Source organism: Aulonocara stuartgranti, assembly GCF_965226115.1.
Source record: "Aulonocara stuartgranti genome assembly, chromosome: 23".
In the NCBI taxonomy this organism is placed as follows: domain Eukaryota; kingdom Metazoa; phylum Chordata; class Actinopteri; order Cichliformes; family Cichlidae; genus Aulonocara; species Aulonocara stuartgranti.
Genome location: NC_138958.1, coordinates 42905396 through 43035145, shown reverse-complemented (window position 1 = coordinate 43035145; position 129750 = coordinate 42905396). Strand labels below are relative to the sequence as shown.

Below are 129750 nucleotides of genomic sequence, written 5' to 3'. Positions count from 1 at the left end.
GCTGGCCTTCCTGATGAGTTTATCCAACCTCTTCCTCTCAGCTGCCGATAAACTGCTGCTCCAACATACCACACTGTAAAAAATGACAGATGTAATGAGTAAATAATGCATTGCAATACTTTTAAGAACACTGTTCTGTGTAATGCATTACTTTTTTGACTAGGTTCATGTTTCCCCAGTATTGAACTCTATAAGAACGGGCGATGCCTCCAACATGCACAAACATTTGACCCACAGCATGCAATTCATCTGCATGAATGTAATGCCTTTAATATGCTGCTTAGAGATGGTTGTAGATCTCAACGTGGAGCCAATTACAACCCAATAAGAATCAATAAGAGAATCATATTGATAAGTGATATTGAGAATGCCATCCCTACCTGCTTGTGTGTCACCCTACTTGCTCATAGGGGTTCATATAATTGTTGGGTCTTCTGTTGTCCTTGTATTACTGTAGGGTTTTATCGTACAATATAAAGCACATTTGTGATTTGGTTCTATAAAAATAAAGTTTAATTAAAAATAATATTTTTTCCGCTGTGCCTTGGCTCAGCCAGTTTCTCTTTTTGGTAATAACCTCTCCATCTCTGGAGAAAAACCCTTTCACGTGGTACTAAGTAGGCAGGGGTTTAAGGGTATCCCACAGAAAGCCTGTAAAGATTTGGATAGATGCACCTCTGCTTAGATTATATAGATTAGGTGTTGTTGTACCCCAGTTGTTTGGCACAACACACAAAAAGAGGTGAAAAAGGTGAATCTCCAACATGAGCAGAGGAATTTTGCAGGGATCCAATAGCACATACAGTGGTCCCTCACTGTTTCGCTGATTTTTTCTTTTTTGTTGCATTTTTTATTTATTTTTTTAAGTGCATTGTATTCTGCGTCCTGACTGGCTGTAGACAATTAGACCATTGTCAATCAATCTCGTGTTGTGTCTCCTGTACAGTACAGAATGCGTTCAGCTGGTCAAATTTACATAAAGCTTCGATCGCTAGCAGTGTGACTCTGACGTGCTGTACTGTATGTTTGTAAGTTTTCTCCCCAACAAACACAACAATGTCGACAAAACATCGTCACCGGCGGGTGCCTTTGGTTTCCTTCTATAACACTGGACTTATTTTTCTACAAGACTTTGAGAGTGTTCAAACAAGAGAGAAAAGTGTGAAAATGTTCATGCCTGCCTGGGAAAAGTGTATAAAGTGTGTAGTGAGGGGTTTTACAGCCTTAAAACATCTATAATAATTGTAAAAAATAAAGTTGGCTACTTCATGGATTTCATCTATCAGTGACTCCTGCGATAAACGAGGGACCACTGTATATGGTCATTAATCACACCAGCACTCAAACCACTTTCTGAAACAGCAAGACTCTAATAATTTTCTTATCAGAGACATTACTCACTCTTAAATAAGCAAGCCTTGATACGTGCTTCATAAAAAACGTACTGGATTTCTCCACAAATGTTCAGTATGTCCCATCATTATTTATTTTCCTGTGTGCAGATCCCGTGGAGAAAACAATGTTGTGGTGAGCTGTTCAGGATTAATTCTAAAGTGTGTGAAGTGTGAAGTGGTTTGGATCTGTCAATGCCCTGTGGAATATCGCTCGCTATCATAATGAACAATAAGCTCATTTTTAACTTTGTTTCTTGAAAGGATATATTTTGCAAACTCTTGAGTCATGAGTTCTGTAGCTGCGTCTTTGGCTCAGTGAATTTGAATATCTTACTTTCACAGCTGTCTGTTGCTTATCTCTGCTCAGATATAGCGTTCTCATTTCTGGTTTTTTAATCAGTATAAAATGGTTTGTAAGGAACTTACAAAGCAGTTTCACCACTGAGCACCATATATGGTTAGTCTTTCTTTTACAGGCATTTATCAGAAATGCATCATCACTACCAGTATGAAGACAATGACTGCAGCGCTATTTGATCAGAATATGTTGTCTTTATATTGCTTGTTTTATGCTAGCATCTTCTTGCAATTGGGGCCTTCATTTGTTTCTCTATTTGGCTCCAGGAAGGAAACTATAAAATACTACAAGGTCAAATATCAACCATGGCTTTCGCTCTAGCATCCACATCACATAGACTATCTAGTCTTTTTATGCGGTACATGATCCCAGTTGTAGCAGAGTAACAAGCACATTACACATTTTAAGATTACTTTGATGCTTTTTTTTCTGATTTTGAAGTTTTCTCAGGTGTATGTTCAGGACAATTACTGGAAGCCACATTTCCTTACCCTTACCTCTAATGAATCTCTGTAGCCAATAAAGGCCCAAATACAGCTGCCCTCAGTTCTTATAACATACCAAAAGTTTGTCATGGCCTGAGGCATCTCATAGTAACGTGAAAGGTATCTTTCCGCATCCTTATGAGATGCTCCAGATTCCCATTTGAAAACAACCGAACGCTGCTCGCAGCAGTAACACACACTTGGAGCAGAGGCTCCTAACATTAACTCTATCCATAACTTTAACCTTAACCCTATCAGGTAGTGTTTTTCAAAGCGATTCATGATTAGAACAAAAAACACATTTACATGTATAGATTCATTCCAAACGGCTCTCATGCCTCCAAACGCATACTGATGATTTGTCACATAGCATCGTTACCTGTCGGGATGAGAACGTGTTGTTTCCAAAGCACCATAAATTGGGGTGTCTGTAGCTCAGGTAGGAAACCTACTAATCAGAAAGTTACTGGTTCAATCCCCCTCTGCTCCAGCCTGCATGCCAAATATCCTTGGGCAAGATGCAAACCCCAAGTTGCTCTCCGATGCATCCATCGGGAGGATGAATGTGTATTAATGTTAGATAGAAAGCACTTACAGAGAAAAAAAAGAAGTGATTGGGTGAATGAGGCAAGTTGTAGAGAGTAGAAAGGTTTTATATAAGAACCAGTTCATTTTTATATTTCAGATTTACTTTCAGTTTTCTACTTTTTACATGTAAGATTGATGTACATGTATCACACCTAACTCGGTGACAGCAAATTTGAACAACTGTAATCATTTTTTTCCGGCATCTGAAATATTAGTTTAGTTTGGGGTTGTTGTTTTTTTTGTTTCCTTTTGGCTCCTGATATTAGTCAACTACTATTTGTCAATGTTGAATAATGATAAATGAATTATCTACAGTTGCCTCAAAGCGGTGTATAATGCAATTTCACCAGCTGAGACCGCATCCTTTTTTTAGGTTTGATAGCATTTTTAGTAGATAATGGCAGATGGCTTGAGCATGAATTTAAGCTGCAGTTTGGGGAAGGTCACAGAGGGGACAGCCAGCGACTCCTGAGCTGTGCAGATCCCTGAGTGCTAATGAGAAGTAAACGAATTGGAAAAAGGAGGGAGTGCGGGGCTCAAAAGCAAGAACATACAGCTTGTAGTGCTGAGTGAAAACAAATATGTTCAAATTATACATTTTCACAATTTATTATCAAATGGTCAGAATTTCAAAGTAGTTTTACATGACGCCATGGACCTCCATCTCTCTGGCTCAAAGACAAAGGCCAAGAGCAAGAAAAAAACAAGAGGATGCAATGACAGAAGAAGCTGTGTCAACACACAGCTTCGATGGAAATGATGATGCAGCTTCAATAAGTGGTGCAAAAGTTAACATGAACGGTGCTCTGAGCTGAAACTGCTTTGCAGCTCCCAAAAAAGTTGATTCTGAAAACGTTACATCCAGATGAAGAGAATCAAAGTTTTTGTTACATGGATGATTGAGCAGCGTTTGATTAAATGAACAATAACTGCTCTTATTTGAATAGAGGAAAAAAATGAGTACAACATAATATCTGAACAGAGATATATCGGACCATGAAAGAACTTTCTGCAGCCATTAACAAACACCAGAATAAACACCCCGAGGCTGCTTTTATTGTTGCTGGCGACTTCAACCACACCAACTTAAAGACAGTCCTCCCCAGATTCCACCAACATGTCTCCTGCCACACCAGAGGAGACAAGACTTTAGACCATGTGTATTCCAACCTGGCTGGAGCCGTTTCTGGTCACCACCCAGAAACGGATCACCATGTACCCCAACCAGAAGCCTTGGATGAACCGGGATGTTCGTCTCCTCCTGAAGGCCCGCAACACCGCCTTTAGGTCAGGAGATGCACACGCCTACAGCACAGCCAGGGCTAATCTAAAGAAGGGCATCAAAAAAGCCAAACACCATTATAAAAAGAAGGTAGAAGAACACTTCTCCAACTCCAACCCCCGACGCATGTGGCAAGGACTCCAGACCATTACAGACTACAGGACCACCAAACCCTCCCCCGCATCCTCTGATGTCTCCTTCCTCAACGAGCTCAACAACTTTTATGCTCGTTTTGAGCGAGGGAACCCCACAACCACAACCAAAGCAGACATGACGCCAGACCACCAACCTCTGACTCTCTCCCCCACCGATGTAGGAGCGGTGCTGAGCAGGATCAATGTCCACAAGGCTGCAGGTCCCGATGGCATCCCCGGGCGTGTTCTCAGAGCGTGTTCTGGGGAGCTTGCAGGAGTGCTCACAGACATATTCAATCTGTCCTTGGCCCACGCTGTGGTACCGGCCTGCTTCAAATCCACCTCCATCGTCCCGATACCCAAAAACTCCAACCCATCTTGCCTCAATGACTACCGCCCAGTAGCACTCACCCCCATCATCACTAAGTGCTTAGAGCAGCTGGTCCTAGCACACTTCAAATCCTGTCTCCCCCCCACCCTGGACCCCCACCAATTCGCATACCGCCAGAACAGGAGCACAGAGGATGCAGTCTCCATCGCACTGCACTCTGTCCTCTCACACCTGGACAACAACAACACCTACGCCAGAATGCTGTTTATAGACTTCAGTTCAGCATTCAATACAATCCACCCCTCACAACTCATCAAGAAACTGACAGACCTGGGCATCAGTTCCCTCATCTGCAAATGGTTACTGGACTTCCTGACCAACCGCCCCCAACATGTCCGGCTGGATAACCACTGCTCATCTACCATCACAATGAACACCGGTGTACCACAAGGCTGTGTGATGAGCCCTTTCCTCTACTCCCTCTTCACCCACGACTGCAGACCTGCTGATGGTTCCAACACCATCATTAAGTTTGCAGATGACACCACGGTGATTGGCCTCATCAGTGACAACGATGAGGCCGCCTACAGGGAGGGAGTGGATCGTCTGGCTGAGTGGTGCGACAGAAACAACCTGCTGCTTAACACCGAGAAGACCAAGGAGCTCATCGTGGACTACAGGAGGAATGCTGACCCACATCCACCCATCCACATTAAGGGGACGGCTGTGGAGCGTGTGAGCAGCTTCAAGTTCCTGGGAGTCCACATCTCCGAGGATCTCACCTGGACGACCAACTGCTCCAAGCTGGTCAAGAAGGCTCATCAGCGCCTCTTCTTCTTGAGGACTCTGAGGAAGAACCACCTGTCCTCAGACATCCTGGTGAACTTCTATCGCTGCACCATCGAGAGCATCCTGACCAACTGTATAACAGTCTGGTACGGGAACTGCTCTGCCTCGGACCGGAAGGTGTTGCAGAGGGTCGTGAAAACTGCCCAGCGCATCGCCGGAGCACCACTTCCTGCCATAAAAGACATCTACAGGAAGCGGTGTCTGAAAAGGGCTGGGAAAATCATCAAAGACCCCAGTCACCCATCACATGGACTCTTCACCCTCCTGCCCTCTGGGAGGCGCTACAGGAGCCTCTGGACTAAGACCACCAGGTACCGGAACAGCTTCTTCCCCACAGCTGTCAGACTCCTGAACTCTGCCTCCTGACATCTGACCCACGTTAACATATGGACTGAACATACACACACCCACAATGGACAACTGTACCCTCAAACACACAATAATAACATGGACTGAACCACCACTCACAACCACTAGCACTTTATATAGCCTCTGTAGAAACTATCTACACCCTCACTTATCTTAACTGCACTAGCTCTGTGTAAATAATCATTCTGTACATTCGATAATCTTTAACCCTACAACTGTTTACAACTTGCATAGTTCCCATTTCTGTATAGCTGTATATCTCAGATTCTGTAAAGTTATTTATTTCATATTCTGTATAGTTTTTCATATTTATATCCTGTTCATATCCTGTACATAGCTTGTACTCACTACAGCCTGTACATACTTATAGTTATAGAATATTCACAACATACTTCATACCGTGTACATTATAACATACCATAATAGACCCATTTCTGTAATATACTTACATATCTATACTATTGCTAATATATATTGTAATATATCTATATCACTAAAGCACTTCTGGATGGATGCAAACTGCATTTCGTTGCCCTGTACCTGTGCATGTGCAATGACAATAAAGTTGAATTCTATTCTATTCTATTCTATATAACATGTGCTAAATTAACATTCACTGAGCCAGCCACTTGTTTGCATGAGATCTGAGACACTGGAAGCAGCAAAACAGCTTGTAACATGTTGTTATGTTTGATTCAGGTGGACTAAAGAGTCTAATATGGGTAAACTATTAATGATATCAATAAATGAAAGACTGCAGTCCACTTTAGCTAACTAAAGATCCAGAGGAGGCAGAGCATTAACAAGAACACTGTCAGTGTCTGTGTGTCATGGTTCTGGGTCTTTGTCCCAGTGTTTTGTGTTGGTGGACTTTTGAATGTTGCTTCATCATTATTGTTGTGTTCTTATACTGACTGAAGTTTCCTAGTTTACTTTTCCTGCATTCGTGAATTTTCTGATTATTGTTTTTTCTGTGTCTCCTGTGGATGTCAGTCTTGTTGTCACGTAATGTCTGTCATAGAGTTCGTCTCTGTGTTCTGTCCTCGGCGTCCCCTTAGTGTCCCCAGCCCGTCTTGTGTCTCCCTCTCTTTGTGTCTTAGAGCTGTCTCTGGGTTTTGTCTCCTTTACCTGTTTCCAGTGTCCCTCTCTTTGTGTGTTGTCCTTGTCTCCTCAGTCCGTCGTGTGTTCCCATGTTTGTTTATTTCCATCCTAGTGTCAAGCTCATGTGTCCTTATCTCAGTCTCTGTGTTCGTGCTACTTCTTGTCTTATTTTGATAATCCTAGTCTGTGTTCCCATGTTTGTCCACTCCCGGATCACCCCTCAGTGTATATACTGTCTCTGTTTTCCTCTGTCCTTTGTCAGAGTGTCTGTTCACCTACCCCCTGTGTCTCCATATTCCCAGTGTTCAAGGTTTCCGAGTGTTTTCCCAGTTTAGGTTTTCATGGTTGGTTCTGTTTGCTACTCAGCCAGAATAAACAGCTCGCTCTTTTTAAAAGTAGGCTCCAGAATGGATGATTGCATGTTCGCATGTCTTTATGCAACACTGAGTGTGCTGAACTAAAGGTAGGCCTAGTTTCATTTTCATGGTCATTATTATCAAGACAATGATTACGCCTTATTCTGATTATTTCTCCCTTTTGGAGGTGTAACGTTTACATGAGGGGTGTAGGAACATTTCCCCCTAAATATGTTTAGATACATTTTTGTTGAAGTCACAGTTTTTGTCGTATTGATGATGCAGCTAGAATAAGTGCTTTTAAATAAAAGAATAACCATTCAAAGTGCTCAGTGGTGAAACTGTAACTCTTTCAGAGTTTGACAGCTGGACAAGTGATGCCGTATTTAAAGAAACATGAGATGAGTGCAGCATATTATCTGAACAGAGACCATTCAATGAGCAAGAATAAACACTGAAAGAGAAACACTTCACTGTTGATTATCATATGAAGTCTAATGAAAGCTGTTAATCTGTTAATATCCTGTTAATCTGCAAATACAGAACATGCGACTTTAAAGCATCCAGCAAAGTGATAACTGTCCTCTGCCCACTAAGTAGTGACTCTACAAAAGATTATTTTCAATATCATCTTTATATTATATTTAGTTATTCTCCAGCGCAACAATGTAAGGAGCTCTGTGATTGGTTAGGAAAGGACAGACTGGCCACCTGGATTTTTCTTCACTGCACATTGATCCATAGCTTTGCTCTGTAAAGGCTAACAAAGTGCTTTTGCTTTACAAAGACATTCAGCGTCGGTATTCACTCTTTTAAAATGCCACTGAACACTGGAGTGAAATGGAGCCCTGATCCTCAGAGTTTTATTGTTGCTAACATTTCTTATAGATAGCACAGATAGTGCCCCACTGCAGTAATCACTCATGTCTAGATATTCCTGTCAAAAAGGAGTTTTTCCTCCCCACTGTAACATGGCAAACATAGCAAACGGATAAACCAGCTGAAGCTTCAGACAGCCGTCAGACAGTGAAACACTGCCATCTGCTGGACTCCAATAACAAAGACGCTGCTTTGACGGGTGAGGGAGTTTCAACAAGTCTGCAACGACTCAAGCATCAAACTACAGAACTATTATAGCGGACATGGTGCTCTAATGACTGCTTCATTAACGCAGGTCAGAAAGGATCAAACATATCAATAAATTATAAAACACAAAACGTCTCTTATTGCCCAGGGCTCAGGAAGTGAGTGTGTTCCTTATAGCCTATTAAACCTTAGCAGGTTATTTTGATGTGTTACAGATGAAACAGCTATCCAGTAACATTCAGCTACAAAAATGCTTTTTTATAATTACTTTTTTACAGCTTCGCACTTTTACACAAGTTTTATCATCAGTGTCACAATGGCTGCTGCTAAAATTGAGTACAAGATATTTGTTGGCCTGATTAAAGGTCTTGATGCGTGCTCAATCATCCAGGGAAGTAAATCTCCAAAAGTTGATCCTGTTCTTCTGGACGTAGCGTTTTCAGTCAGAGAAACCAGCCGACTGAAGGAACAATGGGCTGGGAGGTCAGTTCCTTAATCATGATTATGCAAATTCTCATGACCATTGATCAACAACCACTGATCAATGGTCTTGAGTACCATTCACAGAGAGTTGGAGAACGGCTGCAATCACAGCATTGTAAGATGGTGACAGATGTACCCTTAGGCCCCCTCCTTGATTCAGAGAGGGTCTTTCCCTTTTCACGTAAATGGCCTCCTTGACTCCGCCCTCAAACCAGCGTTCATTGCAGTTATTGTTGACAATCACATTGTATCGTGTAACCATCCAGCTCACATATTCAATGTAAATGATTTGTTGAACTCAAGACATGATGAATGTTCCTGCATTAAAACACATCCAGCCTAGTGTTCTCACTCTCCCTAAATGGATCTGTTACATTAGTGATATGTGGGAGTTGTGTTTCAGTCTTTTCCACATGAGGACATTTACATTTAGTTTTTGCTTTACTGATGAGTGGCTGGTTAACCTGCAGTGGTTGAAGTATGTGTCGGTCGTCTGGAAGAGTAGGTGTAGAAGACATCTTTAATGAATGTAATGCTCTGAAGGTGTCAGTGATTACTGTGAATTCATTATAAAAGTGGATTTCAGTGAATAAAGACAGGCCCTCATGGTGAAGCTCAGGAGTCCATAAAGTGTAACAGGAGAGCTGTGTCATACTTTCAGAGATTTTACATGAGCCAGTCTTTCAAAAATTACATAAATAAATAATTCATTCATTCATCCACAGGAAACACAATGCTCATATCTGAAAGTAAACTCTGATATATATCCCCGACTAGCGTTACTACTAAATAAAGGCTAAATAAATGACTAAATATATAAAGACACTCTCCAGAAGAAGTTAAAGGGATTTTATTTATTGTACAAGCAATATCTTCATAAGAATTACAAATTCTGCAGACATATTACCTTCTTACTGAACCTGAATAACTCACACACAGACGTGTCTGCTGCTTATCTTTGTTCAAACATGATGTTTTATCTTCTCTTCAAAACACATTACTCATCTTTCTGGCATCGTGTTACATGAAAACACCTGCATTCTACCTGTGTCATTGTACCACAAAGACAATGATTGCAACACTGTGCTTGCAAAATAGAAGAAATAAGACGACCAGCAAATACATAAAAGATGGTAAAAGTGATTCCATCTTTGTGTCTCCTCCCATTGTTTCCCCAGTCTGTCTAGTTCCCATATTCCCAGGACACCGCTGGACAACAAGTGGGTATTCCAAGACTGAGAGACAGCCAGAGTTGGCAAAAGATCAGACATTCTTAAGTAGAAGTAAAAATACTATTGTTCCAGTGAAAGTTAAAGTACTGATTCAACTTCATTACTCAGCTAAAGCAAAAAAGTACAGGCTCGAAGCGCTTACAGAGAAAAGCATACAACAGAATGCTGATCGCGGCAGTAACACACACTTGGAGGAGAGGCTCCAGCCGTCCATTCCAGCCCTATCCCTAACATTAACTCTAACCATAACTTTAACCCTTCAGGTCTTGTTTTACAAAGCGATTCATGATTAGAACAAAAAACACATTTACACATACCGATGATTTGTCACATAGCATCGTTACCTGTTGGGATGAGAACGTGTTGTTTCCAGAGCACCACAAATTGGGGTGTCTGTAGCTCAGGTAGAGCAGGAAACCTACTAATCAGAAAGTTGCTGGTTCAATGCCCCTCTGCTCCAGCCTGCATGCCAAATATCCTTGGGCAAGACGCTAACCCCAAGTTGCTCTCCGATGCATCCATCGGGAGGATGAATGCGTATTAATGTTAGATAGAAAGCACTTACAGAGAAAAAGCACAGAAAAAAGTGAGTGCATGAATGAGGCAAGTTGTAGAGAGTAGAAAGGTTTTATACAAGAACCAGTTCATTTACCGTTATATTTTAGTTTTATTTTCAGTTCTGTACTTTTTACATGTAATATTGATTCATTAGATTGACTACATGTATTAGACCTAACTTGCTGACAGCAAATTTAAACGACCGTAATAATTTATTTTCAGCGTCTGAAATATTTATTTAGTTTGTTTTTTGTTTTCTTTTTGGCTCCTGATATTAGTCAACTACTATTTGTCAATGTTGAACTAATAATGAATCTAAGAAAAGGTATTTGTGTCAGGGCTCTGTGTGCGGGCAGGTGGAGATGTGGATCCAAGTGCAGGACTCTCAGACGGAAACATAACTGAAAACTAGAGATGGCACGATACCACTTTTTTATGTCCGATACCGATATCATAAATTTGGATATCTGCCGATACCGATATGAATCCGATATAGTGTTTTTTAATCAACAAAACTGTTTTTTAAATATCTTGCTGCATTTTGTATAAGTTCATACTCAAGTTTAAAACAACAACTACACTAAAGCTATTCTGTTATACCTGTATGCAAAAAAAAAAATATTTCATAGTTCCGAAATACTGATCAATCTAATAAACATAAACCTACACCATCCTCCCTATTCTGGTATTTTAAAGAGTACTTAGCATAAATATTAAGCAACCTAACTAATAGGGTTCCAACTCCCAGCAACAACAAAAATAAATAAATAAAAAATAGGGAACCACCCCTCACGCTCCACCTCATGATGCTTAATCGACGTAATCAACCTTAATTTGATGCAGTGTGAAAAAAAATGCACAGAAATCAATTATTTTTCAAGAAATATTAAATAGATTCAACAACAAAATTGCAGACTGCACAGATGGTACCTTCCCAAAGGAAAGAGTACTATAGCTTACTAGGGTATATTAGACTTAATAGTTACTATATACAGTAATTGACTTCTATTCATTTTACATCAAATTAAAACTTTGGGTGTCAGATAATTATTTATTAAAAGCTAGACATTTTAAATGAGAATAAGAAAGAAAAGTATGTCTTTGTGCCCCCTTTTCCGTGTTCATGCCCTATCGGCCCCCCTGGCTAAACTTTGCTAGATCCGCCCCTGCACAGTTACCAGCGTCAGCTACGTAGAAAAAGATCCTGGTGTAGAAAGTAATATTAAATACATTCTAACAACAGCTTATCAAGCTTAAACGTGCTGCTGTTGTTCAGCCGCTGGTTTCCTCTTTCTGGTGCAAAGTGGGCCAAAAGCAAACCAGAGAGACGGACTCGCGACAGAAAAGCCGATCAGCTGATCATTTAAGCAGTTTCATGATTGAAGTAGCAGCAAGAAGAGGCAGTCGCTTGTTAAGCTTAACGCAGGAATGCTTTACAAACATTCAGAGATGGACTTACACACTTGCTTTACTTCTCTCGGGGATAACTTTGTCGGAGATGAAATGCCGGGTTGCTAGCGAAGCTCCAAATGCTATCCAGACCACCGACAGGTCCCGCATGCCACAGCCGCTCACGTGATGCATACTGCTCCGACGTGCTAACGTTCTGAGGTGAGTTACGGCGTGTTGCAAGTTTTGTGAGGTGCTTTCGTGATATTTAATGGATCGGATTACATTTTTTATTTTTCTCCGATATCCAATCCAGTAATTTAGGTCAGTATCGGACCGATACCGATACGTAATATCGGATCGGTCCATCTCTACTGAAAACCACAGCTTTATTGCTGGCACCAACAAAACAGAAACCAAACATGAAAACACTAACTGGAACAAACAGGCAGGATCTGAGGGTCACGACACCGAGCATGGGAAAACACAGGGCTTAAATACACAGGGTAGTAATGAGGGAATGGGCAACAGAAGGGAGACACAGCTGGGGGAGATCAGGGCTAACGAGACGGGGGAGCTAAGCTGCACACACTAACATAAGACAAAGACTTTCACAATAAAACAGGAAACAAGAATTACTAAACCAGATGCAGACATGACACTGAGAGAGACTAGACACTGAACAGAAACTGTAATACACATGAGAACCCAAAACCTAAGAACTGATCCCTCACCAAGAATAACAGAAACAGATCTATAATGATAATAATAAACAAAGCACCAGAACATCAGAAAACAATCCATAATGCAAAAATAAACCAAAACATAATAAACTCAAAATACTGGGTCCAACGGACCCAGAATGGTGACAATTTGTCACGGTTGGCCAGCGTCAACCGTGGGGATGTGAGGAAGGAGGAGCCAGGCACGGAGCTCTGACTGCAAGCAGTGTGTTTATTTACAGTGAATGGAAAATAACAATAAATCCGCAGTGCGTTCCCGACTCCCGTGAAATGTCCTCTTCCCAGTGCTAGTGTTCCTTGTCTCCGCTCCTCAGTGTCTGAGCACCCCGTGCTCGCTGCCCTCTCGTCTCCACGCTTCTCCTGGGGAGATAACAAACAGGCAGCCGTAAGACACATACAATGCGGCAGACTATCCGTACTGACTGGCCGAGAGACTAACGTGAAGTCACGCAATGATCCAGCGTCAGAGAGAGCGCCGCCGCATTCTTAAGTAGCTCCTCCGACAAGGCTTGATCAGCTGTGTGATGGTCTTCAGGTGTGGCCAACCACCTGGCAGGGCCACACCTAGTGCTGGGCGATATGACCCAAAATTCATATCTCGATATTTTTTAGCTGGATGGCGATATAAGATATATATCTCAATACTTTTTTTAAAGCCATAAAGTAAGAACAAAAAGAGAGTTCTTAGTCACACTGTGTCCCAGATGTCACACAGGCACTTTTATTTACATACAGCATAGATGTACATGAAAAAAACTACTCAAAAATAAATTGAGCATTTATTAAATAATAATGCTCCATAAATAAAAGAAAACTATGTTGTTTTTGTGCATAACAAAGAGCTCACAATTGTGCAGTCAAAATGTAAACTAAAAGACGCTGATCATAATAATATGACAGATTTCACAGCTGCTCTGTTCCCAACTTCTACTGTGTGACTGACAGCCTGGAGTTTGAAATCCGCTTCGTGACCGTGTCTCTTACAGGTGCCATTTATGGTCCTTATACACACACAATACGGTTTTATTACGTTGAAGTACAGTACGTATCACTCCGCCAGGCTACAGACTAGGGCTGGGCGATATATCGAGTTTTTAAAAAATATCGATATATTTTTATACGAGATATAAGACGTGACCATATCTTTTATATCGATATATACGTTATAACTATAGCTATAAGTTTGCCTCTCTTTCGTCCACTTTTGTCTCTACACAACGTTACTCCGCCTCGCCTCTCCTTCACTGAACACAACCCCCCCTCCTCCCCCATAGCTTCACCTGCAGGCAGCGACAAGATGAAGACAGCAAATCTCCGTTAACGAGTTACTGCGCATCGCTCCGTGCGTGGGGCTGGACGGCGTCAACGTGTTAGTGAGCTAACCACGCTAACGCCATGCACAGCCTAAAATCCTTTCATTTTCTCAAAAGTTGACAGCGCGCCTTATGTATGAATTCTGGTTGTGCTTGATGACCGCAAACCGATTTTATGTGGAACACGGCGCTCAGCAATCTGTCAAAAAATGTTTTAGTACGACTTTGGTAAGCTACGGAGCTGCACCGCTTGATGGATTGTAGGAGCATTACGGCTACCGAGGAGCCTCGCGGAGTGATACGTACTGTGCTTCAACGTAATAAAACCGTATTGTGTGTGTAAAAGGACCATAAAAACCACCTGAAGCGGATTTCAAACTCCAGGCTGTCAGTCACGCAGTAGAAGTTGGGAACAGAGCAGCTTTGAAATCTGTCTGTTATTGTGCTCAGCGTCTTTTAGTTTACATTTTGACTGCACAATTGTGAGCTTTTTGTTATGGACAAAAACAACATAGTTTTCTTTTATTTATGGAGCATTATTATTTAATAAATGCTCATAATTTATTTTTGAGTAGTTTTTTTCATGTACATCTATGCTCTATGTTATAAAAGTGCCTGTGTGACATCTGGGACACAGCTTTGACTAAGAACTCTCTTTTTGTTCTTACTTTATGGCTTTAAAAAAATATCAAGATATGAATTTTGGGTCATATCGCCCAGCCCTACTCCGGACTACGGTAGCCGTAATGCTCCGACAATACATCAAGCGGTGCAGCTCCGTAGCTTACCAAAGTCGAACTAAAACATTTTTGGACAGATTGCTGAGCGCCGTGTTCCACATAAAATCGGTTTGCGGTCATCAAGCACAACCAGAATTCATACATAAGGCGCGCTGTCAACTTTTGAGAAAATGAAAGGATTTTAGGCTGTGCATGGCGTTAGCGTGTTTAGCTCATTAGCGTGGTTAGCTCGTTAGCACGTTGACGCCGTCCAGCCCCACGCACGGGGCGATGTGCAGTAACTCGTTAACGGAGATTTGCCATGTCCATCTTGTCGCTGCCTGCAGGTGAAGCGATGGGGAAGGAGGGGGAGTTGTAATCAGTGAAGGAGAGGCGAGGCGGAGGAACGTTGCGCAAAGACAAAAGTGGATGAAAGAGAGGCAAACTTGTGGCTCCACAACTATAATTATAACGTAACATAGACTATATCGATATAAAAGATATTGTCACATCTTATATCTCGTATAAAAATATATCGATATTTTTAAAAAACTGATATGTGTGATTGTTTTGTGCATTTTATGTTCAATATAGGTATTTGTTGTGCCTGAAAATGAACAAATGAATGAAATGAATGAAAATGAAATATATCGCCCAGCCCTAGCCACACCCACCAGGCCTGAAAACAGGTGCTCTCAGAAACACCGGCACACACACACACACACACACACACACACACACACACCTGCAAGCAGGGAGAACGAGGGACAGCACACCAAAAACACACATGTCCATAACTGCTGGGTCGTTTAGACTCCTGAGCTGTGCACGAGGGGTCGACCACCCACTGGAAGGCCGGGCACTGGTTTTCAACCGTAATATACCTGATGTGCTCAGGTAACCTGTAGCGCCATGAAACCTCTGTCACACCAGGGCGCATAAAAAATGATGCTTTAAGAGACTGATGGGATCGGGCAGCAGGGAAAACATCCACAAAATGCTACCTTCAGTTTGACTCCCTAAGACTACCTAAACTAAGTAGACTCATTACATGCTTGTTAAAAGCAAACTCTCATATAGTTTTTAATGTGCTTCTTTCATTACAATGACTAGATAAAGAATGTGGCACTGTCTCTATTTAACACTGGCTACCCCAAAATGTTTCCAAACCTTCAACCGTAACTTTCACTGAGAGATTTTTAGATACGGTTATTGAAGCTGTGGGGTTAATTTTTTAAGTAACACGAGACGAGAGGCAGCAGCATACACACAGAGCATCAGTGATAGAAAGCTAGGCTAACATAGGGTAGCTACCTGTTCAAGGAGAAACATGTATAGGCCCATCTCAAGTGCCAGTGAACATCTAAATGATTCAGGGAAGACTTTGGAGAAAGTGCTGTGGGGAGATGAAACGAAATTATGTGGCTTTAACTGACCTTTTGAAATAGGAGTGTGATGCAAAACATAGCATCCCTGCAGTCAAGCAGAGAGATGGAAACATTATGATGTGGGCTACAGGACGACTTAGTCGGGGTTCCAAGCAGTCAGGAAATGTGACATCGTCAGACTGCAGGCCACGGATTGGCTTTTGTCTTTCACTAAAATCAAAACTGCAGTTTTTTTAAAACCCTGCAACAAGGCAAATAGCTGCACAACACCGTGGTTTCCAAGTGTGACAAAAAGCCACAGATACATCATCGCTGCGACGTCTTCCTTTGTTGTGGCATTCGTGTTGCTCATAAATGACAACATGGACATCGGGCCGCTTTGCTGTAATGACCCCACGCACATTAGGTGGTACTTGATTGTAATGGAAAATGAGTCACAGCAAGCTGATCTGAGTATGTACTAATGGAGAAGTGCTATAAGATCACGGAGTGGTCTAGTCAGTCTCCAGACATCAGTACTGTAGAAAATCTGTGGAGGGAGCTGAAGTTTCAACTTTCCAAGTGGCAGTCAAGAAACTTACAGGATTTAGAGAGTTTCTGTAAGGAGCAGAGGGTTAATGTTTGTGTGTCCTCACTGTAAAGACTGCAGGTTACTGGAGCGTGTCGTGTCATGTTTCCTGTTGCTCTGAGGTAGAGCTGGGCGATATATCGAGTTTTTTAAAAATATCGATATATTTTCATACGAGATATAAGATGTGACAATATCTTTTATATCGATATAGTCTATGTTACGTTATAATTATACTTGTGGAGCCGCAGATTTGCCTCTCTTTCGTCCACTTTTGTCTCTACGCAACGTTACTCGGCCTCGCCTCTCCTTCACTGAACACAACTCCCCCTCCCCCATAGCTTCACCTGCAGGCAATGACAAGATGAAAGAGGAAAATCTCCGTTAGCGAGTTACTGCGCATCGCCCCGTGCGTGGGGCTGGACGGTGTCAACGTGTTAGCGAGCTAACCGCGCTAACGAGCTAACCGCGCTAACGACATGCAGCCCGGAGGGGCTGCACGGCCTAAAATCCTTTCATTTTCTCAAAAATCGACAGTGCGCCTTATGTATGAATTCTGGTTGTGCTTACTGACCGCGAACCGATTTTATGTGGTACACAGCGCTCAGCAATCTGTCAAAAATGTTTTAATATGACTTTGCTAAGCTACGGAGCTGCACCACTTGATGGATTGTCGGAGGATTACGGCTACCGAGGAGGAGCCTCGCGGAGTGATACGTACTGTGCTTCAACGTAATATTACCGTACTGTGTGTGTATAAGGACCACAAATGGCACCTGTTCAGAGACGTGGTGCAGCTGTGAAATCTGTCTCTTTGTTATTACGCTCAGCGTCTATTAGTTTACATTTTGACTGCACAATTGTGAGCTTTTTGTTATGCACAAAAACAACATTGTTTTCTTTTATTTATGGACCATGATTATTTAATAAATGCTGATAATTTATTTTTGAGTAATTTCTTCATGTACATCTATGCTGTATGTAAATAAAAGTGCCCATGTGACATCTGGGACACAGCTTTGACTAAGAACTCTCTTTTTGTTCTTAACTTAAAACTTAAAACGTAAAAAAAAAAAATCGAGATATATATCTTATATCGCCATCCAGCTAAAAAACATCGAGATATGAATTTTGGGTCATATCGCCCAGCCCTACTCTGAGGTGCATCCAACAAATACACAAATCATTTGCCACTAATAATAACACCTCCCCCACTGAAGTGTGTTCAACAGGAAGCTAAAAGTTGTTAGCTGTTAAAGTGTTCAAAAAACAGCAGGAGCACTAAGTTCTCCTCCTGCCTTCAGCCCAATGACAAATAGAGCCGCAGAATTTTGCTGCTGTGTAATTAAATTGAGACGTGGGGTCAAAATTCCCACCTAGATTGAGTGAGATGAAATAGAAATCGGCTCTCCTCTAACTGACTTTATAGAAATAATTACAGAAGCTGCATTTATAACTGTTATTAAATAACAGCAGCACACGAGAACTAAAGTGTAATCCCAGCACATTTCGCTTCGCTTGCACTGATTCTTTAGAGATGACGACCGTGGTGGGTAATTAAGGGCAAACAATATACAAGTGGCGTGAAAAATGGAGGCTGCATTACCTTTCCAAAGCTTCCTTTCCCGATGGCCCGCAGTATCTGGAAGTGGTCAAAGTTTACTGTGGAGAAAATGAGAAGCAGTTAGTGAGAACGTGTCAGTTTGAGCTGAGCTATAAAACAGGGAACATGACATGTACAGCACTGTGCAAAAGTCTTGAGCCATCCCTCATTTGCTTCCAGGGATCCGGACTTCCCTGTAATCTTTAAAGTGGTATTAAGGAATAGCTCTCCAGGCTTTTTAAAGTGTTTCTGATTTTTAATCCAGGGCTTGTATTTGACCACTTTTTGTCTGTTAAGACCCTTCACACTAATCTCTGAAACATTCAAACATAAACAGACACCTAAGTCACGGAAAGGACCACAAAACTTAACAAAGAACCTATTTTAAATTGTATCTGTACACATTTACTTGCAGCCTATTGCAAAAAAACAAAAGCCCACATCATTTGTTCTCACTTCTTTAGTTGAAGAATGCAGTTAATAACACCGTTAACACAGACTGACCTGGCAAAACACGAAAAAATAAGGGGGTGGTTCAAGACTTTTGCTCGGTACTGTATGACAAATGCAAATGTGCACTTCACAATGTATCGCTGCACTTCGGCAGTACTGTGCAGATTAAATGTTTTTTCCTTCCCGATGCATGTGAAAGGTTAAGACTTACATCTCCAAATGTACTGGAACTGATTTGAACCAGAGGACTCAGCCACACTGTTACTATGTACTGCATAAACACGTTTACCGATGAAGGTAAAGCAGACGCTGTCCTGACTGTGTGGCTAAATTTTGTGCTGAAAGCATCAAATCAATTGAATATGATTAACTTGCTATGAGAGGTTTTTACTCCAAGTGTGACTTTTTCTGGCTTCATACACCTTTCAGGGTCAAATTCAAGCACTTTGTAAGCACGTTTAATGTCCATTTTCAACATTTTCCAGCACATTACCATAAAAAGGATGCATATTTCACTTCGCATCACCTGAGTAAGACCACGTGAAAGGCCAAATTAATAAGTCTTCTCATCAGATATTGATGCTTCTTTCTTATGTGACACAAAAAACAGGAGGAGACAGATCTTTGCTTGTGTTGTTTTTTAAGTTCATTCATTCAAAACTAACTGTAAGACGCTTAACTACATTGCAGTCTGTGTTATTGTTGTAGACCTAATTATCACCTTTAAAGTGTTTGTGCTAATAACATCATGTAGAGTAAGACAGGCATAGAGAACAGCACTGACTGGGAGAGGCTTTGAACACATGACATACTCAGATCAATTCAACACTTTAGACTTTAAAAATGCACAAGCGTCTTTCAAAAACCCATTTATTTAATCTATCATCATTGATATTATTATGTACAGTTAGAATGTACTGTTCATCTCCCTTAAATAAACAGGCAGCCTTAAAGTGTGAAATAGTCACTTGTCTACTGTCTCAGTGGCTGATAGTGCCCCACAGGCCTCAATGTCAGCTCGAAGCCATTATGTTTCAATTGTTTAATGATAAACAGATTTTGAATGAAAGCCAGGAAACTTCGCTAGCACAAAAAGTGCCTATTCTTTCTTCCCATATGGTTCAGTCATATTACCGTCATTTCCCCCTAAGCTGTTCCCAAAGACACCAGGTTAATACTTGAAAAGGCTGCAGCGATACACAAAAATATCATCAATATTCTGTTTACTTGGTGACAACGTCGCTTTTAGCCTTCAATCAGAAAGCCTGACGTTGGCTAGTTAAGCATCGGGCTAACGTTTAACGCTTTCACTTGAGGGAAGTAACTCGTATTACTGCTACTGCTGTGTAATCTTGGTTCAATTCACAGCATATTCTACAAGTTACCCTGCAATAACTAACTGTTAGAATAGCGCCACCGTATTGTATCGCACTGAGTGCACTTCAATCCTTTATCCCGCGAGTTTGCTAGCTAGCAAAATAATAATACCAATTTTAAACAAATAACATGTGTAACGTACACACTCGAGAAAATTATTTACTAGTACTTACGCAAACTCCCCCGTTGTGAAAACGTACAAATCCTTCTTGTATTTTTCGTTTTCCAGCAAACACTCATTAAAACGGCCTCCAGGCACATTAGCGCACTCACCCCCGACTGATCAGGGAGGGGGTGGGGGGTCACACATTGAAACAGACTAACGTGCAGAGGTACAGCCCAGGCAGACAAATGTTGCTTTTAGACTTTGCGACTCGTTTTATTTCTCTATCTGATAAGAAAACTATTCAATCAGATAGTTCTTTGTGGTGAATGAAATACGGTTACAGTTTCAAGAAGTTTTAAGCACCAAATCCGAAATCCAAGCACTGCAATATTAAAATCCAATTCAATTTCTTGTTTGCTCCGAAATCTACGACATGACTATATACAGAAAAGCTTGACATGGTATGCAAAAAAAACCCCGAAGACAATACAAATACAAATACATGAACAAAAAATGTTTTAACTGTCAGTTATGTCATTTTAAAATTTTCCAAAACTAACATTTTCTTTGATTGACTGATATTAAATTGATTAGGGTCAAGTTTACTGTGAACAATATTACACAAGCAAGCACGTGTGCGCATGCGCACATATTAGAATCCCTTCGATCGCTTCTCATATGTGCGCATGCACACATATTAGAATCGCTTCGATCGCTTCTCATATGTGCGCATGCGCACATATTAGAATCGCTTCGATCGCTTGTGACGTGATAACTTTGCTTTGATCCTTTCTGACGTCATAACTTTGCTTTGATCCAAAACCTATAAATAGAAGCGCTCACCTGTTACTTTATGCTTAACGGACGTTGACCTGCAGCAACTAAAACCCTTTTGAGAAGCTTTGAGAGCAATTTACGAGAGAAACCAAAACAAGTTCAGTTTTGTTTCTCACCAATTCACAGCGCAAACTTTACACCATGTCAGCCAACCCATCCTTCGGCTCAGATGAGCTTGGAATATCTAAAGGGACCATTTTAGGAGATCACCACATGGTGGAGGCTTTTCTTGGAGAAGGAAGCTTTGGTGTTGTAACCAGATGTCGCGATACAAAAAACAACAAAACTGTTGCTGTTAAAGTCAACAAGAGCGACCCTGAAATTCTGCTCCAGGCAAAACTGGAAATTTTCATCCTGGAGCAGCTACGACGCTTGGATCCAGACAGGTGCAACATTGTCGAATGGAACGGCTATTTCCTCGATGGAGAGCGCATTTGCCTGAATTTTGAACTCCTCGACCAAAGCCTGTCAGACTACATAGGGGACCGGAATAACCGAGGTCTCCCAATGAGAGAAATCAGGCCAATTTTGCATCAGCTTGCAAATGCTCTATTCCACCTGGGTTCTGTGGGAATAGTGCATGCTGACCTCAAACCTGTCAACATCATGGTTGTGAACCGCAGTGAGTCTCAAGTCAGAGTCAAACTCATAGACTTTGGCATCGCATGTAACACCTCTGCAGTGATTCCTGGTGACTGTGTGGGGACAATTGGTTATTGTGCACCTGAGATTATGCTTGGCACTCCATATGATGAAGCAATTGACATGTGGTCTCTAGGGCTGGTAGCTGTGGAGCTTGCTACAGGGGTGCCTCTCTATCCTGGGGAAGACGATTATGACGTTTTGAAATTCATAATTGAAACCCAGGGTCAGCTACCAGATCATCTCCTAGAGTCTGGCTTGTACACTGACAGCTATTTCATCGAGGATAACCACAAGGAACAGCGCTGGACATTTAAGACCCCAGAACAATTTCAATACGAGACAGATTATCGATCCAAGGAAACTCGATCGATAAAACTTAAGTGTCTCGATGACCTCGAACAACTGCTGAAAGTTAGGCGAGGACCGGAAAATGGCCAAACATTATTTGTAAGGCTAATCAAAGAAATGTTGGCCTTGGATGCAAATCAGCGCATAACACCCTCGGAGGTTCTGAAGCATCCCTTTTTCCACCCTGGCCTCTCAAGGAGAACCCCCTGCACTGACATGAATAGTACAGGGGGAGAACTCCTTGTGCTCTCTCAGCAGCCTTCAAGCTGGAAAAGTCATGGATTGCAAAAATTCAGCTGCAGTTTCCAAAACTCAGTTGAATTTCCTCAAAAAGGAGACATCAACACCTCAGCCAACCCATCTGCCTCTGAAGATGATCTTCAAATAACGGAAGGGACCATTTTAGGAGATCACCACGTGGTAGAGGCTTTCCTTGGAGAAGGAGGCTTTGGTTTGGTAACCAGATGTCGCGATACAAAAAACAACAAAACCGTTGCTATTAAAGTCAACAAGAGCGACCCTGAAATTCTGCTCCAGGCAAAACTGGAAATTTTCATCCTGGAGCAGCTACGACGCTTGGATCCAGACAGGTGCAACATTGTGGAATGGAACGACTATTTCCTCGATGGACAGCGCATTTGCTTGAATTTCGAATTGCTTGACCAAAGCCTGTGGGACTACATTGGGGACCGGAATAACCGAGGTCTCCCAATGAGAGAACTCAGGCCAATTTTGCATCAGCTCGCAAATGCTCTGTTCCACCTGGGTTCTGTGGGAATAGTGCATGCTGACCTCAAACCTGGAAACATCATGGTGCTGAACCACAGTGAGTCTCCCGTCAAAGTCAAACTCATAGACTTTGGCCTCGCATGTCCTGCTTCTGCAGTGATTCCTGGTGACCGTGTGGGGACAATTGGTTATTGTGCACCTGAGGTTATGCTTGGCATTCCATACCACGAAGCAATCGACATGTGGTCTCTGGGGCTGGTAGCTGTGGAGCTTGCTACAGGAGTGCCTCTCTATCCTGGGGAAGACGATTATGATGTTTTAAAATTCATAATTGAAACCCAGGGTCAGCTACCAGATCATCTCCTAGAGTCTGGCTTGTACACTGACTGCTACTTCATCGAGGATAACTACAACAAACAGCGCTGGACATTTAAGACCCAAGAACAATTTCAATACGAGACACATTATCGATCAAAGGAAACTCGATATATAAAACTTAAGTGTCTCGATGACCTCGAAAAACTGCTGAAAGTTAGGCGAGGACCGGAAAATGGCCAAACATTATTTGTAAGGCTAATCAAAGAAATGTTGGCCTTGGATGCAAATCTGCGCATAACACCCTCGGAGGTTCTGAAGCATCCCTTTTTCCACCCTGGCCTCTCAAGGAGAACCCCCTGCACTGACATGAATAGTACAGGGGGACAAAACCTTGTGTTCTCTCAGCAGCAATCATCGTTTGGGTGGCCAGAATTCTAGGGGAGCTAGAAATTCTTGTGGAAAAAAAGCCCAAAACAATAACATCAACAAAAACAACCAATGAATGTGGTCTTAAACTTGGGCACAATTTGGCTTGAAATCCATCAACTAATCTGTCAATATTCAAAGCGGAGCAGCAGACAACTTACCATCACATCAGTCCTTCAATCAGACCTACAACAAACGTCTTCAGTCTCTCACCCCAACCGGTCGCAGCAGATGGCCGCCCCGACCTGAGCCTGGTTCTGCCGGAGGTTTCTTCCTGTAAAAAGGGAGTTTTTCCTTCCCACTGTCGCCAAAGTGCTTGCTCATAGGGGGTCATATGATTGTTGGGTTCTCTGTATGTATTATTGTAGGGTCTACCTTACAATAATACATACAGCCTTGAAGTGACTGGTGATGTGATTTGCTGCTGAATCAATTCGGAACTAATTGGAAATCTGGATATTAATTAAATAAACCTGCTTTGAGCATCAATTAATTGTTGTTTGAAATTCTTTATAAATATATAAATATAGTGCCACTCTTCTACTGTTTAAATTGCAACTGTTTAAAACTGACTAATTTATTCATACACTTGAGCATAAACACATGCACAGTAAATGGCCTGTATTTGTACAGCGCTTTACTTAGTCCCCAAGGACCCCAAAGAGCTTTACACTACATTCAGTCATTCACACATTCACACACTGGTGATGGCAGCTACATTGTAGCCACAGCTGCCCTGGGGCGCACTGACAGAGGCGAGGCTGCCGGACACTGGCGCCACCGGGCCCTCTGACCACCACCAGTAGGCAACGGGTGAAGTGTCTTGCCCCGGGACACAACGACCGAGACTGTCGGAGGCGGGGCTCAATCTGGCAACCTTCCAATTACAGGATGAACTGCGAACTCTTGAGCCACGATTGACCTATATACACATATACTTTACAGTACTAGTCAGTGCTTACATACTAGTTCTTTTCCCTACTTTTTCATGCTTACTGGTACAAATGCCTGTTACTAGAGTTAAATGCTATCAATGTATTCTCACAGTTATGGAACTGTACAAATGCATACAAAATAACGCTCACGTAAACATAACTGTGCACTAGTTTGCCCTTATTGCTGCAGTTTGTTTCAAGTTGTTCTCTCTCTCTCTCTCTCTCTCTCTCTCACTCACACACACACACACACACACACACACACTCACACACACACACACACTCACTATGTAACGTTTCAGCAAAAAAATACCGCCCCTTCCCCCCACAGTGACACCACCACCACTAGTCTGCACAGCTGACATAAGGCAGCATGGATCCATCCTTTCATGCTATTTATGCCAAATTCTGACCCGACCATCTGCATGTCAGAGCAGAAATCAAGACTCATCAGACCAGGCAACATTTATCCAATCTTCTCATGTCAAATTTTGAGAACTGTAGCTTCAATTTCCTGTTCTTAGCTGACCAAAACGCTCTTCTGCATTCTTTGGTTGCAACAAATGGTTGTATGAGCTACGGTTGCCTTCCTATCAGACATTTTTCTCTGACCATTGACATCAATAAGGCAGTTTTTCCAAGAGAACTGCCTTTCACTGGATATTTTCTCTTTTTTGTCACCGAAAAGGGTGTCTGTGTTACTTCTTGTCTTATATATATTGTCTCTGTTTTCCTCTGTCCTTTGTCAGAGTGTCTGTTCACCTACCCCCTGTGTCTCCATATTCCCAGTGTTCAAGGTTTCCAAGTGTTTTCCCAGTTTAGGTTGTCATGGTTGGTTCTGTTTGCTACTCAGCCAGAATAAACAGCTCGCTCTTTTTAAAAGTAGGCTCCAGAATGGATGATGGCATGTTCGCATGTCTTTATGCAACACTGAGTGTGCTGAACTAAAGGTAGGCCTAGTTTCATTTTCATGGTCATTATTATCAAGACAATGATTACGCCTTATTCTGATTATTTCTCCCTTTTGGAGGTGTAACGTTTACATGAGGGGTGTAGGAACATTTCCCCCTAAATATTTTTAGATACATTTTTGTTGAAGTCACAGTTTTTGTCGTATTGATGATGCAGCTAGAATAAGTGCTTTTAAATAAAAGAATAACCATTCAAAGTGCTCAGTGGTGAAACTGTAACTCTTTCAGAGTTTGACAGCTGGACAAGTGATGCCGTATTTAAAGAAACATGAGATGAGTGCAGCATATTATCTGAACAGAGACCATTCAATGAGCAAGAATAAACACTGAAAGAGAAACACTTCACTGTTGATTATCATATGAAGTCTAATGAAAGCTGTTAATCTGTTAATATCCTGCTAATCTGCAAATACAGAACATGCGACTTTAAAGCATCCAGCAAAGTGATAACTGTCCTCTGCCCACTAAGTAGTGACTCTACAAAAGATTATTTTCAATATCATCTTTATATTATATTTAGTTATTCTCCAGCGCAACAATGTAAGGAGCTCTGTGATTGGTTAGGAAAGGACAGACTGGCCACCTGGATTTTTCTTCACTGCACATTGATCCATAGCTTTGCTCTGTAAAGGCTAACAAAGTGCTTTTGCTTTACAAAGACATTCAGCGTCGGTATTCACTCTTTTAAAATGCCACTGAACACTGGAGTGAAATGGAGCCCTGATCCTCAGAGTTTTATTGTTGCTAACATTTCTTATAGATAGCACAGATAGTGCCCCACTGCAGTAATCACTCATGTCTAGATATTCCTGTTAAAACGGAGTTTTTCCTCCCCACTGTTGCATAGCAAACCTAGCAAACACAAACTATTGTATAAAACGATCTAATTTAAACGAACAATCATATTGAAGCTTCAGACAGCCGTCATATGACAGTGAAACACTGCCATCTGCTGGACTCGAATAACAAAGACGCTGCTTTGACGGGTGAGGGAGTTTCAACAAGTCTGCAACGACTCAAGCATCAAACTACAGAACTATTGTAGCGGACATGGTGCTCTAATGACTGCTTCATTAACGCAGGTCAGAAAGGATCAAACATATCAATAAATTGTGAAATACAAAAAATTACTGTTTCACTGCACACACAAACCTTCTCTTATTAGCACAACACTGCCCAGGCCTCAGAGTGTATTCCATATAGACTATTAAACCTTAGCATGTTATTTTAATGTCTTACAGGTAAAACAGCCAAAAAGTAAAGTTAACTGTAATTTAAAATATTCAGCTGCAAAAATGCTTTTAGCAAATAATTTTTTATGACTGCTGCTAAAATTCAATACTAGATTTTTGCTGGTCTGATTAAAAGGTTAAATGTAGAAGTTTTGGGATAATATATTAATACTTCCAAAACAATAAAGTTGTTGTAGAGAATCTATGTTCATTATTGTTGCTCATCATGGAAAGACAAAGACATTACACCCTCCTACTCTCTGCACACAGTGGTCTGAGGGATCTTCCAGGATCGGGGATTTTATTTATTTTGTTCTTTTTCGGTCTTACTGGTTAGTAGGTGGTGATTTTCTACCTGTTGATCTCACATTTGGAACATGATTTGCTCTGGAGCAGATTAGGTTCAAAGCATGAGTTGACCTGGCATTATGTCTTGGATTACAAAAAAATCCCACATTAAATCTTGAAGTTAACCGGATAAGACAGCGTTGTGTTTCACAGTAAAGGCCTCAGAGAGTTCTTGCTAACCAAATTCCATCTTGTATGGCCACTCAGCATCTTATGATGTTTTGTAACCTGCCACTACAAAGAAGCAGTGAAACAGTTTCTGTTTTAGCGCACATACACTGTGTGCTGAACAGTATAAGGGCAATAAAGTGATGGTACAGAAATCTGCATCTGGTCAGAAGGAAAAGCACGCACACTTGGAAGACTTGGCCAGATTTTTATAAAATTATTGGCTGACAGTGGACAGATGAAAGGATGTGGATGGTCACACCCTCGTGCAGTAAAGACGGCGTTCGGTTCATTGAATACACAAAACCAAACACACAAAAGACACAATAAGACAGCTGATCAGTTTGCTTCACTGACTCATCTTTTTTTTTTTTTTTTGCCTGTCCCGTTTGGATCTTTAGCCATCAGAATTGTTGTCTGAAGGCCAAGAAAGATGCCAAGCGGCTTTACTTTACCAATTGGATCATCACGGTCTTGCGTTTGGGCCATTTGATTGACCTTTATTATAATTATATATTTATTTGATTTGATTTTTGGTTGTTACAGATGGGACAGACATGACTGGGGGATAGGACAGGGAGAAAGAATGAAAGAAAGAGAGGGGGAGAAAAAAAAATAGAGGGGAGAAGAGACGGTGAGAAAGGGGGGAAGAAAAAAAGAAAAACAAACAAAACACCTGGATCACCTGTATGGAGATAAGAAAAAACAGAAGAGAAAACAAACAAGAAAGAGCAACATAATAAATATAGCACCATCACAATAAAACAGCTAACAGTAGATAACAGTAGATACCAAATATTAGATGTTATGTTACAGCACGCAAGATCGACAGCGCACAATGTGCTTTCAGGCAGCAGCCAAGAAAGGTGTAGTTTGTGTCTGTGAACACCTGTGTGCACACCTGTGTACACACCTGTGTGGATCAGCACGCTTGTATTCAAAAGGTTTCTCCATGTAACAATCTGCTAGGGAGTGCGGGGAGCCATAGCCCCGTCCCCCAGGGCATGAAGCAGGTATGGAGGAGATCCAGGCCCCAGACATCCAGAGGCCCCAGAGTACGAGGACCCGAGGAGGACCACCAGGGGGCCAACGTGCCACCCTCCTGGGAAGAGCTGAGGAGAGCCCCAAACGAGAGGTCACCCAGCAGCCACGGAGCAGAGGCCAGAGGGGGTTGCAGTGATGTGCCCGCGGGCTCTGCCAGCAGCCAGCTGTGCCAGAGAAGACCGGGTATCAGGCCGAGAGGCCTGAGGGCACCCGACCCCCCGTAAGGGGCCTAGCTGGGCCACAGGTGCCAGGCCCCGCCAATCGGCCACCAGGAGTGAGTCGGTACATACATGAGCGCCCCGCCCCAGACACCAAAACGAATAACAATAATGGATTGCATTTATATAGAGTTTTTCTAGGCACCCAAAGCGCTTTACAATTCCACTATTCATTCACTCTCACATTCATAAGACTGGTGGAGGCAAGCTACAGTTGTAGCCACAGCTGCCCTGGGGCAGACTGACAGAAGCGAGGCTTCCCAAATCCCTGAGCCACAGTCGCCCCCAGAACCACCAACACACCAACACCAGCCACCGGCAGGGAGCGTGCCGAGGGGGGAGAGGTCTCCACACCTCGGAGAGCCCGAGATGTCCCCAGAGAGGTGGAGTCTTACACCCAAGCTCCCCCGCTGACCCCAGTAGGCACCCCCACACTCAGGAACCCACCGGGGCAAGAGGGCCCAGGCCCATCCGGACCGGGACCCACAGCAGCAGCACCACCCGGCCCCACAGAGTCCGGGACAGCCCACCCGACCCCACTGCAGAGAAAAATGCACCCACCCCGTCATCCAATCTTCTCCCAGACTACACAAGACAATAGACACCCAGGTTGAGTCATTCTCCACCTCTCCAATATCTTTCCCCCACCTGCAGAGTCTGCTCCTGTAGAGAGGAGACCTCCTGCAAAGATGTAACAGCCTCCCCACCAGTTAGAGAGCCCTCCATTCAGGCCGATGCACCAGAGGTCCCCCGCTCCGGGGCTGAGCCCCCATGCACCACCCCGGCGACACAACAACCAGGACCCAAGGCCCCAAGGCCCAGCCAGAGCCCCAGCCTGGGGGCGGAGCACCCCCAGACCCCCAAGCCTCCACGCCCATCCCGGACCCACCCAGGGGCAGCCAGGCTACCAGGCCAGTAACCAACGTGTAACGCGGTTAAAGGACCAGGGCGCCTGACTGCAGCCTCATAGACAATGAGCTATCAGAATAAGATTCGACTATGGAGCCTGAGGGTGTGAATAAAACACAGGAAACAAAAGTAGAGCTCAAATATATATATATATATATATTATGTTTGTTATGAGAAGTGTATAGACGGATGTACAAAAGAAATAAAAACATATGCATATATATCACAAACAAAAATAATGTTGACAATACAAAACAGCTTAGTAGGTTCATAAAGGAGGTGGGATGAGGTGTAGTCCAGTATGTGATTTAGTTTAGTTCCATGGACCTGTGATAGGTCATGTGTCAACAATTTGTGATTCAGTCCATAGGTTCACAATTCCTACCGCAACGTAGCGGTGGTCGGGTGGCTCGCCATCTCGCGCTGATCAGGGCTGATCGCGGGAGAACAAAAAAAACCTGACCGTTGAGTCGAGTGTGAGGTAGTGTAAAGATGAATGAATCGGCCGGGTTATTGCACGCTGTCAACTGGCCTGTAGTGCAAAATTTGTCGATATCTGACAAGTACGCCAACCACAGGGACAACAGCAGCCAGAGGAGCAGGGACATACAGCTGATTGACCCGGAACTTATACAGGATTCATTCCCGCCACAATAAAGGGACTGGCGGAAGTGGGGTCAGAAGTTACTGTGGTTACACTCTCCCCCCCTAATCTCATGGACGTCCTCGTACATGGACTAGGCTGGCAGCGAATGACTGGTTGGCTGAGGTGTGAAGGCATCGTCTCCTCTTCTTCATCGTCTTGAAGAGCGAAGGAGAAGACAGAACTTAACCCATGGAGAAAGGTCTGAACGCTCTTTAACAGAGGCTTACCAGGCTTGATGTATTGGAGCCGATCAGGAGGATTCCTGGTGCGGGTTGAATGCCTCAAAGGTGGTTCTGCCTCAGGACTGAGAGGCTCTGATTCAGTAGGTGAGTGTTGTGACAAGTTACTTCTGGATCCTTCCGAATCAGAAGACAGACTTTCTTCATCGTGAGAAGTTTCGACAAGATCAACTGGCTCAAAGCCAGCTTCCACGGTTCCGCTAGCAATAACTTGTTCCTCTTCAGCAGGTACAGGTTCCTCTGAGAGGATAGCATTCTCTTCCTCTGTAGCCAATACTACAGGGACATCGGGCTGGTTGATAAGCTGCACAGGTTGCGGAGTATTGGGTAAGTCGATGGTTGTTGTGAAGGTGACAGGTTCAGCAGAGAAGGGAACAGGTAGGTATGAGATTAGTTCCTCTTCGTCATTGTTATCAGCATCATCAGCACGTACAGGAGACACGAGTAAGACAGGCATTTTCCTCTTCTGCTTAGTAAGCATTTCCTTTTCAGGTGGTAAATACCCACAGGGCAGTAGGAGGTCTCGATGTAAAGTTCTCAGGGGCTTGTCTTGGCCTTCGGGTCGAACTGTATACACAGGAAGAGTGCCGGCTTTCTTCACTACAATGTACACAGATGACTCCCATTTATCTGCAAGCTTGTGTTTGCCTCTTAGCCGCACGTTCCTCACAAGAACTCTGTCTCCAACATTCAGCTGTGATGCAGTGACATTTTTATCAAATCTGTTTTTGTTACGTTTCATCACCTTTTCTGAGTTTTCGATGGCCAGCTTGTAACTTTCTTCTAGGTGGGACTTTAGTTTGTCCACATATTGTGTGTGGGATGTTGATCCTTCTTTGGCAAGGGGTAGTCCAAAGGCCAAGTCCACCGGTAAGCGAGGTTGGCGGCCAAACATAAGCTCATATGGTGAAAAACCTGTAACATCGTTTCTTGTGCAATTGTATGCATGCACCAGGGGTTTTACAAAATCTTTCCAATGGGATTTCTGTTGAGCTGTGAGTGTACCTAGCATATCCAGTAATGTTCGGTTAAACCGTTCAACTGGATTGCCTCTTGGATGGTATGGAGTGGTTCTTATTTTGTGGATCCCAGCCATTTCACAAAGCTCTCGGATGATTCTGGATTCAAAGTCAGGGCCTTGGTCACTGTGCAAACGTTCTGGGATACCATAATGCACAAGAAAGTTGTCCCATAAACATTTGGCAACCGTCCTGGCTTTCTGGTTTGGTGTTGGCACAGCAATGGCATATTTTGTGAAATGGTCAGTTAACAGCGTGCAATAACCCGGCCGATTCATTCATCTTTACACTACCTCACACTCGACTCAACGGTCAGGTTTTTTTTGTCCTCCCGCGATCAGCCCTGATCAGCGCGAGATGGCGAGCCACCCGACCACCGCTACGTTGCGGTAGGAATTGTGAACCTATGGACTGAATCACAAATTGTTGACACATGACCTATCACAGGTCCATGGAACTAAACTAAATCACATACTGGACTACACCTCATCCCACCTCCTTTTGGAACCTATTAAGCTGTTTTGTATTGTCAACATTATTTTTGTTTGTGATATATATGCATATGTTTTTATTTCTTTTGTACATCCGTCTATACACTTCTCATAACAAACATAATATATATATATTTGAGCTCTACTTTTGTTTCCTGTGTTTTATTCACACCCTTAGGCTCCATAGTCGAATCTTATTCTGATAGCTCATTGTCTATGAGGCTGCAGTCAGGCGCCCTGGTCCTTTAACCGCGTTACAAACGTCCACCAGCACAGACCCTCCCCCATCTCCGCTGTAAGCAGCCACAAGGAAAACACCATCTAAGAGCCACCAGAGCCCCTTACCAGGTCATGGCCACAGGGAAAACGTCCCTAGGGAATCCCTAGATGCCCTAAGGCCGTCCCGACCCCCATATCAACCACAATAGCGAAGGCAGAACTAAACCATGACCCCCCACCCCCACTAGGTGATGAAGCCAATCAAAGTAGTCCAGAGGGATTGATCAAATGTGATGGCAGAGGCTGTATCAAGACTAATGTGATCTATTAGATGGTTTTTATATTGGTTAGAATTAAGATTATTTTTATTTTTCCAGTTAATGAGGACCATTTTCTTGGCAATGCATAGGGCCGTAAAAACAACGTGGGCTGTGTTTATTTCTGTAGTGACCTCATCCAAGTTGCCCAGCAAGCATACTAAAGGGGAGGCTGGAATGTTACATTTCAGACACTTTGATAAGTCGTCACATATCTTGCGCCAAAACTTCTGAACTGGTGGACAGAACCAAAGAGCGTGGATATAATTGTCCGGTGTATTTGCTGTGCAGTGTGAGCAGTTGTTGGAAGACGTATAGCCGATCTTGAACATCCTATGACCAGTATAGTGCACTCTGTGTAATATTTTGTATTGTATTAATGGCAAACTGGGATTTCTGATCCATTGAAAGGTTTTTAAGCATATCTGAGACCAAAGGATTTGGTCTAAGCTGATTGATAAATCTGCTTCCCATTTTGCAATCGGAAGGGATATTGATTCATCTACTTTAGAAAGTGTGCTGTATATTTTAGACAATAATTTTTTTTTGGGGGGGGGGGGGGGGGGGGTTAGATTAAAAAATTGTACCACACTTGGTGGTGTTTGTAATTCAGCTTCACTGGAATTACATTTCTTTTTTTTACTATGGATTTAATTTGTTGATATTCCAAAAGTATTTTCTTGTTGATCCCATATTGTGTAACTAGTCTGTCAAATAAAATAAAGTCTGTTCCTTCCAATATATGTTCCAAGTTTTTAATTCCTTTATAACTCCAAACTGGAAAGTTTATCATGTTATTGTTTTGTAATATGTCCGGATAGTTCCAGATAGGTGTACGTTTGCATGGGATTAATGAAGACGCCGTCAATTTTAGAAACTCCCACCATGCTGTCAGAGAAGAGCTGATATTGATGCTTTTAAAGCATTCATGTCGTTTGATGTTTGAGCTGATAAATGGTAGGTCTGAAATCTCTAGGTTATTACATAGTGCCTGTTCTACATCTATCCAGGTTTCATCTAAGAAGATGTGTTTAAACCATCTAGAGATGAACTGAAGCCTGTTGGCTAAAAAGTAGTGATTAAAGTTAGGCAGATCTAATCCTCCTTTATCCTTGGTCCTTTGTAGTGTTTTTAAGCTGATACGTGGGGATTTATCTTTCCAAAGGAATTTAGAAATATACGAGTCTAGAGATCTGAACCAATCTTGTGATGGCTTATTTAGGATCATTGAAAATAAATAGTTTATTTTTGGCAAGACCATCATTTTTATAGCGGCGACCCTTCCCATGAGTGATATGGGTAGAGAAATCCATCTAGCCAGGTCGCCTTCTACTGTCTTTAAAAGTGGGATGTGGTTTAATTTAGTTAATTCTGCAAGCTCGGGAGAGATATTACTAACTCATCTACACAAGTCGTGTTGTAGAAGGTACAGTATTTATTGTTGTATTTATTATGTACCAGCTCAGGTAGTATAAAGAAAAATGACGTGTAACCAGATGGTTTTTTTAGTAACTTTTTTTATTGCTCAAACACAAGAAACATGCTTTGAAAAACAAAATTGCTGGGCAGCACACAGCCCTGGAATGCTGCTAAAAACAAAGAAAGAAATTAAAAAGTGGCTAACGCGTGTTCAGGTTGTTTACTAAGCTCCAAAAGAAATGACAGAGTCAAAGGTAAAAAGACAAAAAAGTGACAGTCTTCCTCCTGCTGTGACTGACAGAGAAACTGTCACGGTCCTGGGTCTCCTGACCCAGCGTTTTTAGTTCTTTGTGATTTTTGTATTATTGTACTTGTGTGTGATTTATTCTATGGCTTCTAGTTTTGATCCCTTGCCCTTCATGTCTCTCTGTGTCCCCTCTGTTCTGTGTAATTGTGTGTCTTTGCATGTTTGAGTTTCTTGTTTTCTGTCACTCTGCATTGTGCATTATGTTCTCATGGTTGGTTTTTTGTTACTCTCTCTAGTCTAGTCTCTTGTGTTCCCAGCTGAGTATTTCCCTGTGTATTTTGGTTCTTAGACCTCTGCCTTATGGTTTATGTCTCTGTATTTCTTAGTTGCTGTCTCCACTGTGTCAAGTTCGCGTCTCTGTGTGATACTTCCTGTTTTACTTTGATGGTCCGTGTCTCATGTGAATGCGTCCTGCTTTGCTTGTCTCGTCAGTCCTGATTTCTCCCAGCTGTGCCCTCCTGTGTCTCATTCCCCTCGTTACTTCCCAGTGTATTTAAACCCTGTGTTTCTCTGAGTCAGTGTTGCGTCGTCCCTCATGCTGTGTGGATCTCCCTGTGTGTCTCTCTGTGAGTTTTCCAAGTTCCCAGTTTAGATTAGTTTGTATGTTTTTTCCCTGCCAGCAAATAAAGCTGAGTTTTGAGTTCACCTCCCTGAGTCTGTGAGTCCTGCACTTTGGGTCCAACTCCTGCCTGCCGCACAGCGATTCATGACAGAACGACGCGACCACAAAAAGGATCCAGCGGACTCAATGAGGAGGCGCCGCTTGGCTTTTGATGGGACCCGGTTGGTTCTTGGGGGTCCTCCGTGTAGCCGGTCGTCTTCGTTTGCCACTAACCCGTCTACTCACTTTTCTGTTTCCTCTCCACTGTTGACGCCTGCGACCCGGACCAGAGGAAAGCACCCGAGGCGGCACCGCGAGGAATACTATGAGCCTGCGAGCAACCAGCTCACGCCAGCACAGGCATTTTATAAAATGCTGGGGATTATCATTGTTCCCCCCAGTGCACCCAACATTTCCACACCGCAGCAGGAGCAACTGCAGCCGAGTTTTCCCACATCACCTTCAGCCAGCCCTTCTCCCTCTTCAACAGGGAAGCGGCAGACACCCCGCCAGCATTCACAGCCCCAGCGAGGGCCTGGATTTCTTCCTGTACAGTCGGCTAGGGTGAGTGGTGGAGCTACTCTTTTGGCTCCTGCAGAAATAAAAACTGTTAATTCCGGGCCGGCTTGTTGTGTAAGCGGCACCGGAAATGAAAGAACTGCTTATTTTAAGGACAATTATTCTGGCCCATTGAGCCATTCAAACTGTGTCACTCCTGTTCCTTTCGAGCCTATCCATGAAACTAGGAAGATTGGTGTCTCTGTGCTCAATAACTCCAAGGATCCAAAGACTGTTTTAGACTCAGATGGTTGTGAGCTACAAACTGAAATGAAGGGTCCTGAGGGTTCGGTTAAAAATGAACTGTGTGTTCCCCAGCCCTCAGCTCAGTTAGCCGCCTGGCCTAAAGCCCAGTCGCCGCCTCCACCACCACCATCACTACACCCAGCCATTCAGGCTGCTACTCAGTCAGACATTCAACCCATAGCCCTGCCGTTAATACACTCTGTAGCTGAGCCACTAGCTGCCCGACCCGCAGCCACTTCAGCCACTCCTCCACCCGTTACACCTCCACTACAACCGTCACTGCAGTCTCTAGTGCAGTCTCCAGTGTCCCCAGTGCAGCATCCCTTAGCACAGTCATCCACTCAATCACCAGCTCCACTTTCCCCTCAACTATCACTACCACCTCTAGCTCAGTCTCCTGTGCACTCACCTCTGGTTCATTCTCCTGTGAAGTCATCAACTCCACTGCCTACTCCACTCTCACCACCTCCGTTACAACAGACATCAGTTCAGTCCCCTGTGCCAGTGCAGACGCCCTCAGTTCAGTCTCCCGTGCAGTTATCTACTTCACCACCATCAGTAGCTCAGCTCCCACTCTCATCCGCATCTCCAGTAGCTCAGCTCGCACCTGAACCATTGGCCCAGTCCCCGATAGCAATACGGTCTTCTGTTCGGCTTAACATTCAGCCAGGGGTCCCAAACCTCTCTGGCTCTACATCAGCTCCTGCTGGAAGCTCGGATGAGCTCATCCAGGACTCCGCGGCTCCCACGCCGCCATCTACCTCGTCCGCTGGGGGTTCCAGTGAGCCCGGCCAGCACCTCCTCGTCTCCGCTGAAGGGCCCGAGGGGCCCGTTCAGCCTCCTGTCTCCGCTGGAGGGTCCGAGGGGCCCGTTCAGCCTCCTGTCTCCGCTGGAGGGTCCGAGGCCCGTTCAGCCTCACGCCGCATCAGCTGGAGGGCCCGAGGAGCCTGTCCAGCCGCCACCTGCGACCGCCTCGTCGTCGCCTGGTCCGGCTGCATCTGCCTGTGCTTCTGCTACGCCTGGGCCAGCCTCTGCCTCTGCTTCTGCTACGCCTGGTCCGGTCTCAGCCTCTGCTTCTGGTCCAGCTTCGGCTTCAGCCTGTGCTCCCCCTGGTCCAGCCTCAGCCTCTGCAGCTCCGCCTGGTCCAGCCTCAGCCTCTGCAACCTCGTCTGGTCCGGCCTCCGAGTCTTCGTCCTCGTCTGGTCCGGCCTCCGAGTCTTCGTCCTCGTCTGGTCCGGCCTCCGAGTCTTCGTCCTCGTCTGGTCCGGCCTCAGCCTGTGCTTCGTCTGGTCCTGCCTCGTCTGGTCCTGCCTCGTCTGGTCCTGTGCCCACCAGGCCATGGCCAGCACGCCTGAGACTGGAGGGCCGCCGCTGCCTTCCGCGCGGTCGGCCCCCTGAACTGCTCCGTTGTCTCCTTCGCCGCCGCCGTTGCCTTGCGCGCGGCCGGCCTCCTGAACTGTTTCCACGTCGCCGCCGTTGCCTTGCGCACGGCCGGCCTCCTGAACTGTTTCCGCGTCGCCGCCGTTGCCTTGCGCACGGTCGGCCCCCTGAACTGGTTCCACGTCTCCGCCGTTGCCTTCCGCATGGTCGGCCCCCTGAACTGCTCTGTGTTTGGGTTGTTTTCTTGGGCTCCGGTGTTTGCTGTGCTCTTCTTTTGTTTTCTGTTCCGAGCCCTCCGTCCTGGGCCCCCGCCGCCCGCCCTGGGTTGTTTTCTGTTTGGTTTTGTTTTTCTGTGTTTGGGCTGTCTGGAGCCAGCCCTTGAGGGGGGGGGGGGGTACTGTCACGGTCCTGGGTCTCCTGACCCAGCGTTTTTAGTTCTTTGTGATTTTTGTATTATTGTACTTGTGTGTGATTTATTCTATGGCTTCTAGTTTTGATCCCTTGCCCTTCATGTCTCTCTGTGTCCCCTCTGTTCTGTGTAATTGTGTCTTTGCATGTTTGAGTTTCTTGTTTTCTGTCACTCTGCATTGTGCATTATGTTCTCATGGTTGGTTTTTTGTTACTCTCTCTAGTCTAGTCTCTTGTGTTCCCAGCTGAGTATTTCCCTGTGTATTTTGGTTCTTAGACCTCTGCCTTATGGTTTATGTCTCTGTATTTCTTAGTTGCTGTCTCCACTGTGTCAAGTTCGCGTCTCTGTGTGATACTTCCTGTTTTACTTTGATGGTCCGTGTCTCATGTGAATGCGTCCTGCTTTGCTTGTCTCGTCAGTCCTGATTTCTCCCAGCTGTGCCCTCCTGTGTCTCATTCCCCTCGTTACTTCCCAGTGTATTTAAACCCTGTGTTTCTCTGAGTCAGTGTCGCGTCGTCCCTCATGCTGTGTGGATCTCCCTGTGTGTCTCTCTGTGAGTTTTCCAAGTTCCCAGTTTAGATTAGTTTATGTTTTTTCCCTGCCAGCAAATAAAGCTGAGTTTTGAGTTCACCTCCCTGAGTCTGTGAGTCCTGCACTTTGGGTCCAACTCCTGCCTGCCGCACAGCGATTCATGACAGAAACAGCTCATGTGTGTTCAGTGAAATGTGTGTGATCATGAGACTAGTCATTGACATCGTCCAGACTGTAAAAGTATCACAGAAACACAGTCACCTTTGGCACTGCGTCACAAGCCAGCCATGGCTGATGACAGAATCACTGAACAAGTGGCAGCATGTTACTGTTACGACATGTTAATGCTTTGGACCACAAACTCAAAGCAACACGAGCTTCAGGAATCGTTCGATGTTCTGTGATTACTTTGCAGTTTTAGAGAGATTCAAATTCATTGTGTGTTTAGCTACAGGTTAACAGTCTTCACAGCTAAGTTTTGCTTCCACCAAAGAGAAAAGAAAAAATAATATTAGGGGCTTTCCTGAACATACTTAACACTAGTTGTTAGCCGTCTAAGACCAGAATGTCTCTTGCAAAGTGTACAGGTAAATTATTTTCACAATCAACTGCAACATATCTGTTAGTGAGGAGATTACCAGTATACTGGCATCTGGGTTTTCTGGCTCCCACATTCCTTAGTTCACACTTAACAACTTTGAACTTCTTGTGACTTTTTGTCATTTGAAGTGTTTCATCAAATATTCCCTCAACACAAATGTTTTTGATCTCACTTGGATTATCAAGGATGAACGTGTTGGTATCTTTACAGCTGTTGTCAACATTGTAGATCTGTTTCCTTCTTATAACCGTATCACAATCCATTGCAGTCATCTTGGCGTTTATGTGCTGTCTTCTAAACTGGCCATAGCGGGTTTCTTCAAGCGTTGAACTCTCAGTGGCAATGAGCAGCAAACAGATAAACAGGATCCTCATTATTACCTGGTGAAGAAAAAACAGAAACAATATTCTGATTGAGAATTTTATCCAGAAAAAGCACAAATTATTGCAACAAATATGTAATAAATTTGAGTCTACATGCTAACTTGTGGTTCCTAAAGTAGAATGGGAAGTGATAGGTTTGTAGCATAAACCACAGTTTACTACACAGCAAAAATCAAGACACAAGTAGGCAAAGTTCTTTGTGTTACTCATGCATGAGGGAGACCTGCCTGGAGCCAAGTGTCTCTCTGAAGAGGAGTGAACGCACCCCCCTCTTCATGCTACACAGAGTTGTTACAGACCTCCTAGGATGAGACATTCTTTCAATCTACAAATGAATATATACTTCTAAGCATATATAAATATATATTTCTAAGCATAAATGACAATCCAACAATACAAATCTAACAGGAAGCAGAGGCTTCAACTATCACCCAGCCCTCTCCTGTTGAGCCTGCTCCTATTCTGGCTTCAAGCCCAGCAAGAAGCGTCGGATCAGCTGCTGAATGATTGCTTAGTTACTTTGCTTTTGTCTTTGGGTGCTCAGGGACTTCTCATACACTCCTTCCCCTTCATTCATATTCTACTGTTACATACACTATGTTGCCAAAAGATTCTGTTCCTCTGCTTTCACACACACATATAAACTTGAATTACATCCTATTTTTAATCCATATGATGTCGACCTCCCTGTAAATGCTTTCCACAGCGTTTAGGAGTGTATGGGGAATTTATGAGGTCAGCCACTGATCTCACACATTAACTTGCAGTCTCTGCTCTATTTATGAGCAGTTCTTTCAGGTTGAGATCAGGACTCTGTGCAGGCCAAACTCGCTCATCCATGTCTTTATGGATCTTGTTTTGTGCACTGGTGTGCAGTGACGTTGGAACAGGAAGGGGCCATCCCCAAACTGTTCCCACAGACTATGGAGCATGAACGTATCATAAGTGTTTTGGTGTGTAGAAGCATTAAGAGTATCTTTTACTGGAACTAAGGGGCCGAGTCTTAAATTGCTGTTGAATCTAAATGTCTTATAGTGAGACACATTAGAATTTTGATTTTGTCTTTTCACAAACTGATCGCCAGCCAGAAATCTTTACATCACACAATGAAACAATTTGCAAGAACTTAAACGTCGACTCGGACATGAAATCATCATAAATGTAAACGCTGGAAGCTTTCCTCACATCTCCTCGTGTATTGTGGCTTGGTCTGTAATAACAAATCTGCACTGCACATCTGAAAACGAATAAAACTCAACTCAAGAACCTCACGACCTTTGCTGCACTAAAAGGCATCCAGCATGAGATTACCTTATTTTTGCTTCACTGATGAGTGAATGAGTGGTTGTTGGTTGGTTGGTTGGTTGGTTGGTTGGTTAACCTGCAGCGGTTCAGGCACAAGTGGGTCGTGTGGAGCAGCAGGTGAAAGGCTCTGAAGCTGGCGAAAGATTACAATAAATCAAATACATGACTGAATAGGCAACATCTGATAGTCAGTGTGAATGAAAATGAAAGATTATCTAACATAAAGACTGGTCTCAAACTGTACATGCATGTAGCTTATGCAGGATTTGTGTGCTCACAGAACCCAGATAATGTCAGCATGTTTTTAAGCCCGTGTCTGGATTGTAAAAGTAGGTAAAGTGTGGCAGGAGCGAGGGTTGTTATACTTCCTTGGAGGTGTAGAACATGAGCCTGTTGAGAATTAAATATTTTTATTGCACAAACAAAACATTCTTACCAAATGAGGAGCGAAGACTCGAGATGAGCAGAGTGTAGCTGAGACACGCTGTTACGTTCAAGTCAGTCAAACTGGAACAAAGAACACTTGGTTCTTGTCACTTTCATTTTTATACATTTCAGCAGCACCGCCTTATGTAATCATTTAAATTATCACCTACATCACCAGTGCACCAGTTCTAAGAAAATGTACCACTTCTCTGTTTGTGTTTCAGAAACTTAATGCAACATGACCACAGCATCACGCAAATGTAGTTTGTCACTCATAGCTGGCTTTTCTACTGTTTTACGAAAAAAAAAGTTTTCTTGCATATTTGCAGGCCAAACAATCAGGTTGAACGATCAGGCTTGACGCCTCCATTTCTACCTGTTCGTGTTTCCAAAGTAGAATCACTGTGGCGATCGCTTTAAAGGCTGCATGGCTTTCATTGTTACATTGTGTTCATACCTAAATACTAAGAGAAAGTTCATATGTGTGTCCTCATTAGGACCGAGATTTGTGTTGGTGTGTGGGACTGTTTCCTAAGGTTTATACTGTTACTGGTTATAATGTGACAATGTGTTTCAGCTATTTTACAGAGTAACACAAAAGTAGAATAAAATAGAATAATCCTTTAATTGTCCCACAAGGGGAAATTTGGTTGTAACAGCAGCCAAAAAGACAAATATACAAACAAACAGTACACAGGACACAGAACAGAAACATACACAATTTTTCTTACATATTTACATTAAGGACAATGGTTACTATAAACAGAGAGTACTGTACAGTTATTAAATTAAATAAAAATAATTACAGGTAAGAGGCAAACCAGGTTGTAGTGCGAATTGGTTAATTAACTAACTTATTGCAGTTACAGCATTGATGTAAACATCTATGTTTGTTGGGAGCAGTTCTGATTGTACAGTCTGACAGCTGCAGGGAGGAAGGACCTGCGGAAACGCTCCTTCATGCATCTAGGATGCAGCAGTCTGTCACTGAAGGAGCTCTGCAGTTCAGCAACATCTACATGCATGGGGTGGGAGACTCTGTCCATCAGAGATGTTATTTTGGCCAGAGTCCTTCTGTCTCCCACCACCTGCACTGGGTCCAGGGTGCATCCCAGAACAGAGCTGGCCTTCCTGATGAGTTTATCCAACCTCTTCCTCTCAGCTGCCGATAAACTGCTGCTCCAACATACCACACTGTAAAAAATGACAGATGTAATGTGTAAATAATGCATTGCAATACTTTTAAGAACACTGTTCTGTGTAATGCATTACTTTTTTGACTAGGTTCATGTTTCCCCAGTATTGAACTCTATAAGAACGGGCGATGCCTCCAACATGCACAAACATTTGACCCACAGCATGCAATTCATCTGCATGAATGTAATGCCTTTAATATGCTGCTTAGAGATGGTTGTAGATCTCAACGTGGAGCCAGTTACAACCCAATAAGAATCAATAAGAGAATCATATTGATAAGTGATATTGAGAATGCCATCCCTACCTGCTTGTGTGTCACCCTACTTGCTCATAGGGGTTCATATAATTGTTGGGTCTTCTGTTGTCCTTGTATTACTGTAGGGTTTTATCGTACAATATAAAGCACCTTTGTGATTTGGTTCTATAAAAGTAAAGTTTAATTAAAAATAATATTTTTTCCGCTGTGCCTTGGCTCAGCCGGTTTCTCTTTTTGGTAATAACCTCTCCATCTCTGGAGAAAAACCCTTTCACGTGGTACTAAGTAGGCAGGGGTTTAAGGGTATCCCACAGAAAGCCTGTAAAGATTTGGATAGATGCACCTCTGCTTAGATTATATAGATTAGGTGTTGTTGTACCCCAGTTGTTTGGCACAACACAAAAAAAGAGGTGAAAAAGGTGAATCTCCAACATGAGCAGAAGAATTTTGCAGGGATCCAATAGCACATACAGTGGTCCCTCACTGTTTCGCTGATTTTTTCTTTTTTGTTGCATTTTTTATTTATTTTTTTAAGTGCATTGTATTCTGCGTCCTGACTGGCTGTAGACAATTAGACCATTGTCAATCAATCTCGTGTTGTGTCTCCTGTACAGTACAGAATGCGTTCAGCTGGTCAAATTTACATAAAGCTTCGATCGCTAGCAGTGTGACTCTGACGTGCTGTACTGTATGTTTGTAAGTTTTCTCCCCAACAAACACAACAATGTCGACAAAACATCGTCACCGGCGGGTGCCTTTGGTTTCCTTCTATAACACTGGACTTATTTTTCTACAAGACTTTGAGAGTGTTCAAACAAGAGAGAAAAGTGTGAAAATGTTCATGCCTGCCTGGGAAAAGTGTATAAAGTGTGTAGTGAGGGGTTTTACAGCCTTAAAACATCTATAATAATTGTAAAAAATAAAGTTGGCTACTTCATGGATTTCATCTATCAGTGACTCCTGCGATAAACCAGGGACCACTGTATATGGTCATTAATCACACCAGCACTCAAACCACTTTCTGAAACAGCAAGACTCTAATAATTTTCTTATCAGAGACATTACTCACTCTTAAATAAGCAAGCCTTGATACGTGCTTCATAAAAAACGTACTGGATTTCTCCACAAATGTTCAGTATGTCCCATCATTATTTATTTTCCTGTGTGCAGATCCCGTGGAGAAAACAATGTTGTGGTGAGCTGTTCAGGATTAATTCTAAAGTGTGTGAAGTGTGAAGTGGTTTGGATCTGTCAATGCCCTGTGGAATATCGCTCACTATCATAATGAACAATAAGCTCATTTTTAACTTTGTTTCTTGAAAGGATATATTTTGCAAACTCTTGAGTCATGAGTTCTGTAGCTGCGTCTTTGGCTCAGTGAATTTGAATATCTTACTTTCACAGCTGTCTGTTGCTTATCTCTGCTCAGATATAGCGTTCTCATTTCTGGTTTTTTAATCAGTATAAAATGGTTTGTAAGGAACTTACAAAGCAGTTTCACCACTGAGCACCATATATGGTTAGTCTTTCTTTTACAGGCATTTATCAGAAATGCATCATCACTACCAGTATGAAGACAATGACTGCAGCGCTATTTGATCAGAATATGTTGTCTTTATATTGCTTGTTTTATGCTAGCATCTTCTTGCAATTGGGGCCTTCATTTGTTTCTCTATTTGGCTCCAGGAAGGAAACTATAAAATACTACAAGGTCAAATATCAACCATGGCTTTCGCTCTAGCATCCACATCACATAGACTATCTAGTCTTTTTATGCGGTACATGATCCCAGTTGTAGCAGAGTAACAAGCACATTACACATTTTAAGATTACTTTGATGCTTTTTTTTCTGATTTTGAAGTTTTCTCAGGTGTATGTTCAGGACAATTACTGGAAGCCACATTTCCTTACCCTTACCTCTAATGAATCTCTGTAGCCAATAAAGGCCCAAATACAGCTGCCCTCAGTTCTTATAACATACCAAAAGTTTGTCATGGCCTGAGGCATCTCATAGTAACGTGAAAGGTATCTTTCCGCATCCTTATGAGATGCTCCAGATTCCCATTTGAAAACAACCGAACGCTGCTCGCAGCAGTAACACACACTTGGAGCAGAGGCTCCTAACATTAACTCTATCCATAACTTTAACCTTAACCCTATCAGGTAGTGTTTTTCAAAGCGATTCATGATTAGAACAAAAAACACATTTACATGTATAGATTCATTCCAAACGGCTCTCATGCCTCCAAACGCATACTGATGATTTGTCACAGCATCGTTACCTGTTGGGATGAGAACGTGTTGTTTCCAAAGCACCATAAATTGGGGTGTCTGTAGCTCAGGTAGGAAACCTACTAATCAGAAAGTTACTGGTTCAATCCCCCTCTGCTCCAGCCTGCATGCCAAATATCCTTGGGCAAGATACTAACCCCAAGTTGCTCTCCGATGCATCCATCGGGAGGATGAATGCGTATTAATGTTAGATAGAAAGCACTTACAGAGAAAAAAAAGAAGTGATTGGGTGAATGAGGCAAGTTGTAGAGAGTAGAAAGGTTTTATATAAGAACCAGTTCATTTTTATATTTCAGATTTATTTTCAGTTTTCTACTTTTTACATGTAAGATTGATGTACATGTATCACACCTAACTCGGTGACAGCAAATTTGAACAACTGTAATCATTTCTTTCCGGCATCTGAAATATTAGTTTAGTTTGGGGTTGTTGTTTTTTTTGTTTCCTTTTGGCTCCTGATATTAGTCAACTACTATTTGTCAATGTTGAATAACCTCTTTTTAGGTTTGATAGCATTTTTAGTAGATAATGGCAGATGGCTTGAGCATGAATTTAAGCTGCAGTTTGGGGAAGGTCACAGAGGGGACAGCCAGCGACTCCTGAGCTGTGCAGATCCCTGAGTGCTAATGAGAAGTAAACGAATTGGAAAAAGGAGGGAGTGCGGGGCTCAAAAGCAAGAACATACAGCTTGTAGTGCTGAGTGAAAACAAATATGTTCAAATTATACATTTTCACAATTTATTATCAAATGGTCAGAATTTCAAAGTAGTTTTACATGACGCCATGGACCTCCATCTCTCTGGCTCAAAGACAAAGGCCAAGAGCAAGAAAAAAACAAGAGGATGCAATGACAGAAGAAGCTGTGTCAACACACAGCTTCGATGGAAATGATGATGCAGCTTCAATAAGTGGTGCAAAAGTGAACATGAACGGTGCTCTGAGCTGAAACTGCTTTGCAGCTCCCAAAATGTTGATTCTGAAAACGTTACATCCAGATGAAGAGAATCAAAGTTTTCGTTACATGGATGATTGAGCAGCGTTTGATTAAATGAACAATAACTGCTCTTATTTGAATAAAGGAAAAAATGAGTACAACATAATATCTGAACAGAGATATAACATGTGCTAAATTAACATTCACTGAGCCAGCCACTTGCTTGCATGAGATCTGAGACACTCGAAGCAGTAAAACAGCTTGTAACATGTTGTTATGTTTGATTCAGGTGGACTGAAAGAGTCTAATACGGGTAAACTATTAATGATATCAATAAATGAAAGACTGCAGTCCACTTTAGCTAACTAAAGATCCAGAGGAGGCAGAGCATTAACAAGAACACTGTCAGTGTCTGTGTGTCATGGTTCTGGGTCTTTGTCCCAGAGTTTTGTGTTGGTGGACTTTTGAATGTTGCTTCATCATTATTGTTGTGTTCTTATACTGACTGAAGTTTCCTAGTTTACTTTTCCTGCATTCGTGAATTTTCTGATTATTGTTTTTTCTGTGTCTCCTGTGGATGTCAGTCTTGTTGTCACGTAACGTCTGTCATAGAGTTCGTCTCTGTGTTCTGTCCTCGGCGTCCCCTTAGCGTCCCCAGCCCGTCTTGTGTCTCCCTCTCTTTGTGTCTTAGTGCTGTCTCTGGGTTTTGTCTCCTTTACCTGTTTCCAGTGTCCCTCTCTTTGTGTGTTGTCCTTGTCTCCTCAGTCTGTCGTGTGTTCCCATGTTTGTTTACTTCCATCCTAGTGTCAAGCTCATGTGTCCTTATCTCAGTCTCTGTGTTCGTGCTACTTCTTGTCTTATTTTGATAATCCTAGTCTGTGTTCCCATGTTTGTCCACTCCCGGATCACCCCTCAGTGTATATACTGTATCTGTTTTCCTCTGTCCTTTGTCAGAGTGTCTGTTCACCTACCCCCTGTGTCTCCATATTCCCAGTGTTCAAGGTTTCCGAGTGTTTTCCCAGTTTAGGTTTTCATGGTTGGTTCTGTTTGCTACTCAGCCAGAATAAACAGCTCGCTCTTTTTAAAAGTAGGCTCCAGAATGGATGATGGCATGTTCGCATGTCTTTATGCAACACTGAGTGTGCTGAACTAAAGGTAGGCCTAGTTTCATTTTCATGGTCATTATTATCAAGACAATGATTACGCCTTATTCTGATTATTTCTCCCTTTTGGAGGTGTAACGTTTACATGAGGGGTGTAGGAACATTTCCCCCTAAATATGTTTAGATACATTTTTGTTGAAGTCACAGTTTTTGTCGTATTGATGATGCAGCTAGAATAAGTGCTTTTAAATAAAAGAATAACCATTCAAAGTGCTCAGTGGTGAAACTGTAACTCTTTCAGAGTTTGACAGCTGGACAAGTGATGCCGTATTTAAAGAAACATGAGATGAGTGCAGCATATTATCTGAACAGAGATCATTCAATGAGCAAGAATAAACACTGAAAGAGAAACACTTCACTGTTGATTATCATATGAAGTCTAATGAAAGCTGTTAATCTGTTAATATCCTGTTAATCTGCAAATACAGAACATGCGACTTTAAAGCATCCAGCAAAGTGATAACTGTCCTCTGCCCACTAAGTAGTGACTCTACAAAAGATTATTTTCAATATCATCTTTATATTATATTTAGTTATTCTCCAGCGCAACAATGTAAGGAGCTCTGTGATTGGTTAGGAAAGGACAGACTGGCCACCTGGATTTTTCTTCACTGCACATTGATCCATAGCTTTGCTCTGTAAAGGCTAACAAAGTGCTTTTGCTTTACAAAGACATTCAGCGTCGGTATTCACTCTTTTAAAATGCCACTGAACACTGGAGTGAAATGGAGCCCTGATCCTCAGAGTTTTATTGTTGCTAACATTTCTTATAGATAGCACAGATAGTGCCCCACTGCAGTAATCACTCATGTCTAGATATTCCTGTCAAAAAGGAGTTTTTCCTCCCCACTGTAACATGGCAAACATAGCAAACGGATAAACCAGCTGAAGCTTCAGACAGCCGTCAGACAGTGAAACACTGCCATCTGCTGGACTCCAATAACAAAGACGCTGCTTTGACGGGTGAGGGAGTTTCAACAAGTCTGCAACGACTCAAGCATCAAACTACAGAACTATTATAGCGGACATGGTGCTCTAATGACTGCTTCATTAACGCAGGTCAGAAAGGATCAAACATATCAATAAATTATAAAACACAAAACGTCTCTTATTGCCCAGGGCTCAGGAAGTGAGTGTGTTCCTTATAGCCTATTAAACCTTAGCAGATTATTTTGATGTGTTACAGATGAAACAGCTATCCAGTAACATTCAGCTACAAAAATGCTTTTTTATAATTACTTTTTTACAGCTTCGCACTTTTACACAAGTTTTATCATCAGTGTCACAATGGCTGCTGCTAAAATTGAGTACAAGATATTTGTTGGCCTGATTAAAGGTCTTGATGCGTGCTCAATCATCCAGGGAAGTAAATCTCCAAAAGTTGATCCTGTTCTTCTGGACGTAGCGTTTTCAGTCAGAGAAACCAGCCGACTGAAGGAACAATGGGCTGGGAGGTCAGTTCCTTAATCATGATTATGCAAATTCTCATGACCATTGATCAACAACCACTGATCAATGGTCTTGAGTACCATTCACAGAGAGTTGGAGAACGGCTGCAATCACAGCATTGTAAGATGGTGACAGATGTACCCTTAGGCCCCCTCCTTGATTCAGAGAGGGTCTTTCCCTTTTCACGTAAATGGCCTCCTTGACTCCGCCCTCAAACCAGCGTTCATTGCAGTTATTGTTGACAATCACATTGTATCGTGTAACCATCCAGCTCACATATTCAATGTAAATGATTTGTTGAACTCAAGACATGATGAATGTTCCTGCATTAAAACACATCCAGCCTAGTGTTCTCACTCTCCCTAAATGGATCTGTTACATTAGTGATATATGGGAGTTGTGTTTCAGTCTTTTCCACATGAGGACATTTACATTTAGTTTTTGCTTTACTGATGAGTGGCTGGTTAACCTGCAGTGGTTGAAGTATGTGTCGGTCGTCTGGAAGAGTAGGTGTAGAAGACGTCTTTAATGAATGTAATGCTCTGAAGGTGTCAGTGATTACTGTGAATTCATTATAAAAGTGGATTTCAGTGAATAAAGACAGGCCCTCATGGTGAAGCTCAGGAGTCCATAAAGTGTAACAGGAGAGCTGTGTCATACTTTCAGAGATTTTACATGAGCCAGTCTTTCAAAAAATACATAAATAAATAATTCATTCATTCATCCACAGGAAACACAATGCTCATATCTGAAAGTAAACTCTGATATATATCCCCGACTAGAGTTAGTACTAAATAAAGGATCGCCCCAAAATGACTAAATATATAAAGACACTCTCCAGAAGAAGTTAAAGGGATTTTATTTATTGTACAAGCAATATCTTCATAAGAATTACAAATTCTGCAGACATATTACCTTCTTACTGAACCTGAATAACTCACACACAGACGTGTCTGCTGCTTATCTTTGTTCAAACATGATGTTTTATCTTCTCTTCAAAACACATTACTCATCTTTCTGGCATCGTGTTACATGAAAACACCTGCATTCTACCTGTGTCATTGTACCACAAAGACAATGATTGCAACACTGTGCTTGCAAAATAGAAGAAATAAGACGACCAGCAAATACATCAAAGATGGTAAAAGTGATTCCATCTTTGTGTCTCCTCCCATTGTTTCCCCAGTCTGTCTAGTTCCCATATTCCCAGGACACCGCTGGACAACAAGTGGGTATTCCAAGACTGAGAGACAGCCAGAGTTGGCAAAAGATCAGACATTCTTAAGTAGAAGTAAAAATACTATTGTTCCAGTGAAAGTTAAAGTACTGATTCAACTTCATTACTCAGCTAAAGCAAAAAAGTACAGGCTCGAAGCGCTTACAGAGAAAAGCATACAACAGAATGCTGATCGCGGCAGTAACACACACTTGGAGGAGAGGCTCCAGCCGTCCATTCCAGCCCTATCCCTAACATTAACTCTAACTCTAACCATAACTTTAACCTTAACCCTATCAGGTCTTGTTTTACAAAGCGATTCATGATTAGAACAAAAAACACATTTACACATACCGATGATTTGTCACATAGCATCGTTACCTGTTGGGATGAGAACGTGTTGTTTCCAGAGCACCACAAATTGGGGTGTCTGTAGCTCAGGTAGAGCAGGAAACCTACTAATCAGAAAGTTGCTGGTTCAATGCCCCTCTGCTCCAGCCTGCATGCCAAATATCCTTGGGCAAGATGCTAACCCCAAGTTGCTCTCCGATGCATCCATCGGGAGGATGAATGCGTATTAATGTTAGATAGAAAGCACTTACAGAGAAAAAGCATAGAAAAAAGTGAGTGCATGAATGAGGCAAGTTGTAGAGAGTAGAAAGGTTTTATACAAGAACCAGTTCATTTACCGTTATATTTTAGTTTCATTTTCAGTTCTGTACTTTTTACATGTAATATTGATTCATTAGATTGACTACATGTATTAGACCTAACTTGCTGACAGCAAATTTAAACGACCGTAATAATTTATTTTCAGCGTCTGAAATATTTATTTAGTTTGTTTTTTGTTTTCTTTTTGGCTCCTGATATTAGTCAACTACTATTTGTCAATGTTGAACTAATAATGAATCTAAGAACAGCTATTTGTCACGGTTGTCCAGCGTCAACCGTGGGGATGTGAGGAAGGAGGAGCCAGGCACGGAGCTCTGAATGCAAGCAGTGCGTTTATTTACAGTGAATGGAAAATAACAATAAATCCGCAGTGCGTTCCCGACTCCCGTGAAATGTCCTCTTCCCAGTGCTAGTGTTCCTTGTCTCCGCTCCTCAGTGTCTGAGCACCCCGTGCTCGCTGCCCTCTCGTCTCCACGCTTCTCCTGGGGAGATAACAAACAGGCAGCCGTAAGACACATACAATGCGGCAGACTATCCGTACTGACTGGCCGAGAGACTAACGTGAAGTCACGCAATGATCCAGCGTCAGAGAGAGCGCCACCGCATTCTTAAGTAGCTCCTCCGACAAGGCTTGATCAGCTGTGTGATGGTCTTCAGGTGTGGCCAACCACCTGGCAGGGCCACACCCACCAGGCCTGAAGGTGCCTGTAAACAGGTGCTCTCAGAAACGCCGGCATCCACACACACACACGCACACACACACACACACACCTGCAAGCAGGGAGAAGGAGGGACAGCACACCAAAAACACACATGTCCATAACTGCTGGGTCGTTTAGACTCCTGAGCTGTGCACGAGGGGTCGAACACCCACTGGAAGGCCGGGCACTCGTTTTCAACCGTAATATACCTGATGTGCTCAGGTAACCTGTAGCGCCATGAAACCTCTGTCACACCAGGGCGCATAAAAAATGATGCTTTAAGAGACTGATGGGATCGGGCAGCAGGGAAAACATCCACAAAATGCTACTTTCAGTTTTTAAGTAGAGTCATTACATGCTTGTTAAAAGCAAACTCTCATATAGTTTTTAATGTGCTTCTTTCATTACAATGACTAGATAAAGAATGTGGCACTGTCTCTATTTAACACTGGCTACCCCAAAATGTTTCCAAACCTTCAACCGTAACTTTCAATGAGAGATTTTTAGATACGGTTATTGAAGCTGTGGGGTTAATTTTTTAAGTAACACGAGACGAGAGGCAGCAGCATACACACAGAGCATCAGTGATAGAAAGCTAGGCTAACATAGGGTAGCTACCTGTTCAAGGAGAAACATGTATAGGCCCATCTCAAGTGCCAGTTAACATCTAAATGATTCAGGGAAGACTTTGGAGAAAGTGCTGTGGGGAGATGAAACGAAATTATGTGGCTTTAACTGACCTTTTGAAATAGGAGTGTGATGCAAAAAATAGCATCCCCGCAGTCAAGCAGAGAGATGGAAACATTATGATGTGGGCTACAGGACGACTTAGTCGGGGTTCCAAACAGTCAGGAAATGTGACATCGTCAGACTGCAGGCCACGGATTGGCTTTTGTCTTTCACTAAAATCAAAACTGCAGTTTTTTTAAAACCCTGCAACAAGGCAAATAGCTGCACAACACCGTGGTTTCCAAGTGTGACAAAAAGCCACAGATACATCATCGCTGCGACGTCTTCCTTTGTTGTGGCATTCGTGTTGCTCATAAATGACAACATGGACATCGGGCCGCTTTGCTGTAATGACCCCACGCACATTAGGTGGTACTTGATTGTAATGGAAAATGAGTCACAGCAAGCTGATCTGAGTATGTACTAATGGAGAAGTGCTATAAGATCACGGAGTGGTCTAGTCAGTCTCCAGACATCAGTACTGTAGAAAATCTGTGGAGGGAGCTGAAGTTTCAACTTTCCAAGTGGCAGTCAAGAAACTTACAGGATTTAGAGAGTTTCTGTAAGGAGCAGAGGGTTAATGTTTGTGTGTCCTCACTGTAAAGACTGCAGGTTACTGGAGCGTGTCGTGTCATGTTTCCTGTTGCTCTGAGGTGCATCCAACAAATACACAAATCATTTACCACTAATAATAACACCTCCCCCACTTAAGTGTGTTCAACAGGAAGCTAAAGACTGGTGCTGTTAAAGTGTTCAAAAAACAGCAGGAGCTCGGTGTGAGGCCACAGTGGGCCAAAAAACACAAGATGACCTCCAGCAAGGACAAAATGTATCTGGACGTCTCTGTGAGCATCTGTCTCACTGTGTAAGTGTAGCACAGTGTCTGTGTGTGCATGGCTGGGCAAGAGAAACAGCACAACTGAAAGCCAGCACTCAGACGAGGACCCGGTGCATCGTCTGTCTCATCTCAGCCAGTTTACTTACAAACTCTTTAAGTTTGAATTTTAAAGCCAACAATGTGCACAGGGCAGTGATATTTAAAATGAAGGTAAACTATTCCAATCTCTGCAGCCCCAATTGTGTATCACACACACACTAAGTTCTCCTCCTGCCTTCAGCCCAACCGTTGAGCGCGATGACAAATAGAGCCGCAGAATTTTGCTGCTGTGTAATTAAATTGAGACGTGGGGTCAAAATTCCCACCTAGATTGAGTGAGATGAAATAGAAATCGGCTCTCCTCTAACTGACTTTATAGAAATAATTACATCAGCTGCATTTATAACTGTTATTAAATAACAGCAGCACACGAGAACTAAAGTGTAATCCCAGCACATTTCGCTTCGCTTGCACTGATTCTTTAGAGATGCCGACCGTGGTGGGTAATTAAGGGCAAACAATATACAAGTGGCGTGAAAAATGGAGGCTGCATTACCTTTCCAAAGCTTCCTTTCCCGATGGCCCGCAGTATCTGGAAGTGGTCAAAGTTTACTGTGGAGAAAATGAGAAGCAGTTAGTGAGAACGTGTCAGTTTGAGCTGAGCTATAAAACAGGGAACATGACATGTACAGCACTGTGCAAAAGTCTTGAGCCATCCCTCATTTGCTTCCAGGGATCCGGACTTCCCTGTAATCTTTAAAGTGGTATTAAGGAATAGCTCTCCAGGCTTTTTAAAGTGTTTCTGATTTTTAATCCAGGGCTTGTATTTGACCACTTTTTGTCTGTTAAGACCCTTCACACTAATCTCTGAAACATTCAAACATAAACAGACACCTAAGTCACGGAAAGGACCACAAAACTTAACAAAGAACCAATTTTAAATTGTATCTGTACACATTTACTTGCAGCCTATTGCAAAAAAACAAAAGCCCACATCATTTGTTCTCACTTCTTTAGTTGAAGAATGCAGTTAATAACACCGTTAACACAGACTGACCTGGCAAAACACGAAAAAATAAGGGGGTGGTTCAAGACTTTTGATCGGTACTGTATGACAAATGCAAATGTGCACTTCACAATGTATCGCTGCACTTCGGCAGTACTGTGCAGATTAAATGTTTTTTCCTTCCCGATGCATGTGAAAGGTTAAGACTTACATCTCCAAATGTACTGGAACTGATTTGAACCAGAGGACTCAGCCACACTGTTACTATGTACTGCATAAACACGTTTACCGATGAAGGTAAAGCAGACGCTGTCCTGACTGTGTGGCTAAATTTTGTGCTGAAAGCATCAAATCAATTGAATATGATTAACTTGCTATGAGAGGTTTTTACTCCAAGTGTGACTTTTTCTGGCTTCATACACCTTTCAGGGTCAAATTCAAGCACTTTGTAAGCACGTTTAATGTCCATTTTCAACATTTTCCAGCACATTACCATAAAAAGGATGCATATTTCACTTCGCATCACCTGAGTAAGACCACGTGAAAGGCCAAATTAATAAGTCTTCTCATCAGATATTGATGCTTCTTTCTTATGTGACACAAAAAACAGGAGGAGACAGATCTTTGCTTGTGTTGTTTTTTAAGTTCATTCATTCAAAACTAACTGTAAGACGCTTAACTACATTGCAGTCTGTGTTATTGTTGTAGACCTAATTATCACCTTTAAAGTGTTTGTGCTAATAACATCATGTAGAGTAAGACAGGCATAGAGAACAGCACTGACTGGGAGAGGCTTTGAACACATGACATACTCAGATCAATTCAACACTTTAGACTTTAAAAATGCACAAGCGTCTTTCAAAAACCCATTTATTTAATCTATCATCATTGATATTATTATGTACAGTTAGAATGTACTGTTCATCTCCCTTAAATAAACAGGCAGCCTTAAAGTGTGAAATAGTCACTTGTCTACTGTCTCAGTGGCTGATAGTGCCCCACAGGCCTCAATGTCAGCTTGAAGCCATTATGTTTCAATTGTTTAATGATAAACAGATTTTGAATGAAAGCGAGGAAACTTCGCTAGCACAAAAAGTGCCTATTCTTTCTTCCCATATGGTTCAGTCATATTACCGTCATTTCCCCCTAAGCTGTTCCCAAAGACACCAGGTTAATACTTGAAAAGGCTGCAGCGACACACAAAAATATCATCAATATTCTGTTTACTTGGTGACAACGTCGCTTTTAGCCTTCAATCAGAAAGCCTGACGTTGGCTAGTTAAGCATCGGGCTAACGTTTAACGCTTTCACTTGAGGGAAGTAACTCGTATTACTGCTACTGCTGTGTAATCTTGGTTCAATTCACAGCATATTCTACAAGTTACCCTGCAATAACTAACTGTTAGAATAGCGCCACCGTATTGTATCGCACTGAGTGCACTTCAATCCTTTATCCCGCGAGTTTGCTAGCTAGCAAAATAATAATACCAATTTTAAACAAATAACATGTGTAACGTACACACTCGAGAAAATTATTTACTAGTACTTACGCAACTCCCCCGTTGTGAAAACGTACAAATCCTTCTTGTATTTTTCGTTTTCCAGCAAACACTCATTAAAACGGCCTCCAGGCACATTAGCGCACTCACCCCCGACTGATCAGGGAGGGGGTGGGGGGTCACACACTGAAACAGACTAACGTGCAGAGGTACAGCCCAGGCAGAGAAATGTTAGACTTTGCGACTCGTTTTATTTCTCTATCTGATAAGAAAACTATTCAATCAGATAGTTCTTTGTGGTGAATGAAATACGGTTACAGTTTCAAGAAGTTTTAAGCACCAAATCCGAAATCCAAGCACTGCAATATTAAAATCCAATTCAATTTCTTGTTTGCTCCGAAATCTACGACATGACTATATACAGAAAAGCTTGACGTGGTATGCAAAAAAACCCCGAAGACAATACAAATACAAATACATGAACAAAAAATGTTTTAACTGTCAGTTATGTCATTTTAAAATTTTCCAAAACTAACATTTTCTTTGATTGACTGATATTAAATTGATTAGGGTCAAGTTTACTGTGAACAATATTACACAAACAAGCACGTGTGTGCGCATGCGCACATATTAGAATCCCTTCGATCGCTTCTCATATGTGCGCATGCGCACATATTAGAATCGCTTCGATCGCTTCTCATATGTGCGCATGCGCACATATTAGAATCGCTTCGATCGCTTCTCATATGTGCGCATGCGCACATATTAGAATCGCTTCGATCGCTTGTGACGTGATAACTTTGCTTTGATCCTTTCTGACGTCATAACTTTGCTTTGATCCAAAACCTATAAATAGAAGCGCTCACCTGTTACTTTATGCTTAACGGACGTTGACCTGCAGCAACTAAAACCCTTTTGAGAAGTTTTGAGAGCAATTTACGAGAGAAACCAAAACAAGTTCAGTTTTGTTTCTCACCAATTCACAGCGCAAACAGACACATTACACCATGTCAGCCAACCCATCCTTCGGCTCAGATGAGCTTGGAATATCTAAAGGGACCATTTTGGGAGATCACCACATGGTGGAGGCTTTCCTTGGAGAAGGAAGCTTTGGTGTTGTAACCAGATGTCGCGATACAAAAAACAACAAAACTGTTGCTGTTAAAGTCAACAAGAGCGACCCTGAAATTCTGCTCCAGGCAAAACTGGAAATTTTCATCCTGGAGCAGCTACGACGCTTGGATCCAGACAGGTGCAACATTGTGGAATGGAACGGCTATTTCCTCGATGGAGAGCGCATTTGCCTGAATTTTGAACTCCTCGACCAAAGCCTGTCAGACTACATAGGGGACCGGAATAACCAAGGTCTCCCAATGAGAGAAATCAGGCCAATTTTGCATCAGCTCGCAAATGCTCTATTCCACCTGGGTTCTGTGGGAATAGTGCATGCTGACCTCAAACCTGTCAACATCATGGTTGTGAACCGCAGTGAGTCTCAAGTCAGAGTCAAACTTATAGACTTTGGCATCGCATGTAACACCTCTGCAGTGATTCCTGGTGACTGTGTGGGGACAATTGGTTATTGTGCACCTGAGATTATGCTTGGCACTCCATATGATGAAGCAATTGACATGTGGTCTCTAGGGCTGGTAGCTGTGGAGCTTGCTACAGGGGTGCCTCTCTATCCTGGGGAAGACGATTATGACGTTTTGAAATTCATAATTGAAACCCAGGGTCAGCTACCAGATCATCTCCTAGAGTCTGGCTTGTACACTGACAGCTATTTCATCGAGGATAACCACAAGGAACAGCGCTGGACATTTAAGACCCCAGAACAATTTCAATATGAGACAGATTATCGATCCAAGGAAACTCGATCGATAAAACTTAAGTGTCTCGATAACCTCGAACAACTGCTGAAAGTTAGGCGAGGACCGGAAAATGGCCAATCATTATTTGTAAGGCTAATCAAAGAAATGTTGGCCTTGGATGCAAATCAGCGCATAACACCCTCGGAGGTTCTGAAGCATCCCTTTTTCCACCCTGGCCTCTCAAGGACAACCCCCTGCACTGACATGAATAGTACAGGGGGAGAACTCCTTGTGCTCTCTCAGCAGCCTTCAAGCTGGAAAAGTCATGGATCGCAAAAATTCAGCTGCAGTTTCCAAAACTCAGTTGAATTTCCTCAAAAAGGAGACATCAACACTTCAGCCAACCCATCTGCCTCTGAAGATGATCTTCAAATAATGGAAGGGACCATTTTAGGAGATCACCACGTGGTAGAGGCCTTCCTTGGAGAAGGAGGCTTTGGTGTTGTAACCAGATGTCGCGATACAAAAAATAACAAAACTGTTGCTATTAAAGTCAACAAGAGCGACCCTGAAATTCTGCTCCAGGCAAAACTGGAAATTTTCATCCTGGAGCAGCTACGACGCTTGGATCCAGACAGGTGCAACATTGTGGAATGGAACGACTATTTCCTCGATGGACAGCGCATTTGCTTGAATTTCGAACTGCTCGACCAAAGCCTGTGGGACTACATTGGGGACCGGAATAACCAAGGTCTCCCAATGAGAGAACTCAGGCCAATTTTGCATCAGCTTGCAAATGCTCTGTTCCACCTGGGTTCTGTGGGAATAGTGCATGCTGACCTCAAACCTGGAAACATCATGGTTGTGAACCGCAGTGAGTCTCCCGTCAAAGTCAAACTCATAGACTTTGGCCTCGCATGTCCTGCTTCTGCAGTGATTCCTGGTGACTGTGTGGGGACAACTGGTTATTGTGCACCTGAGGTTATGCTTGGCATTCCATACCACGAAGCAATCGACATGTGGTCTCTGGGGCTGGTAGCTGTGGAGCTTGCTACAGGGGTGCCTCTCTATCCTGGGGAAGACGATTATGATGTTTTAAAATTCATAATTGAAACCCAGGGTCAGCTACCAGATCATCTCCTAGAGTCTGGCTTGTACACTGACTGCTACTTCATCGAGGATAACTACAACAAACAGCGCTGGACATTTAAGACCCAAGAACAATTTCAATACGAGACACATTATCGATCTAAAGAAACTCGATATATAAAACTTAAGTGTCTCGATGACCTCGAACAACTGCTAAAGGTTAGGCGAGGACCGGAAAATGGCCAATCATTATTTGTAAGGCTAATCAAAGAAATGTTGGCCTTGGATGCAAATCAGCGCATAACACCCTTGGAGGTTCTGAAGCATCCCTTTTTCCACCCTGGCCTCTCAAGGAGAACCCCCTGCACTGACATGAATAGTACAGGGGGACAAAACCTTGTGCTCTCTCAGCAGCAATCATCGTTTGGGTGGCCAGAATTCTAGGGGAGCTAGAAATTCTTGTGGAAAAAAAGCCCAAAACAATAACATCAACAAAAACAACCAATGAATGTGGTCTTAAACTTGGGCACAATTTGGCTTGAAATCCATCAACTAATCTCTCAATATTCAAAGCGGAGCAGCAGACAACTTACCATCACATCAGTCCTTCAATCAGACCTACAACAAACGTCTTCAGTCTCTCACCCCAACCGGTCGCAGCAGATGGCCGCCCCGACCTGAGCCTGGTTCTGCCGGAGGTTTCTTCCTGTAAAAAGGGAGTTTTTCCTTCCCACTGTCGCCAAAGTGCTTGCTCATAGGGGGTCATATGATTGTTGGGTTCTCTGTATGTATTATTGTAGGGTCTACCTTACAATAATACATACAGCCTTGAAGTGACTGGTGATGTGATTTGCTGCTGAATCAATTCGGAACTAATTGGAAATCTGGATATTAATTAAATAAACCTGCTTTGAGCATCAATTAATTGTTGTTTGAAATTCTTTATAAATATATAAATATAGTGCCACTCTTCTACTGTTTAAATTGCAACTGTTTCAAACTGACTAATTTATTCATACACTTGAGCATAAACACACGCACAGTAAATGGCCTGTATTTGTACAGCGCTTTACTTAGTCCCCAAGGACCCCAAAGAGCTTTACACTACATTCAGTCATTCACACATTCACACACACATTCACACACTGGTAATGGCAGCTACATTGTAGCCACAGCTGCCCTGGGGCGCACTGACAGAACATTGCAGAACCTTCAGCACCTCGTATGAAAAATATTTGACTGTGTGTATGCTTTTAGCGCTGTTTGGATTTGAGAAAATCTAAAATAAATTGAAATTTGTCTTTAGAAATTGTTTTATACATTTCAGTGGTATATTATGCATACAATAGGACATCTATTTAGATTTACATCTTCCACAGAAAAAACTGCACATTACTGAAACTTAGTATACTGGACTTTGTTGTTGTCCCACACAGGTTCAATTTCGAGTGGTAGATGGCTCAGTGCTCAGTCAACCAAGATTTTATGATAGTGGGCACAATGAGGTAGATAAGCTGCTTGTAAACAGTACTTTTATGCTCTCTTTTTCCATTTGGATAAGAAAGAAAGAACCAGGAAACAAAGGCAAACAAATAATCTCTGCCTTTATCCCAGATTCACATTATAGGAACAGCTGCTCAATGACCACTGTAGTCTTTGCTTACTGCACTTTTATCTACATCTATGCAAAGTGATCCACTACACCTACTTTTACAGTTAAATCGTTTTATGAGCACTCATGCCATTTTAATCTGAGTTTCTACTCAAATACAATCAGTCAAGAAAAACACAGTCTGTGACGTTTGTTTTGAAGGAAAAGGTATTCCCTGCAAATGTTTATCTGTGTGAGACTATTCAGAAAACAGTAATTTTCAACTACTGTATAGCTCTGTGTAAATAATCATTCTGTACATTCGATAATCTTTAATCCTACAACTGTTTACAACTTGCATAGTTCCCATTTCTGTATAGCTGTATATCCCAGATTCTGTAAAGTTATTTATTTCATATTCTGTATAGTTTTTCATATTTATATCCTGTTCATATCCTGTACATAGCTTGTACTCACTACAGCCTGTACATACTTATAGTTATAGAATATTCACAACATACTTCATACCGTGTACATTATAACATACCATAATAGACCCATTTCTGTAATATACTCACATATCTATATTATTGCTAATATATATTGTAATATATCTATATCACTAAAGAACTTCTGGATGGATGCAAACTGCATTTCGTTGCCCTGTACCTGTGCATGTGCAATGACAATAAAGTTGAATTCTAGTCTATTCTATTCTATTTTGTTTTATAGGTGAGACACTTGGCCTCTTTTTTCCTTGTTCTACGTTTGTCTTTTGTCCGATTACTCTGGAACACAAGATGGAAAACTGATATTCTCATGTTAAAAATATAGAAAAAGGATTTTATCACCCATAAATGTTAACTTCTCATGCCTCTTAGCACAAGCAGGAGCAGAAGCGCCCTCTGCAGTTTGTGTGTGGGAGTGCAAAAGCTTACAGCACCTGGTATTCCCAGGCGGTCTCCCATCCAAGTACTGACCAGGCCCGACCCTGCTTAGCTTCCGAGATCAGACGAGATCGGGCGTGTTCAGGGTGGTATGGCCGTAAGCGAAAGCAAAGCTGTGAAAAAGACCTTTTATTGGTGGCAAATGTCTCACAGTTTGATCTATATTATTGTGCTAAACTTCATATGTTACAGCGACAACATGCAAACCTTCGTTATTAACTGCAGCTTCAAATTGAGCTGCAAAAATGCTTTTCCCGCAGTAACATCACGATAAGAAGACATGTTCGTTGATTACAGCACAGTGTTAAAGTGACAGAGAGCACACGGTGTGTTGGGTCGATTTGGAAGTCCAACATTTTTGTCGTTTGGACATTTTAACTTAAATATAGAAAACAAAAACGTAAGCGTGTATGTGTCATTACAGCATGTATAAAAACGCCGTTTCTGAGCTGACCTTTCGCTTGCGGCCATACCACCCTGAACGCGCCCGATCTCGTCTGATCTCGGAAGCTAAGCAGGGTCGGGCCTGGTCAGTACGTGGATGGGAGACCGCCTGGGAATACCAGGTGCTGTAAGCTTTTGCACTTCCACACACAAACTGCAGAGGGCGCTACTGTTTAGTAAGAAACTTCATGACCTCTCTTCTAATTTTTTGCTTGTGTACCGTTAAAAAATTAAAACAACAATCATCTCTGCAGCTTATTGGAGACACCTTTGTGATTCTGTTGTAGAGCAGAGCAGAGGCAGACATTTGATACACCCGGGGCTTAGCCCTAAAGGGTAGTATGCATCTGGGACTTGGGGGGTGGGGGGGAAGAAATGACTGAAAGATTAATTGGCTCTGTTTTGAGTTCATATTCATATAGGGAAAAATATATCACATGTGCAGGACACCTTAAAGTAGTTTTTTAATTAAGCAGCAAGGCAGAACAAAGTCGGGGCTGTATCAAGACACGAGGACTAAACCCCAATTCAACCAGACCCAGAACTGATCCGGAATTAAAACAGGACTACAACAGTTCAAAAGCAGGACTACTTAGGATTTAACCAAGACAGAACCAGAATCAGAGCTAGATGATAGTAGCACTAAAAATCATCATAGACCTGCACTACACTTGTTTTTTAATTCTACCAAAGTACAATATTTAGATTCAGAAAAGTTTAGATAATTATTTAACCTTGTTGTGCAAACAAGCCTGCAAAAGTTAATAAATATAGAATTTGAAAAATAACAAACCTAAAAAGAAACACTAGGTACGAGATACATGAGGACCTATGATACGGTGATACTTTTGGTAAACAACCATTTGACTAACATGTGTGTCTCACCTGCTCTTGTTCATCTCTGTTCTGTCCTCTCTCTCTCTCCCTCTCTCTCTCTGCTCCTCTCTCTCTCCCTCCCTCTCTCTCTCTCTCTCTCTCCCTCTCTCTCCCTCTTTGTGCTGACAATCAAGCCAAACACCAACATCATCAAATATACAGTTGAAACCAGATATTTACAAACTCTTCAGATAAAAACAAAAACACTTTTTTAATTGTAACATCAAATCAGACTAAATGTTTATTTTTTATGTTGATAAATATAAAAAACATATTTGTTAACTTTAAGAGTAAAGAGAGAAACTGTCTGTATTTCTTAATTGTAAATGGCACCAAATTGTATTCAAATTGAGCCACACTTATGGAGCTCCACAATTCTTTTCCAGGTGTTTTGGTTGACATCTCTTGATGTTCCCATGTCACAGAAACAGGCTCTGTGTTTTGCCTTATATGCATCCACAGGTGTGCCACCAACCTATCAGAAGCTTCTTCAGCTCAGAATGGAATCGTCTGGAGTTTTCTTATTAATTAACAATAAACTTAGTGTATATGTGCTCCTAAATTTGGTGAAAGTGATAAAAAAGAGACAGCTCTCTCTCTTTAACTAATTCAAAATATATTTCAATATTTATTTATGCAAAACAAAACAAGTTTACTCTAAATTGATGTTGTACAGTAAAAAAATGTTCTTGTGTTTTCCATAAAGTGTATGTAAATATCTGGTTTCAACTGTGAATGTACTGCTGTGTATTGAAATTCCTTTTGTTTTGCATAGAAATATACTGAACAACATACAAAGCATAATATATAAAATAACATCTACCAGAGTTTTTCTTTGAAAGAAGCTCCTTATGTCCAGTCTTGTATATCAGTGCATAACTGAAACCGATTTATTTAGCCGTGGAGGGAAACAACTGAAAATATGAAATAAACACACATGTAAGCTGAGACTCTCTAAAGAAACAGCATTGTTGTTGTTCGGCTTTTCATTTCACCTTTTGTTGATTCACTTGAAGAGCAAGTAACATAATATGGGTCAAGTGATCAGTTTGATATCAATCTTTTGTGATGCACCGTCATATTTACATTATTTGTACAGTACGAATGATTTCCTTTGGAACCTGGTCAAACTTCAGTTCTCTGTCTGCCTCGCTGCGCTTCTCCAACAGCGCACTCGCAGGCAGCAGCTGCCCCGCCCCCTCGCTCAGTGCCTGAGCTGGGATCATACCAATATTAAGGGGAAAAGTTCACAGCAAATGTCTTTAATGGCAGGAAGGATCGATTCTTCACCAATAGTGAATGACTTTTTAGCCTTAGCAATACGGTTAGCCACCAAGTATGATGCTCTCAGTGCACTTGTATTTGTTGTTGTGGAGGCCCTCAGTAATGGCTTCTGTCCCTGTTGTTCCTGCTTTTTTCTTTTAAACTAGTCCAAAGGCTTGTTTTTTAATGTCTCCAAGTGACAAAGCAGTTTTGAAGGCTTCATTGCCTCATTGGAGAGCTGGTCTCCACATATATTATGCAGAGCGGGCTTGGTGCATGGGAATCACTTGTTGCAATATATCCACTTGTTGTCTGTTAAATGCAGCTTTCTTTTTCTTAGTAGTTGTCATAGACTCTTCTTCTGTCTCCTCACTGGGCCTTTTTTCCTTTGCAAAGAAACCCTCCAAAGACATCTGTTTTTTACTAATTTTGCTAGTTTGTGGGTTTAATATTAACTAATGTATCTTGACATGCGTCAAGAGTCAGTCATAGACTGAAGTAACTGAGAGAATTCAGTCTTTTTCCAAATAAAACACTGTTCAGAGTCGGACAATAAATAAAACGGAAATAATGTAAGTTATTTACTCTTGACCCGGTACCAAACGACTCAAGGCCTGGTACCGGTCCGTGGCCCGGGGGTTGGGGACCGCTGCTATAGACTACAGTGTACGCTCTACACCTACTTACTGGTTTGTGTTGCACCAGTCTGCATCTCCCAATTACTTTGTGTGTTTCGCTTACAGCTCCGCACCACCCAGGCGGCAAAAAATGTGCATGTTCTTTGTGATCTCGTAACCAATGCCCTCTGCCGTCAAAGTCGAGAATTAGTTAATGGGCATCATGTGACTAGTGGAAGCCAGATCCTTTTATTTAGCAAAATTGGGGTTATTAGTTAAATGTTATTGTTGAGGGGCACAGACAGCACATGTACACAGATTAAAAAATAGTAATGCCTCAAGAACAGGGCTTTTGGGACGTCCAAGAGGAAAGGGGCAAATGCTCAAGCCCCCTCCATTATGGCAACGACGTTTAGACGTTTAGAAAAGTCTTAGAAATGAATCGCATGCCAAAATGAAAACAAAAAAATTGGATGACATTAAAAACAAAAGAAACAAGAGACAGGGCGCTGAATAAGAACTTGTCAGCTTGTGAGTCTTGTAACTGGTGATGCTCCAAATGTTAAAAAATAAATATATAAAAACCAACAAACACCAAAAAGTGACTTTTATTATATGCTTATTCTGTGATCAGATAAAAAATATTTTATTAGAAGCAAGCTGGATCTAAGAGATTATTTCTACACAGCATCCTACAGTCAGTACAATTAATATGTCGGTATTGGTGGGATGAATATAAAATTCCCTCATCAGAAGGAAATAATAGTTTTATGTTATTTCATGTAACATGTGAAGAAATAGAGGTTGATCACATGTTAAAAAATGTATATACTTATTGCTAAGACAGACTCAAATAAAAACTTATAATGAAGAAGACATTTCCAGCGACGTTTAGTTAGAGCTGATGCTAAATGTTGCTCTTTTGTTATCTCAGAAATGTATATTTGTGGGTACAGAAGTAGAGCGCATGGGGATTTTTCCTATAGTTGCATTATTGGATTCAAAGGTCATTTCATCACCACAATAGTGCACAGGTAACTTTCCTTCACATTTGACCACAACTATTCTGTTAGTGAGAAGTGTGCCTTTATACTGACACTTGGGTTTCCTGGCTCCATTGTTCTTTAGGTCACATCTAACAATGCGAAACTTTGCTACACTCTTTGTCGTGCCATTCGTCTGATCATATCTTCCTTGACCGTTACAAATGGCTTTGACCTGTTTGTAATCACTGAGGATGAATGTGTTAACATCCTTACATTTGTTTCGATCAGCATATATTTTCTTTTTTTTCATTTCTGTATCACATTTTTTCACGCTCATCTTGGCATCTACATGCTGTCGTCTAAACTTTTCATAATTTGTTTCATTCAGTCGCTTCTCAATTCGGTTGGGTTGAAGATTGGCTGGTTTTGAGAGTCCAGTAACAAAGGGCAGCACAAGCAGCAAACAGGTAAACATGATCCTCATTGTTTCCTGGAGAGAGAAAAACAGGAACATTTTCCAGATCAAGAATTTAATGCAACAAAAGCGTCATCACTGTAGTGGCAGAAGTAAGTATTTGATCCCCTGCTGAATTTGTAAATTTGTTCCCTTATGAAGAAATAAACAGTCTCTATTTTTTGTGGATGTTTTATTTTACTGGAGAGAGACATGAACACCAACAGAAAAAAAACACAATACATGATTTCTTTTCACTGATTTGCATATAATTGAGTGAAGTAAGTTTTTGATCCTCGACAACCCAACAAGCGTTCTGTGGCATGAACTGAGCCCACTTTGTTTGGAGGAAGAGAAATGCTGAGTGTAACCCACAGAATATCATCCCCACTGTCAAGCACAGAAGTGGAAACATTATACTGTGGGGCTGTTTTTCTGCCAAGGATACAAGACGACTTCACCACACTGGCGGCCAGTAGATGGAGCCATGTACTGCAAAATCTTGGACAAGAACCACTTTCTCTCAGGCAAAAGACTGAAGATGTGTCATCGATGGGTCTTCCAGCATGACAATGGCCTAAAACATACCACTGATGCAACAAAGGTGTGGCTAAAGAAGAAGCACAAGGACATGGAGTGGAGCTAAGGCAGTCTCCAAACCTCAGTCCTGAAGAAAATCTGTGGAGGGAGCTGAAGCTTAAAGTTACCAAACAGCAGCAAAGAAATCTAAAGAATTTAGAGAGTTTGTGGAAGGAGGAGTGGAAAAAAATCCCTCCTGAGATGTGAGCAAACCCAGTGACCAACTACAAGAAACATATTACCGCAGTGCTAGGCAATAAAGGTTTCTCCACCAAGTACTAAGTTGTGTTTGAGATCAAATACTTACTTCACTCAGTGACATATAAATCAATTCATTTATTTTAGCAAATACATTTTTTATTCAATTTTGGTTGATATTCTGTCTCATTACATCAAAATGAAAATACTTTAAAAAAAAATTAGAGACTGATTATTTAATATAAGTGAACAAACTTACAAACTCAGCAGAGGATCAAATGATTATTTCCCCCCAGATAATAGCTTCTTTTTATGACCAGCTTTTCTCTTTTTTGTCTTTTTGAAAAGTTGCTGGCCAACAAAGTTTTATTCATTTATTCAAAATAAAAAATAAAAATAATAATAATAAAAAAGTTTTATTCATAGATGTTTTTTGCATTAGATAAATTTGCAAACTGAACTCCACGCTTCCAGAACCTCTCAGTTTGTTCTTGTTTCTTTATTGACTTATATAGAAACCCACATAAGTTTGTTTAACTTATGTAACAAATGAATAAAGCAACTAAATTTAAGTAAAAGGATAATTTTAGTATTTCTGATCCATTCTTTACAGAATTTTTTCAAATCATTTTCAAACATTCAGATTTGTCTTTTATTTTCTTGTTAAACCTCGTAAACGGTGAACTAAAAACCCTGGAGTATGGTTTGAAACGTTGATATTTTAGTCTGAAAAGGAGCATGTTTCGCTTTCTGGAAGCGTTTATGTTGAAACTGGAGCACTAATCAGTACTTCTCCACACCTGTGGTGCACGCGCTGCGCAGAGCATGCGCGCCAGAGGAGGGGGCTGACTTACTTGAGCAGGAAGCGCGGACTGAGAGACAAGTCGAAAAGAAAAGACGGAAGATCGCTGATGAGGAAAAGCAGAAAGAAATAATTTAACTGAGCTTGAAATGAAACAAGAGCTAGCGAATCTCTGCTGGACAGGTAATTACCGCTGTTTGGTTTAATATTCTATTTTAAACAGTGTAACTATGAACTAAGACGAATACGGATCATATATTTTCATACAGTTATGTTCCAGGTTGATGTTTGCGTGTCTTCACTGTAAAGACCGCAGGTTATTGGAGAGTGCCTGAAAGGAATATATGCGCCAAGGATCATTTAAAAAATAATAATTAAAGTAAATGAAACTAACTAAAAACGTGTCATTACTTTCTTATTCCTTTTAATGATGACTTTTAAAATCATTAAATGATAAAATAAAATAAAAATAAAAAATCAATATCAATATAACAGCTTCCAAAAATTCAATATCAAAACCAGTCTAATTTTTACTTTAGTAAATATTTTGAAACTTTTCAGAGAGCCACGGAGGACATGTTGAACAATAATATTGTGTAATTTTTAAAAGTATTACTTGATTTTTTTAAAACAGGAAATTGTAATCATTTACATACATTTGGTAGCATGTAGACATTATGAAGGGGCTGCTTTACCTAATAATTTTTTACATTCACAAGATTAAACTTGACTTTTTTCACGAAGACACAAATAAAATTGTGGAGTTTGCTGGTAAGACCTTATAATCTTAGAAATATTTGAATATGCCTGCATAGCAGCTCATTTGGGGTGATCGTGGCTCAAGAGTTGGGAGTTCGCCTTGTAATCTGAAAGTTGCCGGTTCGAGCCCCGGCTCGGACAGTCTCGGTTGTTGTGTCCTTGGGCAAGACACTTCACCTACTGGTGTTGGCTAGAAGGGTCGATGGCGCGATATGGCAGCCTCGCTTCTGTCAGTCTGCCCCAAGGCAGCTGTGGCTACAACTGTAGCTGCCTCCACCAGTGTGTGAATGACTGGGTGTGTAAAGCGCTTTGGGGTCCCTAGGGGGGACTAGTAAAAGCGCTATACAAATACAGGCCATTTACCATGTGACAGAAGTTTTTATGTAAAGTAGTGGAAATTAACAACAAGTCATTTAAATAAATTTGATGATTTTTTTAACTCTCAGTTGATGAGTTCATGAGTAGGGCAGGGTATCGTCACTGATTTCTAGAATCGATTCGCTTCCAATTCACAAGGTACCGAATCAGTTCGATCCACGATTCGATTCGATTTGAATCTGGGAAATTTGGACAGTCAGAAATATTATAATTCAGATCAGTACAGTACATTTTATTGTATCTATAAAAAGGAAGCTGACACACACAAGACGTTATCAGAGGTGTGAGCGTCACAGCAGATGCCTTTGTGTCAAAGTAGCTGAAGATAAAACACAGAAAAACATGAAGGTGGTTTTACTGTTCTGGGATTTTATAAAAATATTCTGCAGTACATCAAAAATGAAAGAAAACCATTAATCAACATATGAACGTTACCTCTGACATTACCGCGGTTTTATTAGAGACACGGCTAAGCGTTTTGCATTTTGCATAATTTTAAAAAGTTTACATTTGTTTAGTATTGAACGGCAGAAATTGGGTTTTCTTTTCGGAAGTAAGTAAAACAGCAGCTGACAGCCTGTAAACAACGGTAGACTTCTGTGTAACAAGCAAGACAACAGACAGACAGAGAGAGAGAGCTGTGCATCGTGGTGGAAGCAAAACAGCAAAAGTCAGAGTGAATTCATGACGATGTTTATGTGAAGCGTAGTTTGCTGCTTCGTTTGCTGCTGGTTCAGTCAATGTTGTTTGGAGAGAGATAAAACTAACAGCTTTATGATCAGCGCAAAAAGGGCGTGAACACAAAGCGCGGACCCGCCGACAAATCAGAATCAGCGAGCTGTCGGCTTTCAGCCCCGACTGTGAGAAAGGCGACATCTAACTGATTCTGATCCGCGCTCCGCGCTGTGTGTTTACATCTTTGTGCAGAATCCGTGTTCCTGCTCTCATTTACTGTCTTAGCTGTTTGGTGGTTGTTGAAAGTTTGTGATCTTTCACCAGAGATTCTGGCATTTTGGGCAAAATAAATTTATATTAAAAAAAATCAATTCAGGATTTTAATGGATTGATTTCACGTTATCCAAGCCAGAATCGATTTTAATCGATAAATCGATTATAAAAACCCACCCCTATTCATGAGGTGTATCTAAAGACAACTTCTCTACTTGCATCCACACATTGAACCTTACAGAGGGAAACGGTCATTGCACTCAGTCATGACAACATTCTTGCTAAATATAATTATTTATATTATAAAGATATGAAACTTTTAAGCAAACTTTTCCAACTAAGGACACTTACCGTACTTTTTGCTTTACTGATCAGTGGTTGGTTGATTAACCTGCAGGAGTTCAGGCACGAGTCAGTCGTCTGGAACAGCAGGTGGTGAAGATGTCTTCAGTAAATGAAATGCTCTAAAGGGGGAATTAAAATTGAACATTATTTGAACATAAATAAAAAAAAGATAGGCCTCTGCCTGTGCATGCACATTTCTTATGCACGATATTCATGGTCACAGAACCCAGATGATGCATGTTTTAAAGCCCATATCTGGTTAGTGAATGTGAGTATAAGTGTGGCAGGAGATCGAGTTATTCAAAATAAACATGCTGTCTATAAAAGATTTTAAATATACAAATAAAAAGTTCTTACCAAACGAGGAGTCAAGATGAGCAGAGACCAGGTCTAGTGCAGCTCAGCTGTTGTTAAATTCTACCCGAGCAGGTTGGAGCTCATTTGTGTCACAGACAAGTAAAACTTTGGGGGCTTCAGCTTTTAAACATTTCAGCAGCCCCACCTTAAATTAACTAGCATCAGTGTCTACATCACCAGCCCACCAGTTAGCACTGCTCTGTTTGTGGTTCAGAACATGCTGCAAACATGATGTGAGGACCAGTGACCACAGCTGCAGATGCAGGTTGTCTTTCATAGCTCGCGTTACAACAATTGCAGCTATTTTTTTTTTCAATTCAATAAACCACATGTTTTAAAAATAAGTAAATTAAAAAAATATTGACATTTGTGAAAAAAGTGCAGAAACGGCCTTTTGGCTTAGTTTTTGTTAAGTAAATAATGGCACGGTGTAATATATCACGTGTTGTTATTCCCCTGATGTTGTATACACCTAATTTTAAAGTGGGCACTAAGACTCTATTGTAGAGTCTGACAGCAGCTGGAAAGATATCTGAAATTTCTCCTCGCACACTGTTGTTGCAGCAGCGTGTCACTGTAGGAGCTGCTCAGTGCTGCTAGGATGACCTGCATGTGGTGGGAGGTGGGTTTTTGTTTTATTTTTAATATCCTGTCCTATCTGCCAGCTTTTGCAATCAGAATTGTGACCTGAATGCATTGTGGTGCAGAACACATTTTGCTTTTGCAAGATCAGCTACTTAGAATCTCTATAGGCTCCTCTTGTTCATGTGACTATGTTATCTGTTTATTTATTCATTTCTATTTCAGTTATTACACTGGTATAGTATGACTATGTCACCTGCAGCCTCCAGCAGTACCAGTTACCTGAGACCACACATCTCAGCGACGTGTGCGTGCCCATCCCAGCAGGGGAAAGAGGGAAGCCCCAGCTGTCCCAGCAGAACACACCATAAAAGATGATTGATGTCACCCCAGAGTCATAGACGGTCTTCAGAAACTCCAAAACAATTGAATCTAGGCTTCTAGGTGTCCATCAGGTGTGATGTCAGAGCCACCAGCCTGCAGCTGTTGTTCATTTACATCTGCCTAATTGATCATTTATCCTCAGCACACTTTTCAGTTCCCTTGCTGAAATTGGACAATATGTAAAGTCTAAATTCAAACAAAGGTTGGGGAAACCTGCACTGAGCTGAGACAGAAGAAGTCTGAAGTCGAACTCGGATGAGTGACAGAGCGTTCCTGCTACTGAAAACTCTACGTCCAGATGAACAAAATGAACTTTTCGGGACAGGTCCCCAGATGTTTTCTCTTCTCAGAATCCTCTTCACAGATCGTATCTCTTTTATCTGACATACAGTCATGTGGAAAAGAGTGTTTTCATAGGAATCTATAGAGTACTCTGAAAAACTAAGCACTGTACATGAGTGAGTAGCTTGCAGAGCCACCTTTTAGCAGCAGTAGCGTCACCAAATTGTTTCTGTATGACTCTTAGTCTCCATTCGCCTGACGTTTCTTTACATCGTTTCGTCAGTTCATTGAGGTTTGTGGTATTTGTTTATGTAAAGCTCTCTTAAGTTCCCAGCACTGTTTTTCCGGTTGAGGTGTGGACTGTGACCTGGTCATTGCAACACCTTGATTCTGTTGTAGCTCTGCTGATGTGCTTGGGATCTTTGTCCTGCTGCATTACCAAAACTCAGTTTTGACTGTAGACTACTTGGTATACAAGGGAATTCATGGAAAACTCAATGACTGCAAGGGCCCAGGTTCTGTAGCTGCAAGACAAGCTCAAATCATCACCCCTTCACCACCATGCTAACAGCTGGTATGCGGTGTTTGTGCTGTTATGCTTTGCAAATTTGCTACTAAACTTGCAGCCATGCTGTCATGCTGTTTTTAGAGAGCAGAGACTTTCTCCTTGCAACCCTTCCAAACAAGCCACACTTATTCAAACTTTTTCTAATTGTCATGGCCTCTAACATTTAACTTGCATACTGAGGCCTGTAGAGTCTGAGATGTAGCTTCTGGATTTTTGAGCTTTTTCTGACCACTGCACAGTTTGACCCTGGGGTGAATTTTCTGGGTCATCAGTTCCTGGGAACATTATGACATTGTGTTAACAAACACCTGAATACTCCAGACCAGAAAACTGCCAAAATGTTTGCTTTTATAGAGCTGCTCACATATGCTGATGAGCAATTATTCAAATGCAGTGGATTAGCAGCATCTGGCTGCTAATCACCTTCTAATTTGCATTGAAGCAATAAAGGTGCCTTCTGAATAATATGAGCTGTCTGGTGTGGTATTCATATTTAAAGTGAATAATCAGAATCAGATTACTTTAATAATCTGATTCTGATTATATTAATAATCTGATTCTAATCCCTAAGGAAATTATGTGGATTATATATATATATATATATATATATATATATATATATATATATATATATATATACACATTGGGAAGATGGCCCCAACTGACCGAGTGCTCAGTGAATACCTCAGGCAGCAGAAACCCAAGAAAGAGGAGGGAGACGAGGAACCATCATGGAAGGACAGGCCCCTGCACGGTATGTACCACCGGCAGATAGAGGAGGTGGCTGATATCCAGAAATCCTACCAGTGGCTGGACAAAGCTGGACTGAAAGACAGCACAGAGGCACTAATCATGGCAGCACAAGAACAAGCTCTGAGTACAAGATCCATAGAGGCTGGGGTCTATCACACCAGGCAAGACCCCAGGTGCAGGCTGTGTAAAGATGCCCCAGAGACTATCCAGCACATAACAGCAGGGTGCAAGATGCTAGCAGGCAAGGCATACATGGAACGCCATAACCAAGTGGCCGGCATAGTGTACAGGAACATCTGTGCCGAGTATAACCTAGAAGTCCCGAGGTCAAAATGGGAGATGCCCCCAAGGGTGGTGGAGAATGACCGAGCTAAGATCCTGTGGGACTTCCAGATACAGACGGACAAAATGGTGGTGGCTAACCAACCGGACATAGTGGTGGTAGACAAACAGAAGAAGACGGCCGTAGTGATCGATGTAGCGGTTCCGAATGACAGCAATATCAGGAAGAAGGAACACGAGAAGCTGGAGAAATACCAAGGGCTCAGAGAAGAGCTCGAGAGGATGTGGAGGGTGAAGGTAACGGTGGTCCCCGTGGTAATCGGAGCACTAGGTGCGGTGACTCCCAAGCTAGGCGAGTGGCTCCAGCAGATCCCGGGAAAAACATCGGAGATCTCTGTCCAGAAGAGCGCAGTCCTGGGAACAGCTAAGATACTGCGCAGGACCCTCAAGCTCCCAGGCCTCTGGTAGAGGACCCGAGCTTGAAGGATAAACCGCCCGCAGGGGCGTGCTGGGTGTTTTATATATATATATATATATATATATATATAGATATAGATATATATATATATATATATATATATATATATATATATATATAGATAGATATATATAGATATATATCCACACAAATCACGCAATTATAAATGTGTGTGACTGACATTTAACTCTAACTTGTGAATTTTGTCATTTGTTATTTTACTGTAGAACATGTGCCAGCGGGTATAACTGTATTAGATGGAGGAGTTGTGCAGGGAGATGGCCACGGGCAGGAATGATTTCCTGTGTTGTTCAATGGTGCATTTTGGTAATCTCAGTCTCTCACTGAATGTGCTTCTTTTCTTGGACGACATCTGCCTCTCAGACACCCTGAAGGAGTCAATCTCCATCTCCACTCATTGAGGGTCCTGCGCAGTATCTTAGCTGTTCCCAGGACTGCGCTCTTCTGGACAGAGATCTCCGATGTTGTTCCCGGGATCTGCTGGAGCCACTCGCCTTGCTTGGGAGTCACCGCACCTAGTGCTCCGATTACCACGGGGACCACCGTTACCTTCACCCTCCACATCCTCTCGAGCTCTTCTCTGAGCCCTTGGTATTTCTCCAGCTTCTCGTGTTCCTTCTTCCTGATATTGCTGTCATTCGGAACCGCTACATCGATCACTACGGCCGTCTTCTTCTGTTTGTCTACCACCACTATGTCCGGTTGTTTAGCCACCGCCATTTTGTCCGTCTGTATCTGGAAGTCCCACAGGATCTTAGCTCGGTCATTCTCCACCACCCTTGGGGGCATCTCCCATTTTGACCTCGGGACTTCCAGGTTATACTCGGCACAGATGTTCCTGTACACTATGCCGGCCACTTGGTTATGGCGTTCCATGTATGCCTTGCCTGCTAGCATCTTGCACCCTGCTGTTATGTGCTGGATTGTCTCTGGGGCATCTTTACACAGCCTGCACCTGGGGTCTTGCCTGGTGTGATAGACCCCAGCCTCTATGGATCTTGTGCTCAGAGCTTGTTCTTGTGCTGCCATGATTAGTGCCTCTGTGCTGTCTTTCAGTCCAGCTTTGTCCAGCCACTGGTAGGATTTCTGGATATCAGCCACCTCCTCTATCTGCCGGTGGTACATACCGTGCAGGGGCCTGTCCTTCCATGATGGTTCCTCATCTCCCTCCTCTTTCTTGGGTTTCTGCTACCTGAGGTATTCACTGAGCACTCGATCAGTTGGGGCCATCTTCCCAATGTATTCTTGGATGTTCGTTGTCTCATCCTGGACTGTGGTGCTGACACTCACCAGTCCCGGGCCCCCTTCCTTCCGCTTAGCGTACAGCCTCAGGGTGCTGGACTTGGGGTGAAACCCTCCATGCATGGTAAGGAGCTTTCTTGTCTTTATGTCAGTGGCTTCTATCTGGAGTGGAGTGCAGTCAGCTTCTTCAGCCAGTAGGCGTGAACCATGTCGGGCCCTGGTGCTGTCCAACTCTTCATACTGGAGACCCTTTCTTGGATATCTGCCACTGTGATGGTTACTGGACCCTGTTCAGGGAGGTCGCTGTGGTCTGCCCTCAGATCCTCTAGCCACTGAGCATTGCCGTAATGGGTTGCGTCCTTCTCCCATATGCTCTTCCAGTATTGCTCCGTCTCCAGCCTTGGTGGTACTGTTCTCTTATTGTTCCCTTGCCACTGAGAGTACACCTTTGCTGGTTCTGTGGAGAACAGCTGGCTTATTCTCCTGCCTTCTATCTCTCTGGTGTACCTCCTCAAGCGGCTGGCCAAGGCTGTGAGTCTTTGCTTGGCAGTTTCCAAGGCCTCAGGTATGGACAGCTTGCTGTATTTCTTAGGCACCTTATTTGTCGCACCTTTCTGCAACTCCGTTAGTTTGCTAACCTCCCTCTGTGCTACTTTGATCTTGCCCTCTAGCCTCCTTCTCCATGGAGGGTACTGCCCCTTGTGGCTGTTCAACTTGTAGCCAAGCATCTCACTGATCACTGCTGCCGTATTGTAGATCAGCTTGTTAGTGTCGGTAATCGTGGTTGTAGGTATCATCCGTAGTGCTGCATTAACATCATCTAGCAGACCTTCTGAGGGTACTTCACGTAATCTTGGTAACTGGCTACGGGGGATCCAGGTTTCAAGCTTGGCCATGATCCTATTTTTCAGGTCAGTTCCTCTCGCACTCAACGATCCTTCTCCTATCGCACTTGGGGCTATGTACCCAATCTCGGGTGGGGGTGAAGATATCTCCCCTCTGACCTGGCGTCCTGACTCCTCCTTGCCGTAGCATTTGTGTTGTACCTCGTCAATCTCTAGCTGTGAGAGCAGTCCCTTCTTTCGAATGTTGGAACACTGAGCTACTAGTTGTTTCGCCGTCATTGTGGATGTTGGGTATCGAAGAATCCATAGGTCCCTCATCCTATTCATGTAGCCCCTTCCGCCGGGGTTACTTGCGTAGTAGCATTCCAACAACGCCCTGTTTTTGTCTCTTGCCCACCGATGCCTTCTTGTTCCAGTAGCCCACTTTTCGTCAGGGTGCCCTGGTTCCTCAACGCCTGACGCGGACCTTGTTGATCCGGGCGACGTCCGAGCTGGCATGCCTTCATATTTATCTGTCTCGCTCATGTCTGCAGTAGGCTTGCTTAGCATAGGGGGTCTAGCCTTAGGACCCTTACTGGATACAGACGCCCCAGGCAGGAATTGAACTTGCGATCCTCTGTTCCAAAGGCGTGTAGTGTAACCACTACGATCGATATATATATATATATATATATATATATATATATATATATATATATATATATATATATATATATATATAAGAGAGAGAGAGAGATACACACAAATCACGCAATTCTAAATATCAAGAGGTGAGGGGAAATGTGTGTGACTGACATTTAACTCTAACTTGTGAATTTTGTCATTTGTTATTTTACTGTAGAACATGTGCCAGCTGGTATAACTGTATTAGATGGAGGAGTTGTGCAGGGAGATGGCCACGGGCAGGAATGATTTCCTGTGTTGTTCAATGGTGCATTTTGGTAATCTCAGTCTCTCACTGAATGTGCTTCTTTTCTTGGACGACATCTGCCTCTCAGACACCCTGAAGGAGTCCATCTCCATCTCCACTCATTACTGGCCTTGCGGATCAGTTTGAGTCTGTTGGCACCTGTGACCGTCAACCTGTTGCCCCAGCATGCAACAGCATAGAGGATGGCACTGGCCACAACAGATTTGGAAAAAATCCTGAGCATTGTCCTCAGAAAATAGAGACGACTCTGGCCCTTCCTGTAGAGTGCAGCTGTGTTCTTAACCCAGTCCAGTTTATTATGCATGTATACTCCAAGTCCAGTTAAAAGCATCAGCAACTTAAACATAGTTTTGAAATATACAATTTATATTTTTCAATTCATATTAAAATTGACTGATTAAAAACGTTTTCATAGAGATTAAAAAACATTCCTGCTTAGATTTAGTCACAATGAAATGATGACTGTAAAGTTTTAAAAGTGAAATATATAAAGGTAAACTCAAAAGTTGTCAAAAACAGCCATTTATAACCTTGACTTCAGAGTTTTACATGACACAAAGTGTTACATTATAACATGTAGTTAGTGTGATAACATCTAGAGTTATTGCATTCATAGAAGTTTCTTCTGCTCTCAGAACAGATTCAGTTGTTCACAGTTTCGGGTCACGGTGCATTACCAGGTTGCAAACACTCACAAGGTGTTGAGTTGTGGTCACGAAAAGAACAAAGTGTTTAAAGACAAGTCTCTGATGCAGTGTCATCAGACTGTTGACAAACCCTCAGTCTAACTACACTGTGACAGCAGGCCTTTGCTGAAAGTCACGTTTTGCATTGCTTCTCATGAAGTGTTTTCTGCTCTTTATTTCACTTGACTTGAATATATTTACTTGAACAAACCTCTGATGTGTAAATCAGATCCAACTGAATGTCATCAGAACATATAATAATTTTTTTTCTTTTGGTAATAAGTCAAGAATGAGGATTTTGAGTATCGTTGAATATAAAAGTTTTCCATCTCAGGGGGTCAGTTTCTATGTTGGATTGTAAACTCACTTTAGTGCGGTAGTCCTCCTCCTTCATTATTCATCCATGATCACTGATGAGAAGTTAATAGGCATTAGCCATGTCAATTTAAGACATTGTACAACCTCATATTAAAAGATTTTAATGTGTATACTTTTTAATTTTTCACCACGAGATCGAAGCCCATAATAAGTCATATGAAAATGAAAAGGTGAAGCATTACCTTCACCTTGAGCGATGCGAGAAAACTGTTTGCTCTGTTTTTTAAATATGGGCTTTAGGTGGACACTGTGCCTTCTCCATGGTTGACAAGTTACTCAGTACTGTGCCGAGAAATTCCTCTTTCTGTAGAATACTACAGAGTGCTTTTTTTGATTCATAGAATCAATACGTTCTGTATTTCATGCAAAATTTGTTCTTATATATGTGTTTTTGCAGACAGCTTGTTGATGCTGCCTCATTTTAAAGTATGATCTGTTTTATTGGAGTCCAGCAGAGGGCAGTGTTTCACTGTCAATATGTGAATGTCTGAAGCTTCAATTGTGTCTTCAGATTGGATTAGGTTGTAATTTATGTTGTCTGTGCGATACTAAAATTATAACGTCGTGGTGGGCCTGATCTCTGACAACAACGAGGCGGCCTACCTGAAGGAGATTAGGAATCTGGAGAACTGGTGCCAGAGGAACAGCCTCCTTCTAAACGTCAGTAAGACAAAGGAGCTGATAGTGGACTTCAGCACTAAGCAGGAGAGGAACTACCAGACCCCCGTCATCAACGAGTGCCCAGTGGAGAGAGTGGACAGCTTCAAATACCTCGGAGTTCACATCACGCAGGACCTGTCATGGTCCTGTCACATCAACACCGTGGTGAAAAAGGCCCGTCAGCGTCTCTACCACCTCAGACGCCTGAGAGACTTCCAACTGCCCTCCAAGGTGCTCAGGAACTTTTACTCGTGCACCATAGAGAGCATCCTGACGGGAAACATCTTAACCTGGTTCGGGAACAGCACCATGCAGGACAGACGAGCTCTACAGAGGGTTGTGCGGTCAGCTGAGCGCACCATCCGCTCCGAGCTCCCTGACCTGCACTCAATCTACAGCAGGCGGTGCTGGACCAAGGCCAGGAAGATCGTGAAGGACCTCAGCCATCCCAACAACAGACTGTTCTCTCTGTTGAGGTCAGGAAAGCGATTCCGCTCCCTGAAGACCAACACAGAGAGACTGAGGAGGAGCTTCTTCCCGCAGGCGATACGGTCTCTCAATCACACCACCACACAGTACTGACCCACACATACAGTTCTTACACACACATTGGACATTCTGGACATTGTTTTCACTTCATCACTTTAAGCATATTTGCACTGCACAAGACATAATGTGGATTGCACAACACTGGTCACTATATTCTTCATTTCCAGTTAATACTTGTACAGCTGCTGTTATTGTGTATATAATATTTATATTTCTCATACATTCTTATATAGTTCTATACTGTGTATTGTGTATTTTGTTGTACAGTTATTTCATTTTTAACTTTAATTTTTATATTTTATTTTATTTTATTCCTTCCTAGTTAAATTTACCCTTTTTAATTTTCATATTTATTTCCTATCTTATTCATAGCCTTTTCTTTTTTCTTTAGGTCACGAGCAGTTGTGTAAGCATTTCACTGCATATCGTACTGTGTATGACTGTGTATGCGACATATAAAATTTGAATTTGAATTTAATGGGATGTTGAAGCTCTTCTAAATCCTCACCAGGTTTTGCTCAAATGCTACTGATATAAACTCACAATATATCGGCAGTAAATAATAGAGAGGAGAAAGGAGGAAACAAAAGTCAATTATAAAGTTAATGGGGCTGCTTGGAGCCATATCAACAGTTTAAATGATAAAGTTACAGATATCAGGGGGAGAAAATAAAACAACAGCTGTGGCTCATCAATAAGGCTCTGCAAAATAGAAAACAGGAGGGAGACTGATATTTACTGTGAGTAAATATCAGTCTTCCTCCTGTTTTGAAACCTAAAGTTAGGAAATAATAATGATGCTCTCTGACATCCACAAAATGTCAGACACACGACACAGAGCTAAACCTCTGCTGGAAAATACACACCAGAAAATTTAGTTAATTTTTTAACTGTACACAAGCACTGGGACTGAAAACAGGTTTTGATCTTTGGTTTCATTCTATAATGGAAACAAGAGAGAAAAGTGTGAAACTGTTCATGCCTGTCTGAGAAAAGTGTATAAAGTGTGTATGTTACGGGAGGTCTGTTAAGAGAGCCTCCGTGCAAAAAGAATAGGAATTCTAGTAGGGACCAGCAACAAACCACCACGCACACACTGCAATGGGTTACACAAAATTTATTTGTTCTTCCTCTAGGCAAACTACCGGCTGAAGACAACCCCGGCCAGGGATCCAAAGCCCAAAGACCACCGCGGTCCGAGTTCTTCGCCTAGTTACAAACAGGGGAGAGAGGGTCACTGCACGAACACGCAACCAACCGTATCAATCCTGCAGCTCCCTAAAACAGGTTTGCCACCCACCTTTTCAGGCTTTAACTTTGTTCGAGGCTGGGTCTCCACATTACCTCCCGGCAGTTAAACTTCCCCGAGCTGGTCCAGTTCTTCTTATCGGGGCGCAGGAGGTCTCCAGTCTAGTGCTCGTTTTCCTCTTTTCCAACACGTCCCTTTTTTTCCAGCACGTCCTCTCTTTTCCAGCACGTCCTCTCACAGCTCCATAGGAATACGTCCTCCTTTCCACGTCCTCCGTTTCGTTAAAAGCAAAAACCAGGCCAGGCTAAAAAAAAAATCCTTTCTATTAAAAATGCGCACACTTTGTCCTGGATCTCCGGGGCTCTCCTGCTTCACCGAGGTCCTACTAAAAACAACAACAACACTTCCTGCTTCCTCTCCCCTTTATAAAGAGGAACTCCAATCAGCCGCTCCCTGTATTCAACTCCGCCTCACTGGCAGCTGGGCTAGAGTAAAATCTCCCCTCCCACACAGGTGCAACAACCGTAAATAAACACAAAAACATGCAATTAATCCAAAACAAACTCAAAAACAAAACCAACAAAACTTAGGGGGGGGGGGGGGTTTCTCTCCGTCCTTTCCCACCATGCTATACTCCGTAACACCCACCCCAACTTTTTCCTAGCCCGTCCTCGGGCACTCTACTAAGTATATCGAGGTGGGGGCTTCCCGAGATTTTCACGGGCAGATCTCCTTAAACCCTCCTGAGTTGCAGGGGCGGACTTGTTGGAGGACGGATAGTGACCTGGCCCTGGCATCTGCTGTGCCATACTCCATAGAAGTAACCACTGGTCTGAGGCTGTCGCTATATCATGCGTAGCTGCCGTTCCTGGTTCTAAGGCGCCACCTCCTGTTTTATCATTGACGGAAGGCAAGAAAGTACATATGCGCAGGCGATTACGATGGACCACTCTAACAGGCCCATCTTTACCTTCTGGCCGAACTCTGTAGACTGGGTTCATAGGGTTTGGCTGGCCAACTACAATTTGGATCTCTTCCTCCCAGTGTGCTGCCAGTTTACCCTGTCCGTCCCTTCTTGTCGTATGGACTAGAACCCTTTCCCCCGGGAGCAATGGTGCTGCCCTAGCCCCAACATCATACCTGTCCTTCATCCGGCCTGCAGCCTTCTGGCTGCTCTTTTCCACCATCTGGTATGCCAGCCTCAAGCGCTCATGATGTCTCCTCACCCACTCCTGCGTCGTGGTTGACTCCATGGGTCTCTTCGTCCCCATAAACAGCTCGCCTGGCAGACGAGCATTCCATCCAAACATCAGGTAATGGGGGGTGTAACCTGTAGACGCATGGACAGAGTTATTATAAGCCTGGAGCAGTTCGGGCAAACATTGTACCCACCGAGTCCGCCTCTCTTCCTCTAGGGTGGACAGCATATTTATTAATGTCTGATTGAAACGTTCACAGGCCCCATTTCCCTGAGGATGATAGGCAGTAGTTCGACTTTTCCGACAATTATAATACTGACAGAGCTCCTTTATGAGGGCGGACTCGAAATTAGCACCTTGATCCGAGTGCAGTTGTTCTGGGCATCCAATTGGCTGAATAATATGTCTCAACAACATTTTCGCTGTAGTTGCAGCGGTCTGGTCCCTGGTAGGTATTGCCCAAGCATACTTTGTAAACAAATCAGTGGCGACCAAAATGTACTGGTATGAGTCTGCCGGTCTACCTAATGTCAGGAAATCAACTGCCACGGTTTGGAGAGGTGCGTGTGTAAGAACAGGACTAAGTGGGGCCCGACCGTCACCACGACCTTTATGACGTACACACCGTTCACAGGATGTTGTCCAGTCCCGCACTCTCTTCTCCATTTGAAGCCAATAAAAACTACGGCGCAGCATCGAAAGTATCTTTGCCACCCCCAAATGCCCATTCCTTTCATGGAAAGCCTTCCATGTTGGTTGCTGTTCCTCCAAAGGAACAAGGATTTGGTAGTACGCCTCACAGGTGTTGGAATCCACCCCCCTGCGGACCAGAACACCCTCCAACAACTCCAGCCGTGACCATTGTTTCATGTAGTTTAAGACTGCAGTAGGCTCCTGGCGTCTTTCCTCCCCAGATGGCATCTTTCCTCGGGCCATGTAGTATCTCACTCTATGCAGCGTGGGGTCCTGCTCTTGTAAGCCTTGCCAGCATCCTGGATCCCAATCGATGTTCACAGCCTGAACCCATGCTTTTTCGTCCACACTCTGTGGAGGCACCAAATCCTGGGGTTGCACCTGCAATGGCATTCTAGACAGAACATCAGCATTCACATTTTCCTGGCCAGGCCGATACTTAATATCAAATTGATAATTTGCGAGCTGGGCTACCCACCGTTGTTCCACTGCGCCCACTTTTGCAGTCGATAAATGGACCAATGGATTATTATCAGTATAAACTGTGAACAGAGACCCCCATAGATAATCTTTAAATTTCTCAGTCACCGCCCACTTCAAAGCGAGCAGCTCCAGTTTAAAGGAGCTATAGTTTGCATCATCCCTTTCGGCGGGTGCTAAGCTTCTGCTAGCATAGGCTATCACACATTCCTTCCCATCTTGTACTTGAGACAGTACTGCACCAAGGCCCACTTTACTGGCATCCGTATAAAGCCGGAAGGGTAATCTGAAATCAGCAAAAGCTAAAATAGGAGCCTCGAGCAATTTCTGCTTCAGAAGATCAAAGGACTGCTGACAATCCTCATCCCAATTTATGGGGATATTCTGTTTTTTATTCTTCGGTACTCCCACTAGCAGCGAGTTAAGAGGCCTAGCAACACCCGCAAACCCTGCAATGAACCGCCGATAATAACCGGCAAAGCCCAAGAAGGAACGCACCTGATGAATAGTCTGCGGGGCCGGCCACTTCTGTACAGCGGCAATCTTATCAGGGTCCGGAGCCACACCCTCACTGTTCACCAGGTGACCCAGGAACTTCACCTGTTGCTGGAAAAGAACACATTTATCAGGTCGCAACTTCAGCCCATAGCTCTTCAACCTTGCAAACACTGCCTGCAGATGTTCTAGGTGGCTGTCAAAATCCGGTGAATATACTATCACATCATCCAGATAGACAAAAGCGGACTCTGTGATTTGACTTCCCAAACAACTCTGCATCAACCTTTGAAATGTTGCTGGAGCATTACACAATCCAAAAGGCATTCTTTCAAACTCATACAAGCCAAAAGGAGTACAAAATGCAGTTTTTTCCCTGTCAGCTTCAGAAACTTTCACTTGCCAATACCCACTTGCTAGATCAAGGGTGGAGTAGTATTTTGATTTAGTCAGCATCGTCAAGGTCTCTTCAATTCTAGGTAATGGATGGGCGTCTTTATGTGTCACTGCATTCAACTTGCGGTAATCCACACAAAATCTCAATTCCCCATTCTTTTTCCTTACCAGGACAATGGGTGCTGCCCAGGGACTTGTACTCTCTCGCACCACCCCTGATCGAATCATATTATTCAGCAATTCTCGCACTTCCTGATACATTTTAGGGGGGATTGGCCTATACCGCTCTCTAATAGGAGGTGCCATACCTGTCGGAATAGAGTGCGTGTTACGGCTGTGGCCATAAGAACACTGTGTGGGCTGTTTGTTCTGTCTCTTTACTGTGTTTAAGACTCTTTACAGGTCCCTCCCCTAATGAAGAGTAGTGAGCAGCTGATTGGACCATGGAACAGGTGACCACATTCAAAAAGCCGCTCTGACAGCTCCAGAGAGGGAGAGAGAGAGTGTGGAGCCGTCGCAGTCCTGACCCTGGTTTTCCCAGCCTGTGTTTATTTTGTGTACTTGTGGGAGTGTGAATTGTAAAAGCACTCGTGGGCTGAAGCGGAAGGGGTGAGCTGCCTTTTCTTTTGGAATCGTTTTCTCCTGTTTTCTTGGTCAGGGAGCGAGGGATAGCTCTGTCATTTGTTTGTTCTTTTTTCTTTCTTAGGGTTTAGTTAGTCTTTTCTGGTGGGACTTAGTTGGTTTTGTTTATTATTTTGGCCTGGGCTCACCCTGGAGCTATGCTTCTTGTCCTTAAATAAAATCACTTTTTTATTTCACAACTGGTTTGGATGTTTGGCTTGGGAACCAGGGCGGGGATTTGTCTCTCTCTCCTCTAACCTTATGTGCGTCCCTACCCGCCTAGACTAGGGGCGTAACATAAATGGGGGCTCGTCCCTTTTCGTTCGTGTGATTGGTTCGTTTCCTTTTTGCGTTTGTGGTGGGGGGGAAACGTCGTGCGCGAGTTTTGCGGCTCTGGAGTGCGCGGATGCGGTTGGGTGTCTGCGGTGTTGTGTTTTCCTTTTTCGCTTTGCTCGTGATGTCGTTTGACATGGATGATTTTGCGCAACGTCCCTCCATTGAAAAGTTGGAGCGGTGCACAAAAGCAGATTTGTTGGTAGTGGCTAACTTATTCAGGGTGGATGTTCCGTTGAATGCTAAGAAGGCGGAAATTAAACACTGTTTGGTGGAGAGACTGGTGGACAGGGGAGTGTTTGGGGGGCAGAAAACCTCGCCGAGTGGGTCTGGGAGTTTGGAGACGGCAGTGGGGGCGGAAGCTGCTGGGGCCGTCCCGAAGCCTTCCAAGGGGCGGATGCCGTCGGGGGCGGAAGCTCCTGTCGCCATTCAGTCTCCTGTATTTGACCCGGCTGGCCAGGTTGGGGCGGGTTTGGTGACGGAGGATCTCAGGCTTGCCCTTCGCTTGAAGGAGGTGGAGTTGGCGGCTAAGGCTAAGGAAGTCGAGCTCATGCATCTCCGCATTCGAGCTATGGAGCTTGATCGTTCTCGAGCGAGTGACGCTGCTCCCGTTCCTGTAAGTACACTCCCCGACACTCCCACCATAGACCAGTTTAACGCTAGCAAACAGATTGTTTTGGTACCTCCTTTTAGGGAAGGAGAGGTTGACTCATATTTCACTGCTTTTGAGCGCATCGCAACCACTTTAAAATGGCCAAAGGACGTCTGGAGTCTGTTGCTGCAATGCAAATTAATAGGAAGAGCGCAGGAGGTCTGTGCGAGTCTTTCTATTGCGGACAGCTTGGATTATGAGGTTGTCAAATCCACTATTTTGCGGGCTTATGAACTTGTCCCAGAGGCGTATCGACAGAAGTTTCGTGCCTGTCGCAAGCTTGATAGTCAAACGTTTGTGGAATTTGCACGTGAGAAAACTGTCTTATTTGACAAGTGGGTGGCTGCCAGTCACGCGGAGGACTTTACTCAGCTAAAGGAGTTGATCCTGCTGGAAGAGTTCAAGACATGTCTCCCTGAAAACATTGTCGTGTATCTTAATGAGCAGAAGGTGGGGTTACTGTCTAAAGCCGCGGTCCTTGCCGACGAGTTTGTGTTAACTCATCGTGCTGCACTTTCGACAGAGCGCCGTGAGTACACTTCCTCACCTCGTCCTGTCAGAAGTTATAGGGTTTCCCCTAAGCGCCAGACACGTTCTGCTGCTATTCCTATGTCAGATCGCAAATGTTTTTATTGTCATGAAATCGGGCACCTCGTTGCTGCTTGCCCATCACTACAGCGCAGGGAGCAGGCCAACACGGTGAGGAAGCCGAAAAGTGTGGGTTTCGTTCGTTCTATGTCAGCTTCCACTTCACCTAGCAATGGAGTGGGAAGTGAAGGCTTTGATGAGAGCTACCGCCCTTTTGTGTCGGAGGGGTTTGTTTCGTTGAATGAAAAAGAGGAGGATCGGGTGCCGATCATGATTCTGCGTGACACTGGGGCCGCGCAGACTCTTATTTTGAAGGGGATTCTACCTTTTTCTGATGACTCTTTTTGTGGTTCGGATGCTCTTGTCTGGGGTGTAAAAATGGATGTACTGCGTGTGCCACTGCACAATGTGTTTCTTCAATCGCCGCTCGTTTCGGGTTCGGTACCGGTTGGCGTGCGCGACCAGTTGCCAGTGCCCGGAGTTGCGATGATTCTGGGGAATGATTTGGCTAACGGAAAAGTGTTTTCTACCCCGAGAGTGGTTGAGATACCGGTGCCTGATATTTCATTACCTAACCCTGTCGCTGAGGAGCATTCCTCCTCTGTTTTTCCTGCTTGCGCGGTAACTCGTGCGCATAGGCGCAAGTACGGTGACGTGGATTTATCTGATTCTTTTCTCTGTGCTGGTGGTGGGCCGGAGTCTGAATCTGAAACCCGTGTTCCACTGACGGGCGACTCTGAGGCGATGCTGCCTATTAGCCCATCAGTGACACCTCAACTGTCTTTGGAAATCAACAAAAAGGAGTTGGTTTCGGCACAGCAGAGTGACCCAACTCTTGTGAGTTGTTTTTCCGCTGCCAACTCTAGCGACCAGTACCCTCGTGTTTATAGTGTCGAGGATGACGTGTTGATGCGTACTTGGTATCCGCCTACAGCTGGTGATTTGGGTTGGAATGTGTTTAAACAGGTTCTGGTGCCTCAACAGTACCGACCCAAAGTTCTTGGTCTTGCCCATGACAGTTTTTCTGGACATTTATTAGGAAAACCTATCACCGCATTCTGCGTCATTTCTTTTGGCCAGGATTGAAGAATGACGTTGCTCAGTATTGTCGTTCTTGTCACACCTGTCAGATTAGTGGTAAGCCTAACCAAGTCATTCCACCCGCTCCATTACACCCTATTCCAGTTTTAGGGGAACCTTTTGAACACATCCTCATCGACTGCGTTGGTCCGCTCCCTAAAACAAAATCGGGTCACCAGTACCTCTTGACTCTGATGTGTGTTGCTACCCGTTTTCCCGAGGCAATTCCGTTGCGCACCCTTAAGGTTAAACCAGTTGTTAAGGCATTGGTGAACTTTTTCTCTATTTTTGGTTTACCAAAAGCTGTTCAAACTGACCAAGGCTCTAATTTCATGTCTAGGATTTTTGCTCAGGTTTTGCAGTCACTTGGCATTAAACATCGGAAATCTAGTGCCTATCATCCGGAGTCGCAAGGTGCGCTCGAGCGGTTTCATCAGACATTGAAATCGATGATGCGGAAATTTTGCCTTGAGTCTCAAAAGGAGTGGGATGAGGGGTTGCCGCTGCTTCTTTTAGCAGTGAGAGAAAGTGTGCAGGAGTCGTTAGGATTTAGCCCTGCTGAGCTGGTGTTCGGTCACACAGTGCGTGGCCCCTTGCGATTGCTTAAGGAGAACTTCCTGTCCGACACTGTTGCCCCTAAGGAAAATGTGTTAGACTATGTGAGCTCTTTCAGAGAGCGCTTGCATAAAGCGTGCGCAATTGCACGGGATGCTCTCAGTGCAACACAAGGTAGGATGAAGAGGAAGTTTGATGTGAAGGCTGTGCAGCGAAAATTTGAGGTTGGTGATAAAGTTTTAACACTTTTACCGGTCCCTGGATCTTCCCTCCAGGCCAAGTTCAGTGGTCCGTATACAGTGCAGGCGAAATTGAGTGACACGGATTATGTCATCGACACCCCAGAGCGAAGGAAAAAGTGCCGTGTGTGTCATATTAATATGATGAAGCCCTACTTTGCTGGTGGTGTGTCAACAGTTGCGACTGTGGGGGTGCCGGTTTCCGAAACTCGGTATGACCCAGTAGGTGACGATTTGGTTTTCGGTTGTGCTGTGGGCTGCGCACGACTTAGGAATTCTGAAATCCTACGTGATTTAAGGTCACATTTAACTGGGGTAGACGATGATGTCCGAAATGACGTGTGTCGGTTGATTGAAAATCATCCTAATCTTTTCTCGGACACTCCATCCTGTACCACCGTGTTGGAGCATGATATCGATGTGGGGGACCATCCTCCAATCAAACAGCATGCCTACCGGGTGAATCCCACTAAGCGTGCTCTTTTCCAGACAGAAGTCTCTTATCTGTTGGAGAATTGTCTTGCTGTCCCTAGCTCTAGTGCGTGGAGTTCCCCATGTCTCCTAGTGCCTAAAGCGGATAAGACCCCACGGTTTTGTACAGATTTTCGGAAGGTGAACAGTGTGACCAAGCCTGACTCCTATCCTCTGCCCAGAATGGAGGATTGTGTTGATAGGGTCGGTTCTGCGACCTTCGTTACCAAGCTGGACTTGTTAAAGGGCTATTGGCAAGTTCCCCTAACATCACGTGCGGCCGAAATCTCTGCTTTTGTTACTCCTGACCATTTTCTCCAGTACACTGTCATGCCTTTCGGGTTGCGCAACGCTCCCGCCACATTTCAACGGCTCATGAATATCGTCCTGGGCGGCGTCTGTAAGTGTGAAGTGTATTTGGATGACATTGTCGTCTATTCAGACACCTGGTCAGAGCATATGGAGACACTCACTGATGTGTTCCATCGCTTGGAAAGGGCATCCCTCACCCTCAACCTCGCCAAGTGTGATTTTGGTAAAGCCATGGTAACGTACTTAGGAAAGCAGGTGGGTCAGGGGCAAGTGCGCCCTATCTCGGCCAAAATCCAGGCCATACTGGATTTTCCTGCCCCTCAGACTAGGCGTGAGCTTCGCCGTTTCCTTGGCATGGTGGGCTACTACCGGAGTTTCTGTCAAAACTTCGCGGACGTGGTCGCACCTCTCACTAGCCTCACTAGTGTGTTGAGACCTTTTGTGTGGACCTCTGCGTGTCAGAGTGCGTTCCGGGCTGTTAAGACTCTCCTGTGCAGTGCGCCAGTGCTGGCCGCCCCTGATTTTGCACGCCCTTTTAAGTTGGAAGTGGACGCCAGTGCAAACGGGGCAGGTGCCGTATTGCTGCAGGAAGACCATCATGGTGTGGATCACCCAATCGGCTATTTCTCAAAGAAATTCAATGTCCATCAGCGAGGGTACAGCACGATTGAGAAAGAGGCCCTCTCTCTGCTGTTTGCATTGCAGCATTTCGAGGTGTATGTCGGTGGCAGTCCCTCGCCTGTGATTGTTTATACCGACCACAATCCCTTGGTATTCCTAATGCGGATGCGGAACTCGAACCAAAGGCTGATGAGGTGGTCCCTCCTGGTGCAGGACTTCAATTTGGAAATCCGTCATAAAAAGGGCACAGAGAATGTGTTAGCGGATGCCCTATCCCGTGTTTTCCCTTAAACATGACTGTCCAAAACATCTACAAAGGAGATGTCTTTGATTTTGGGAAGGGGGGTGTTACGGCTGTGGCCATAAGAACACTGTGTGGGCTGTTTGTTCTGTCTCTTTACTGTGTTTAAGACTCTTTACAGGTCCCTCCCCTAATGAAGAGTAGTGAGCAGCTGATTGGACCATGGAACAGGTGACCACATTCAAAAAGCCGCTCTGACAGCTCCAGAGAGGGAGAGAGAGAGTGTGGAGCCGTCGCAGTCCTGACCCTGGTTTTCCCAGCCTGTGTTTATTTTGTGTACTTGTGGGAGTGTGAATTGTAAAAGCACTCGTGGGCTGAAGCGGAAGGGGTGAGCTGCCTTTTCTTTTGGAATCGTTTTCTCCTGTTTTCTTGGTCAGGGAGCGAGGGATAGCTCTGTCATTTGTTTGTTCTTTTTTCTTTCTTAGGGTTTAGTTAGTCTTTTCTGGTGGGACTTAGTTGGTTTTGTTTATTATTTTGGCCTGGGCTCACCCTGGAGCTATGCTTCTTGTCCTTAAATAAAATCACTTTTTTATTTCACAACTGGTTTGGATGTTTGGCTTGGGAACCAGGGCGGGGATTTGTCTCTCTCTCCTCTAACCTTATGTGCGTCCCTACCCGCCTAGACTAGGGGCGTAACAGTGCGTAATTACATCTGTGTGGCCATAATCCTCTTCGTCGGCAGCAAACACATCGCCCCACTTCCTCAAGAGACCATTTAACTTTTCCTGCTCCTCCATAGATAGATTCGACCGCCCTTGTGTCATAACTTCAATGTGAGGAGCTTTACCAGATGGTTCCGAGCTCACCTGGGATACGCCCACTTCAACGATGCCTGGCCTGGTTTGCTCAAACGTGACTTCAAAAGGTTCCTGAATGTCGACATTTTCCGTGGAGAATGTAGCCAGGGCCTCATAACGTCGTAACGTAATAGGAAAAGGATTGAGGTTCCTTACTTTGATGGGGACCCGGCCTCTATAGACAGTTCCTAGCGATCGAGCAACGGCAACTGTACTAGGCCCTTCCAATGGCTCCACCAAGATACATTGTCCTTTCCTCAGTGTCTGTGGGGCCCTAGCCCAAATCACCTGCTCACTGTGCTCAGGGATCTTCACCGGGTGGCGGTAAGCGGGTCGCAGGGTCCCTACTTGTGGTACGGGGACAGCTGCCTGAATTCTTTGACAGTCCTGAAAAGCAGATGCCCACGCTTGTTGAGCGTCTACAGTCGAGCCAACAGGCCAGGTCTGGGTCTGCGTCTGAGGTTTCAAAAAAAACACATCCCAACATGGAACGATGATGTTCATACCTAATATAGGTAATGCATTAGAATTATTGGGGTCGTCCTTTGAAATCACAATTCCCATATCTTTCAGGGTAATGTCTCCCACCTGTACTTCAGCTAACACATAGCCCACGTAAGGAATAGCCAATCCATTCGCGGCCTTCAGCTTTAGCCAATTAAGATCACTCTCTTTCCCCGGCTCCTGTTCACCAAACAATCTCCTAAAACAGGCTTGTGGCATTAATGTTACATTAGACCCAGTATCCAGCAAAAATGTCACTTCTTTACCATCAATGAATACTTCTACTTGACGGCATGCCCCTAAAAATTGAGGGTGGTTTAACTGAGTTGGACCACTATCATCCTTTCCAATCACCTGGCCCATAGCGACTGGATTTACTCGTTTAAAGCCATCTGAGATGAAGTGCCCCGACACTCTCTTGCCATGTGTCCACTAACTCCACACCTACTACAAATAGGCTGCCCATGCTCATCCCACTTGTGCCGTGGTCGCTCCACTAACCGTGGGGTTTGCTTTGTCACCGGGGGTGGCTCGGACACTTCAACACCTCCCCTATATTGAGGGGAACTAAGGTTCCACCTTTCTCGCTCACCTCTAGGAGCTGAAAACGTCCGTGGCATTGGTGCTGGTCGGACAAATTCCCTCAGCTCCTCCTGAAGAGTATTTTTGAGATCCATAATTTGCTCCTTCATTTCTGCAAGGATCTCCACTTTAAACTTATCTCTCCAATTCAGAGTATCCTGCCACTTTAAATCCCCTCTTACTACAGCACAAGCGGAGTCCTCATGTACGCCATACAGCGCATCCGCTTCCAATTGCAGAGCCTCTTTACGCACCTGTTCAAATGAGAGGTCAGGATCGTGCCTTAATAAACGCCGCAGATCACGCTGTATCTCACCCTCCCTAAGACCCAAGACAAACTGATCACGCAGGTGCAGGTCAGCCCGCCGAAACCCTTGTGGCTCTTTTGTCTGCAGGCGATGACCCAACTCCCTTAAGCGTAACGTGAACTTTCTAATAGGCTCTTCTGTCCTTTGTCTACATTCATAAAACATGGCACGCAGGGTACCCACGGCTGTTTTGTCCCCATACAGTTCTTTAAGCTGAAGAAAGATTTTATCTGGCGTATCCCGCTCCGCTTGTTCCAGAATAAGAATTTCACGTCGTGATTCTCCTCCTAATGCACTCAATACAAAATCACATTGCTGTTCTATCGACCACTTTTGAGCACGGAGCATTGCGCTAATTTGACTCTCCCAATCTTCATAATTCGTATTAAGCCCACAAAATTTTGGTACCCAGGGCGCACCGATAAAAAATGGTGACGCCATATTCCTGGTTTCAGATAACTCATCCGCCATATTAATCAGTCTAAGACAGGTAGGTTTGTATACTGGTCACAAATCCTGTCGACAAACGCCAAATGTTACGGGAGGTCTGTTAAGAGAGCCTCCGTGCAAAAAGAATAGGAATTCTAGTAGGGACCAGCAACAAACCACCACGCACACACTGCAATGGGTTACACAAAATTTATTTGTTCTTCCTCTAGGCAAACTACCGGCTGAAGACAACCCCGGCCAGGGATCCAAAGCCCAAAGACCACCGCGGTCCGAGTTCTTCGCCTAGTTACAAACAGGGGAGAGAGGGTCACTGCACGAACACGCAACCAACCGTATCAATCCTGCAGCTCCCTAAAACAGGTTTGCCACCCACCTTTTCAGGCTTTAACTTTGTTCGAGGCTGGGTCTCCACATTACCTCCCGGCAGTTAAACTTCCCCGAGCTGGTCCAGTTCTTCTTATCGGGGCGCAGGAGGTCTCCAGTCTAGTGCTCGTTTTCCTCTTTTCCAACACGTCCCTTTTTTTCCAGCACGTCCTCTCTTTTCCAGCACGTCCTCTCACAGCTCCATAGGAATACGTCCTCCTTTCCACGTCCTCCGTTTCGTTAAAAGCAAAAACCAGGCCAGGCTAAAAAAAAAATCCTTTCTATTAAAAATGCGCACACTTTGTCCTGGATCTCCGGGGCTCTCCTGCTTCACCGAGGTCCTACTAAAAACAACAACAACACTTCCTGCTTCCTCTCCCCTTTATAAAGAGGAACTCCAATCAGCCGCTCCCTGTATTCAACTCCGCCTCACTGGCAGCTGGGCTAGAGTAAAATCTCCCCTCCCACACAGGTGCAACAACCGTAAATAAACACAAAAACATGCAATTAATCCAAAACAAACTCAAAAACAAAACCAACAAAACTTAGGGGGGGGGGGGTTTCTCTCCGTCCTTTCCCACCATGCTATACTCCGTAACATGTAGTGACGGGTTTTACAGCCTTAAAACATCTAAAATAATTGTAAAAAATAAAGCTGGCTACTTCGCAGATTTCACTTCTCGCTGGTTATTTTTAGAACGTAACACCTGCGATAAACGAGGGGACTCTATATAAAAATACTGAGAAATTTCAGTCCTTTCTCTCTTTAGCTCTGAGGCGCGATGGAAAAATATCGACAAGTTGATGAACATCATCTACATATATATTTGGTAAATGCCCAAGACATCTTGAGAATTGTAAATCACCGCTTGATTCGTCCATTTGGTTGACTGTTTTTGGGAAATCCGACCTTAAACAAGACGCGAATATCACACCGGAAACGAAGCGCCCCACAGGAGTTTCCCCACCGGAAGTAGCATATGCTAAGGTGCGCATAGTCTATTGTAACTGACTGTAAAAAGTCAGCACAATGAAAATAAACTCCACCTAAACTTGGTTTATATCTGACCCAGATAGACTGCAGGTCATAAGTTCTTACCTGAAGTTCAGTTCACCTGACACTCGGATCGGCGGCCGCCTCGGGTCTGTCCTCCTGCCTCCCCTTTCTCTTGTTCCCTCATCCACCTGCTGGCCTCCACCACTTGCTAATGTTACTGAATCTGTGGAAGCTCCGCCATAGCCACCACCAAACAATTGAGTTATTTTTACACATCTGCCAGCATCTGGCCAATCCACCACCTTTCATTGTTCAAAAAAACATCGGCCCATAAAAACGAAAAATCACCATCGGCCCACCGAGTGCAGCTATGACTGCTTAATAGTAATTTATTTTTGTACAGGGCCAGCAAAACAACAGTTTTCGAGGGCATTGCCATATTGGAATGCCGACTTCTCTGACGAGGCTAACCAGATCGCCGTTTACTCCAGCGACACATCGTTGTCAGGTCCGTGTTTTGATTTCCGAGGTAAGTCGAACGCAACACGCAAAGTAACGAATAAAGACCCTATCCAAATCCCAGTAACGATTAAGGCGTTCCTGATTTTGGCATAATAATGAGTTACCGTGCTCGTTACCTCAATAATAACGTAGTTACTGTAGCGCGTTACTTAATAACGCGTTAGTCCCTACACTGCTAATAACAAAGAACTGTAATGACAGGCATAATAGAGATGAAGAATGGACTTAAACATAGAAATAAACTCAAACTCAAAACGCTGGGTCAAAAGACTCAGGATCGTGACATGAACAGAATCAAAGTTTTCATTACACGGATGATTGAGCAGCATTTGATTAAATGAACAATAACTGCTCTTATTTGAATAAAGGAAAAAATGAGTACAACATCATATCTGAACAGAGAGATGTAACATGCACCAAATTCAAATTCACTGAGCCAGCAGCAAAACAGCTTGTAACATGTTGTTTTGTGTGATTCAGGTGGACTGAAAGAGTCTAATACAGGTAAACTATTAATAATATCAGAATATGAAAGACTGCAGTCCACTTTGGCTAATTAAATAAGATCCAGAAGAGGCAGAGCATTAACAAGAAGACTGTCAGTGTCTGTGTGTCATAGTTCTGAGTCTTTGTCCCAGTGTTTTGCGTTGGTGGATTTTTCAATGTTGCTTATGCTATTGTTTTATTCTTATAGTAACTGATGTTTCCTAGTTTAGTTTTCTTGCTTGATTGTTTGCCTTGATAGCCAAACTTAACAAAACAAAAAGGTGGGGGGAGGAGGACTGGGCGGTTGAGCCAAACCAAAAAATAATAAAACAAAAAGAGGTCAATAGCTTCCCTGTGCCTACATAAAATGAAATGTAAAACAAAAAGGCCTATCTAGCTACTCGACAAAAAGGTCAGTAAAAAACATGCAAACGTGGCGTCAACCGCATAACCTAGTGCAGGGGTCGGCAACCCTGAGCACGCGAAAGGTTAACTGATGGCACGACCATAGTTGGACTGGCCATCCTGATATGCCGGTGGTGATTTTTCGTTTTTATGGGGGGATGATTTTTGTTCGTTTTTTTTAATAACAGTATAAGCAATGAAAGGTGGTGGATTGGCCAGATGCTGGCCGATGTATAAAAGTAAATCAGTTGTTTAGTGGTGGCTATGGCGGAGCTTCCACAGAGGCCAGCAGGTGGATGATGGAAAGGGGAGGCAGGAGGAGGAGAGGCAGGAGGAGGAGAGACCGAAGGCGGCCGCCGGTCCGAGTGTCAGGTGAACTGAACTTCAGGTAAGAAGTTATGACCTGCAGTCTATCTGGGTCAGATATAAACCAGGTTTAGGTGGAGTTTATTTTCGTTGTGCTGACTTTTTACTGTCAGTTACAATAACTCGTACTGCGTGCTAGCTAGCATGACGGAGTTTCTATACAGCTGGGTGAGTGCTATGATGTTACTGATAGTGAACTTTAGTTTATTCATAAGGTTAGTTAGTAGAGTTGCCAACCGTCCCGTAAAAAACTGAATCGTCCCGCATTCAGAGAAAATATTACGCATTTCGTATTGAGCTGAAAAGGAAAACAGTTTGTCCCGTACTTCAACTAGAATGAAAAAAAGACACAAAGCTGGAGTTATTCTGTCTTTACGCTGCAGCCGTCTCTTCTTCTCTCATTCTCTCCCCCTGCCTCTCCTGTTGCTTCTTCAATCATGAAACTGATCAATGATCAGCTGATTGGCTTTTCTCTCTTGTTTGTTTATCGCCCACTTTGCGCCAGAAAGAGGAAACCAGCGGATGTCACGCTAAACAACAGCAGCACGTTTAAGCTTGATCAGCTGTTGTTAGAATTTATTTAATATTAATTTCTAGTATCAGCTGATGTTTGCTGGAGCCACAGCTGTAAAGCTGCTGGTCATGATATCGGGTTGGATATGTGGTGAGAGGGAATCTGAATGTAAGTTTTATTTGTACAATGAAGGAAGTTGCCAGGAGAATAATCTCCTCCTTAATGTCAGCAAGACTAAGGAGCCGATCGTGGACTTCACTACAAAGCAGGAATTACAAGCCCCTCATCATTAGTGGCACACCAGTGGAGAGAGTGGACAGTTTCCGATACCTGGGTGTCCACATCAATCAGGACCTGTCATGGTCCTGTCACATCAACACCGTGGTTAAGAAAGCCCACCAGCGTCTCTTCTTCCTCAGAAGACTCAGAGACTTCCATCTGCCACTGAAGGTGCTCAAGAACTTTTACTCCTGCACCATCGAAAGCGTCCTGATGGGAAACATCTGCACCTGGTTTGGGAACAGCACCAAGCAGGACAGACGAGATCTGCAAAGAGTGGTGCGCTCAGCCGAACGCATCATTCGATCAGAGCTTCCTGACCTGCTGACCAAAGCCAGGAAGATTATGATGGGCCTCTCCCATCCCAATAATGGACGCTTCTCACTGTTGAGGTCTGGGAAGCACTTCTCTTGAGGCCAAAACAGAGAGAATGAGGAGGAGCTTCTTCCCTCAGGCTATTCGGGCCCTGAACCAGGTGTAGGACTGGACTCTCACACACATCACATCACCACATGCACTCTGGTTTTTCTTCTTGCACACTTCCTAAATTTTATAATTTCTTTTGACTAATAATCTCTTACGTAAACTGTTATTTGTACATTTTTACTGTTATTTGCACAATTTTACTGTAAATTTTGTAGTAACCTGTAAATTTGTATATCTTACTGTAAACCTACTGTCATGTAATGGTCGGGCACTGCACAGCTACAAGCATTTCACCTCATGTCATACTGTGTATGGTTGTGTTTGTGACAAATAAAATTTGAATTTGAAGTTCACCTAAACCAGGCTTTCTTTGTGTTAGCTGCCTGATAAAACCTAAAACTCTAGTCAGGGATTGCAGGTGTCACAACGGACATTATCAGCTTTCTCTGTCAATCCTATCTTTCTGTTTCACACTCTGTGTGCACTCATATAAAAAAAATCTTTAAAAAAAATAATCACATGACTCTTCTTCCACACAGCATGATCCCAGAGTGCCGCTTGCTCCAATCAGCACTGTTAAAACAATGAGATTAATGCTGCGTTAAAAAATGAGCCTTTAGCACAGAGGATTAAACAGGTTAATTCGAGCTCATTATTTCTAAGGCAGATGCTACACATTAGAGCTCTGAAACTTCAAGTTGGACACATTCAAACACTAAAGCTTACTCTCTCACAGACTAACAAAAGAGACTCTACATCGCACTTAAAACACGCTGTGAATAAAATAATCAGTGAAAATTAGTTTATTTTAAAGCACAACTCATAACCTGCTCCTGATATTTTTAGTTTTTATTCTCTCAGCTGCAGGGTTTAAGGGTTAATTAATTATCAATTAATGACAGTGGGTGTGAATACAGATTATTGAACTGTAAAACAGGAGAAATAATAAGCAAAGACATTCGCCTCGTCAGCCATGCCACAATTTATTGGACAGGAAAAAGCAAACCTTCATGAATTCATCCACTAACTTCTGAATTCTATAACTATAGCCTTGTTTGTTTGTTATGTCTTTTGTTACAAATAAATGCATTTATAAACAAATATGCATAAACACTTAATAAACACATAAACTCAGCGTGAAATTACATGGGGTAAAGTTCATAATATTCATTTATGCATTTTTATGTTTTTTATATGTTCTTTTATGTAGCTATGGACGCATTATTGAGTCTTGCAAGAATGCCAACCTTACAAGCAGCGACAGTTTTTTTTTATTTAATAAAAGATGAGCAATAATTGTGAGAACAAGAGAAGATGTAGCCAATTAGAAACAACTGTCAAAATGTACAACATGCAAGCTAAGAAAGCAAAGTGTAACGATTTTGCCATAATTTTAGTGACCGTTGTATCTTTTCAACATTCATTTCAAAATCAGTTCTCTCATATTTCCTCTTTATTATTTTCATCACTGTTTAAGAAACTTAACAAAGTCTTATAAAGCATCTAAACCAGCATCATGAAGTGATGTTTAAAGATCGCAGCAAGCTTACAGCATCTCTCAAATCAAAAGAGATGCTGTAAGCAGTCCTACAGCCTGAAAGTGTACAGGCTGAAGGAATCCTCCTCTGATTTTGTCACATGCAATTACAATACGCTTTCTCATCTGTATCTGTTTGTATTTACAATGTGTATTGGTTGTTTGTCCCAGCAGTTTACAATACAGAACGCGCATGTTCCTGGGGCTTCTATAAAGATTTCTATTCACATTGATATGATTCATTGGATCACAAACTGTTCTAACTTGATTAAAGTTACTAATGATGAAGGTATTCTCGCGCTTACATTTACCATTATTATCTCTGATGTTCCTGTTTGCTATCAGAAAATCACATCCCCCTCGTGGGATTGCGCGGATTATATGCTGGTTTTGGAATTTCCAAACACGTCCGTCAGTCATGCAGAGCACAATGACAGAGAGCGCCACCAGCAGGAAAATGGAAGTCTTCATTGTATTTCTATAGCAAAGAAAGTAAACAGAGTGAATATATAAATCAGTATTATTTCATTTAATTTATTAACTTGTTTATTTTTATTTCCTAAATTTTAATCGTGCTTAACTATTAAAGTAAAAATGCAATAGATATTTAAAACTACAAATTAGATGATACTAATGCTCCAAACAATAACTAGCAAAGATGTTTCATCTTGTCTTCTTTTTTCAGTTAGCCAAAGTGTGATTGGATGCCTTGAACACCCACAGTTGTTGGTTGAATGAGGAAGATCTTCAGTGTAGGAAACTCTCTGAAAAGTCAGATTGTTTGCAGTGAGTTCATATGGCCTGTAAATGGTAAATGGCCTGTATTTATATAGTGCTTTACTAGTCCCTAAGGACCCAGAAGTGCTTTACATATCCAGTCATCCACCCATTCACGCACTGGTGATGGCAGCTACATTGTAGAGGAGACAGAGGCGAGGCTGCTGGACACTGGCGCCACCGGGCCCTCTCACCACCACCAGTAGGCAACAGGTGAAGTGTCTTGCCCAAGGACACAACGACCGAGACTGTCCAAGCCGGGGCTCGAACCGGCAACCTTCCGATTACAAGGCGAACTCCCGACTCTTGAGCCACGATCGCTCCAGAGGAAAGGTCAGCACCTGCATATCTGACCAGTTTGAATGAATTTATATCTAAACAGAAATCAGTTAAAGCTTTCACTATGCAAGTAAATATGTAAAATATTCATATTATTAAAGATCACAAAATAAAGATCAAGTCATGTAATGCTGTCCATAACTGGTTGATTACGATGTCTTTGGTATATACGGATATATTGATATCCTTATAACTGTAGTTCTTTTAGATTTTGTATGTCATCTTCAAAAATTTCACAAAAGGTTATTTTTCCACATTGTTTGTCTTTAGATTTTATTTGAAGATTCTCCTGCTTTGAAACTCGAGTGGAAAACTAAAAACAGAAACATGTTTTGGATTAAGAGTTTAGTGCAGCTAAAGCTATAGTATTAGAGTGGATATCAAATATGTCCAAAAGGTTAAAGTGGCATTTAGCAAGTAGGGAAAGTGTAAGTGAAAGTGGTGCAAAGAAGAAGTCACAATAATTTGTTTTGTAATTCAATCCATTCGTTCATTTTATTCTGCTTATCCGTGGCCGGGTCACGGGGGCAGCAGCCCAAGCAGAGAAGGCCAGACCTCCTTCTCCAAAGCTTGTATCTGCATCTCGTTTTTTTCGGTTACTATCCAAAGCTGGTGACCAAAGGTGAGGGTAAGGACGTAGATCGACTGGTGAAGTGAGAGATTCGCGTTTAAGCTCAGCTGTCTCTTCAGCATGGACTGGTAAAGAGTCTGCAGCCGCAGCACCAAACTCACTTTGTGTAGCTGTTTGGGAGATAATCTGGAATTTAATTTTTCCTTCCTCACAGTTTCAAATTTTTTAACTGAGCTTCACTTTTCACTTCACAATAATAATAACCAAGTAATTTCTTATTTTATCTTACACCGTTTTACGGGGCAATCGTGGCTCAAGAGTTGGGCGTTCGCCTTGTAATTGGAAGGTTGCCGGTTCAAGCCCTGGCTCGGACAGTCTCGGTCATTGTGTCCTTGGGCAAGACACTTTACCCGTTGCCTACTGGTGGTGGTCAGAGGGCCCGGTGGCGCCAGTGTCCGGCAGCCTCACCTCTGTCAGTGTGTGTGTGAATGGGTGGATGACTGGATATGTAAAGCGCTTTGGGGTCCTTAGGGACTAGTAAAGCGTTATACAAATACAGGCCATTTACCATTTTACCAAAAGGTTGTTAGAGATTCAGATTTGTCACTGTTGACTTTCCGTGCATAAAACCTTATAAACACTGAGCTCTAAATGGTTTGAAACTCTAAATCTCGAGTCTAAAAGGGAGCATGTTTATTTTGAAAGCCTTGCAGATGAAATTTGTGGGCGATTCTTTCAGTGCTGATGTTATAACAGCTACTTTTCACACTTACTGTGTGCGCTGTCCTTACTGCTGTGAAATTATGTGTCACATGTTGTAAAAATTAAGCTAAGATGAATGCAGCTCATATATTTTGACACTGTGATGTTTGTGTGTCCTCAATGCAAAGACTGCAGGTTGCTGGAGAGTTAATAAAAGTGACACTACCTTGATGTTGTTTGGCCTCACTGTTTAATAATCTTAGAATTATTTAATACTTCTTAAAATAATAGCCATGTGAACATACTTGCCAACCTTGAGACCTCAGAATTAGGGAGACATTCAAAAGGGCTGTTGGGGAGGGGTGGTATACATATATATATATATATACATATATATATGTATATATATATCGGATAAAATATATATATATATGTATATATATATATGTATATATATATATATATATATATGTATATATATATATATATATATATACATATATATATATATATATATATATATATATATATATATGTATATATATATTTTTTTTTTGTATATATATATACAAAAAACTTGAATCTTACAATGTTTATTTATCGGATAAAATAAGTTAAATGTCACCGTTATTATTGTCCAGCCGGAAACAGGCCAGGGGTGTCCAAATTCAGAGTCTGCGTCCACCTGAGGACCCGGCCTTCCTGGTCTAAGTGGGCTGGGTCCTCCAAAAGCCGGGCAGACCGGAAATGAGCAACTGTGAAATTGGACGGTCTAGCCTTCAGAATTACGTCACGAGCTCTCTCGGTGGAGTGAAACTCAGGTGTCTGCTCCTTGCTATCTAAAATATAACCGGACGCTGGCGTAAATTTTCGACCATCTCACACTTCTGTTTAATCAGTTTTCTGTTTGACGTTTATTCAGCTGTGTGAAAACCCCGGAGGAATCCTCCCGAGGGATTAATAAAGTTTTATTTAATCTCATCTAATCTAATAACTTTAATCTCAGCCAAACCGATTTACTCACGAACAAATAAAACCCAATAACAAAAACATGTTTCAGTTATTTAAGTGACTTATATATCATGTTTAACCTGAGTAGCGAAAGACCGCGGGGGTTTGAAAACGATGTTCCAGGAGTTTGCTGTTCTCCCCGGCTCAGATATTTGAAGTTTACACAGCTATATTGTCGCCTGAAAATATGTTAAAAGTTTATTTTGTGACCCAGAAAGAGTAATAAGAGTAAAATTAAAACTAAGTAGCTGCAGTAGTAGTATCCATTGTTGGAAACTGGAATTGGCTGGGCCAATCTGGGATATGGTTTTTCAATTTTGTTGTCCGGGTGGAAAATCGGGAGAAATTGGGGAGAATGGTGGCTCCGGGAGACTTTTGGTAGCGGCACTGAAATTCGGAATTCTCCCGGAAAAATCGGGAGGGTTGGCATGTATGCATGTGAATCAACATTGCGGTTATTGTTGACAGCAGGCCTAAAATTTTATGATATTGGATCATGAAACTGTCCTCAGATATTAAATGTAAATGATTTGTTGCTGCCACAGGATTAGTCTTTCCTGCTTTGGTTTTGATGGAGCTGATGGTCTGTAGGAACAATGATATTCTCCTCAGAGAGGTGCAGCATAAAACAGGACTTTCCTGCATTAAAAGACATCCAGCGTAGTGTTCTTACTCTACCTAAATGGATCTGTTACATTAGTAATATATGGGAGTTGTATTTAAGTCCTTTCCACATGAGGACACTTACCTTATTTTGTGCTTTACTGATGAGTGGTTGGTTAATCTGCAGTGGTTGAGGTATGTGTCGGTCGTCTGGAAGAGAAGGTGAGAAGACGTCTTTAATGAATGTAATGCTCTGAAGGTGTCAGTGATTACTGTGAATTCATAGTAAAACTGGATTTCAATGAAAAGCTTATTTAAATTTGAGCATAAATCCATAAATTTGGTGTGTATAAATATACATAATATAAATAAAAAATTCTTACCAATTGAGGAGTGAAGACTTGATGAGCAGAGATCACGTCTGGTGCAGCTCAGACACGCAGTTCTGTCACACAAGCAGAAGAACTGACACTTGGCTCTGGAGGCTTCAGTTTTTATACATTTTAAGTAGCTCCAAAAATAATCAAGACCTACGTCACTAGTGCACCAATTGTAACACACTTCTCTTTTTGTGGTTCAGAAAAACATTGCAAATATGAGGAGAAATGACCACAATAGCATGCAGATGTGCTTTGTTATTCACAGCTGAGTCCTGCAAGCAGTTCCTGTGGCCAAACTATTGACAATGTCTTTAAATTATTTTTCTTTACATAAATAAACTGAGTGCACCTAAGAATTGCAGACAATTGCTTTTCAGTTTTACATTTCAAATAAGGATCCAAATGCAGACACAACAGAGAAAAGGGAAGAAAAAGTTTATTTAATTAAAACAAAAGTCAAGGCTCAACACAGGCAGGAGAAAAACTAAATATACCAAAATTAAATAAGGACATGGAAAAAAAGCACACAAGGGACTGGAGATGCAACTTCACATGGCAGAAATTTCTTATTGAAAACAAATTTTAAAAGACTCCTAAAATGTAAAATAAAGACACTGAAATCATCAAATAAGAACCTCCAGCAGGTTAAGTCTCAAACACAACTGAAGATGAACACACCAGACCCCCAGGGGCTCTTACTGTTACAGTCCACCCTTTTTGTTCAGTTCAGGAAATCCTGTATTATCCAGTTCTGTATTTCATAGCATTACCAGGCCACTTTCCCTGTAAGAATCCATTATGGTGGTCAGAGGGCCCGATGGCGCCAGTGTCCGGCAGCCTGGCCTCTGTCAGTGCGCCCTAGGGTGGATGTGGCTAAAATGTAGCTTGCCATCACCAGTGTGTGAATGTGTGTGTGAATGTGTGAATGACTGGATGTGTAAAGCGCTTTGGGGACCTTAGGGACTAGTAAAGCGCTATACAAATACAGACCATTTACCATTTTCTCTCTTCACTCCCAGCCAGTTGTCAGTCAGAGGAGCACATGTGCCATCTCTTACACTTTGTTCAAAGCCAGATAGTTGGACACAAAAGAAACCTTTGATAATAACCAAACATAATATCTGTGTACTAATAAGCAAACACAATGATGTTTCTTCTACTTTTTACACATGAACACAAACCTGACGAAACAAAGCAAAGATGAAAACCAGCCCAAAGTGACTTTAAAGCGATTGCCACAGTGATTCTACCATAGAAACCTGTACAGGTAGAAACAGAGGCTGCAGTCTGACTGCCCATAACTGTCTTTCCTTAGGGATTATTCAACTATTCTGATTCTGACTGATTGTTACCTGTTGAGGGTCAGGGTCTGGCTGGTTGGTCGGAGTCAGCATGCACTCAGCTGTATCATCACTCTTCTTTGTTAGCTCTTTACGTTAGCATGTTGTCTGTGCTGTTGGTTTGATTTTGTTTTGTCTGTCTGCCTGACATGCAGATTACCGAAGATCATTTCTGAAGCAACAATTAACAACATCGTCTGTGAAGGTTCTCAGTCATCCAGGTCATCGTAGTCAAAGGAGCTTGCAAAGAAAAGCGTCTGGACTTCTTTAAGTTGCTTGAAGACGTTTCACCTCTCATTCGAGAAGCTTCTTCAGTTCTAAGGTCAAATGGTGGAGAGTCCCAGATATAAACCTAGTGGGAGTGACCCCCCACAGAGGGACAAAAGGACCCCCTGATGATCCTCTAATCGCCTGAGCCAAGGTGTGAAACTGGGTGTGGGTCCCAATCAGCCAGAGTTTCGGGTGTGTTCATTCTCCAAGCATGACATCCCGGTGTACTTCAGACCCAGCAACACGCTCAGACAAAAACTGGTTCACCCGAAAGACAAAACGCCAAAACACAAACTTAACAATGTGGTGTATGCTGTACAGTGCAGCGAGGAATGCCCAGACCTCTACATTGGAGAGACCAAACAGCCACTTCACAAGCGCATGGCACAACACAGAAGAGCCACCTCCACAGGACAAGACTCAGCAGTCCATCTGCATCTTAAGGATAAAGGACACTCTTTCGAGGATGCCAATGTTCACATTTTGGACAGAGAGGACAGATGGTTTGAAAGAGGAGTGAAAGAAGCCATCTATGTCCACTGTGAGCGACCATCTTTGAACAGAGGCGGGGCTTTACGACACCAACTCTCTGCCATCTATAATCCAGTTTTGAGATCCCTTCCCAGACGCCTTAATGCCCACTCACATCCTGGGCCATCTGACCTCAGGAATTCGCATGATAAGGTGGGGCCAGGTTTCACAATGAACACACCCGAAACTCTGGCTGATTGGGACCCACACCCAGTTTCACACCTTGGCTCAGGCGATTAGAGGATCATCAGGGGGTCCTTTTGTCCCTCTGTGGGGGGTTACTCCCACTAGGTTTATATCTGGGACTCTCCACCATTTGACCTTAGAACTGAAGAAGCTTCTCGGATGAGAGGTGAAACGTCTTCAAGCAACTTAAAGAAGTCCAGACGCTTTTCTTTGCAAGCTCCTTTGAATTAACAACATCATTGTAAGAGTAACGTAATTAGCAAATTTAATACAGGATTGAGTTAGATTACTGCATTATTAAAAAATGTAATGAGATTACAGTAACAGTTTGTAACACATTCCTTGTGCTCAGGACATCTTTAACATGAGTTTTCAGGGGACAAAGACACAAACAAAACAAACATATGACACACAAATAGTCAGGTCTGTTTTTTACAGATGCAGAGCAACACTAACATCTGCATTCACTTCTACTCAGTGAGCAATACACATATTATTAAAGTTATATGAAATTATGAACTTCTTTACCTTTTGTGACACTAATTCTGTCAGAAAACAGTGGAACATTTAGATCAACAATTTAATTCTGAAATCCTAATCTTTGAAAAGCAACACTGTTAAATCATTGAAAAGATTTAATTGTGCATGTCAATACAAATGTGACCTAGGGGTTTGACTGTCTGGCTATAGCTACATGGGTTTCTTTTAGCTTGCAGGTCTTTCACAGAAGAACAAAAAACACCCCCGAAGGCTCAAGATTTCTGATGGCCAGTGCAACCTCACACACTAAGTTCGTCTAACCATCAGATTTCAAACAATTAAAACACAGTAATAATAATAATCAAAGTGTTTTTATTGAGTTTTCAGAAAGCATATCATTCATACAGAAAAGCTCGAACTCAAGTCCTACCACACAGTGTAAGACAAAACTATACCCAGACAGAGGAAGAAAAGAAAAGGGGGAAAAAGAAAAAAAGAAAAAAGAAAAAAAGAAAAAAAAGAAAGAAAAAAAAAGGGGGGGGGGGGGGGGGAATTGCCAGTTATGGAGTGGAAGGAAAATTAAAACACAGTAAGTTATTGTTTTGTATGTGTCATGATGATAGATTCATTTACGGGTATCACAATGCTCATATCTGAAAGTAAACTGTGATATATATCCCCAACTAAGGTTACTACTAAATGAAGGATCTGTCACGGAGCAGTCGTAGTGTGCTGTGGAGCAGGCAGGATGGAGGACGCACACACAGGACTCGTAACCAAGAGGTTAACTTAAAGTGCAGTTTATTCACCGGGATGACTCATCAGAGAAATAAACATTACTGAAACAACCAAAATCATGAACATGAAACTAGACTGGACACTGGAACCTAAACATAGAGAACCCATAGGAAGAGGACTAAGCGCATGAACAACTGCCAAACACAGCACAGGGAGGACATGAACATCAACTGCCAAACACAGCACAGGGAGGACATGAACATCAACTGCCAAACACAGCACAGGGAAAACACAGGGCTTAAATACACACTGGGATAACGAGGGCATGAGACACAGAAGGGGAGCACAGCTGGGAGTAATCTGACATGACGAGAGCAAGGGAAGCAAAACTCAATACACTGACATAAGACAACGACTTTCAAAGTAAAACAGGAAACAAAACAGACGCCGACATAATTTAGGGATACAGCAACCATAGAACACAGAACAGAAATAAAAAAGACTAGAAAAGATAAGCGATGACAAAAATTCAATAATGATACAAAACTGAAAACATTGGGTCACCAACCCAGGACCGTGACAGGATCGCCCCAAAATGACTAAATATATAAAGGCACTTTCCAGAAGAAGAAGTTAAAAAGATTTTATTTATTGTACAAGCAATATCTGCACAGGAATTACAAATTCTGCAGACATATTACCTTCTTACTGAACCTGAATAACTCACACACAGACGTGTCTGCTGCTTATTTTTGTTAAAACATGATTTTTTATCTTCTCTTCAAATCACATTAGGCATCTTTAGGGCATCAGTTTGACCACTGAAGAACATACATGCTTTATCTTACATGAAAAAGTCTGTATTATGCCTGTGTCATTGTACCACAAAGACAATGATTGCAACACTGTGCTTGCAAAATAGAAGAAATAAGATGACCAGCAAATACATAAAAGATGGTAAAAGTGATCCCTGTTTAGTTTCTTGTCTGCTATCAGTGTTGGGGAGTAACAGAATACATGTACCAGAGTTACATATTTAAAATACAAAATATGAGTAACTGTATTCCGTTACAGTTACAGTTTAAAAACTGTAACGGACTGTGAGCTCAGGAGTCGCTGACAGTCCCCTCTGAGGCCTTCCCAAAATTGCAGCCTAAATTCATGCTCCAGCCATCTGCCATTATCTACAAGAAATGCTGTGAAACCTAAAATGAGGATGTGGTCTCTGTCAGAATTAATAATTTAAGATTGTCATTTGTGCTAAGATATATACAACCATTTCTTCTATGTGTCCTAATATGGTTGTCATTGTGCAGAAAGAGCTCGATCAGCTTTAGTTCCATTACTTGCGTGTGTGCTGATTAAAATAAAAATGTACCTTTGTGCAGACAGGAAGCAGCCTCGACGCAATCATTTCCCATTGTAGCTTTAGAAACCAGACTGTTCTGTTCTATTAAAGTGCAAGACTTCACACCTTTAAATGTTCAATAATGTACAAATAAACAATTACAGTCAGTGAGTTAGGTCTGATACATGTAGTCAATCTAATGAATCAATATTAAATATAAAAAGTACAGAACTGAAAATAAAATGAACATGTAATGGTAAATGAACTGGTTCTTATATAAAACTTTTCTACTCTCTACAACTTGCCTCATTCACCCAAGTACTTTTCTCTATGCTTTTCTCTGTAAGCGCTTCGAGCCTGTACTTTTTTGCTTTAACTTGAGTAATGAAGTTGAATCAGTACTTTAACTTTCACTGGAGTATTTTTTAACAGTAGTATTTGTTCTTCTACTTAAGTACAGAATGTCTGTTCTTTTACCAACTCTGGCTGTCTCTCAGTCTCGGAACACCCACTTGTTGTCCAGCGGTGTCCTGGGAATATGGGAACTAGACAGACTGGGGAAACAATGGGAGGAGACACAAAGATGGAAACAGTTAAGGGACACGAGACATGGAGGGAGAGAGCGAGAGAGAAGGAACAAGAGACAGAGGGACAAACAGAGAGAGCAAGAGACATGAAGGTGGAAGAGAGGGAAGAGAAAGAGGCAAGACGGACTGGGGAACATACATGAATGCACACGACAGACAGAGGGGACATGGAATGAAACACAAGGAGGGGAATATGTAAAAAGAAAAATTAGACATGACAAACACAGAGAGGCAGCGAGGTACACAGATGATGAAGACACAAAGAGAACCTAATAGACAGTGTTGGGAAGGTTACTTTTAAAATGTATTCCACTACAGATTACAGAATACATGCCCCAAAATGTATTTTGTAACATATTCCAAATACGTTACTCAATGAGAGTAACGTATTCTGAATACTTTGGATTACTTAATATATTATCATGCTTTTTACAACTACATGAATGTACTATTGCTGTGTGACTTATTACTATTACTGAAGGTTACTCTCCATACCAATACCAACTAGATTTTTAAATCTTAATATAAAATGAGTAACAGTAGGTGCACATTAGGTAAGGCTGCACTTTTTGCAGCGATCTCGTATGGGAGTGTTCAGTCTGACATCACTAACCGTGTCTGGGTCTAAACTCCGCTGCAGGCCCATATATCAAACGATCACTATAGCATTACTGAGAGTTGAAAAACTGTCTAAAGTCTTTCATCTTTAATAAAATGATCAGTGTTCTGCTCTACCAGGTGTAACAATTGAGTTTAACATCCAGGCATCCATGAAAACGGAATTTATGACATTTAACGGAGTTAGAAGTTAGCAGGAAGTTAGCTCGCTAGCTTCTATCTAAATACAATATAGCATGTCCTGACTGCGGGGTTTTGGAAACAAATGAAAACGTACAGCTCTGTTATCACTTCCAGCATAAATGAAGACAGAAAACTAAACAGCAGTGATGTTTGTAGGGTTACTGAAGTTGGGCTAGCTGGTATATAATGATGTGCTACGTGACCGCTAGCGACAGAGCTATGTAGCATAACATAAACAAGCTTTTTTTCCACTCGATAAAAGTTAACGTGAGTGTTCTCGGTGGTCAGGAACAAATGTAATCGCATGGCAGAATGCTGTAAAAGGGCCAAACTTCAGCCAAGAGAACAACTGAGATAATCCATCCACAATACGAGGTTAGTCATTCATGTACTGCTGCATGGGCTGGGCTGTAGTTACATCCTAAGGTTTTAAAAACTGAGCTTAAATAAATGATTAGCGGTAATAAAAGCCGAGGGAGGTCAACAGTGATCACTGACTGTTTTAGGAGCTTTTTGAGATCAAATAGAAGAAAATGCAAAACATTAAACATGTTAACAACACAAAAGCCATATTAAACGCCGACTACTTTAGACCCGGAAGTAGGATTCGTCGCGTCATCACTGAACAACCGGATAGAAAACTATTCCGCGCGTATATAAAACAGGTCCGCGGCTCCAAACAGTAGTAAAGGGACCTCTGACTAATCCGTCGGTTTCGGTGTCGGGCTCGTAGCTGAAAACTAGCTTTGCTTTGTTGTCTGGGTCAAGTTTGCTAGCGAGAGACAGAGAGAGGCGTTGAAAAGCTGAGGCTACATTCTTTAGGGCTATACCTGTAACACTTTGCCTATTGCCTTCATATTAAATCATTTTTTGAATAATAATTGTTAGGTTTATATTGTTGATTGTCATTTATGCTTAGAAATATGCACTCATATATGCTTAGAGTCTTATAATCGATTGCATATTGATAGTATGTCTGATCCTTAGCAGTCTGCAAAGACTGTGTGCCTCCCAGAGCACTCTGGCATACACACACATCTTAAGGTCATGAGAGAGGTCGTGCCTTCTCTTACTGATTTGTGGTATAGGAGGACACCTACTCTGTATCTGTTTAATAAGTATAAGAGCCCTTTGTTTAGAAGGACCGCTGGACGCCTGGCACCAGCTTTAAGGAGTCTTCACAGGATCACATCTTGACCACACACACACACACACACACACACGACACACAAACAAGGTGCTCTTTGTTTACATGTATACACCTATGTAAGACGTCATATGTTAATGATTCTTATGCATAGTCATATAACCGCAATAAAGAGCAGTGTTACGAGGGAGCAGACGAGAGTGGCTGGGGTTCGAGCGTCAGGAACAGCGCTCGTCACAGTTCTCTCCCTCGTGCACGAGATCAAACAAAGAGCTCTGGTTGGTGTTCAATGCTTTTTGCTGTTGTAGTATAATTGTCTCGTTACAGCGGTGGGTCTGTGCTAGACAGACCCATCAATAATTTTAAAAAAGTTTTCTATGGGCAGAAATCTGTGCCATCAGAAACTGAATTTGAATAAGTTCAATTTGAATTTGAATTGCTCAGATTGAATCTGAATTGTAACTTGAATAAATGCTTTTGAAAACTGAATTTGAATTAGTCTAATTTGAAATTGAATTTATGGTTTGAAAATGATCATCACTAAATTGAAATTGAATTTTATATTTTGAAAATGAATTGATTTGCTTTGAAACTGCATTTTATCCTTTAAAAATTCAGCTCTCGAATAATTTCAGTTTCACTTCTCACCATTCAGTTTCAGTTCTACAATTCAATTTCAGTTCCAAAATTCAGTTTTTTGGAACTTACATCCGGTTCCGGTTCAAGCGCAGATTAATAGAACTACGTTTTACTAGCGGACCGAAAGTGTTACTGACTGGAATCTACAGCGTCTTGAGCTGAATTAAGACTTCAGAAGTCATTCATCATGTTGAATGACCAGCGAATAAACTCTCAGGTTGGTAATAAATGTATTACATGTATAAGAACAAGTGTCATGTTAACAAATGATAGCCGTATGGTAACTTTTATGCTTATTGTAGCTGTTAGCTAAAAATGCTAATTTAGCATAGTTTGCCCTGAATTCAGCTTTGACAAACAAATATGATCGACTGTTTCTAGTAGAATTCCAAAGTTGTCATCTTGTACCCTCTCAGAGTACCCCTCTGTATGCTTGCAGAGACCCTACAGTAGGGAAACACGCAAAACGGTGTCCAAACCTTTGTATTTTAGCTTTATTTATGTCTTACACAGCATCCCAACTCTTTAGCTGACTTAATAACTTTAGCTAAAGTGAATAGTTAGTCTAATTCATTAGTGCAGCCAAATATCCTTGGGCAAGATACTAACCCCAAGTTGCTCTCCGATGCATCCATCGGGAGGATGAATGCGTATTAATGTTAGATAGAAAGCACTTACAGAGAAAAAAAAGAAGTGATTGGGTGAATGAGGCAAGTTGTAGAGAGTAGAAAGGTTTTATATAAGAATCAGTTCATTTTTATATTTCAGATTTATTTTCAGTTTTCTACTTTTTACATGTAAGATTGATGTACATGTATCACACCTAACTCGGTGACAGCAAATTTGAACAACTGTAATCATTTCTTTCCGGCATCTGAAATATTAGTTTAGTTTGGGGTTGTTGTTTTTTTTGTTTCCTTTTGGCTCCTGATATTAGTCAACTACTATTTGTCAATGTTGAATAATGATAAATGAATTATCTACAGTTGCCTCAAAGCGGTTTATAATGCAATTTCACCAGCTGAGACCACATCCTCTTTTTAGGTTTGATAGCATTTTTAGTAGATAATGGCAGCTGGCTTGAGCATGAATTTAAGCTGCAGTTTAGGGAAGGTCACAGAGGGGACAGCCAGCGACTCCTGAGCTGTGCAGATCGCCGAGTGCTAATGAGAAGTAAACGAATTGGAAAAAGGAGGGAGTGCGGGGCTCAAAAGCAAGAACATACAGCCTGTAGTGCTGAGTGAAAACAAATATGTTCAAATTATACATTTTCACAATTTATTATCAAATGGTCAGAATTTCAAAGTAGTTTTACATGACGCCATGGACCTCCATCTCTCTGGCTCAAAGACAAAGGCCAAGAGCAAGAAAAAAACAAGAGGATGCAATGACAGAAGAAGCTGTGTCAACACACAGCTTCGATGGAAATGATGATGCAGCTTCAATAAGTGGTGCAAAAGTGAACATGAACGGTGCTCTGAGCTGAAACTGCTTTGCAGATCCCAAAATGTTGATTCTGAAAACGTTACATCCAGATGAAGAGAATCAAAGTTTTCGTTATATGGATGATTGAGCAGCGTTTGATTAAATGAACAATAACTGCTGTTATTTGAATAGAGGAAAAAAATGAGTACAACATAATATCTGAACAGAGATATAACATGTGCTAAATTAACATTCACTGAGCCAGCCACTTGCTTGCATGAGATCTGAGACACTCGAAGCAGTAAAACAGCTTGTAACATGTTGTTATGTTTGATTCAGGTGGACTGAAAGAGTCTAATACGGGTAAACTATTAATGATATCAATAAATGAAAGACTGCAGTCCACTTTAGCTAACTAAATAAGATCCAGAGGAGGCAGAGCATTAACAAGAACACTGTCAGTGTCTGTGTGTCATGGTTCTGGGTCTTTGTCTCAGTTTTGTGTTGGTGGACTTTTGAATGTTGCTTCATCATTATTGTTGTGTTCTTATACTGACTGAAGTTTCCTAGTTTACTTTTCCTGCATTCGTGAATTTTCTGATTATTGTTTTTTTCAGTGTCTCCTGTGGATGTCAGTCTTGTTGTCACGTAACGTCTGTCATAGAGTTCGTCTCTGTGTTCTGTCCTCGGCGTCCCCTTAGTGTCCCCAGCCCGTCTTGTGTCTCCCTCTCTTTGTGTCTTAGAGCTGTCTCTGGGTTTTGTCTCCTTTACCTGTTTCCAGTGTCCCTCTCTTTGTGTTTTGTCCTTGTCTTCTCAGTCCGTCGTGTGTTCCCATGTTTGTTTATTTCCATCCTAGTGTCAAGCTCATGTGTCCTTATCTCAGTCTCTGTGTTCGTGCTACTTCTTGTCTTATTTTGATAATCCTAGTCTGTGTCCCCATGTTTGTCCACTCCCTGATCACCCCTCAGTGTATATACTGTCTCTGTTTTCCTCTGTCCTTTGTCAGAGTGTCTGTTCACCTACCCCCTGTGTCTCCATATTCCCAGTGTTCAAGGTTTCCGAGTGTTTTCCCAGTTTAGGTTTTCATGGTTGGTTCTGTTTGCTACTCAGCCAGAATAAACAGCTCGCTCTTTTTAAAAGTAGGCTCCAGAATGGATGATGGCATGTTCGCATGTCTTTATGCAACACTGAGTGTGCTGAACTAAAGGTAGGCCTAGTTTCATTTTCATGGTCATTATTATCAAGACAATGATTACGCCTTATTCTGATTATTTCTCCCTTTTGGAGGTGTAACGTTTACATGAGGGGTGTAGGAACATTTCCCCCTAAATATTTTTAGATACATTTTTGTTGAAGTCACAGTTTTTGTCGTATTGATGATGCAGCTAGAATAAGTGCTTTTAAATAAAAGAATAACCATTCAAAGTGCTCAGTGGTGAAACTGTAACTCTTTCAGAGTTTGACAGCTGGACAAGTGATGCCGTATTTAAAGAAACATGAGATGAGTGCAGCATATTATCTGAACAGAGATCATTCAATGAGCAAGAATAAACACTGAAAGAGAAACACTTCACTGTTGATTATCATATGAAGTCTAATGAAAGCTGTTAATCTGTTAATATCCTGTTAATCTGCATACAGCAAATATAGAACATGCGACTTTAAAGCATCCAGCAAAATGATAACTGTCCTCTGCCCACTAAGTAGTGACTCTACAAAAGATTATTTTCAATATCATCTTTATATTATATTTATATTATATTTAGTTATTCTCCAGCGCAACAATGTAAGGAGCTCTGTGATTGGTTAGGAAAGGACAGACTGGCCACCTGGATTTTTCTTCACTGCACATTGATCCATAGCTTTGCTCTGTAAAGGCTAACAAAGTGCTTTTGCTTTACAAAGACATTCAGCGTCGGTATTGTCACGGTCCTGGGTCTTATGACCCAGTGTTTTGAGTTTCAGTTCATTTGTTACCATGCCTAGGTGATTCTAGTTCTTATTAATTCCCCCTCGTGTTTCCAACCCATGTTAAGTCTCCCCTGCTCTTCATGTGTTTCATGTCTGTGTTTTACGTTGTCAAGTTCTGGTTGTCATGTCTGCGTCTCATTATGTTTCCTGTTTTATTGTGAAGAGGTCTGGTGTTTCTGGGTTCATCGTGTTCAGTTTACTCTTCCACTGTGACGTCGTTATGTTCACGTGTCAGCTGTTTCTCTATGTGTTGCCACTTTCCTCATTATCCTCCTGTGTCTATTTAGTCCGTGTGCTTTCAGTCATTCGTTGTCAGGTCGTCTGCTCATCCATGTCTCATCTCCAGGTATCTCTGTCAGTTCACTATGGTTAAGGTTTTTCATGTTTTGTTATTAGTTCACCCAGTTTAGGTTATTGTTTAGTTTTCACCGATGCCCTATTATTTTGTACCCTCGTTGCTAGCCTCAATAAACGGCTTGTTTTGTTAATCCACACCACGTTTTGGTCTGCGTTTGAGTCCTCTTCTGCAACACATACGGTCTGCCCCAGCCAGACCGTGACAGTACGACCTGAACATACTATGGACTCAGCAGACCGCGAGCTCTATGAGCGTCGGGAGGCAGCCTTCGCCCAACTGGAGGAAGAGCTCCGTTGGAAGCCGTGGCGTACTCCCGATTACGAGTGCATTTTCCACGGGACTCGGCTAGCTCTCAGAGGTCCCAAGAGCTGCCAAAAGTCCCCGCCTGTTGCGCTGCCTGCATCCAAGCCTCGCTCGCTTCAGGTGGGAGTCCTCCGTGTGGCTTCAGGCGCTCACGCTCCAGCCTCGGTGTCACCGTTCTGTGCACCAGGGGCTCAGTCGCTCGCTCCGCCAGCTTCCTCTGTTCGCAGGAAGCGGCGCGCCCGCCGCCATAAACTGGACATCGCTAAGCAACTCACGGTGGTGAGTGACAATGACTCCTATTCTCATGTCCCGTCTGACAGTAAAAGTAACATCCTCACCTCTGATCCGTGGGGAACTTCCCTTATGGATGATGACGTGGACTGGGAACAGTTATTTTGCTTTGCTCCCTCTGAACAGGGTGAGATCAAATACAATACCCGCTCGCCTAAGTCCGCACATGCGGTTAAAGGAAAAACTGTGAACACTTCTACCAGGTCTACAACACTCAGTTCAGGTTCTGTCAGTTCAGGTTTTGTTAAGTCTGGTTCAGTCATTACCAAGTCAGCTCACTCTAAGACCGTTAACCCAAGGACTTCAAAGACTGTTAATACCAAGACTGTAAAACATGAAGTGGACGGCGGGTTCATTTTTGATAGATCTGTTTTTGTCGACCCAGTTCATGTTGACCCTGAGCCTGTTAATTCTAAGACTGGTTTTTCTGAGCCTGCTCCTTTGCCTGTTCGTGTTTCTGCTGCCAGGGCAGCTCGGGCCCAGCGTACCCCTGCACCCGTAACAGTTTCTCGGGTGGGGGAGGCTGAGGCCCAGTTGGTCCCTGCTCTGGTTTCCAGGCCGGCTGAGGCTCTGTCCATTTCTGCACCCGTATCAGCTCCTCGGGTGGGAAGGGCAGTTGCCCAGCCGTTGCCGGTGCCTGTCCCGGCTTCCGGGGTGAGGGGGGCTGTGAACCAGTCCACCCCTGCACCCATGCCAGTCCCCAAGGTGAGGTCAGCCAGGATACAGCCCGTCTCCGCACCCGTACCTACTCCTCGGGTGGGAGTGGCTAGTGTCCAGCAGGTGCCTGCACCCGTTCCTGTTTCTACTGAAGGCTCAGGAGAATTCAGTCCACAACCAACACCATCACTACTGCATGCTTTTCAGTCTATAGCTCAGTCGTTAGCTCTGTTAGCAGCCCAGTCTGTAGTACACTTTCCTGTGCTTCCGTTAACTCAGCCCTTAGCCCACTGTGCAGCTCAGCCAGCTCCCCATTGTTCAGCTCAGTCATTTGTTCCATCACCCACTCAGCCTTCTGTTCAGCCAGTACTCTCTGCACCTACTGGTCCTGCCGCTGCTTCAGCTGGAGGGCCCGAGGAGCCCGTCCAGCCTCATGCCTCGTCAGCTGGAGGGCCCGAGGAGCCTGTCCAGCCTCATGCCTCGTCAGCTGGAGGGCCCGAGGAGCCCGTCCAGCCTCCTGTCTCCGCTGGAGCGCCCGAGGAGCCCGTCCAGCCTCCTGTCTCCGCTGGAGGGCCCGAGGAGCCCGTCCAGCCTCCTGTCTCCGCTGGAGGGTCCGAGGGGCCCGTTCAGCCACCAGCTGCTCCACCAGCAGCCTCATCCACGCCAGCTGCGGCCTCCGTGTCTCCGCCCACGCCGTTGCCTGGTCCGGCTTCTGCCTGTGCTACGCCTGGTCCGGCTTCATCGTCTGCGCCTGGTCCGGCCTCTGCTTCGGCTACGCCTGGTCCGGCCTCTGCTTCTGCATCGCCTGGTCCAGCTTCTGCCTCTGCTTCTGCTTCGCCTGGTCCAGCTTCTGCCTCTGCTTCTGCTTCGCCTGGTCCAGCTTCTGCCTCTGCTTCGCCTGGTCCAGCTTCTGCCTCTGCTTCTGCTTCGCCTGGTCCAGCTTCAGCCTGTGCTTCGCCTGGTCCAGCCTCAGCATCAGCTCCTGCTTCGCTATCGTCAGGTCCAGCATCGGCCTCTGTTCCTGCTTCGCCTGGTCCAGCTTCTGCCTCTGCTTCGCCTGGTCCGGCTTCGGCCTCTGCTTCTGCTTCGCCTGGTCCGGCTTCGGCCTCTGCTTCTGCTTCGCCTGGTCCGGCTTCGGCCTCTGCTTCTGCTTCGCCTGGTCCGGCTTCGGCCTCAGCTCCTGCTTCGCCTGGTCCGGCTTCGGCCTCAGCTCCTGCTTCGCCTGGTCCGGCCTCGGCTTCTGCTTCGCCCTCGCCTGGTCCAGCTTCGGCCTCAGCTTCTGCTTCGCCTGGTCCGGCCTCGGCTTCTGCTTCGCCTTCGCCTGGTCCAGCTTCGGCCTCAGCTTCTGCTTCGCCTGGTCCGGCCTCGGCTTCTGCTTCGCCCTCGCCTGGTCCAGCTTCGGCCTCTGTTTCTGTGTCAGCCTCGCCTGGTCCCGCGGCTGTTTTGCCGCCGCCCAAGCCACGTTTTGCCCCTCGGAATTGCCGGCCGCTTTCCGGGCCGTCAGCTGGACTTCGTTGCCATCGGGGTCGGCCGCCTGAACTGATGAACTGTGACCTGCTGTGCTCTCGACCTCCGGGTCGGGCCCCTGAACCTTTGACCTCTGACCTGCTGTGCTCTCGACCTCCGGGTCGGCCCCCTGAGCTCATGGATTTTGGACTGCTGGACCGTTGGCCTCCTGGTCGGCCACCTGAACTTTTGAACTTTCTTTTGTTTTGCTGTCAACCTCCGGGGCGGCCACCTGAACTGCTTCGCCATTCGCTCCTGTGCTTGTGTTGGACATTTTGGTTTTTTTTGGCCTTGTTTCTGACTAGATGCCCTAAGGCCGTCCCTACCCCCATATCAACCACAATAGCGAAGGCAGAACTAAACCATGACCCCCCACCCCCACTAGGTGATGAAGCCAATCAAAGTAGTCCAGAGGGATTGATCAAATGTGATGGCAGAGGCTGTATCAAGACTAATGTGATCTATTAGATGGTTTTTATATTGGTTAGAATTAAGATTATTTTTATTTTTCCAGTTCATGAGGACCATTTTCTTGGCAATGCATAGGGCCGTAAAAACAACGTGGGCTGTGTTTATTTCTGCAGTGACTTCATCCAAGTTGCCCAGCAAAGGGGAGGCTGGAATGTTACATTTCCGACACTTTGATAAGTCTTCACATATCTCATGCCAAAACTTCTGAACTGGTGGACAGAACCAAAGAGCGTGGATGTAATTGTCCGAGCAGTTGTTGGAAGACGTATAGCCGATCTTGAACATCCTATGACCAGTATAGTGCACTCTGTGTAATATTTTGTATTGTATTAATGGCAAACTGGGATTTCTGATCCATTGAAAGGTTTTTAAGCATATCTGAGACCAAAGGTTTTGGTCTAAGCTGATTGATAAATCTGCTTCCCATTTTGCAATCGGAAGGGATATTGATTCATCTACTTTAGAAAGTGTTCTGTATATTTTAGACAATAATTTGGGGGGGGGGTTAGATTAAAAAAATTGTACCACACTTGGTGGTGTTTGTAATTCAGCTTCACTGGGATTAAATTCCTTTTTTTTTTTACTATGGATTTAATTTGTTGATATTCCAAGAAAATTTTCTTGTTGATCCCATATTGTGTAACTAGTCTGTCAAACAAAATAAAGTCTGTTCCTTCCAATATATGTTCCAAGTTTTTAATTCCTTTATAACTCCAAACTGGCAAGTTTATCATGTTATTGTTTTGTAATATGTCCGGATTGTTCCAGATAGGTGTACGTTTGCATGGGATTAATGAAGACTGTTACATACACAGGTACAGGGCAACGAAATGCAGTTTGCATCCATCCAGAAGTGCTTTAGTGATATAGATATATTACAATATATATTAGCAATAATATAGATATGTGAGTATATTACAGAAATGGGTCTATTATGGTATGTTACAATGTACACAGATTGAAGTATGTTGTGAATATTCTATAACTATAAGTATGTACAGGATATGAACAGGATATAAATATGAAAAACTATACAGAATATGAAATAAATAACTACAGAAATCTGAGATATACAGCTATACAGAAATGGGAACTATGCAAGTTGTAAACAGTTGTAGGGTTAAAAATTATCGAATGTACAGAATGATTATTTACACAGAGCTATACAGTAGTGCAGTTAAGATAAGTGAGATATAATTCCTACAGAGGCTATATAAAGTGCTATGTGATGTGAGTGTGCTCAGTTTACGTTTCCCCTGTCTCGTCAGCTGTGATTTCTCCCAGGTGTGTTCCCCTCCTGTCTCTCATCCCTTGATTACTGCCATCTCTGTATTTAAGCCCTGTGTTTCTCTGTGTCAGCGTCGCGTCGTACCCTCAACTTGCTGTGTGTTTGTAATGTCCTGTCCTCCAGCACCTCGGTTTAGAGTTTTGTTTTTGTAAGTTTTATTTCGTGAATCATTCCTCCAGCAATAAGGCTGCGTTTTCAGTTTATTCCCATCTCCAAGAGTCCTGCAATTTTGGGTCCACCACTTCTGCTTGCCTGCCACACAGCCAACCATGACACAGTTTGGTAATGAAGTACTTAAACTACCACCTCACTGATTAGTTATTGCAGAGTGAGCTCAATTCAATTAATCGGGTCACAGTAGTTTAGCACTTCTACAGCAATCATGTAACCAGCATGACTGAGGAGGACACTGGGTGGACGGGCTTTGCAGGTCAGACTTTGAAACTAAAAAGAAGTCATTCATTAGCGTGTACAACTATTTTTAAAGCATGAGCCTAAAATTGCAAAACGAGTGCATATGTGTTGATGTTTGCGTTCACACTCAATGAATCTGAATCTTCTATTGTCATTATGCTAAAAGCAGTGAAAATATGCTGTCCCATTCAGTGCAAATAAAGAATCTGTGTTTACTGACAGGACAAAGCACTGAACATGATTTCATCTGTTAAACTGCAGCTATACAACTTCTATTTCAGGAAAAGTAAACTAAAAACTAAAACATTTTTCTTCAGCTGTGATGGTCCTGAGTCCTGAGATTTTAGACCAGTGGAATTTAAAGTATCTTTTTAAGTTCATTGCTGCCTCTAACCATGACTGTCTTCATCAGTTTTAATGTCACTGTGACTCATATTCAAGCATTTTTGCTTGTCGCCTCTCCACTGCTGTATTCAGAATCAGAATACTTTATTAGTCCCTAAGGAAATTATTGCAAGATGGCAAAAATACCACATGGTGACTCTGCTTATTTATATGTATACTCAATCATTTGCATCACTGTATCCGGTTGTTCAGTCTGACGTCACTAGCAGTGTCTGGGTCTAAACTCAGCTGCAGGTCCATATATCAAACGATCACTATGGCATTACTGAGAGTTGAAAAACTGTCTAAAGTCTTTCATCTTTAATAAAATGATCAGCGTTCTGCTCTACCCGGTGTAACAACTGAGTTTAACATCCAGGCATCCATGAAAACGGAATTTATGACATTTAACGGAGTTAGAAGTTAGCAGGGAGTTAGCTCGCTAGCTTCTATCTAAATACAATATAGCATGTCCTGACTGCGGGGTTTTGGAAACAAATTCAAACGTACAGCTCTGTTATCACTTCCAGCATAAATGAAGACAGAAAACTAAACAGCAGTGACGTTTGTAGGGTTACTGAAGTTGGGCTAGCTGCTATATAATGATGTGCTACGTGACCGCTAGCGACACAGCTATGTTAGCATAATATAAACAAGCTAACTTTTTTCCACTTGATAAAAGTTAACGTGAGTGTTCTCGGTGGTCAGGAACAAATGTAATCGCATGGCAGGATGCTGTAAAAGGACCAAACTTCAACCAGGAGAACAACTGAGATAATCCATCCGCAATACGAGGTTAGTCATTCATATACTGCTGCATGGGCTGGGCTGTAGTTACATCCTAAGGTTTTAAAAACTGAGCTTAAATAAATGATTAGCGGTAATAAAAGCCGAGGGAGGTCAACAGTGATCACTGACTGTTTTAGGAGCTTTTTGAGATCAAATAGAAGAAAATACATAACATTAAACATGTTAACAACACAAAAGCCATATTAAACGCAGACTACTTTAGACCCGGAAGTAGGATTGGTCGCGTCATCACTGAACAACCGGATTGACACCAATAAACTATACCAACAACTATACCCACATGACCTCGTAGAGCTAAACCTTGCAACACTAAGTATTTGATGGAGCCTATAATCTTCAGTAATCCATACCTTGCTTCCTCCTGTTTTCTGGCAACAGCTGAAGAAAGCTGTGAAGCTACAGTGTTCCCACTTTGAGCACAGATGTTCATGGCATGGATATGTAACTGACTTTTTGCATGTCCTGAGAACCTGAAGAGAGCCTTTATCCAATTTCTAAAGCCTACATTCACAAAGGCAGGGTCACACTTGCTTGGATTGACTGATTTGAATAACTTTGGCACAGTGAAAACACAGCACCCCTTGTAAAGTGGCACTGTAATGCAACCAAGGAAAAGTTGCGCTACTATAAACCTAGGATCAGGTTGTGCAGGCTTTGTGCAGGTGATGATGTCTGAAACAAAATCCTTTTCTGTCCCTGTCATCTGTGGGTGACTGGTTCCTGACACGGGGCTCAAGTCCTTTTGGTAAACATGACAAGAAAACCTGTCACTCTCTGAGGGCCAGGGCAACAGCCAGGCCCTCAGAGAGGAAACCACACAAACCAAATCAGTGTTCTGACAGTGTGTGTTTGCATGCACAATTATTTTTGTTGATTTTTATGTCTGTTTCCTGGACATCCGTCCCTCCTGTGCAGCTGCCTTCTGTGTTTTCGCTCCCTCTCTTTGGTCATCTGACCCACTGTCACCTTTTCTCTCCCCTCAAGTCTATATACAGCACAATGCCCCCAACCAAACACACACACAAACACACCACTGCCATCATCAGTAAGCCCCCTTCCCCACATATACAGCACAGTGTTAACATCAAAGTTTGCTGTGATTTATGGTGGCAGACGTCAACGAATAGGGCAAATATTTCCTTTTCCTTACATTGCAATTATTTTACATTCAGTATTTCAGATTTTTTGCAGACAAGCTAAAGAACAGCGAACCAGATGTTTCTGTTAATCCTTAACTCACCGTTTCTGTCATAGACTACCTCTGTTTGTAACAAACAAACCTACAACCACGCACCGTCATTCACCGTATGTCGGTGTGTGCAGGCGTGTGCTCTGAACCTTACTGCCTATGCTCTGAACTAACCATCAGCAGCCAGCTGTCAATGACAGAGTTAAGCAGGAGGGATGGCAGATAGGTAAACAATGCCAAAACGTGTGACTGTATTGTAGCAAACAGCTCCTTAAGTTACAATTCAGTGAAACAGACATTGGTCCTACACAGTAGGCTACATCACTGGCAGCCTCTGGCTTTTCCTCACAGGAGACCAACTCCAGTCAACATATCATCACCTAACTTAACAACATGGGTATTTACCTCCTTTTAGTCAGGACTTCTTTTCTTTTTACAAGCGGTTGGTCTGAACCAACAATTAAATAGTGTTGTCTGTCCGCATCTTTTCATGTCTGATGTCTCAGTTCAGTTAGCAAGTTTTTAGTTAGCACCAGCGACTGTGCTAACAAACATACAGCAAATAGGTTTGGTAGAGAAAGCCGGTCGTATTATTAAACATGCAACTTTTTTGCTGGTAATAATTGAAATGATTAAAGAAAATCAACAAGCTATTTATGCAAGATAATTCATAATTTATGGGGGGGGGGGTGTCATAAAGACTTGTACACGGGTACACACCGGCTCACTCCTTGGCGGCCGCTTGTCGGGGCCTGGGGCCTGGGGCTCGCTCGGGCCCCCTTTGGAGGTGGGGTGCCCCCGGCCTCTCGGCCTGGGGCTCGGTCACTCAGGCACAGCTGGGGGCCGGCGGAGCTCACGGGCGCGTCACGGCAACTCCCCCTGACTTCTGCTCCGCGGCTGCTGGGCGAGCCCTCATCTGGGACTCTCCTCGGCTCTTACTGGAACAGTGGCGCGGCTGCCCCTCTGTTGGTCCTCCATGGTCTCTTGTGTTCTGGGGGCCTCTGGATGTCTGGAGTTTTGATCTCCTCCATACCCGCTTCACACCCTGGAGGACGGGGCTGTGGCCCCCCCACACTCCCTAGCAGATCATTACATGGAGAAACCTTTGGAATGCAAGCATGCTGATCCACACAGGTATGCACACATGGGTATTCACAGACGCGGACTAAAGCTTTCTTGGCTGCTGCCTCAAAGCACACTGTGCGCTGTCTATCTTGCGTGCTGCACAATATCGTTTATTATTTAGTAAATATTGATATCTATGACTAGCTAGTTTATTGTGATGGTGCTTTGTTTTCTCTATTATTATGTTGCTCTTTGTTGTTTGCTGTCTCCTCTGTTTGTTTTTTTTGTTGTTTTTTTTTTTTTTTCTCCATACAGGTGACCCAGGAGTTCTTTTTTTTTCTCTCTCTCTTCCCCCCCCTTCTCACCGTCTCTTCTCCCCTTTGGTTTTCTTTCTTTCTCTCCCCCTCTTTCTCTCATTCATTCCCCCTGTCCTATTTATTTAAAAAAAAAAAAAAATGACAAAGGATGAACTGAAGCTCTGCCATCACGTAATGTCGCATACTGCTGTTTCTGATGTCATTTAGAAAAAAAAAAAAAAAAAAAAAAAGGTCGACTCAATCACACTGGCTCTGTTTGTTACTAACCACAACCTCGTGCATGGGAGTAACACCAGGTAAACTCACGACACTTTTAAATATTTTGTTAAGGTAACCTCATAAATGTCACAGATGAAATATTTCATGTTTATTTGCTGGTTTGTCGGTAGCGGCTCCTTAAAAGCAAGTCTACCACACATCTATTCGACCAGCGCCAGTTGATCTGCGACGCCAGTTAATCTGGAACACCAGCTTAAAGTCTCTACTGGTTCCTGCAGAATTGTTGTTGGTTTGTGTGTTCGACTGGTGACTGGAAAGTCGCAGCCACTTGTGAGCAGCGACCGTGAATGAAATGTGTAATGATGCTGGAAAGCATGCAGTTCTATTATATTCTGTTTTACGTTTGTATCGCCTTTTGCTGGACTTCAATAAAACTTAAGCAGGCCCTTTTACTGGAGTAATTTTTTAACACTATCTCTACTTCTACTGAAGGACAGAATGTCTGTACCTTCACCAGACAGATGACAGATGATGAAGACATAAATGGAAGTATCCAGGAACTATTGTATTATTTAGCGTTATGTCTGCCACTTACCATAGTAGAACTTTATGGAGGCAAAACTGAGCACAGCATTTATTTGGATACAAAAAGTGATCTATAATATTCACACTGTAAAGCTAATTTAACTATTCAATAGAAGTTCTTTTGTGAATAACTGATCACAGCTTGAACAATATTTTGATATGAAGACAAATATTCAACAAAGGCAGTGCCATTTTTTAATTGCTGATGATGGACTAAATGGGAAAAATGCATTGGTATAATTTTATTATGTTAATTTGTTATTTTTTTGATAATGTTATAAATTCAAGCAACGTGTGCATTGAACCCAGAGAGAAAACACTGAGAACAGCTGTACACAAACTACCATGCGCCAACTCGATTACATTTTTTATTATTATGTATGTATTTATTATGTACCAGCTCAGGTAGTATAAAGAAAAATGACGTGTAACCAGATGGTTTTTTTAGTAACTTTTTTTATTGCTCAAACACAAGAAACATGCTTTGAAAAACAAAATTGCTGGGCAGCACACAGCCCTGGAATGCTGCTAAAAACAAAGAAAGAAATTAAAAAGTGGCTAACGCGTGTTCAGGTTGTTTACTAAGCTCCAAAAGAAATGACAGAGTCAAAGGTAAAAAGACAAAAAAGCGACAGTCTTCCTCCTGCTGTGACTGACAGAGAAACAGCTCATGTGTGTTCAGTGAAATGTGTGTGATCATGAGACTAGTCATTGACATCCCCCAGACTGTAAAAGTATCACAGAAACACAGTCACCTTTGGCACTGCGTCACAAGCCAGCCATGGCTGATGACAGAATCACTGAACAAGTGGCAGCATGTTACTGTTACGACATGTTAATGCTTTGGACCACAAACTCAAAGCAACACGAGCTTCAGGAATCGTTCGATGTTCTGTGATTACTTTGCAGTTTTAGAGAGATTCAAATTCATTGTTTAGCTACAGGTTAACAGTCTTCACAGCTAAGTTTTGCCTCCACCAAAGAGAAAAGAAAAAATAATATTAGGGGCTTTCCTGAACATACTTAACACTAGTTGTTAGCCGTCTAAGACCAGAATGTCTCTTGCAAAGTGTACAGGTAATTTATCTTTACAAGCAACTGCAACATATCTGTTAGTGAGGAGATTACCACGATACTGGCATCTGGGTTTTCTGGCTCCCTCATTCTTTAGTTCACACTTAACAACTTTGAACTTCTTGTGACTTTTTGTCATTTTAAGTGTTTCATCAAATTTTCCCTCAACACAAATTTTTTTGATCTCACTTGGATTATCAAGGATGAACGTGTTGGTATCTTTACAGCTGTTGTCAACATTGTAGATCTGTTTACTTTTTATAACCGTATTACAATCCATTGCAGTCATGCTGGCGTTTATGTGCTGTCTTCTAAACTTGCCATAGCCGTCTTCTTCAAGCGTTGAACTCTCAGAGGCAATGAGCAGCAAACAGATAAACAGGATCCTCATTATTACCTGGTGAAGATAAAACAGAAACAATATTCTGATTGAGAATTTTATCCAGAAAAAGCACAAATTATTGCAACAAATATGTAATAAATTTGAGTCTACATGCTAACTTGTGGTTCCTAAAGTAGAATGGGAAGTGATAGGTTTGTAGCATAAACCACAGTTTACTACACAGCAAAAATCAAGACACAAGTAGGCAAAGTTCTTTGTGTTACTCATGCATGAGAGAGACCTGCCTGGAGCCAAGTGTCGTTCCACCCACTTGACCTCCGTCAGACTCTCAGCCAGGTTCCCCATAGCACTCCTTTTATTGTGGTTACATGAATATGCATAGGGTCATTAACATATGAGGTTTCATATAGGTATACATGTGGACAAAGAATACATTGTGTGTGTGTGTGTGTGTGTGTGTGTGTGTGTGTGTGTGTGTGTGTGTGTGTGTGTGGGTCAAGATGTGACCCTGTGAAGACTCCCCAAAGCTGGTGGCAGGAGTCTAGCGGTCCATCTGAACAAAAGGCTCTTACACTCATACAGATATACGTGTGTTTGCTAAACCATCAGCAAGAGAAGACACGACCTCTCCTAGGAGGTGTGTGATCTATGCCAGAACCCTCTGAAGAGGAGTGAACGCACCCCCCTCTTCATGCTACACAGAGTTGTTACAGACCTCCTAGGATGAGACATTCTTTCAATCTACAAATGAATATATACTTCTAAGCATATATAAATATATATTTCTAAGCATAAATGACAATCCAACAATACAAATCTAACAGGAAGCAGAGGCTTCAACTATCACCCAGCCCTCTCCTGTTGAGCCTGCTCCTATTCTGGCTTCAAGCCCAGCAAGAAGCGTCGGATCAGCTGCTGAATGATTGCTTAGTTACTTTGCTTTTGTCTTTGGGTGCTCAGGGACTTCTCATACACTCCTTCCCCTTCATTCATATTCTACTGTTACATACACTATGTTGCCAAAAGATTCTGTTCCTCTGCTTTCACACACACATATAAACTTGAATTACATCCTATTTTTAATCCATATGATGTCGGCCTCCCTGTAAATGCTTTCCACAGCGTTTAGGAGTGTATGGGGAATTTATGAGGTCAGCCACTGATCTCACACATTAACTTGCAGTCTCTGCTCTATTTATGAGCAGTTCTGTCAGGTTGAGATCAGGACTCTGTGCAGGCCAAACTCGCTCATCCATGTCTTTATGGATCTTGTTTTGTGCACTGGTGTGCAGTGACGTTGGAACAGGAAGGGGCCATCCCCAAACTGTTCCCACAGACTATGGAGCATGAACGTATCATAAGTGTTTTGGTGTGTAGAAGCATTAAGAGTATCTTTTACTGGAACTAAGGGGCCGAGTCTTAAATTGCTGTTGAATCTAAATGTCTTATAGTGAGACACATTAGAATTTTGATTTTGTCTTTTCACAAACTGATCGCCAGCCAGAAATCTTTACATCACACAATGAAACAATTTGCAAGAACTTAAACGTCGACTCGGACATGAAATCATCATAAATGTAAACGCTGGAAGCTTTCCTCACATCTCCTCGTGTATTGTGGCTTGGTCTGTAATAACAAATCTGTACTGCACATCTGAAAACGAATAAAACTCAACTCAAGAACCTCACGACCTTTGCTGCACTAAAAGGCATCCAGCATGAGATTACCTTATTTTTGCTTCACTGATGAGTGAATGAGTGGTTGTTGGTTGGTTAACCTGCAGCGGTTCAGGCACAAGTGGGTCGTGTGGAGCAGCAGGTGAAAGGCTCTGAAGCTGGCGAAAGATTACAATAAATCAAATACATGACTGAATAGGCAACATCTGATAGTCAGTGTGAATGAAAATGAAAGATTATCTAACATAAAGACTGGTCTCAAACTGTACATGCATGTAGCTTATGCAGGATTTGTGTGCTCACAGAACCCAGATAATGTCAGCATGTTTTTAAGCCCGTGTCTGGATTGTAAAAGTAGGTAAAGTGTGGCAGGAGCGAGGGTTGTTATACTTCCTTGGAGGTGTAGAACATGAGCCTGTTGAGAATTAAATATTTTTATTGTACAAACAAAACATTCTTACCAAATGAGGAGCGAAGACTCGAGATGAGCAGAGTGTAGCTGAGACACGCTGTTACGTTCAAGTCAGTCAAACTGGAACAAAGAACACTTGGTTCTTGCCACTTTGATTTTTATACATTTCAGCAGCACCGCCTTATGTAATCATTTAAATTATCACCCGCATCACCAGTGCACCAGTTCTAAGAAAATGTACCACTTCTCTGTTTGTGTTTCAGAAACTTAATGCAACATGACCACAGCATCATGCAAATGTAGTTTGTCACTCATAGCTGGCTTTTCTACTGTTTTACGAAAAAAAATGTTTTCTTGCATATTTGCAGGCCAAACAATCAGGTTGAACGATCAGGCTTGACGCCTCCATTTCTACCTGTTCGTGTTTCCAAAGTAGAATCACTGTGGCGATCGCTTTAAAGGCTGCATGGCTTTCATTGTTACATTGTGTTCATACCTAAATACTAAGAGAAAGTTCATATGTGTGTCCTCATTAGGACCGGGATTTGTGTTGGTGTGTGGGACTGTTTCCTAAGGTTTATACTGATACTGGTTATAATGTGACAATGTGTTTCAGCTATTTTACAGAGTAACACAAAAGTAATGTAATTAGTTGAAGTAGTGTAATGAGTAAATAATACTTTTGTTCTGTTTAATGTGTGTTATGTATTACTTTTTTGACTAACAACCCCAGTACCGATCTCTACAAGGAGAGGCAGTACCTCCAACATGTACAAACATTTGACCCAGCGGCATATCGAAGGCACTGCATGAATGTAATGCCTAAGATATGCTGCTTAGAGATTGTGGAAGGGCTCAAAGTGGAGCCAATAAGAACCCAAAAAGAATCAATAAGAGAATCATATTGATAAGTGATATTGAGAATGCCATCCCTACCTACTTGTGTGTCACCCTACTTGCATAGGGCTTCATATAATTGTTGGGGTCTTCTGCAATGTTCCCTCTAAGCTGCGCACGTGCGCAATTGCGCACTGTTGGCACGGTCTCTGCGCACAGAAAATCTGCGGTGCGCACAAAAAAAAACTAACCTGAATTGAAATTAAAATTAATACTTTAACATTTCTGTTTTGCAGTGTTAGTCAGTAAGAGACAGGCTGCTCCCATATGGGATTAGAACGATGCCACCTTATCCCATAGTTCAGCCGATGCGTATATACGCAGCCAATCAACGTCATTGACAGGCTATGACAGCGTCCTTATGTGCCGACACCGGTGTTTTAGCTAGCAAAGCAGCGTGGCTGATGTGGAGTGAAGCCACGTTAATGACAACGTGTACAACCATTGGAGATGTGAGCAGGACAGACGGAACAATTGACGGAAAAAGTGTGGACTTTATACCAGTTTTTAAATTGTCTTGATAGGCCACGTAAAACCAGAGTTATGATAAAAATATGCAATGTTTGGTTTTCTTCCTGAATATTGTCGTTGTTTATATTTACTGGGGGAAGAAACGGTAAAAACTGCGTTTTATAAGAAAAAAGGCTCGAAAGCCTGTGAGCAAAAACAAACCCCACCCCCCACCTTTCCAATTGGTTCAAAAAAGTACCATGTCGACCAATCAAAAAATGATATGGCAACGTGACATCTTGTTGTTAAGAAACGGGGGGAAGTTTTAGGAGTGACGGCGGTGTGGGGAGATGTGAGAGATTTGAGACGTTCAGCGCAAATCTCGTGTAGTTAGTGTGTAGTGTAGTTTTTGTTGTGTGTGTCAGAACAATGAGGCGACTGCTGAATGTTACAGGTGTTACAGCAGTGATACATCTCCTGTTGTCAGGCCTGCAGGTATCAGGCTGTTGTTCTCCTTTATCTCATAGTGGACAGAAATGATTTTTTGGAGTGGCACAAATACAGGGAGTGCAGAATTATTAGGCAAATGAGTATTTTGTCCACATCATCCTCTTCATGCATGTTGTCTTACTCCAAGCTGCCCAGTCAACACACATACGTGGGGCCCAAATAGGGAGCATCAGGGCTAATATTTGGGGCCCACTTGGGAAACCCAACTGGGGTCCAGCTAATTTTGTCCTCAGTTTCCATGGTGGCCCCAAATGTGTTTGCCCACATAGGTTAATGACGGACCCTGGATGGGCCCCAAATCAGGCCCAGCCAATAAACAAGTGTGGGACCCAGATGGGTAGAAGTGGGTCTGATAGTTGGGGCCCACTTGGGTTACCCACCTGGGACCCAGCTACTTTTGTCCTCAGTTTTCATGGTGGCCCCAAGTGTGTTTGCCCAGATGGGCTAATGACGGGCCCTGGATGGGCCCCAAATCAGGCCCAGCCAATAAACAAGTGTGGGACCCAGATGGGTAGAAGTGGGTCTGATAGTTGGGGCCCACTTGGGTTACCCACCTGGGACCCAGCTACTTTTGTCCTCAGTTTTCATGGTGGCCCCAAGTGTGTTTGCCCAGATGGGTTAATGACGGGCTCTGGATGGGCCCCAAATCAGGCCCAGCCAATAAACAAGTGTGGGACCAAGATGGGTAGAAGCGGGTCTGATATTTGGGGCCCACCTGGGTTACCCACCTGGGACCCAGCTACTTTTGTCCTCAGTTTCCATGGTGGCCCCAAGTGTGCTTGCCCAGATGGGATTTTGGATACTACAGTAAGCTAAAATTTAAATCACCTGTACAACAAAGTCAGTTTATCTTTTTTATTAATACTGATTAATATGACATTTTAAAACAGTATGCAGTATAACAGTAATTTTTTATATACTATACAAATATTTTTTTTGTTTAGAGAACATGTTGACAAAAAAGGTCCCCAGTATACACAAAACAATAACAAATCAATGTTATACAGTTTAAACGAAAAAGAAATGCACTGAAACACAGCTTCTCACTCATTCAGTGATCCATTGGTCCTGAAAAAAAAAAAGTGCATTTTTTCACAACTAACATCAGATTTGCAATACTACTGGAGTTGTTTTGAAAGTTGTGCTGATCAAGTTGTTTGACTGGCTGGAGTTCCTGGAGCTGATTGTGCAAAGAAGAATATTGCACAAACTGCTAAACATAACTGGAAATTGTTCACATACCGTAACACAGTGAGGAACCAAAAAACGGTTTCGTGAGAGCTGTCTTCAAGTATGCTGCAAACCAGAGAGAAATATGTGGTCATTCCTGGCAGCAGCCATCACCCTCCAGAACAACATGAGCTGATGCCCCCCCCCCCCCCATAAAAAACCCAAACATAATTTCCCTCAATAATACAGTATTTGTAATTAATTTAATCTCCACAGTCTATCTAAACCGAGTCACTAAGGTATACCTCTCCTGCACGCGACACTGTGCCCTTGCCATGCGATTTCCTCCTCTATCTCTTGCACCAATAAACCACTTGGATGCTGCCTTTTCTGCCTCTTTTCTGGTAATCTGGCTTGTAAGAGCATTTTTTTTCAAGCTGCCTGTAAAGCACAGATATTGACCACAAGAAAGTGAGACTATATTACTGAATCTAAAGACACAGCTGTAATTCTCTTTTTTTGTTACATACTTATATTTATACTGTGACACGGCATAAGATCTCACATAAATGTAGAACCAAAGTATTAAAACCTTAAATCAGTGAGCTCGTTCAGTGAGAGACTGAGATTACCGAAAAGCACCACTGAACGACACAGGAAATCATTCCTGCCTGTGGCCATCTCCCTGTACAACGCATCCACTTAACACACTGTTTGCTGCTACAGCTACACATGTTTCTTTTCCAAATATTTATTTATAAGTGACTTATGTATGTATGTATGTATGTATGTATATATATATATGTATATATTGTACTATTCTTAGTTAGCGTATTGTCTGTCTTGTCTTAATGTTGGTTTAAAATGGAGCACTGTAACAAAAAATAATTTCCCCCAGGGATCAATAAAGTATTCTGATTCTGATAAATTGATTGGAAGACTGACTACAGCTGAAATGAGCATCTGTTATTCAAACATCAACAAAATATCTTACAACTAATGAGCTTACCATATAGCACTTCAAAAATCTTAAGCCCTCGAAATTCCCGCTTTCCATGGCGCCCAACGAAGTTATATTGCCTGGAAAGAGCATTGTCCATAATGAAGGCCATCATTCTTCTGGTGGCT

The 129750-nt window shown here is 42.7% G+C and overlaps 1 protein-coding gene and 4 long non-coding RNA genes across 7 annotated transcripts in view; 1 reads left to right on the top strand and 4 right to left on the bottom strand.

Annotated features, from left to right (window-relative positions):
• Positions 1 to 37886: 37886 nt before the first annotated feature.
• Positions 37887 to 40606, bottom strand: LOC309699840. The gene is made up of 3 exons (XR_014274504.1): positions 40501 to 40606; positions 40071 to 40197; positions 37887 to 38756 (listed from the first exon to the last, which is right to left on the bottom strand). It is a non-coding gene; the product is annotated as an uncharacterized lncRNA (long non-coding RNA).
• Positions 40607 to 66197: 25591 nt separating this feature from the next.
• LOC309701008 lies at positions 66198 to 71302 on the top strand. The gene is made up of 3 exons (XR_014274837.1): positions 66198 to 66321; positions 69490 to 69547; positions 69733 to 71302. It is a non-coding gene; the product is annotated as an uncharacterized lncRNA (long non-coding RNA).
• Positions 71303 to 90665: 19363 nt separating this feature from the next.
• LOC309701003 lies at positions 90666 to 91407 on the bottom strand. Its single transcript, XR_014274832.1, has 2 exons — positions 90866 to 91407; positions 90666 to 90774 (listed from the first exon to the last, which is right to left on the bottom strand). It is a non-coding gene; the product is annotated as an uncharacterized lncRNA (long non-coding RNA).
• A 31129-nt stretch (positions 91408 to 122536) lies between these two features.
• On the bottom strand, positions 122537 to 125767 carry LOC309701372. Its single transcript, XR_014274959.1, has 3 exons — positions 125645 to 125767; positions 125235 to 125341; positions 122537 to 123561 (listed from the first exon to the last, which is right to left on the bottom strand). It is a non-coding gene; the product is annotated as an uncharacterized lncRNA (long non-coding RNA).
• Positions 125768 to 126301: 534 nt separating this feature from the next.
• Positions 126302 to 129750, bottom strand: part of LOC309700000 (uncharacterized protein) — a 9583-nt gene continuing 6134 nt past the window's right edge. Inside the window, exons 5-8 of one of the 3 annotated variants that reach the window (XM_082523317.1) lie at positions 129632 to 129750; positions 128928 to 129063; positions 128695 to 128748; positions 126565 to 128520 (exon numbers count right to left, since the gene is read on the bottom strand). The exon at positions 129632 to 129750 is cut by the window's right edge and continues 41 nt beyond it. In XM_082523317.1, coding sequence (XP_082379443.1) covers positions 128496 to 128520; positions 128695 to 128748; positions 128928 to 129063; positions 129632 to 129750 — 334 coding nt within the window. In that variant the 3' untranslated portion in view covers positions 126565 to 128495. Of the gene's footprint in view, positions 128749 to 128927; positions 129064 to 129631 lie in introns of all 3 variants that reach the window. The other 2 variants (XM_082523316.1, XM_082523318.1) reach the window with 2 other exon arrangements.